Raw genomic sequence first — 121461 nt, 5'->3', positions numbered from 1 at the left:
TGCAAAGCTGATGTGTAGTTCACTGGATATGTGTCGCATCAATTGATATATGGGGAATTTTTGTTTTTTACTTTTAGGCATAAATGTGAGATATACTCATATATATATATATCTCGTGGGAATATTTTCATATATAATAAGAAAGTGTATCAGTGTGTTGATCAAACGTTTAGTTCATAAAATATGTATAGTGAAATAACTTATATTCAATAATTTTCTTTAGATTTTTTGTTCCTTGTTCGCCTCTCTATAACTAAAGTATACATGGAATAGTCTTGTTCATTAATCAAGAGTTTATGAGTTCAAGTTTTATGAATGTAATTAGGTATGTAGCTGGTCTATTTTTAATTTGTGGTTAGTATGTTATTTTTTTATTTATTTTATATTTAATGTAATAATCATATGTTAGTTGATTTAGAATCCATATCTTTAAAAATAAAAAACTAATGCAATTTTCAGTTTTTGGCAAAAACTTTATGTTATTTGTGTATTTATATTCACAAGTGGCCTTCCATAAATTTCCCCCATTTTTTTTATAGTGAATCCTTAAATTGAATTTGCACAAATATATATATATATATATATATGTAATTTCCTTTTAATTTTGAAGTTATATTTCCTTTTAACTTATTTATCTCAAAAAAGAAATTGAAGAATTATATCTCAAAAAACTAATCACTAAGTTCTTGATTGCAAAATAACTCAATATTTGAAAATTAAAAGTCAAGTCATTATGATATTAGTTATTAAAAAAAATTGTTTTAGCAGTGTCATGTATGAAAATTTCTATATACTTTCTAAAGTATTTTCGTGTATAATATAGGGTACACACTAGTATTAATTAAATTCACAATATTATAGAATTTTATAATAAATTATATACACAGATTCGTATATTTTATAGTACATATATATGTCCACTCTAATATTTTAAATTTGTATTAACATTAATTATAGTAAAAAAAGCTGAATACACATACAAAACAAAACACAAATTATGTAATTTTTTTTAACAGTTATATAAAACATGCGAGGATTGTAAGTTAATTGAGTTTATACATATTTTTATACTAATTATAAAAACAATAAATTTTAAATAATTTTTTTTTAATAAGTCAAATTATGTATTTGGGAAGTGATCGATTGCAATAACTCTATTTTAGGGGTGTAATTAAATAATAATTGCATTTTAGTGGTCCATATTATTATTATTTTTTTTTTTTTGGGGGGGGGGGGGGGGAGGCCGGGAGGGTTGTTGCTATTATAACTTTTTATACTTCAAAGGATGAGTGCGAGTATAAATATGGTGGATAGCTTCCACATATTAATTTCATGTTCCACATGAAAACATTAGTTAAGTTTTAAATATTTAATAAAGAGTTATTTAATTTAATATTTAAAATAAAAAATAGAGGAAACCCAATAGATGCATACTTTTTGAAAAAGGCATTTAAATCTCTCTCTATATATATGCAATCAAGTGCCAGAATAGGGTAAATTACATTTTTGGTCCTATAAGTGGACCCGATTTCAATTTTAGTCCCATACTAAGGGCAATTCGCACATTTGGTCCTGTAAGTGGATTTTTTTTCCAATTTCAGTCCCGGTTGGGGATTTTCGTTAAAACTTAACAGAAACTGTTGAAATCCGTTAGGTGCTGTTAAATATGGAGGGGAAGCATGGAAAATTGGAGGAAAAATCAACAACTTGGTGGAAATTACACTGTACCCTCTTCCTTCTATTTAAATCCCATTTCTTCATTTCTCTTTTGCATTTAGTAGAAAAAAATCTCACAAAATATGGCTGGTAATAGAGAAAATTTTTGATATTGTGGAAGGCTTGCAATTTTGAAAACCTCATGGACCGACGACAACCCATGTAGGAGGTTTTTTGGGTATACGAAAAAAAGAAGCGGATGTGGTTTTTTTCATTGGGAAGATCCGCCGATGTGTGCAAGGGCAAAGGTTATCATACCCGGATTGCTTCGAAAACTGAATAGAATGGAGGACAAAATTGCACAGATGCAACGAAAACAAACTGTTTTAGTTTATTTTTTGGTTGTATCTTGGCTTATGGTGTTGTTTTAGAAGGAAGAGGGTATAGTGTAATTTCCACCAAGTTGCTGATTTTTTCTCCAATTCTCCATGCTTTCCCTCCAATTCTACATGCTTTCCCTCCATATTTAACAGCACATAACGGATTTCAGCAGCTGCCGTTAAGTTTTAACGGAAATCCCCACCGGGACTGAAATTGGAAAAAAAATCCACTTACGGGACCAAATGTGCGAATTGCCCTTAGTATGGGACTAAAATTGGAATCGAGTCCACTTATGGGACCAAAAATGTAATTTACCCGCCAGAATATACACTTCATATTTATAAGTCCTTTTACTTCATATTAGTTTTCGAGTTGTTCTTGAAATTAATGAGGCTTCTGGAGTTGTTGTTCGGCAAGCCTTGGTTGATTTTGTGTATTCTAAAAGTGAGTTTGCTTAACCTGAGAGCAACCATATAGTGGAAGCAAATTCCATTTTAAAGACACTAAAATCACGCTTCAAAACCTCTTAACTATTCATATTTTCTCAACAAAATATTCATTAAAAGTAAAAAATGTATTTAACCCTTTAAGATAGATAAAAATAATTCAATAATAAAATAAATAAAATTAATATGATTGAATAATTAATAATAAGATTTTATATATAGTTAAACTTGGTTTTACAAATATTTGCAGCATAGAGATACAATTTATTTTTTTTCCCACAATATATAAATAAGAAGCTTTCATTTAAACGTACCGCACCCAGACATGTAGACCCTTCCTCATTGCTGCCCCCTCATCCGAACCCGAACCCAAACATTGAACCCACCCGCCATGTAAAGCCGTCAGCCGAGGAACAAAAACCGGTGGCTCCGAGCCAACCGGCATGAATTTAAACCGCCTCAGAACCGATGCCACCTCATATTTCATTTGGATGAAAGCCATTTCTTTCCCAAGGCACATTCTTGGACCGGCCTGAAACACTGGAAACCTGTACGGGCTCACCATTTTCACCATCCCATTCTGGTCCAGCCAACGGTCTGGTCTAAACTCGAGTCGGTCCTTACCCCAGAGCTCCTTCATCCTTCCCATTCCGTACTGGAAATAGGTGACACGGTTTCCTCTGTAAACCGGAGTTCCGTCGGGTAAAACATCGTCTGCTGCCGCGTGCTTAGAGTCCCACACCACCGGCGGATAAAGCCTCATTGATTCACACAAACAAGCCTTCATAAAGTTCATTCCTTTCAAATCATCGAATCCCAGTTGTTCTCCGCCATTCTTGATCGATGTAACCTCATCCACCACCTGTTTTTCGATTTTCCGGTGGCCCGTCAGCAGCCAGAACAGCCACGTTACGGCGGCCGAGGTGGAGTCCCTCCCCGCCATCAGGAAACTTATCACCATATCCCTCACCAACTCACCATCGAGCCCAGTTTCCAATAACTTCGAAAGAAGATCGTTGCTGCTATCTCCATCCATCGACTCCGTCTTGGACCTAATCATCTGATCAACGCAACCACGAACAAGCTTCACAGCCTCCTTGAGCTCTTTCTCCAGGCCCACATTCAAAGCTCTTTTCAATCTCCACACAGCAAAAACCGGCGCCGCACCCCGCATGGCGGAGATCTCTGAAGCAGCATCGAATGCGGCGGCGGGGGCCGAGAAAGGTCCAGCCAGTCTGGATCCACCCCAAGTGAGACCTTGCAAATAGTATCAAAAGCAAACCTCCTCAACACCTCCTGCATGTCTACGATCCTGTCATTTTCCGCAGCATCATCAAGAATGGGAATCAATCTACTCTCGACTTCATCTTCAAGAACTTTTACCACGAATTCCCTCAAAGGCTTGGCACTGAACTCGTGGCTGGCTAACTTGCGCTGGATGCTCCACATCTCACCATCAACGTTCAAAATCCCGAGGCCCAGAAAATCCCCCAGCAATTCAGTAAAGGGTTTTCCCTTTGGAAAGTTGGCGAAATTGGTTTTCAAAATATACTCAACATTGTCCGGATTTGCAGTGAATCGTTCTTGGAGCACCGAGGCGGTGCACAACGATCGTCTGCGTCTCCGACTGTGATAACAGCTCAGTGTACCAATCCAACAAGCGGCGGCGATTCTTGTAGAAAGCAATGAGGCAGCCAATTCTTGGACAAGAATAGAGGGCAAATTTTCTGAGTTTAATATGTAGTTTTTCGAAAAACAAAGATGATGAAGGTAGCAGAGAAAAAAGCCCAAGTCCAAACAGCTTTTTCGGAGAGTGGGATTACGAGTTTTGACAAATTGCACCAGATCGAACTAGTTGTCATCCCTAATTATGCGATTATTTTAAAAAATATCATGAATGATGAAATTAAAAATATACATAATTTAAGGTGTATGATACGAAAAAATTATAATTTATTCAAATATATAATAGTTGAATAATTAAAAGTCTTTGGTACACAAAATCTTTTTTACCTAAAAAGTAGATGGGATTCAAAGGATAGAAGTAGAAACAACAAAAAGAGAAATATCCCTTTAGAAAAGGAGCTGTTGTAGATGAGATTTAGTAGGTATAGACTATAGAGCATTTAAACATAGTGGACAAACTGCTGTATTTATCATCCAATTTTGTAATTATGGCTTTTGGTGGGGATGAAAAGTACATGAGATGAGTATTGAAATAATCTCCTCCTTCACTTGCCCACAACCTGTAGGTTAGATATGACCAAACTCATAACCTATACATATACATGGGGTCAACATTTTTGGATAAATTGCATCTTTTATCCCATAAATATGTCCTTTTTCAAGTTTGGCCCCAATCTTTATCAGATATCCACATTGCATATTTTAAATGTAAATAGGTTGCCACCTCCTTCCTCATCCATTTTTGTGAAACATTGCATATTTTAAATGTAAATAGGTTGCCACCTCCTTCCTCATCCATTTTTATTCACAAAACTTGAAATCATAGCATTAAATGAAGCATTAAATTGTCACGATTTTGTTGCAATTTTAGGCCTATATATATGTGATGGTGTAGTTCTTCTAGTCCCGTGAAAAATTAATCAATTCACCAATTTATCAATTTTCTCATATTGAGGACTTCTTTTGTGGAAATTTTTATAATTTTCAATTTTATGCCCCCACAAACCTAACATGGAAATATGGGGCTGATTTTGAAAATTCTAACGGGAAAACTTTTAATCCGTGAAAAGTTCTAAATTAGTGCTATACTTTTCACATGCCCAAAATTGTCATCCTGTATAAATTGAGGTGCAACAGCGTATCAATTTTTGGAATTGATGACTTCTTTCATGGAAATTTTCAAATCCCCAATTTTATGTCCTCACACGTAGGAAAATCCATTGAGATAAAAAGTCGCAAACCCATAAATTGGAGAAGTAAACTCACATGATCAAACTTGTCAAGCCTCCATACATATAGGACGATAATTCGTGCAAGCTTGAAGATTGCATCCAACAAAATCACTTGTGTGTTTGCTTGCAAGAAATTATTTAAAACATATCTCAAACACAATGAAATGTGATATGAGAGATCACAAACAATCACGGCTTGGTTTCTCATCTCACAGGAGGATATAATTCTCTAATATTTTTGGATAACATCAGATATCACCAAAATATGTGACAAACATTTTTGAAAAAAATAATAAAATTTCTGGTGACAATATAATCAAATTCTGTTAGATTGATTACTGATTGTTAGCCACAAAATATACTACAAAGAGAGTGATTGTTAACCAGAAATAAGCAAAAGATCACTGTAATTTCTAAACCAAAAAGGAGATTTGTGCAATTAGCAAGCCTCTAACTATCTCCAACACAAACTCAGCAATTAGAAAACCTTCCATTAGTAAGTGAGCATAAGACTACTAATAGATAGCACCACGCTACCTCCATACCTATAAAACTATCAGTTATAGCTTCTGAGTCGCCATTGCAAGATACTGATGAGGACCCATACAAATGAAAGTCACCTATATACCGTCTCGACAGTTAAATGGTTACCTGACTATTTGTTTCCAGCATCGCTCCCAACAGCTGGCTTGCGATTTAGGTACCGGATAACGGCATCTTCAATCCTATAAGGAGCATAAAAGGTGACTACAGTTAATTGCTTTCAGAAAGAAGAAACAATCTTCTTTACAAGACAAATACATGATCAAGACAATAGAAACACATGGTTTGTGGTATATCTTTACAACCGACTTTTAAGTATTAGTTCAGAACTAGACAACTGACAGTATATATATATATATAATTTAAAACAACTGACAGCATTGATATTCCTTGTGTCAGATATTCGCGATACAATGTAAAATTGAAGAGGGTGGAATAAAAACATCGGTCAACAGTTACTGAAATGCATCATGATAAGAATCATTAAAGCAATTAAAGGCAGCTGATATTGCAAAAGCTGCTGGAATTCTATGCTGAAATTGGACACAGCAGATGGAATACTCTGCTGTCTCAGAACATGATTTCTGCTATAGTGAATAATTCCATTTTAATACATCCACAAAGTTCCGCTAGTAGCATGATAAAAAAGATAAGCAACCGAAAATACATACCAGAATTGCATAGGTGAAATTAATATATGTGGTCATTTTTAAAGGCACGTGGAAACATTTGCAGTAGGACTACTTAAAGATTCATAACATAAAATTGTGGAACAAGATATGAGAGACAATGCTTACCAAGGTTGATTGTAGAATTCTGCCCGACGCTCTTTCTCCACCTCACGACTGGCATCAGCAGAGGCAAGCTTCAAATCCCTTGCTTGAGAAGCAATTAAGGCATTAATGAACTCTGAAGGTGACTGACTAAATCCGAGAAAGAAAGCTCGCCTTCGACAATGTTCATGTATTTTCTTCACAGAAGAAGAAATTGCTTCATCACATGCATCAATCACCTTGTTCTTCTCTAAATTAGCCAAGAAACTTGACATGTCCTCTACTGACAAGGGAACATCAACCAAAACATCATAACAAGTATTTCCAGCAGGACTAGCCCCTGAAAGCTTTACCCTATGCTCCAAATGTATCGGCCCAGGTGGAGTAAGGTGTGGTGTTATCTTTTGAGAGACCATGGAGAACTTCAATTTTTCTTCTCCAAACACCTTCCTTAGAGGTGGATCACACATGAAAAAAGAAGTGTCGCCGGAAATCTGTAATTTTTTCATCTTTACATATTGCCAAAGTGCCGCCATGATTCTTGGACGTGTCTCCACCTCAATTCCAAGAACTTCTTGCAATGCAGGAGAGAGCTTAAATTTCTCAGGCACATAATTCATTTCCAATCTAATAATTGCAGTGAACTCCTTGTCACCTTTTCTCTTCACCTCAAAGCCCTCATGAAGCACAGGCGATCGGGAACTCTCCCATAAGATTACATGATTATCTGGGTACAAATTTTGATCCAAGTATATAGTAATTTTCTTGAAGAAAGATGAGAACTTTGGATAGGAAAAGCTTGATCTCTTCATTGGTCCTTCCATAGTAGGATCTTTCCCATCTTCTAAAATCCTCCCAATTATCCGGAGAGACCATGAAGGCGGCCCAGCATTTTCCTTCAGTGAATCTATCCCTGTTTGGTTTGCAAATGTATTGAAGACATAAATCCGTAGAACCTTTTGTGCTCGCATAGGGTTTTTCAGGGTTTCCATAATGTCAACCTTTTTTCTCGCAAGGGCAGCATCTACACGAGACTCAAATTCAAGCAATTGATTATAAAGAGCAGATTCTGGAAATATAGCTGCAACTTTATCTGGAATTACTTTATCAGGAAGCTTCCGCTTCCCTCTACGCACAGCAGGGGCCAGTTCCATGGTTTTCATGGGAGAAGCAGTGCCCTGACCAGATGATCCCCCCGAAGGTCGAGAAGGCGGCTTCTGAAGGCGTTTCCCAGTTCCTGCCGTTCCGGAACCTGGCGTGGACATGGAGGGGGATGAGACACCAATGTTAGTATTAGTCTGGGATGGGGCCAAGATTTGCACTTGAGCTTGAGCTGACTGGGACTGGGGAAAGGCCTGAACTTGAGGTTCTGACAATTGAAAATGCCCAGGGAAGTAGGGCCTGCCTTGAGGTTGTGACTGAGACAGATGGGGTACCTGTTGTTGGCTACTCATGGGTATTTGCATTGGCATTTGCATCCCCCCTGGAGTGCCAAAAGCAAAATTCGCCCGAACTGAATTGTTATTGCTGTTCATACTATGATTGTTCATTGGACCTTCCAATCTACAGCATTGAAAAGAACCACAATTACTGCAATGTATCAACTTTTCATCAATCCAAAAAACACTAACAGGCAAAGATGAAAACAACTTGACATATCCGTCCTTGAGCACCAATAACGGAACCTTCTCTTTTAAACAAATCAGCTACAACAAATATCAACTATCATAAGCACAAACAAAACACTGCAAGTAAAAGTCAGTTCCCTTCCACATCAATACTCTTTTTGATTCTCTTCTCTTTTCCCTTCCAGCTTCCACTATTCAGTCCAAAACACATGGAGACTGAAAAAAAGAAATCAACCGCTCTCGACAGAAGCTCTTAGCAGATTAAACAAAACCACTAAATACCATTCAAGATACATCGTCCCTTAACCAATTTCCTCCATCCCGCCATAAATTAACAATATTTACAACAAATTCCCAAAGGGACTCCGCTACAATCACCAGAAATGAAAGTTCTGCAGCTAAAATGAGGGTTCTTTAGCTGTAAACTCGGAGCCATGAAACTGCATTTTTCAAAGACGCTTCAAAACTAACAGGACGATTAAATGTAGAGATAAGAACAAGAAATTGTGAATGGAGAAAGACAAAAACACAGAGAAATGAACTTACGAGAAGGAGCAGCAGTCAAAAAGCGCTTCCGCTGCGAATTTAGAAAATGGGAGAAAATGAGTTTTAGGGATTTCTGATTCGGAATTTGCCGAGTCTTGCACTTTTTATTGACAAGGCAAAGTGTCCAAAGTACCCTCCATCAATTGCCCCTATTCTCAGGAAATCCTGTCCATGGTGGACCCTTTTTAGCCATTATACTACTTCGCTAAAATAAATAACATTGCATTTAGATTGATAATATTTAAAATTATTTTTTTCTCCCAGAATTTTTTTTAAAAGAAATTTAAGAATAAATACTTTGCATATATTTTGATAATTCAATAATCCATAAAAAATTTAAAGTTTACGACTCTGGCATTCAATTTTCTTTTTATTTAAATGTAGCCTTAGGAAATATCAACTTTTAAAATTATAAAGAGTATGGTGATGTTGACATATCCCTGGACAATGGACAACTAAAGTTTTATGTAAAACAGCAATACAGTACAGAAAATCAATTTTTTGTTATGCTACATGCCTACTACTATTTTAAATTAAATATAAAATGTATTTACATAACAAAATTTCATATCTTTCCTTTCTATTCCAAGAAAGAAAAGGACAAAAAATTAAAGAACAAATGAAAATATGTAACCAAGAATGAACTAAGGCTACAATGGGTATTTTGAAGTCATTAACGTTAAATTTATTTGTATAATTCTAAATTTAAAATGTTTCTACTCTAAGTTTAAACTTATATTTTGTTTCATATTAGTGAATTTCAATTTGTTTATTTTTTTTTAATATGGAGCCATGTGAACTTGTAGGAAAACTAAAATCAAGACAGTCATAGACTTCTTTTCACATAAAATCCGAAATTACAAGTTTTATTAGTAACGTTAGTCTGGTTGTCATTTGAACAGTATGAGTTAGAATTGTTTAATTTTCTCCCTAACTCTCACCCACGAAAATTGAGAACACACTTAGTGGACCACCTATTGCGTGGTTCAGTGGGTAGAATTAGAATAGAATGCAATGAAGGCTGAAACTTTGCTTATAAAGAAGTAGTAGCTCGCGTGTCTATAGGCAGCAAATGCATCCAATTCCTCAACTACGAACAAAAGGGTGGTTTGAAGTCAAGTTACTGTTCTACATAGGAAACATGAAAAGGTTCGCTACGCCTATGAATCTGCTGCTATTCCCCAGAATCAACTAGTAGAAGCTCGCTCGTAATAACAAGTTGTTCACATAGAAAAGCGCGAGACCAAAGCTGCTTGTGGGAAGATATCTCAAGGTTGTGCAGCTTCGAGAAGCTTCTCATATACCTGTCTGGCAGTCATATCCTCCACCTGGTTCAGAAACCGTATTGTCAATATAGTGCAGAAACTGCCAGCAAATAAAGTTCAGGTTAACCGAAAAGAATGATCACACACATCTACTGCTCCGCACTAGATAAACGAATAGCATGAATATGCTCTTCCTGTGCTTATTGTTTTCATGTTCAGTTTCAATGGCTTTTGTATTTTCGTTAATTTATAAACTATGATGTCACCAAAAAATTGTACCTATATGCATGGCCCGAGTGTAAGGGGATCTGAAATGAGCACAAATATCCCTAGCTGTTCGTTTTCTTCTTTATCCTTTTTAATTATCTGGTTCAGATGTCATGACTTGATAATTTATAGCAAACTATTGCATAGGCACCTCATGCATTATTCCCCATTGTTTGTACTCTTATTCCCAGTAGTTCATTTTCAGAAAACCATAGGTCTTAGTACAGAACCACCTATGCTCTTATGTTCTGTATAAAGCAAAAATGCTGTGAAGATCTTGCGGACAGAGACTAAAATAACCACGTAATTGATCTTGACCAATGAGATAAATTAGATCACTGAAATCATTAAAAACCACAGAGAATTTAAAAGAACAAAAACCAAGTGTCAGACGTACCACCAGGAGCTTTGATTTGTTATTCCAACCCCTTTGAAGAGTCATCTGGCTCAGTTTCAGACCCAATACCTGTTTCAAAAAATGCTTACCAGGTCAGTTCAAAATAATTGATTTACAAAACTGAACAGTAGGCCAAAGCTTTTCTGTACTTTTCCCATAAACTCTAAAAGCTCATTGTTAGCTTCTCCTCGGGCCGCAGGTGCAGCTACAGTAACTCGAACATCATCAGCATTTACTCCTGGGATAAGTCAAGAATATACATCCTCAGTAAAGAACATAAACACCTCACTCTTACATATTTCAAATTTCAATATAAACACAACATCATATTCAAGTAGGCAGCTGTTACACAGACAATGTCTCTGTTACGAGAGAATCAATCAAATAATAATAGTGATTTTTTCAACACATTAAAAATCGAAATTGGGTTCTTTCACAGTAAACAGTGTTATAAATGGTCTACCCTAGTGGAAACGGATGCAACATTACTACTGACAAGCAGTTATTTTGTACACTCATCAACATTTATCCGATTTACACAAATGTTAAGTAGATTATATATAGGGTAAATTACAACTATCTCCCTTGAGGTTTGGCATAATTACAAATACCCCATTTTTGTTTGAAAAATTACAAATACCCCCCTCAAACGGAAAATAATTATATAGCCCCTAGACAGTAAAGTTAAAATTACAATTTTACCCTGTTGAACTTTTTTAAAAAATAAAAAATATATATTTAAAAAAAATATAAAAGAAAAATTGAGGATGGATAAAATAAATAATCTAGAGGAAATATTAGTTGGTAAAAAATTTTAAAAAATTATAAGATATATATCAAATTATAATTTATAATCCAAAAATCCAAAAAGGCATTTTGGTCAGTTCACCACAAAAATTGGATGAAAATCTAACGAAATGGACTCGTTGTTAGACGGCCGTTAAAATTAAGAGAGGTATCTATAATTTTTCAAACAACGAGGAGGTATTTGTAATTATGTCAAATCTCAGGAGAGGTAGTTGTAACTTACCCTTATATATATATATCATGGTTTCTTAATCGAATCCTCACCATCACAAGCTAGTTAGTAGAGGCAACCAAGGGAGCAAAAATTGTATGTGAAAAAACAGAAACATGTGAAAGGAGCAATCACACTCTTGAGGTACAGGGAATTCAAACATTACAACTTAGATGATGAAAATAAAAGATACCAACATGCACAGCTCATGGTTTTCGGATCAAGCAAACCATGTTCACAACACATGGATTAAGTGCTTCTTCCTAAAAGCTGCAGAATTAGATTTACTTACAAACTAGAAAGATGTCATATAAATGTCGGTTTGTAGGTGATGGCCAATATAATGTTCTAAATTCTAATAAAGTTATCACAAAAGCATGTCTTTTATAACAGAATTGCACCTTCAGATCTACACCATAACTCAATATACAAAAGTCTCTTGAAAAGGTATTCTTCCACAAGCTTGTTAAAGTGTTGCTATAGATTTAGAATATTTAATAGCAGCACCCATGGTATTCAAGACCATAATTACATAGAAATAAACCCCTACTTGTCTCAAACTTCACAGGTATCCCTTGTTTCTTTTCTATTAACCGTAAGAGAATTAAGGTCCTTCCATTCTGTCCAACCTAGGGGCATAAAATGACAAAGACGAACTGTAATTAGCAAACTGGGTCCATGATCTAAGAAGCATCCTTTTATATGATAGATTACTTTTTGTGTCCTTCAACACCACAAAAATTGTATTTTAAATATAATTATCACGGCAAGTGTATACTCAGAAACAGCCAAAACCATGTCTGAGCTGATTTTGTGTGGCTTAACAAACCTCACACAGCAAATTAACTAAGAAAGATTTGATCTTAAGCATATTCATGTCTATTTGTACCTAGTTTCTCTTAAGCTAGAACTTTAAGCCTAAATGCAGGTCAAAAATTGTAGTGTTCCGAAAGATGGAGATGGGATTACTTGTGATTGCTGAGCGTTGTGCACGATCTTCCACTTCTATGGCCACTTGAACAAGGCCTCCTTCCAACTGTGATATGCAGGGTGGGACAGGAGCATCCTACAGCATATGGCAAAGAGCAGATAATGACACAGCAAAACAATTATCTGCTGGGGAAGAAAGCTCCAAGGATATATGATTCAAGAAAGTATATCACTATATTGTGCAACAACAGGCACGAAAATACTTTGACAGTTACGCCAAACATATAATGAGTTCAACAAAAAGTGACAAACATGGTGATGACTGCCTTCTGAACTGCACTTCTCCAAATCCTTCCATCTTATATATCTAACAGATCAGTGAAAAGAGACTTACAAGAATAAATGGATCAAGAATTTGATATTTGTTACCTGTGGATTGGTTTCAGCAGCAATAGTACTGAGTGCACCATCAACCACATAGATGAAAGAAGCAGATTCGAGTTCTTCTTCTGCACGATAGCAAACAAAAAGCTCACAACCCACACAATTCATTCGATACTGCCTCTCCAATTTCCCTTCACCGCTGGATTAAAAAGACACCATATGAAGATGAACATCGTGGAGTTTAGATCATACATTCTACTAAATTGCAAAAGAGAAGACGGTAGTATTTTTCAGTAGTACTAACAATTAATATTAAACAACTCTCACACAACATTAAAAGTCAAATCTTATGTGGGGCCAAATGAACCCACAAACAGCTAAGCATACGAGTATTATACTAAATTCAATCTTTCAAGTAACTGTTCATGTCATGAAACAATTTGCAAAACATCACTTGTGATTGTGGATTCTTTAAGACATCACTCCAGCGCAGATTTAAGACATTCACCCACTTATGCTCTTTCTTCAGTTGACATCCACTGGTGCCTAAATACCATAACATGTGCTTTCCCAAAAAAATACCACAACATGTAATGACATTCATTACTTGCGTACTTTTAAGAAAAAGAAAATCTGATTTATGTTTCAAAGCTGTCGTGATGACGAAGAGATACAATAGAGGCGTATTCTTCAATATTACATAACATTTTATCTCCTGGCATCAGTAAATATTCTATTCGATGAAAAAAAGATTTCTAATATGTGAATTTTTCTGTTTCTAGCATCACCCGTTGCCTGTTAAAGACAATAAAAGACATTATACCTATGTACTAACAGTTCAATTCCACCCAAAATCATGTACTTGCTCATATATGGATGAACAGGGGCGCAAGCCCCAGACAGGCCCTATGGTTTGGTCCTAAATCAACCACATTTTTGTATATTATTCAAGAAAAAAAGTCCCACTTTCTATAATTCTTACCAACAAAAGAGAATGAAAAACACCCAAAAAGTCTCATATTGTTGCTAAGAGTTTGGACAAACAAAAAATTTTAGAGAGTATTGTATCTTTATGAAATAAATTATTTTAAATTTTGAAAGTAATTGTTCGCTATTTGAATTTTTAAATTAGTAGCTCATTATTTCATTAAGTATTTTTAATCAAGAATAGTCATTATTAAGATCATAAAGTTCATTATTGAGACAAAATAAATATATATATAAGTAGTGACAATATCGTAAAACTGCCAGTCCCTTTATTTGTCATTAATTTTCTTTTCCTTTTTTTCTTTTTTGTACTGACATTCAATGAATTTAATATTTCATTCAACAAATTAAATAATTAAATTTCAATAGCGCTAAACTAATTTTCTGGCTTTGCCCCTGTGGGTAAAACCATGTGCTTAAGATGCTGTCAAGTTAAATTGCATATCCTTTCTCCTCCTCCTGTGCCTCAAACTGTAAGTACTAATAAAGAAAATACACGAAAGCATCACATTCAGAATGACAATGCACAACAACATTCACCAGATAGAGATAGCTAACAGAATATTACCGCTTTAAAAGGACCTTTCCTGCTTCGCTAGTGTTCAGCCTTGCAAGATGCTTCTTCCGGTCCAAAACATATGCGTTGTCTGTTTTCCTCTTCGGCATTTTCTGCAATTGTGTATCTACAAACATACTTTAGCGTGCATAAACCTAACAATTACCTAATGTCCTAATGAGCTAAAAATGACTCGTGTTATAGGTACAATAAGAGTAACAAAAACATATATACATAAACAATTAAGCAGCAAGGTACAACATCAACTGCACAGAGTACAAAAAGCAACAGAAATAGGGTAAATTAACGCACCGGTGATGAGGACATGAGAGCCGCAATGCTTGCAGTAGTAGACGAAGAGATCGGAGTCGGGGCCGTCAGGCAAAGCGTCCTCGCTCGAATAAGTATGCGTCGTTCGCTTCGGCATTTCTGTATCTGTCTGCGTGTATATATAAATATATACCTTGCTGTATCTATATATGTATATATTCAATCTGCACAACTCTGCCCAGGTATGGAGATCTTGCTGAACCCAAATTCTTGTTGCAGTGGCAGAGAGGGGGAGAAGAGAAAGAGGCGCAAAATGGGTTATGGAGAACTTGGCTTAAATGAAAATGGGAATTATATCCTCTGCGCCGCGTTTCAATGGAAGGTTTTCTCAATAATGTTTTAGAAAAACAAAATTTGTAATTCAAAGTTAACTAAAATAGTCCTAACAAATTTAATGAATTATTTTCTGTAAGAGACTTTAACATTATTAAGTCAAAATTATTTAATCCAAATATATTTTTATTTTATTAAATGTATGAAAATTCATATGTTTTGGCTCTTTCTTGCTTACATTGAAACGTAACAGTGAAGTGAAATCATGAATTCTTTTTATTTAAAACAAGTCCATCTTCATTTTTTGTTAAAATAATTGCCAATTACTGCTCGAATGTCAAAATTAATTAATTAATTACATTATCTTCCAAAAATTTGCTTACGTCTAGTAAATAAATATTTTCGTTAGTAAAAATTTACTAAAAATAAATATTTTCGTTAGTAAAAATTTACTAAAATTACTGATATTAGCCCATGTCTTAAGAGAAAGGATTGTAATAATCCTTTATTTTTTTCTTTGCAAATATTTTTTCCAAATCATATTAATGGTTATTATTATTATTTTTATATTTTTATCTCATATTCAGACATATATATATATATATATACATGATGGTGTTGCAATTAGGTCGGTAACCCATATTGATGAAATCACTAGTGATTTGTTAAGTACTTAACAAGAAAGTTAATAAGAAAAAACATAAATTTGACAAGCACACTGCACAAACATCTTCATATTCCCCCAAAGGTGGTATAATACTCGGTGTCATCCACATAACTTAAATATCATAATTTGTTAAGGAACTTTGTTGAAAACAGAAAGGAAATTTAACAAAATGCAGACATCATGATACATAACAGATGAACTCCATTCCCGGTATGTCTCTCCTCAGCCATCCATTGGAAGAGCCAGGTAAATTCTGCAAGAAAAAACAATTTCCCAGTGAGAAACCAGAAATTCAGGACATATCAAATATGTGTTTAATCCCTTCAGAAGAGAATGTTGAAATTACCATTTACGGTATATAAAACATACAACTGCAAAGCTTTTCTTGACATAGTTGTCTTAGCACGCAACTTGATGCTTGCAAGCCAAATGGAAAGAAAGATACAAGAAAAAAGGAAGCAAAATCAGTATGCAAGAGATACTTACAAATTTTGTTGAAGGCCACAATGTCGACACTCTGGACATGTTCATTTATTGGTTCAGCTGTCAGATAATCCTCGATGAGGTTGTCGACGGAGACCAAGTCATCCACAATGGTGATCATAATCTGCAGCTTCTTGATGCCATATCCAACAGGTACAAGTTTTGCTGTAAACACCAATCTGTTAATTATCGTTCTTAAATGGTTATCGTGGCTCACGATCAAAGCTCCGATACAAGAAACCTCTATGCAGAAAATACACACCATAATTCTCATCCAAGAACGAAAGGGGGACACCATTACCATTTACACTCACACCAATGAAAGTCGTGCATCCTAATGTGAACTGTGAGCTTGGGTATACACAATCTAACTACACCAATCCCTAGGAGGAGAAAAGCTTACATGCTCCCCAAAGGAGACCTTCCATCTGCACACTTCTGACAGCTTCCTCAAGCTTCTTCATATCAGTCTCATCATCCCATGGTTTTATGTCCAACAGGACTGATGACTTCCCAGCTGGCGGAAAAAGTTAACATCAGCAAGAGCCAAGAAATCATTGCTACTAGGAGATGGAGAAATCTATGTAATAAATGCAAATAAAATGTCAAATCCATTCTTTTTCCATGATATTCGGACAGACAAGACGTATCCATCATAAGATTCAAAACCAATATTCTCAAGTAATTAACGTTAGGACTTAGGATAATACATCGAAAAGAGAAAATGCACTATATGCACATGTATAATGAAGGACTCACATTCTTTCTTCTTTGCAGAAGCCTTAACAGCAGCTGCACGTTCTTCAGCAGCCTTCTTCTCTTCCTCAGTCTCCTCACCAAACAAATCCACATCATCATCATCATCATCATCGGCAGCTGAGGCCTGAAATTGACATTTCACATCAATTTTAAGCTCATAAATATGGTTATTAACTTCAGCTGATTCAATTTATAAACACTTGGATATCAAGATTAACTAAGTCAGCGAACTGTAAGCCAATCCATTTAATGAGGGCTCATTAGAGAGAATTCCAATATCAGAAAAACCTGGATAATATAAAATTATATTCCAATATCTTGCCTTGTTGTCTGCAGCAGGAGGAGTTGCAATAGCTTCCGTGACTGGAGCTGAGCCCTCAACAGTTACACCACTTCCTTCCCCAGAAACTCCACTGCAAAAGAACAAGCAAATGCATAAGCAAGCTAACTGCAAAATTCTCAGATTCATAATTCAAGGAAGACAAGGACATACGAAATCCTCAATAATGCTTCAATGTGGTTGTACCACCGTGACACATTCACATATTCGGATGATGGAGGCTTAGAGAGGGCAGCATGAACAGTGAGATCATCTTTCGAAGCTTGATACCTGAAACAAGGAGTATTAACCAACACGAACAATTTATGACCTATACAAGCAGAGAGATTGGTGCACAATTGCATTCATTTTTAGCAATTAAGGTATGCATCAAATCATATTGATTCTTAATTATCTTCACAATATACACTTCAATCATCCGAATCTAAGGTACAGATTGCTGTTCGCACGTACAGGATTCAAAGGTAACAGTGTACAAATCAGTAAGGAAAACCAAAGAAACTCAAGATATATAAAAATAAAAAAAAAGTAAAAAAGCTAAACTCACCCAGTAATGTAACTGCGAGATAAAAGGTAATCATCAAGCTTCTTGAGGCCAGCAGGTGAGCTGAGGTCGTAAAAAGTGACAGCCATGGCTTAAGAACGAGCGGATTCGAACTTGGTCAGTTCTGGCAAGCAAGAAAGTAGAAGCTTGAGTGAAACTTAAAAGACCAAATTCAATTGCCATGTCAATCAAATCAAATCGAATCGAATCGAATCCACGCGAAACCAAGGGCTCTCCCAGGGACATTAACACAATCGGATTCATATATACATCTAGAATGCGAGTGCACGCGCCCGTGTGTGTGTGAGAGAGAGAGAGAGACTTACGGAAGCTGGGCTGCAATTGTGGAGAATTGGAATGGACGAGAATTAAGGAACAGAGATTCCTCTAGGGTTTTATTTTTGCTGCCTCATGATTGGGTCTGTTCCGGGAAATTGCAATTTAGTACTAAAACTTACAAAATAATAAATTTTAGTCCCTCATATTTCACTAAATTAGAATAATTTTAGTCATATTGTTAGCTCTACACCGATAAAAGCACATGAAACCATTAATTTACCTTCACTATTTTGCAAGTTTGATACCACAGTGTTCAAAATAATGTATATTAATTCCGTATATTACCATACTATTGTAAATTTGGCAACTCTATTAAAAAATAATAATAATAAATAAGTGTAATGCGATGCAACCATTAATATATACTGAGCTATATTTTTATATAAATACTTTAAATTATTCTCACATCTAAAATTTTTATCAATTACATTATACGAGTAGACATATTTACATTTCCTTGAAACTGGAATAAAAAAAATTCATAGTACGAGGACCTCAAATATTTTACAATTTTGGTGGTAGGCAAATAACTGACAGTCAGTTAGCAAAATAAATACGTATTATGAAAGAAGGAAAAACATTGATAAAATACTCGAGGGGATCACAAAGGAAAGTTGTATTTCTAGTATCAACCTGCAAGGTGATCTGCAAGAGCAGTACTAAACTTTGGTAAACTGCTATTTTTAGACCATAATGTTTTCTTGACTTGCTTTCAGTAGTTTTACAAGTTAGGTACCATAATTTTAAAAACTATCAATTTTAGTCCCATATGTAACCATATTATGACGAATTTGACTACTATATTGAACGAATATATAAAAAAAAATAGCTTTCAATTGAAATTCATACTTCAAAAATATTAAAATTATTCTGATAATCTTTCGTCCACGTGTTAATTATACTCTAATTTTGAAAAATAACTGACACTTACAACCTAAACTGTTTATTAAATATCATGGGATATTGAGATATTAATTAAGAGCCTATGGTTTATGATAATGTTAATCTCTGCTCAGAGTAATATTTATAGATTATACTACGCAGTGACATATATATATATATGAAATAAAAATCCTCAGGTGGATACATACAGAATATATTAAAATAATTTATGATAAGTCGTAATTTTGCTCTCCAATATTTTTTCGTAACATGAGGTGTTGCAGTTGATCTGTACGTTTATTGTTTACCAATATTAATGCAATTACTATTGATTGCTTTTATTTGTCATTAAATTAAAAAATGCCAAAGAAAAAAACTTAATGCTAAATTTAAGACAGTTGATTAAAAATCATAAATCCAACAAGCCCAAAATCCCAAAGCCTCTAAACGGACGAATACTTGGCCCAAACCAGGTAACAAATATTAGTTTATTAATCCAAACATTTAAAAGAAGGCCATGAACGGAAAATCAGCAAAACCCGCCATGAAGTGAAGATAACAGAGCAGTCCCATTCTCACATAAGCTATCCATTGGGTGAAGAGAGCGAATTCTGCAACAAAAGTTCCCAGAAAAATTCAGGAAATCAAAGGATAATAATTATCAGAGGCATCTTATGCTGTAAACATACGATTTAAAAGTCTTAGTTAGCGTAGAGCTGTCTATGCGAGTAGGAAAAACAAGAAAAGGTTCAACAAAGAAATAAGAATAATGAGTGCCACTGACAAGAGGATACTTACAGATTTTATTGAAGGCCACAATGTCAACACTCTGGACATGTTCATTTATTGGTTCGGCAGTAAGATAATCCTCAATAAGGTTGTCAACAGAGACCAAGTCATCCACAATGGTAATCATGATCTGCAGCTTCTTGATACCGTATCCAACAGGTACAAGTTTAGCTGTAACAATACAAATATTGTTAATTATCATTCTCAAAATGCTATTCAGCCATGAATGAGCATGTGTTCTAAATCAAAGGTCCTCTATGAGAGACCTCAGGCATGAAATAACACACAGCATACTATATACCTCCACCAACAATGGAGTAGACGATATGTTGTTGTAAACATAAAAAAGACAAAAGCAAGCATCTTTAAAGGAAAGGTGAGATAAACCTTGCACAACCTAACAACAGCTATTTGATTCATAAGAGAAGAAAGCTTACATGCTCCCCAAAGAAGACCTTCCTGCTGTACACTTCTAACAGCTTCCTCGAGCTTTTTCATATCAGTTTCGTCATCCCATGGCTTTACGTCCAACAGGACAGAAGACTTCCCACCTGAAACAAATAACATCAGACAGTCGAAAAACAATGTTTCTGCTACTAGTAGATGAAGAAATACATGCTATAAAAGATCAAACCCATTTTTGTTCCTCATAAGTAGGACATATAAAACTTATCCATCATATTATTAAAAGCCAATATTTTCAAGAAATGGATGAGGGTTAACTGATGAATAGTGTAAGCAGAATTCTTCCGGCTGCTGATATAGATAAGGAACTCACTTTCTTTCTTCTTTGCAGAAGCCTTCACAGCAGCAGCTCGCTCTTCAGCTGCCTTCTTCTCTTCCTCAGTCTCCTCACCGAAAAGATCCACATCATCATCATCATCATCATCCTCAGCAGCTGAGGTCTGCAGCAACTCACATTTGATTCAATTTTAATCTCATAAACAGTCATTCAACTTCAGATAGTTTACACGGTACAATATGACTTAAAAAATTTACTAGCTAGACAAAAATATAAGCCACTCTACCAGAGGCCACCAAATAGATAGAATTTCCAATGTCAGAAAGATTTAAGACAATAATAAGCAAATAATATTATAATATCTTGCCTTACTGTCAGCAGCAGGTGGAGTTGCAACAGACTCAGCAACTGGAGCTGATCCCTTAACAGTTACACCACTTCCTTCTCCAGAAACCCCTCTGCATAAGAACAATCAGATATATAAGCGAAGAACAAATTTGAAATTCGGGATATTTACGATACAAAGTAAATAGCACTTACGAAATCCTCAACAATGCTTCAATGTGGTTGTACCACCGCGAAGCATTCACATAGTTGGCTGATGGGGCCTTTGAGAGGGCAGCATGAACAGTGAGATCGTCTTTTGAAGCTTGATACCTGAAGCAAGGTACTCAGACGTGAACAAACATACACTTAAAATGTAATTTTAGCCTAAACACATATTTAAGCAGAGAGAATACTGGTATACAACTGCATACATTTTAATCAATTAAAATATGCATCAGATCATATAGACTCCAGAGATCTAAAAGGTTTCAAATCTTTTTAAGCAGCCGTTTTTCCTGCAACACCAATATATAGCTGCATCTAGAAATCAACTCTCACAGTCTAGGAAAACTTTGCAGTGGACAAACTAGCCAACCCCAAGCCATACATCAAACCATGATAAACCCACAAGCAGCATCATCACTTAGGCTATGAATAAGATTAAAAAGGGCTGTTGCAGCTAGGTTGTTAGATCTTGGAAGAACTAGTTCACTGTAGATTTGTCTCATGGATTTCATCACTTATACTGATCCTCAATTATGTATTCAACACAAACTTAGTCATTCAAACAGGTACAACTATCGCTCCAACGAACAAAATTGAAGCCATAAGAATAAGAAACTATTACAGAAGCCTTCTGTCAAACATTTTAAATAAGTAGAAAACTAAAAACCTCAAAAATAAAAGAATGAAAGAAAAACTCACCCAGTAATGTAACTGCGAGATAATAGGTACTCATCAAGCTTCTTGAGGCCAGCCGCAGAGCTGAGGTCGTAAAAAGTGACGGCCATTGCTTAATAACGAGCGGATTTGAACTTTATCTGTTCTGACAGCAAGAAGATTACGAGCTTCAGTGAAACTGAAAAACCCAATCGTACTGCCATATTCAAGTCCTATCTACCCCAGAGTAAGGGCTACAAGCAATCGTATTCACACACACGCGGGCAGAGAGAGAGAGAGAGAGAGAGAGACTTACAAAAGCTGGCTGCGGCCGTGGAGATTGGAATAGAAGAGAATTCGTAAATGGGAGGTTCTCTAGGGTTTTATTGATGGTTGGTGCCAGTGAGAGAAAAACCTCGTTATTTCTATTTAACCCCTTTATTTCCTCAGTAATTGATATTTACTCCCTGGAGTTGTGAAAATTGACGAAGGACCTGTTTGTGGCTCCCTTGGATACACATATCAATAAAAGAAAAATTAAAAATAAGCCAAAATCAATTTCTCACACAATTTTCTTTTACTAAATTTTGATATGTATATATATATATATGGCCAGTTTGGCCCATTAATTGCATAATTAATTATGATAAAAATGAATTTTTAAAACAATTACAATATTTAAACTCATAATTTTATAATTAATTATATACAAACTGCAATCTAAACGAAACAATATTGAATTCAATATCTTATGATCTATACTTTGGAATGTCCAAAAATGACCCATTTAATCCATTACATCCGTTCAATAAAATTTGAAACATAATAATAAATTCAATATTATTAATGGAATTACTAAAATACCCTTTAAATTTGCAGACGTCCCAACTTTAAACATATTTTGTGTTTTGAAATCATTATTTTATGAGGGACAACCAACTCATCAATAAAAAAATAATTATTTATAACTTATAAATATTTTTAAACACACATTAAGTGTGCCGTCTACAACCAGTACCCCCATAAGAGCAACAACAAAAACATGACTCCTTGTCAACAAACACAACACCAAAAAGCAAAGAAGAATTAAAGCATTAATGAAAACTATTCCTCTAAACTTCCACCAAATGCTTCTTCTTCTCCTCCTCATCCATGAAAGCAGTGATTGGAAAAGATCTCCCAATCCCCATAGGAGTCTTGAAGTGCATCTTTTCTCCCTCAACACTCATCTCAACTATAGGCACCCATAGAAGCAGCTGTTTGCTCTTCACACCACTCATCTTCTTCATCTTCCCCTTCTCCACGTACGCCGTCACCTCAACGTCGTACCTCACTAGCGTATTCGTCCCCACAAAGAAGTGCTCGTATGCCGTCTTCTGCTTCATCCAAACGAACCCCGTTTCACGTACTAGTCCGCACTCCTCGAGGTCCTTTAGAGGGAGCACGCCTCTCGGGAATCCTAGCTCTCCGAGGAGCTTCAACGAGTGGTCATAGCACTCTTGGGCTCCATAGACGATCTCTGCTCCTGCACGTTGGTTTTCTTGAGACTTCTTGCTGGCCATTTTGGATGAGGAAGAATCTTGGATGGAGAAGTGTGTAGGGAAAGTTGATGGCGGGGGATGTTGTGCTTAAATAGAAAAGTGGTGAGAGGGTGATTTGTGTTTGTTCAGTGGGAGTTGAGCTGGAAATGGTGGTATTGATAGAGTTGTTCACCAAACGGGGCGTAATAATAGTAGCGAAGTCATGCAATGTTTTGGTAGGTGATAGGGCTCACCAATTTCTGTCCTGCATTGTGCAGTATAAGTAACATTGGAGGTGAGGAAGTTTAGTGGGCTCAAACACATGAAGAATTAACCAAGTATGGATGGAAATATTAAGAAATGGATTTTAAATAATTTATAGTAAAAGAATTTGAAATTATAATTAATGTTTGCGTAAAATATAACTCAAAGTGAGAGTTTAAGGATTTTGAGTCTTTCCAAACATGGAATTACCGGCACAAATACGGATGATTTGTTATTAAAATTTTGAAGTTTCTGCCTTTGAATCCATCCATCTGAGGTTATCATTGTTCCTACCAAAAGGTCAAATCCCAAGAAGAGTCAATCTCAGTTTCACCAACAGGTTCAATCCTAGGATGCATAGATTCAGATTGATAAGTGAACCATGTCCGGTTAATGAATTCTTACTCGACGTGATCGTACACAAGACAAAACAAGACGGATACATACTAAGATAATTTTTAAGTTGATGGACTTGAAGTCATGAATTTCATGTCCTTAATAATTGTTCAAAACAATTATAAATTCAACCAATGTTGTTTTAATTAATGGTTAAGGCTCAATTTAGAGCTTACGAAACAAGTTTGAGATCATTGATTTAAATTGAACGTATAAATTTTTATCTCGCTCTTTATATGAATTATCGAAATTAAACCCACATAAAAAATTATACATATATTTATCTCACTTTTTATAAATATTTATTTCATTTTATGAAAGTCATTAAACTATCCGTGGTGGGAATTGTACACTATGTTTGGTTTATTTTTAATTTGTTTTGATGTACTTTGTGGAGATAGAGAGAGAAAAACAAAGATAAATAAATATGTGTTAAAGATAGTGTGTATGTTTGGATTTGTTTTTGGAGATAATATAAAATAAGTATGATATGTTTGATGTTGTTTAGTAAGAGACAAAAATTACTGTTCATTGTCAAATCATGTATCTTTTATATATATTTATATATATGTATGAGTATGAATATAATTTTTTTATTTGTAGGTGTAGAAAAACAAAAGAGGCACTGTTTCAAAACATTTCAAAACACCACCAAAACTTCCAAAACAAATCAAGGCAAACATTGTCCATGTTTTGGCCCATCTTAGAGATGAAGCAAAATCGAAACCAAACATAGTGGTAACTTCCTATAAATTTTCCATTTGTAACTCAATCATGAAACTTTACTTGTATCTGTTTTTGATAATCAACAAATCAAACGACATTTTTTGTACCAACTTTTCCTCCTCTTCTTGTACTGTTATTGTTGTTATTGATGTACTAATTGAATTCATATATTATATTATTATTTTTAATTATATTGATATAATTATTAAATTGATATATTATTAAAATAATAGCAATTCAGAAAATTCCAAATGCAAATTACCCTTTTCAAATTCTTCCTTCTAATTAAAATCCATTGATCAAAATATAGCATTAGTGAAATCAATATCTGATCATTTGGCTCACCAAGATGAATCATAGAATTAATATCAAAACTCCAAAGACAATAACCAAAACCTATATCAACAGTCAACACTCCATGATTAGTACTTAATTTAAGAGAATGACCAGCTGACAATTACTCACCCAGAAGCCCTTGCCTGTTTTTTAAGAGAATTTTTATTGCAAACCTTAATCCAATTGTTCATATTAAAACCAATATACGAGCATGCATACCAGAAGAAGTGAACACATGATACTGGAGTAGCTCAATATAAGCCATCATGGCAATATAGTAAAAATGAACAAGAAGAATAGTGTCATAAGCCATGCATGGAAGTCCATAATCGACAAAACAAATTTAACATCAACTGTCAACTATTACATAGAAAAGTCCTAAAATTTTAAGAAAAAGATGCTAACTAATCATCAAAACGCTTTCTTCCCTGCTCTTAGATGTAATTGAGGTTTCTTGTACCAAGCAAAAGCCTGCAGTTTGACACAAAAGTTTCAGTTAGTCCTGCCTTATCCTCAACCAACTATTTGAATATTCAGTTTACAGAAGCAAACTTGAAATTAATTTTAATCTCTGATAAGGAAGATTGTAAGGGAAGACGATTCCCTCATAATTGTCAAACGCACATCAAATAGACTATTTGCAGCATTCACTTCTATAGCTTATATGAGAAGAACTGCACAGGATGGAAGCACTCTAAACTAAACAGTTTTTCCAAGAAGAAGCTCTTTTCAGTTTGCTTTCAACATCCAAGTGCATGAAATTTACAGGTTCAAGTATGCCACTTAAGTGAACCAACAGTGATAAGAATTCAACTCCACAGACAGCTGAAGACAAAGAGTAAATTTTAACTGAAGATTCAAATATTCTCACGAGTATAGGCACACATGCAGTTGTGTGCACTAGACACAGCTAGACACCAATAAAACTGATGCCCCATCAAAAAATGAACCTTCATATTTTGGTGATACAAGATTCTAGATACAGTAGGCTTCAAGCATATAGGAATCAAACATGCCTGTCTGTCCAAATCCTTTAACATGTACCTCAATTATGTTTAAAAGCAAACTAGTAGGTCTGTTTTCTCATAAAGTACCAACTTTATTCAAACATATTATATCCCACCAAGGCCAAGTAACTTTTCTTAAATAATTCTGCACAGGTTCGTTCTTTGTGGCAATTAAGTACAATACATCTAATTCTTAACACACATTTAACAGATAATTCAAAACCAAAACTATTTACTCATGTAAATTGCTTCATTGGCATCACTGAGATTTTGCAGCAAAGTGCATATGCATCCGCAAAATCTGTATACTCAAAGAATATAGAATCGAATATAAAAAACATCCTTGATTATTCCTTTATTTCTGGGATATCTCTTGCCGCGCTTAAACAGATGCACCACAAAACACACCCCTACAACAAGCAAAACTCCCAGTATTCCACTGAACACCCGAAAGGGTTAAACTTTGCGCAATTCTTTACATGTAACTTTGAATCCAATAATCCACGCAAAGGAAAATCCAAATAAAATTCACATCAGACGATTAAAACCGCAGAAAATTAAGGGGGCGAAAAAACCTACCTATCAAGCCATTAAGTAGCACCGACGATAATATTGTTGATGGGAATGAAAATCAACTTGACGAAAAACCCGACGAAGCCCATCACGACAAACCCGATCGCCGTTCGAGTAGCGACCTTGGTGAACTCTAAACATCATTACAATCACATCAGACAACTAGTGAACCAGATCAACACAAGAATCAATCAGCTCATAGAAGATGCTCAGAGGAGTGAATACCTTTGCGATCGGGCTTGTGGCAGCGCTTAACGAGGCGAACGCTGTCCTTAGCGAAATCCCTGAGCGGATCGAAAACAGAGTCCAAAGCATCCATCTTCTTACAGCGATTCGAGTTCTCTCTAGATCTGGGGTGCGGAGATAATTAGAAATTGATGAGAAGTAAAATAAGAAGAATTGGGCTGTTATTTATACCGGAAAGAATCTGGAAAAGGTCAATGACACAAGGCAGTATGACGCTATCTGATACACCCAAAGTACCCCTGATGTTTGACGAATTTTTCCGTCTTTGCCATCTAACTATTATTCTAGGATTAAGGCGCTGTTTGGCTGCCGCATAAATCTAACAAATAAAATTCCACAAATTAAAGATGGCAAAGGTAAATTGCTAATTTTATGAGTATTCCCAAACTCATGCTTTGTTGGTTCTGTTTAAGGTTATGTTTGGATGGAAGATTTTTAAATTAAAAAAAAATAGTTTAGAATATGTTAATACTTACATAATGTAGTTCAAAATAAGTTATGATTTTTTTAAATAAATAACTATCTAAGTTTGAATATGTTATTAGGAATTTGAATTTTTTATTTTTAAATCTTTCAATCCAAAGACAATGTCAATTTTGTTTATATTTTGTATTTTATATTATATAATAATGTAGAATGAAAAAAAAAAAAAAAAGTATATCTAACAATATGACTTGCTCATATCTTTTCTTACTGTAGTTTGAATAACCAACAATATGAAACAGGAGCAAGCATTCATATCTTTTCTTACTGTAGTTTGAATAACCAACAAAGCCAAACATGCTCATCTTTCTTTTATACTATTTTTCAACTTTTTAAATTATATGATAAAAAAATTTATCAATTTTTGAAATTCAAATTTACAGTTTATTTCATTTCTTCTCTTTAAAATTTTTTTGAATAAATTTTATCAAATTAGTATTTCAATATTTTTTAATAACTTCATAATTATATTTTTTTTTTTTTGTTTTAACTAGCCACTACTCCATAGTTCTCTCTCACCTTTCTTTTCCACATTTATTACAATTTATAATTTTAATTTATTTTCATTATCTCACACTACGATTTCTTTTCTATCATCATGGAGATCGCGTGCACAATGATAACTCGTTTAAAATAAAAAGGTAATAATTTTAATAGTAATATATATTTTAAAAATTTTCCATAATGATAATTAAAAGAACGACAGTCCCCAACAAACAAAGGTCGATATGTCCGAGTGGTTAAGGAGACAGACTTGAAATCTGTTGGGCTTCGCCCGCGCAGGTTCGAACCCTGCTGTCGACGCTTTCTTTTTCTTCACCTTAATTTTTGTTTTTACATTAATAATTCAGTTTGGTGATAACCGCCAACCGGATCAACCTGGAACATGAGATTAAGGAAGAAACTGAGAAATTAGTTAATTGGTAGTAATTAGATGCAAAACAAATGTGATGGAATTAAAATTTATGTAATTATTTTTTTATCAGAATATTATTTTCATATAATTCAATCTCAAAAGTAATAATTAAAGATGAGAGAAGCGACATGCAATAATTTGCATTACAAAGGTGAGTTTTACCTGGTTGACGGACCTATTAAACTATACTCTAATACCTTGGCTATCAATTGCTCTAAGGCCTAAGGAGTCATCCAGCTCAAATTAATCAATGTAACAGGCCACGGTGCACAAGGCCTTAGGAGCAAAATACAACACTTGTGTTAGTTGGAGTTTATTGATAAATTAATATCGACCTAATTATACGTAGCATATTGATAACTCAACAAAATCAGTTGATACGTTAACATTATTTTCCACTTCAAAAAATACATCAACTTGATTACGTATCAACAAGAAATTAAGAACAAAGGTTAGAAACTTCCGCCTAAATAGGGAATTTACCTATTAATGTGTCAAGTTTTATTTGTTGTTCGTACGGAATATGAGTGACATGGCTTACAACCGGACTAATCCAATTACATAAAATTAGACTTGAACGGGAATAGGTGGCAATGGAGGTGCAGAGTTGAGACAACTGAGGAAGAGACAGTTTCTCGTCGTTTGGCAGCATTTTTTTTTTAGTTTAATAAAACATATGAAAGTTGTTAATAAAAAGAAGAACAATTTCTGGAATTGTTTTTTATAATAATCAATTTACCTTATTATGGCGGTAGTTTTTGTATTTTATAATTTATCTAAAACCAATGATATGTCAATAAATATTAAATAATATTATCTGAAAATAATTGAATACTTAATTCAATAAAGTATCAAATTCTATTATTATGTATCTCAAATTTTATCACTCATTTCTATATACAATTTTAATCCCATCACACAAAGTAAACAAGACTGCATATACAGAAGCATTTTTTAACGCCCTATTACAACATGCAAAGGAAGGAGTCATATCAAAGGCTTGTCCATTTTCCGAAATGATCCAACATTTCTCACTTGTTGTCCTTAGACGATACGCTAATTTATTATGAAGAAGCTATTGTTGAGATGGTGTTGTATCAAGAGAATTCTCAATATATACGACGATACATCTAGTCAAGAGATCAACGACCATAAGTCGATGGTGGGTTTCAGTTGTAACACCAAAGTGGACGTCTATGTATGTATGTTTAGATTGAATATTCGGTGGGAGGATATACACAATATATAGTTGAAACTTCCATGGTTGATATAATAGTCAAGGCATAAGGTTTTCATTTTCCATTCATGATCGAGTTTTCATGGGTTGGAAAGAACGAAGTATCCTGCAAGCGGGCATAGAAATTCTTATTAAGGTGGTTGTGGAATCCATCCCTACATATGCTATGGCTGCTGATGTTGTATCGAGCCACACCCAGCAACTCCGTGTTCAACCTAATCATTGGAAATTCACCTATTCAAAATCTTATCCTCAATATTAGGATACTTCCAATTTATGTTTATATTAAATAAACTCAAAGTTCAGGATTATGTCTTATTTTTTAATCATTATAAAAACTTTTCATTGGTCAAAAACATCCTTCACTTTAAATTAATTATTGAGTTACTCTTATTTCTCCAAACAAAGTAACATATCCAAATACAATGATGAGAACAATTATAAATTACAGAAAAAATAAACTAAAATAGATCAAATATCTATATAAATATGAAGTTTCAACAAGGTCGATATGTCCGAGTGGTTAAGGAGACAGACTTGAAATCTGTTGGGCTACGCCCGCGCAGGTTCGAACCCTGCTGTCGACGATGTTTCTTCACTTGTTTTCTTTATTTTTCTCCCAAAATATAACCAAACAGATAACATGAAATTCCTGTTCTCATCCTAATTTTTGTTTTACATTAATAATTCAGTTTGGTGATGATTGGAACTTTGATGGGTATAAAAAAATGGGTGTGATGATAGACATAAATAATGTATATTTAAATTTTTTATGACTGATCAAATATCAAAAAAATAAGATTTTCGCTTTCATTCATAATTGAGATGGAATGAGGGTTAAAGGTTGGACTGAACAGATCAATCTCTTTTGAACAGATAAAGAAATTCTTATAGAGGTTGTTGGGCAATCCAACCCTACTTTAATTTAGATTGCCAACTTCGCTTATAATAGTTATGTTTGCTCGATAATTTTGAAAAATCTTCTCGATTGAACAAAACCATCTTCCCATTCGGATTTTAAAGACATATATATACTTATTGAATTGAATTGTGATATTTTGATGGGCTTACCTTGGTCACTAAGCCTTGTTTACTTTAGGCAAAGGAAGTGATTCAAATGCCTTCATATAAAAAAGAATTTAAATTTTATTAAATATTTCATAAAAAAATATAGTTGAAATGGAGAGTTGAAGCATTTAAATTTTTTTAATAAAGAAGCATCGAAATCTCTGAATTTGTTATTAGGGACTTGGACTTCTTAGCTGCAAATCCATCCATTCATCCGAACACAATGTAAGAGTTTTTAATATTTTATTATGTATTAGTGGACGGATTAAAGATAAAATAAGTCATATTGAATAACATAACAAGCAAGCATTCCTTATGTTATCTTTCTTTCTTTCCCTTATTCAAACAACCAAAAAGACTAACAAAGCAAAACATACTTTTATCTTTTTTTTTTAATATTTGTTAACATTTCAAATCATATTACAGCATGACAAATAAAAAAGATATATTTATCTATTTATATTGTTTAACATGGTCAAATATAAATAACTTAAAGTGTGAACGACAGAAGTCGATATGTCCGAGTGGTTAAGGAGACAGACTTGAAATCTGTTGGGCTTCGCCCGCGCAGGTTCGAACCCTGCTGTCGACGGTTCTTTTTTCATCTCTTTTCTTTCTTTATCTCCTAAAAGTACCAACAGGAAAGTAGTCAAAAGGACTAATTTAAAATAATGTTGTTATTAATTTTAGATGTACATATTATAATTTTAGAATCAATTATAGTATTCATCCAAAATGTAATGTTGTTATTAATTTTAGATGTACATATTATTATTTCTAAAAAGTTAAAACCTTTATACATGCTTGCTCCTATCTACATATTAAATCCAACTGTTAGCTGAATTGATTAAAAAAAGAAAAAAAAAAGAAAAAAAAGGGAAGAAAATGCTATTTTCAATCAAATGCTTTTAACAATTGCATTTTTGGATAATGTGTAAATACGCTTGTGAGCAATTTATGATGCCCTAACTTATGGTTGTGAACGAAGCTAAAATCACCCAAAGTATTTGTAACAAGAAAAAGAAGAACAAAAATTTATATATTTTACTAAAATAGTTTTAGTTTACAATAGTATAATATTTGATATTTTTATATGTATAAGGTTTCTGGTCTCAGCTCAGGCCCACACCACATCTGTAGTAATTCATTACAACGGGGTTTGAACCTAGGTCCCACTCCTTTGAAGAGGAAAATGACGACAATTCAACCAATTAGTTGATGATATCTATATTGTTAGTTTAAACCAGACATACAAAATACATCGTTAAAGATACATAAAAGTATTGATTACAATTCACAGGGCATCACAAATTTGTACCATAAACTAATAATACTTCACACTTTATGCTGGACTGACTCAAAGTACCTCCATATTTACCCATATAAAGCATTCTATTAGAAGAACCACATCAAGCTTTTCAGTTTTCAGTGTATAAACCATGACTTTTGATAGAGCTGCTAAAAGAAATTGGTATTTGCTATCCACGCTACCTCGTCTGCGTCTTCTGACAAGAACTAGCACAAATAATGAATCACTACACGGCCACGAAAACAATGATGCACAAGAACGGGACATTGATAGACGTAACTTAGTTGTGGATTGAGGATCTAGTGGTTAGAGAAGACCTCATGTCTACAATGGCAGACTCGTCGGCACCCAATTTGATAGCCTCTTTGCTTGCCCTTATGAACCTTGACACGGCACCCCTTACGTACTCATGAGCTTCCTTGACGTTCATCTTCTTCCCCATGTCGTCTGGGAAGCTGCTCAAGAAATGATCGCCATTTAGAACTGCTGCCAGTTGCACCACCTCGCCCTGGAACTCAGACAAGCCCCTGTTTTCGTCCGTCTCAGTTTTCCTTAGGGGAGCCACATCAGGTAAAACTTCTGCAATGTTTTATGGGAGTTAGTATTTGAATGACTATATTGATGTAAATAATTGTTTAAAGCCAATGTAAGACGTTTAGCTTCTTGCGTGCCTAATGAGTTGCAGGGAAGATTACCTGGGCAGTCGGTTCTTGGAGAAGTTAATTCACCGACGACTTGCTCAAACGTGCCGGCCCAAGCGTCTCTATGAGTCAGGAAGTTGGATGAAAGATTGAATATCTTCTTTATGGTAGCAGGGATTGAAGAATGTTCGAACTCAGAATTAGGGGTTGGACTGTTGGGCTTTCTTATCACTACATAACGAATGAAGAAACGGACATCATGAGCTAGCAATCATACTAATTACTAAATCTTGCAGCTAAAACGAGCAGCGTTAATAAATCAAATGAATTTTCTAGTTCTTGCTTTGTATTATTCCGGACACCAAACTAAAAGGACAATTGATAAAAAAAGACAAGGAAAGGATTGAATCCACAATTTCAAGCTGCATTAAGTACCAATGGCAGACCCCTTTGAAGTTATTGCAAGAGCCTATGTTTTTAAGTGCTACTTGAAGCTCAAGAGCAACATAATGAAGATCACTGTATGAGTCCTTAAGACAGGCAATGGAAAGGTCAAACATCCCATCATTATATATTGCCTTGGAAGTTAGCATATAAGTTAAAAACTAAATTTTGAACAAAAGACTAAGATTTGAGAATGATACCTGTTCCTTTCTTGATCCAAGGAGAGACCATTATTGTTGGCACACGAACACCGAGCCTATCAAACTTAAAGAAATAAGGTGAAGGGCCGGTGTTCCCATCTGGATTCGGAACATCAATGTAAGGAGTTTGGACATGATCATAGAATCCACCATGTTCGTCGTATGTAATGACCAAAAGGGTCTCATTCCACTGAGGACTGGCTCTCAATGTCTCGTAAACCTCCTTCACCAACTTCTGTCCATTAGCAACATCGTGGGACGGATGATCATCGTTGGCCGGCAACCCCTTCAAATCAAAGTACCTAGGCTCAATCACAGTCAAGCTAGGCAACTTCCCACTTCTAGCATCTTTCTTGAACTTCAAATCATACTGATGGAACTTAAATATGTACTTCAACTTCCTCATATTCCTATAAAACATCGTCGTCGGTATGTTCTGGAAATAAACACCAAAATTCAACCCATTCTCATGAAGTGAATCAAAAATGGTCTGCTGAGGGTAGCCTTTTGCCAACTGCTTCTTCACATGGCTTGTGGATCCATGAGAAGTTGCAGAGTAAACAAACAGCCTATTGGGCTGAGTTGGGCCAGGGATTGATGAAAACCATCTATCAAACACAGCAAATTCACTGACTAAAGCAGCATAAACTGGCACATTTTCAGGCCTAAATCCCTTCATAACAGTTTCAGATAAATTCTTAGACATGCTTAAAGCTTGCTCCACAAAACCAGACATTGAAGGAATTGAGCCACCACCAAATACCTGGTGCTCAACAGCTTCAAAGGAGTGACCCGGGTCCGGATCTACATACTCAGCATCATCAGTGAAGCAGATTTTTTCAGAACTGAGATCCGCCTTTGTTGAAACCGAATTGCATTCTCTTCCTGTAACCCCATTGATCAAAGGGTTCACAGATTTCTTCATCCACCCAAGCATGTGATCGAATGACCTGTTCTCCAACACTAACACCACAATAGTCTTGATGGGCTGCTGCTGCTGCTGAGAGGTATGTATAAAAACACTTGAAATTAACAAAAAACTCAAGAGAAAACTCCTCATTCTCTTGATTCTGAACAGATGGGCAGTAAATTTTTTGCTGCAAGTATAACTTATATGCACTGAAATGCACCAATCTTGGGGCAAGAATAAAGCTTTCCCCACTGCAATCTTAGTGGAGAAGGCTATTTACTGCAGCATTCGAAGGTTACAAAAAGAAAGGATTAAAGGACCACAAATTTGCAGAAATCTTGAAAAGAAAAGAATGTTCTGGTTTGTGTCTGCTGCTTTTAAAAGTGCTGCTGCACAAGTGGGATATCATAGTGGAGAAATGACAAATACATAAACATTTGCTATTATACTTAACATCTGAATCTCAACTTCACTGACCACTAAACGTTGGTAGAATAAGTGATATAGTGGCTTTCTGGGCGGTTTATTTTAAGCGTTTATCAATTTTTTGCAACTCTTTTTATAATTTATTCCGAATGTGGAAGTTATTGTAAATACACTGTTAATAGATTATAACATCAGATTAACTTAAATAAGAATGTTCTTGCATCAATGTATTTATCGTGTAATTAGTTCCGATCTGACTATATTCGATTTGGGCTAAAAATTTTCCTTGTTTAAGAGCGTCCTTAATAGTGGGCAGAATTTTGCTAATACAATCCAACTCAATTGACAAATTTGAGGTCTTATAACTATAAAGTTGTACACTTAAATTCTATCAACGTGTAACTATTTTTATACTTTAATGGTAGTTATGAGTCCACTTTACTAGTAATTATTGATATTTAATATTTGTTAGTGAGTATATTAATTGTTATAATTATCGATGATTGAAATTATGATATAGTTGTAATCAATTTACTCAACTAAGGTATTTCGATTTTAGAAGCTATGGTTACATATCAATACATGCATCATATACTTATCGACAACGCAATATAAATTTTATATAAATAAAATAAATATTCACACATTTGATAATGCCTAAAACCTCATATTTTATGAAGGCGCAATAGAACTCAACTTCGATTTTGACTATCAAACCACAATTATAAATATCGAGGTATAGATATTACACGCATGAGTTTTTATCTATTTTTATAGTAATTATAATTAATTATTAAAAATTGTTTGATAATTATATGTAAGGTTACAATTTAGTCTAGGATTCTATTCTCTTTTATAAAATAATTACAATATTCAAAGTATTAAAAAATTGAATAAAATACACAATAATAATTTTGCACCAAATATATAAAAAAACAACAACAACAAATTAGAATTTAATGGGCGCGCAGCACGTGACAAGGACCACATTTTGTGTGCCCACCGACTTTTACTTTATTCAATCTCCAAGCCCCGTCATTTTCCACATATGCCCCTTCGCTTTAACTTTTTCTTTGTCTTTTTTGGCATAGTTCGAGCACATTATTGAAAGGGCAAATATATCAATTCCAACGTTCAATATATATATATATATATATTTTAATAAAAAAAAATATAATTTTAGTCTTTAAATATATAAACAAATCAGATAAAATGAGAACATGTGATGTACCTTAAATGCACACATTTTCCAAACAATTATTTCCACTTGAAATATGGTTCAACAATTATGTGGGGGAATCAAATTCCATCTTAATTATAACCACAAATATCCACGTTCCAATTTTTTTAAATACCAAAACAAGAGATCGTGGGGTGCAAGTTTTTTTTATAATTTTCAATTTTAATTATCGATGATTTGAATGATATAATAAAGTGCGATTTATAAGAAAAAAAAATAATTCTATAATTATTATGTGATAAAATCATTGATGAATTAATCTTATATAATTATAATCTTTATTTTATTTGTTTTCATTTGAAATGTATATATAAACTTCATCAGTTTCATCACTACCGTATTTCAAGAGAATATATAAACAATGTTAGCAATATAATTTTTTTTAAAATAATTCAACAAATTCATTTGTAAAAATCAAGTGTTCGACTAACAAAATATTTTATTTTCTCAATAAAAGATAGAATAGAATAAAAATCATAATAAAATATCAGAACAGTTCGATTTTTATTTGTTTATTTATTTTTAAGTAGGAAAACATTTCATTTCATTTCATTACAAAAGCTGGGCCTCAGTTCCCTCTGATTTAATTTTTTTAACGTATTGAATTAATTTTTTAATATATTTATATTAAATAACATAACAAATTAAATAATAATAATAAAAAAAAAAATCAGGCAGGCACCGACAGCCTTGATGGCCCCAGTGCGCCTTAAATCACGCATAAAAATCTATTTTTATTTATTTATATATTTTTGTAAATAGGGTCAGTATAAATCCGACAAGGCCCCACCCGCCTTTATTTTCCACCTTCACATTTAACCATAATTATCTCATCAAATTATTTAGTGGAACAATAATGTTACTAATTATTAATAAAATATTTAATTGATAATTCAAAAACTATCATTAAAAATATATATTAAGTGAAATAATTTTAATTTTATCACAATATCATTAATAATAGCAATTTGTAGTCGGCAAAGTCGTCACTATAATGCTTTTCAACGATAATTGTCGGTGATAACTTTTAATAACTGTCACTTATAATCTATGAAATTGCAAATAAGTTTTTCTTCACTTAGGTAGTAATTTTTAAAACCGAAGATGATTTTGGTCAGATAAAATAAAAAGACTTGTATACAATTGCATTGATATCCTGTTCCAGTTACATACACTTACATTTCAATTCTCGATTTATACAATTACGATAAACTATAAGATACATAATGTATCTAACTATATCCATTTTTTGGGTCGTAATCAAACCTAGAAAGTTCGCACGTAGCAGGTAACAAAAATCAACTTTCCTGTATTGAATATGTATAGATGCACGTATCTGATCTCCAGTTGGTCTTGAAAAGCTTCAAAGAAATCTTAGTAAGTTAGCTCCAGCCAAATGTGTATGTAGCGGGAAAATGCTACAAACAATCAGTTCCCGGTTCGTTTCAAGAATGCATAGACACTTAAACCAGCAACTAGCGCAGCACCAGCTGCAACGGCACCGTATGATGAAGCTGATGCATCTGCTTGAGCATGTCCCATAGTTCCGGAGCTGGATCCCCTTCGAAGACGAGAAGGTGCTCCTAAGTACTCTAAATGTAATCTTAGTCCCTGTTCAGGTTAATCGTCAAATTTGTTAGTGTCTTCTTTTTGTTTAAATAAGCAAATGACGATGATAAACTAGGATTAAGTGTATTTTACCCCCTATGTGAAAACAATAATAGAAAAAAAAAACTCCCTGAACTAAAAAAGAAAAAGAAAAATAAAATTACAATAATGGTAATGCAAACCCTAAACTTTTAAGTGAGAAACTCAATACTACCTTAGGGGAAGTCGTATTTTTCTGTTTTCAAAAAGTTTAGGGGGTCACATGGTCTTATCTTATCTTATCTTATCTTTTTTTTTTTTTTGGGGGGGGGGGGGGGGTTGCCAATTATTAATTTTTGTAGGGATTTTGTTGCATTTAACCCTTATAAACTAATAAAAACCGTAAAAGGAAACTTGATGAATGACTCAAATTTCAGTCAAAGATGGTAAATGTGTCTCTTTTAAGATGAAATGGAGTAATAGAAGAACATAAATACCTTCCAACCAGATAGCTTTGCATGGTATATGGCTGCTTGAAGATCGCTATCTGATGCAAGTACAACCTTGTCATGTTCTTCATCTTCATACTGCAGAATAATGGCCATGCACAATAATTAAGATTAGGAAACATGAGAAAATAAGTAAGATAGTCGGACTTTGATGCTGAAATCTACCATAATTTGTGGAAGGTTGTTACGATCAATGTCAGCCCCTACTCTCTGAAGGATGGCTGTTACGAGGTCCGTCACGTTCTGTGTCTCTGAAATCAAACACCAAAAATGTCAGGACCAAGAAAGAATCCAACAAAAAATGAAAAAATTTCAAGACATCCCATGACATGTTTGAGGATATACCACCAACTGTGCATTGACATGTTTTAGACAATGGGGTTTGTTTTCAAATGTTTTTGGAAAATATACGAGTTAACAAGAAAATAAAGTAAATCTTAAAAAACTTTCTAAAACTAAGTGGAAAATAGCGTTGCCTCATCCAAAATGACTTTCTTTATATTTCTTTATGAACGCCCAAACTCTTTTTTCTTTCCCTCCCTACAGAACACAGTGTACAAATCACACTAGTAAATTAACATAATCAAGGACATGAAATTTTTGTTTGCACCTGCATTGATGCCTATGCAAATCCATTAACAATTTTAGGTATATATGTGTGTGTATGTGCATGTGTTTATGTCAATCTGAATACTTATTTCAGATGTTTAAGTTTACATGAATACTTATATATTATAGAACAATCGTGTCAAAGTCATGTTATATCTTAAAACTTTGAGCAATATTATGTTGTCGTATCCGTGTTATATATCATGCTTGTGTAGTAGTATCCGTACCATACATCATAGGCAGTTTCTTTTTCTTTTTTCCTCCATACGACATAGCACGGTTGCAAATTGTAAATTCAAAAATGAAAAGAACAAATTAACTAGCATTGAAACATCAACCAGCAAATCTCCAGACTCAAAAGGTTTATAGACACTCCTGAAGTAGGTGCAACTCACATTCAGTATTTTCAGAAACATATTAGTGGCAGGAACTTTTTCACTTTAAAAGGAGCACAGTGGAAACGTACCACATATGAACCTATGCATTCTTCCTTTCCCGTCTTGAATCTTGAAAGAAAAAGTATCGGATGCGATGGAAGAAGGTTGCGGGACAGATCGACCTGTCTCTCCTCCATCAGAAGGCACTTTCAAGGAATTCTCACTGAGACATCATTAATAAATGTGAAAAATAGCAACAGATCAAGAATAATTTAGGTGATTGACTGTGAAGAGCACAACCTCCGGGTCTCGTCCTCATAATCTGTAGTTAATGCCATTGCAGAGTCCCAGAAGTTCTGCATCATCATATTTGCAGCTTCACTACTAACTCCAGCAGTACTACCAACCTGGAAAAGAGAAAGAAGTTTAGATAGAAACAATCTCTATAAGTACATAACTTGGTGGAGCAGATTTAAACTTCTCGAAATTAATATTAAGTATGGCAAAGTTCTAGCCAATCCGTCTTCATATTATTTACATTACGCGAATATTGAAAACCAAGTAACAAACATATCAAGTATAGTTCAAGACTACTAGTCTCACGTGGATTTTCTTGATTTTCAGAATGGGGAAATATGCAAAAAAATTTAACATTCTAGGGCCAATATCAGCAATAAAAGTCATCAGAAAATAAAAGTTGGTATGAATTTTAATGACAAAAAGATCAAAGGTAAACAAACTAAACCAGGCATTTCAAGAAACCTTAAATCATAAAAAAGATACAATGCAAAAACATACTCGATATTCCCCTGCAAAAAGATAGAACTATTTTGCCTGCGAAATGCTTAATAGGCTTACATAAGCTTCTATAGCCAGAAAGATTCCAAACAGAAATGATTATTTTGAGTATTGTCGCAAACTAGAAAACATACACCAAATTACTGGCTGTAAATATTGACAAAAGAGAACTCTAAGAAGCCTAGCAGTCTTCATGAGCTATAATGCATTTTAAATACAAAGTGGGGATCTTCACATGAAAATTCTTGTTTATACTGAAATTTAGAGGGAAGCAAGAACTATGATGCATTAACACTTCATCAAGGTTTATGTATGCCTATTGAATCTTTTACTCATGGATTTGTTATACCATTTGCAAGACCAGATCCACATCCACATAACAATAGCATAAATATGCTGATTTAGTAACCAAAATATGACCCTTGAGGATTCCACCTGGCACAAGTTTCACACTAATTTAGCTACACTCTGAAAAATATTGGAGTATAGGGAGCTGCACCACAGGAATGCGTCCAGCTATAATGAAAACAAACAGTACGTTTTGTTATCTTATCACGCCTAGGTCATAATGCTCCCTATTGTAACCCTTCCATGGGTTCGATTACTCTGGGTAAACAGCTTAACCTTTACTACCACATTTAAAACCTCAATGGTAATTACAAGAAACTGCCCAGAAAGCTGAGTTTTATAATCAATTCTATGCTGCAGCTTGTATCACCTCCATACTTCTAATGAAACAATGGCAGCTCAAATGCCAAGATTGCATCACTTGAGCACTCTAGTCTCTAAAGCCAGCTAAACCGTGAGAATTAACAGTGCGAGAAAAGAAGTTATTTATTTAAATTTCCTATCGATAAAGCAAGCATCCCTGTCTAATTCTTAAAAGAATGAATGCTGCCCCATTTATTGACTTTTTCTGGCCATTAGGAAAAGTTGGATATGACTTACTGTGGCTACAGCAGCATGAGTTATATTAAGCACATCAACAACAGTTATAACCTGTCCATCTGTATCATCGACAGAGTGTATTTTAGTCGGTAAAAGAATATTGAGAATAATCAATATATTTTAAGGATTTCATCCAAATTATGGAGTAGGCATATATATACCTCTATCAACCACTGGAAGGTGTAAAAATTTCCCATCATGCATAATATGAAGAGCATCAACTATAGGTGAATCAATGGTTGCACATTCTGGATTTGGAGTCATCACCTGGAGCAATGATAGAGCAAATCCCAATCATTTATTCCAAAAGAAGGTAAAACCATAAGTAAGATAACGAATATTATATAACACTAGTAGATAGTCCAGTAAAATGTTTCAGCGAAACATAAATTGAACAGACCAACTTCTCACAATTGCAACTGTGACTGCTATTAAAATTTAATTTGCTAGTATGGGAGGCAAAAGGGGTCAGAATGTACCTTCTCCACTAGAGTGGACTCAGGAGGAAGATCTTGAGCTATGACTCTCATCAGCATATCTTTTGAACTAAGAAAGAATCAAAAGGCACACAAGTCAAAGTTCATACAGTTTGCAGTTTGATCATGTTAAAGTAAATAGATATTCTCAACATGAGAGAATCCTCACGTCAGTATTCCCCGAGGTTTGTTTTCTACTATTACAACTGCAGAGCTTGTTCGAAACTCAAGAATCTTTTTTGCAGCAGCTAGCACTGTCTCACTTGGATCAATTGTAACAACCCTAACCAACAGACAATAAAGATAATGAGGTCGCTTTTGATGTCCTATTTATGGAATTATCTTCAGGCAGTCACAAATATCCGGAATACAATTAATAGTAAAAGTGAAGATATTACCTACTTTGAATTCTCAGAAATTATTGTAGACAAGGAGGGTCTAAACATCCGCTCTCGAAGTGTCTCAATGAATGTGTTAGGACCTACATATCAACCAGTTAAGATTTGTGAGAATTACAATGGTTGGTAAAATGATCATTATAATATATGAAACAATGACAAGGCCACCTAAAGGGATCAAATGACAATAGCATTTAACCCGTATCTTTCTAAAGGAGAGCATACTCCACCCAATATATCCGAAAATTGACCTTTGCTTGCATGACAATGCTTCCTACTTTTTCATATCTAACTATTTCCAAAAATTGACTTTTATCTGCATCACGATTCTTCCTACGGTTTTTTATCTAACTATTTAATCTGCTAACAGTTTTTATTTTCCTTTCAAAAGATGTAGGCTTTAAGAGTATATCTAAAGCTGGGGAGTAAGGCTTGAAAATAGCATGGTTCGCTGAATTATGTGAACTCATCTCAGTAAAATGACTCCAAGCAGCTGACACACAAGTTCTTTGCCTTTTTGGTAAAATACCACACATGAACCTTCTCAAGCACAGTTTAAAATGCAATTCACACAACCTAGCCTGGGGGGAAAGCAATTGAAAGGAAACATCATCCACCAACCAGACACTGATGTACCCCATTGTTTCTCGACACCTTCAACAGCAGCTGCAATGGCCTTTCCTTTCTCAGCTACCCTCTCCATACGAGCGATCGCATCATACAAACATTTCGTTATGTCAAGGAGTGCAATCACCTCTCCATTTTCGACAACAGGTAAATGTCTAAATTTTCCTGTGGACAAATATCATGTTAAGAAGGATACATCAAGACCACATCTACAGAGTGCTAGAGCTACTTCATCTGGAAACCTACCCTGGACCATCTTTTGCAAGGCTTCAACAGCAAGAGTATCAGAAAGCACAAACACTGGGTTCCTTGTCATAACTTTGGAAACATGTGTTTCATCGAGATTAACTTCACGAGCAATTACTCTTGTAGCTATATCCTTAATTGAGAAAAGTTAATTGCAACAAAACTTATCATTTTAAAATAAAGGAAAAGACCACACGTGAAGTAAAGAACTCCAAGGAGATGTCTTTTTGTTATTCAAGTTTTACCTTATCCGTAAGGATCCCACATAGTAATGCATTTGCATCAGTCAACAATAGAGCATCAACTCTACGCGAAGCCATCCTACGGCATGCTTCTTTGATACTGGTAGTTTCAGGTACCGTCAAGGCTCTTGATAGCCGCAATCTCTTCACTGTCCGTTCTCCTGTCAGTCCCCTGCCGTAAATGTGAGCGGAACTGATTGATAAAAACAAACAGAACACATTCATAACTAAAACCAAAATATGGTACCAACTCAACCAGAGCAACAAGTTCAGAGAAGTTTCACCCTTTCTATTTCTTGTTGTGATTCATTTGGTTTCGGTATTTCCTAAACGCCAAACCCAATTTACGAATATATATTTTGAAACAGAGAGACTAACATGGAAACTGTTTCACCATTTGATTTTCAAATTAACCCAAAAGCGAGTTCTCTATGGTTTGGTTGCCGAAAAGTAATCTCAATACCAATTACCAAGTAAGCTTATCATGTTAGAAACTTACACATTGAACTTGGAAAAAAACGCACATATAAGTCATGCATCAGATTCCTAGTGCCGGAATCACATAACCGAAAAAACTGAATACAGAAGAAATCAATACTATTACAAAACATATAAGAACCATGAACGTAGAAATATCCAAAATACTGCATTGCCTAACGTAAAATGCCAAATCAGTTCCAATATTGAAACATCGAAATATCTCTGAGACATGCCCAGAGAAACATATAACATACATGGAACGGGAAGCCGTTAGAGATCTGCGGCTAGAGGGGGAATCGAGAACGTCTCCGCCGCGCGAGGCGGCTTTCTTCCTGCCCAGAGACGTTGAGGTCGTCAATGACATGCTTCTCCTCGAAGAGGAACCTCCTAATTGACTCGTCGTCATCTACTCGATTAATATTAACCCCACCTCCTATAAATCATTCATCATTCATAACACACCCAAAAAACACGATCAAAAACTCAAAAAACCACGGTAGCATTTTCAATGGAATAATTACAAAAAAAATGCATTCACCTGGTGTGATTGAGCTATATTAACCGGGAAAACGATACGAGCCAAAGAGGAAGGCTTTTCTTCTTTTGGCTTTTCTTCTCTCTGGGAATTGGGATTGGTGTTGTTTATGGGGTTGAATTTTGCGTGGAGGATGAGAGGGAAAGGGAGAATGCCCGCCTGAGACGATCTTGCTATAATTTCCCTTTTTAAGAAATTGACAATTGTCGTGGGAATGGACATTTAGATGAACGTGGGACATGAGAGGAATTTTAGTGATTTCGCTCACCAGCTTTCGTTCTTAACGTTCACTTTTTGTACGAATCTTATTCAATGATAATTTATTTTAGTGTAAATGCCACTCATTTTCCATAAGTCAAGACATAATTATTAGAGATAATTACACCTTTTTTTTTTAAAGACGCCATGTTATTATAAATAGATTTTGTATAATTTTTAAAAAATTACATTTAATATTTATAAAATTTACATCCGTCTAACAAATAAATTCATCTGTTAGTCAAAATTTATTAAAATTGCTAATCTTAACGAAAAAATTGGATGAGAATTCCTATTTGCTTCATATTGATTTATTATTAACTTATGTCAGGTCAAACAAATCTTTTCATAATCAAACTGCATTTATATATTTTCACGCGTTTGCATGTGAATAGGTATATTTTCACTTAAGAGTAGTTTCATAAAAAAAAAAAAAAATTATTTGAATTGCAGTAAGTCAGTAACAGGTCAATCAAGAAAAATATCGATTTTCATTCAATTCATTAGTTGATATCAACAAATTCAATATATGCAATTTGATTTATAATTCAAAAGCAATAATGTAAAGGTAAACATCTAAGAGCAAAGATCACCTCATTTTGCCCGACCCACACTTCATTCGGCCCACAACGTATCATGGCATCAAGGCCCAAGCCCAAACCCAGATTATAAATAACAACAATAATAATTGAATCAAAGGGTGGGCTGAAAGCCCAGTTCCACAAAATTTTAATTGTTAATGATTTCTATTGGAAAGGATGCATTGCACTAAAGAGCTTATATAACATACAACCCCCTTAATAAAAATAATAAAATAAAAATGAAGCACTAGAACAAATATGTTTTTCACTACATTCGATTAATATGGTTAAAAAAAAAAATGTGACAAATGCCAATTAATCATAACTCTACAACAACTATTACCCATTGTTTCCGTAAGACCATGCCAAATGATCTGGTTATAGCTAAAAATTATGACCAATATTGATTAAACATGGTAAACATATATTAAATTTTTCATATTGATTTTTTTTTATTATAATTAATAGTATTGACAAATTGTCGTTATTGATAATGTAGCGATAAATCAATTATTTTCTAATGTTGTTATATTAATTCGTAATGTATTCTTTGTGCATATATATATATATGTAATTTTAATTCGACCCATCTTTATTTTATTTTCATATATATTGAAATTAAGACACTAAAAAAGGAATTTGAGCTTTAGTAAAAGGTGGGATATAAGCACAAACCTCTCCCAACAACGTTAATGGCTTTGTCTGAGGAAAGGAGACTAAAAATGGACCACCAGTAACGTCTTTTCTTGAATTTAAGGTTTCATTTAACTGGAGTTGTAATTTGATGAATCAACGTTTCTTCAATTTTGAGCCATCAAAATGGAGAACTTTTGGGTCAAAGTCGTGTTATACTTTTACTTTGTAATGCTGGTGTGTCTTGTCTAAATACAAATAAACATGTCGACCACTCAACCATCATAATCATCAAAGTAGTACTCTTGAAATAACCCAAGTGACGTGGCCTCTTGTTCTAACGCAGAATAAAGGAATGGAATATGTTCTTGTAAGTATTAGAAGCAAGTTAATGAACACCGCCTAATAATTATCGTAAATTTATATTTAAATAAGATTGATATAAAAAATTAAGTTTGATCATAGTTAATTGATATTTATTATGATTTTAGTATAGTCAAAATATTTATTATAATTTTTAACTGTCACTAATATTTTTGCCTCAAATGTATAAATAAGGATTAATAGTCATTGCACAAGTATAATTAATTAGTATTTGCTACATTTTTTATTTAAATTTTTTTACTATTATTACTAATCATTATCAAACGTAATATATATTTTTGAGCAAGCATCAAATGTAATATTTCTTCTAGTGCGAGTAAATATTTCTTCATGACATGAAATTTGTAAACACTTAATCAAAGAGGTGCTCGCAACCACTTAATTAAAGTATTTATAAGCTTATAAATAAAATTAAATTAGACTCGGGTATTTGTAAAATTTGTTTTTATTTTATTTTTTTAAGTGAATCAATTACTATTGTATGATTTTGTGATCACAAAAAGTGATGAATTCGAGCCCCATTAATATGTCGGGATATTAATCTATTTTAATAGTAGTTATTTAGTAGTAACTAATGGTTATCTCTACATATATTTTACGTTCGCACATTTTCTTTTACATTTGTTTACACCCAATAAAATTTAAATACAAAATTGTATAAAATATATTAAATAAATTGACCTCACAGGTGTGAACTCAGCAAAACCTTACGCTATTGCGCTAACCCTTGGAGTTGTGTAAATGCATCTAATGCAAAGCAATTTGAGACAAGACACACACACACACATCCACCAATATCCTTGTAAAAAGATTGTACTAGGTTTCATAGCCCACTGCAATTTTTGCGCAATTTCTTTTGGTTTTCTTCACCTGCGTCACTTGTTTTATAGGAACCCAATCCCATCAATCAATCAAGATTTAGGAGGGCACGTGTCGAAATCACATTGGGCCTAGGATTTTCTCTGTGCACTACGTTTCGTTCTGTCATTGCTGTTACTCTTAGGTTGCCCTCCCTGTCGGGACTCCGTTTTCTTCGCTCCAACTCTCGATTTTTCCAGTTAATTATTATTAGTATAAATATTCGAATTTAAATAATAGTTATTATTAAGACAGATAACTATTATAAAAACAAATTCATATTATGAAATTTAAATTTATGATGTTGAAGTCATATATATTCAATTTCATCATTTAAATAAAACGTCTGAAATTGACAACGGACAAATAAAAAGCGAGAAGTAGAACTTTGTGTTGTAAAATAATGAATGACAAATTAAAACATAAAAATTAATTCAGATCATAACAAATATGTATGATGTGTGACATATGGTATTACTCATGACACGTGAATGATGGTTGATAACGCGCAATTGACGAGAGAGATAGTGAACTTATTTTTTTAAATTAAAGTTTAGAGATTATATTTATTTATTTAGAGAGATTTTATGCTTATTAATATTTTCAATTTGGTCCCTGCTTAAAAGGTTAATTACATGAGAAGATGAGAATATATAGAAAGAGGTGTCTGTCTATATATATAAACAGACTGCATGGGGTTACATGTCTACATATCCTCCGATCCCAAATAAGAGCCTTTGGATTTTGAACATGCTTTGTCTTTGCTTTCTCTTTTCCTTATTCTTAAAAGCTAATCTCTATATATGGTGTGTCATTCTTAATTTCCCCGAACCAGTTGCTGCTCAGAAACTCCATACCTAAATACCTATACCTATATTTCCTCAACTTCATCGTTAATCTCACACACAGCACATAGTAGTAATATAATTAATGGGAAGAGGAAAAGTAGAGCTGAAGAGAATCGAGAATCCTACAAACAGGCAAGTGACATTCTCAAAGAGAAGAAATGGGCTGCTCAAGAAAGCTTTCGAGCTCTCTGTGCTCTGCGATGCTGAGGTTGCTCTCCTCATCTTCTCACCCTCTGGAAAATCATTCCAATTTTCCAGCCATGAGTGAGTTTTCATTTCCATAACTCTGAATTCGCAATCGAATCTATGACATGCCAGCCCTCCCAAAAGTTTATCATTCTTTTCTTATTGGGTTTTCATATTTTTTATATGTAGGGTGTGTTTACAGTAACTTCTGTACTTTTTGCAGTTGGTAAGAACGTCATAAGTTAAGAAGTAGGGAAATTAGTTAGAAGTGTTAGAAAATAAAATTAAAGTTGAAGTACTGTTCCTAAACACATCTTAATATTTATAATTTTGTCAATAATACATGTGTAAGAATGCCGGGATGTTTGATTTTGTGTTTCGCAGCATACATAGGACTATTACGAGGTACAAAATTGAAGTAGGAATAACCAAATCAGTCGACGAACAAGGCATGGAGGTATCTATATATTTTTGTGTCATAAAAAAATTGAATACTTTTATATACATGCATATGTTGTCAAATATAATTAAATTAATTTTCAAATAGATGCAATATTGCTGTAAATTATTTCATGGTATTTTTTTATTTTATGTCTTAGTTAATTAAATGTAACAAGTGTAGAAAAATAAAAATCTTAAAAATAATTGAGGAAATTGTATGTGCGGAAAAGCTTCTGACTGAAGCACTTTGCAGGTCTGGAGAAATGAAATTGAGGAGTTGAGGAGAAGAGTTGAGGCTCTGGAAGCCAGAGACAAGTACTGTGTGTTCATACCAGATTTTCACTTCTACACATTCACAATTATGCATAATAAGTATTAGGGGTAGTTATTGAGTATAAGTTCGAGTAGAATAATACCCAATCAATAATATAAATCTAAACTTATATGTTCATACGTACGTTAATTAAAATTGAACTAAATCGAAACTTCAATCACTAAACTTACATATCAAATACTAAATTGAGACCGCATTAGACGTAAATTCAGTTTAGTATTCGTAAAAACAAATTCAGAAAACAAATAAAAAGAAAGTTAAATATATAAGTAATTAATATACATTATATATCTTAATATTATATGTATATATATGACATTCGATTTGATTCGATTAATCAGTAACAAATATTAAATTGATCCAATAATCGCAATTTTGATTTCGACTTGAATTATGTGCACTCCTAATTATTATCACTATTTTTTCCACCAGTTAAATAATCTTAAATATTTGGTCGGATCATTTTGTAGGCATTTGGCTGGAGAAAATCTATCAGGGCTGGGCATGAAAGAGTTGAAACAATTAGAGCGCCAGTTGAGAGTCGGGGTGGAACGTATTCGTTCCAGGAAGGTACGTAATTCTTGAAACTATATTATTTTTGCTGGAAAATTGAGGACTAAATATAAATAATTTATTAATATAAATTACTATATTAAAAGGTCTTCCTTATTTAGTGGGATGGGATTTAAGTGGTATAAAAAACCTTTATAATTGTAATCTAGTCATAATAAATTATAGCATCGGGCTTTAGCTACTAATATTGGGTTGATTCAATTAATCATACGTATTAAATAACCAAAAAAAATTGTTATCAAAATGATCGTCATAATTTTTTTGTCATTGTGCATAATTATTTAGTAACAAAAACTTGTGCATAGAATTGTTTATAAACAATACAGTAACACATATATAGAAACAACAATTATAATTGTCACTGTATTTGTGTTGTCATTATAAATGACTCACTGGTTGTGTATGTATAGTGACAATTTAATACATAACTTTTGTCATTAATAATTATATTGCAACATCAAAATTATTGTTACTTCATATATTTTTTTAAGGAAAAAATGCAAGCAATCCTCCAGTGATATTGTAAATGAAAAAATTATCCCGTTATAAAAAAAGAATTAGCAATTTACCCCCTTATATTTTTTAAAATGCAGTATTTTACTCTTTCTATATTTTTTAACATGAAACAATCTACCTTCCTATACTTACAATTGCATGTTTCTTCGCAGAGGCGTATAGTTATGGAAGAAATAAATTATCTAAAGAAAAAGGTATGGATGTAAAAATTAATCCTTTTATAATTAAATCCTATGAAATACACGCATATAAAATCACCAAAATACCCCTTATTTGTGTATGCAAATGCAGCATAAAGACCTTCAAGAAGAGAGCATCAATCTCCAAAAGAAGGTACCCACATTTCCACTTTCATGTAATTATTTTTATTTATTCTTTTGTAATTTGTATTTGGTGTGAAGCTGCACGAGCTTCAAGAAGCCAGCACAAGCATGTTTTTGAATCAGATGCAACCAGGGTATTAAAGAGGTATTTTTGGTATTAATTAATTAGAATTCTAACTTCACAATCACTACGTCCCAACATAATATTAGTCACCAAATTTTAAATTTATGATATGTTAGAAAGTGTTTGGCTAAGTTTATATATAAGCTTTTTAAAGCGTCTTATATGACGTTTGCGAGTTTATATAAATCGTAAAACATGTCTAGTAAGTTTCTTAATAAAATTTAAAAATAAGATATTACGGGATTTTAAATTTATTCTAAAAATCTTACCACACTCATACCTTTGAAAATATTGTCCCCGTTAATTTATTAAAATCATGCGGAACAAGAATTATTGTCACTTAATACATATATTTAGTTATAATTTTAATACCATTACTTAATTTCTCATCGTTAATTAATACTCTCTCCTTTTTTTTATTGAAATGAAAGAATTATAAATATATTGTTGCAATTTCGACCATGAACACAATAAAATTTTCTTCTAAACTAAAATATTATTATTATTATTATAATTGCTTAAAAACATTTTACTATCTCCAGAAAAAAAAACCGAGAAAACAATATAATTTGTCTTCCAAACTGAATTATTATCAATTCTTTTTTAATAAAAGAGTGATCACATTGTTTAATTTCTTACTTCTGTCTGACAGTATTTTTATTGCTTAATTAAGAATTTTATTTCTTGATTAATTAGGTTCATCAAGAATCATCATCAGCAGCAGCAGCAGGAGGAGGAGGAGGAGGCTGTTTTTTGCTTTGATGTATGAGAGACTATGAATCAGTGGGTTCTGCATCAAATTATCTTCAAATTTTCTCCAGTTTGTGTATTGAAACTGTAGAATCAGAGTATTTGTTTTAATGTGTGACTGTTATTTCAGATTAATTTCTCTTCTTTAATTTGACAAAAAAATAAATTAATTATCGTTTTTCCTTTTGATTGTTAAACTTCTAACAACTACTTGTATTTTTTCATTGATAAAACAAAGATACACCTTTTAAATTACGAAGTTCATTTTGCCCATTCAAACATAAAACTTGTGGGTTACATTTGTCAATGAATTTAATTAAAGGTTAATTTGATGATTATTAAAGAATACTGGTGATTAAAGGTATTTTGGTCTCCAAATTTGGATTATTATCTCCATGGGTTGCTAGTTTCAAATTAGTGGTGATTTGGTCTAGTGGGTGGCGGGCTTGGTTCAGCTGAGTTGGCTGTGTGGGCTTCGGTTTTAGGTTAGAGACTGGGGGTTGTTATTTTTAGAGTGGGTTAGGAGAAGTCAAATTCATTAATGGTTTGGGCTTTGGATGTGTTCTTGCTGGGTTAATGCTCTTCATCAAGTCTGGATCCATCTTCTGGCCTTTTTCCTTTTAGTTCTACTTTTAGAACTCGAGAAGATTCAAATCTTTAGTTCCCACTAAATCAGCGATTTCTCTGTGCTTTCCTTGTTGATTAGAGACTGAATCCAATTCTGCCTTGATTCCCTCCTATCCAAAATCTTTGAAAATTTTGGATGCCCTCCAATTTCAGTTAGCCCCACTCGCGTACCTTGGTGTTTCTCGTAGAATCATCGAAATGGGTTGTCGTAGAATCATCGAAATTTGGTAATGGAGCTTAAGTAAAACGGATTAAGAGTTCCTCCCCATCAAGTCATCTTAAATTCATAACTCTCCTAAAGGATGATGCAAATTAAGACTCACTCTAATTCTGAAATTGGCACTAACAGACAAGTCATTTGCATACCAATCCCTATCTCTATATTTACCCATAGCATTCCCTATGTGCTCTGCCATACTTTTTTGTTTTCAGTTCATCAGGTTGTTCGTGGACAAAGATGGTGAATTTGCACCAATCTAGATTCACTTATAATAACATTTGATCCTCCTGTACCTCGTTCAAAACCACCAGTTGCTTGTTAAAAATCCATAGCCCACCCTCCATTCCTCGTTTGAGATCAACTGGGTGCAAAAATACTAAAGAAACTCAGCTTTCTGGACAACCATACCTTTTCCTGGGTTAAGAATTTGAAATAAAACTTCCTTCAGTGCTTCAAAATTATATAAGTACTCATAATTATTTACTATCCTCTAAAACTTGGAGTTGGTATTAATTTAAGAATTGTATCTATAAATGGAGTTTCTTATAAGATTCAGTGTATAAAAAAATCTTATAAACTTATCCTTATTATTTTTTTATAATATAATAAAATATCAATTTGTAATAATTTAAATGAATTGCAGCCACCACGACCCTTAGGCCTGAGTGCTCGTGCAATTGACCCTTTCTCTCATTCAAACACTTGTGCATCTCAAAGGTTACCTACTTTTTTTACATTATACATATATACATGTATACATCCACACCTAAGTCTACTTTTAAATATTTTTTTTTTAATTTAAAAACCATCCGTGTGCATACTAATATATTCCGTTAATCATCGTGGGACAGCAAAACAATGCAAAAACTTTATGTGCATAAGTTTTAAAGATTATATAAAATAAAAAATTTAGATAAATTATATTATTATTATTCAATTTTTGTAGATAAAATGTACCTTTATATGTATATATTATAATAAGATAATATAAATATTTGATTTATAAAAATTGGTGCTAAAAGAAGCCAATGAGATAATGTTTGAGAATAATTATTGTGGTAGACAGAATGTAGATCACCTAAAATACCCTATTTTAATTTATTTATTTTTTTAATAAATACTCGTTTCTTTTAAGTAATTACTTTTAATAATAATCTTCTATTCATATACATCAATCATTTAATATATTTTTATCGATTTGAGCAATTATGTATTTTATTTTAATTTAATTAAATAAGTATAATAAAATTTAAATTATGTATGTTTTAATTATCACTATATAACATTATATAAATGTGATAATGGGAATCTATGGTTTCTTCTTGTCCTCAAACGTCGGTTGGCCAACCACTAAGGCATTAAGATTGAACATCCAATCCCAAGATTATTACGAAAATTGTCCATTAATATAGAATCTAGATCATATTAATTAGTATATAATTTAATATTATTTATCGTTATGATAATGTAGGAGTTAGATATTCTGTAAAGTAATATTTTTTAAAATAAAAGGATGTGTAATGATTGTGAAAACTTTTCAATAATTCTTCTAAAAGTACAGATTTAATACTATTGTTGTCACCTCCATTATTACAATCTAATTTGCTTCCAGCTCTAGTTGTCTGACTTGGTCTTCTTGAATTGGTTTTCCCATATGTACACCTCATTATAAATCATTACAACTACATAATTATGTGGCTTTTGTCTATATATAGACGGTAAATACTATTGTCTATATATAAATAAATTCTTGTCAATACCAAACAACTTATCGCGGCGAGAAATATGATATTTGTCAATATTAATTATTAAAATTAAAAGTAAAAAATCGTGATAAATATTGATTAATCATAACTAAGATTTAAGTCTTTGAATTGGTTTATTGATCGTAGTTGTTAGTATTGATTTATCATGATTTTTAAATTATAGTTAGTCATAGCTAAAATGATCATGACAAATACTTCGACCATACTTAGGTTTTACTTTGATTTATTTGACTGTAATTGATAGTATTGATGTACTATATATGATTTTTAAGTCGTTGTTTTTTTAATAATGTAAGAAATAATCAATTTTTTGTACGGTATAATATTTCTTCAATATTTGAAAATCAAGAAAAAGAAATCTTCTATTTATGTAGATTCAAGTCCGTGATTGGTTTTATGAATCAAAAAAAAAAAAAATCATGCAAAAAGGCAAGAATTAAATTAAAGGAAGGTTTGAATATTCTAAGACAAGCATTGTGTCCAAAACTTTTTGTAATTCTTCTAAAAACCTATAAGTCCATGACATAATGATGATGACAATGATGATTAACTTTGGCATCAAAATTAGGTTTTCCAAGCTGGCAAATGATCACCTAATTAAACTAGTCAATGCCTTTTATTTCAATTTTTTGAAAGAAAATGACATCTTTGCAGAAATGTCATCAACCACTATATATGTCTCCATTGAAAGACCTAACCACAAAATTTTCATTTTCAAACTAAACAAACACTACTCTTTTCAACTACCATAACTTTCTCTCTTCCTTCTTCATAATTTCCTCTTTAAATTTTCTCTCTTGCTATGTAGTTTTCTTGCCGTATGATCGTACAGAAAGACCGTGCAACGTGAAGACGTTAGAGGTAAATACTCCAAGAAAGATCGAAATTTCACTTTTATTGAGGTGAAATAAAAGTAATTTTTGTATCGATTTTAAGCAGTATTTTTTTTTTTTCTCAAGTTTTCCAGTTAAGTAATTAGGTAAGTGCTAAATTATGATATTGGAACGGCTCAATCAAATCAAATCTCCCAAGAATTGGGTCCTTTAGTTTGATTGAGCCGTGCCAATATCATGCTTCATATTCTCATATTACTTTCAATAATTCTTCGGGATATTATACGACCCCTTGATTATATATTTTACTTATTGTAATAAATTTCTTGCTTGGGTCAGCAATTTTCACCCAATTTTTGGACAAAAAATTAGAATATAGAAAAAAAGCTTGGAAACATTGATTTAATACTTGGAAATTTGATAGTCTGCAGTTTGATCATTTTCCCAGAGAAAAATACTAATGAAGAAACTCAGATGATCTTTTTTTAGTACATATTTCATAGTTCTGGAGAACCTAAATTACAGGAAGCAGTAATTAATTGTTCATATTTACAATTGTCTCAATTTATCTCTCTCTTTTCCCTTTATAAATCATCCCTTCTACTCATTAATTTCAAGTAATTATAACCTGATATGAATCGTAGTCGATATATATTTAGATATTTATTATTTCACAAGCCTGTATTATTATATATCACCAAAATTATTTAATTGCATCATTGATATATACCATAGTATATCAACCACATGACGACATTATTATGAATACATTTGATAACATCGAAATCGACTCGATTGCTGTGTTACATAATGAAAGTTTACAGTTAATTGTTTGTAGAGATATGCTGTGGGATATGCTTTAGTAGATGTATTTTAATACATATAACAAATGTTTGTTTATGTAACTATTATTAAACTTGTTTCTTTTACAAAATTGATGCTGACAATAACATTAATATTTTCAACCCAATTTTCTATTTAATGTAATATGCGATAATAAGTAAGTGATTTGTGTTATTTAGATATTTGCTAATTTTGGAATTTTATTTTTTCGGAATTGTCTAATTGTATCCCAATATATGGTGATCGATATGAAACGTACCGTACTTATGAATATTACAACTGAGATGATTACTTTAACCCATGCTTACAAGAGCAACGCATAAAATTTTCCAAGTATTGTACTAACTGTGGATGACAATTAATATATATTTGAGCATTTTCACAAGTTTTACTGGAAAATTGCTTTCTATCGCTAAATTGATGCACGTTGCCGTGCACATGAAATGAAACATTACCATGAATTCATAGAGTTTTATTGTGGATTCATGATCAGTAGTCAATAACTGGGCGAGCAGTAAAGCAATCATGGCTTAAAAATAGTAGAAAATATCGTGAGCTTCCACTGATACAACTTTCGAATTTTTTTAATTTTATGTAATTTGTTCATCAATATATATTGTAGTAATTTATAAAATTGATATTTTGATTACATAAATCACATAATATCCAGAAAAGTCTTGTCTCGCAAGACCTGATATGCATCTAAGATTAGATTTCTTGTTGGAGTCAGATCAACTTGCAACAAATTATATGATTAATGTTGACGTGTTCATGCTTGTTTACGCTTTCTGGGTGATGCTTTGGATAATATTCCATGAATTAAAAGCTTGTGAGTATGTGTCTGCGTGGGGATGCAATTTTAGTCCTGTAATTTATGGGCAGTGGCGAATTTGGTCCTGCACAAATTGATTCTCGTAATTTAGTTCTGTAACTTTAAAAATTTGGCAATTTTCATCCTTTTTTTCCAAAGTATTAGGAATTATATTCTGACAAATCATAAACGTGTACGGAAATATGAAAAGAAAGTAATTATAAAAACACAAGATTTACGTTATTCATAAAATTGGTCTATGTCTAAGGTTTCTCAAGATCAGTTTTTACTAGAACAGTTTCGTGCGTATTACATCCGTCAACCATTTACATTAGTAACTGTAAAATAACAATTATACTCCTGGAAAAAAAAATTGGATATGCAATTATTGAGTTTGAATGTAATGTTGAGTCAATTTACACACATTAACATAAGGAAAGAAAGAAGAAAACGACGGTAAGGGGTCTCGAATGTGGTGGAGAAGAGAAGAGACTACGAGGTGGGGTTGGAAGGCACATTGGTGATGGCTTGGTTAGCTTTCCTGCTAATTTTTATCATTCTTAGCCAAATTTCAGTTTGTGCATGAAAATGAGTTGATCCCATGCGTGTGTGATGATAACAAGTTTTTCTTTCTCTTCTGTTCCTAGTAAAGATGATGCATGTTTTTCTTACTCTTATGTTTTACTAGGTTTCCATGTATAAAAAATAATAATTTTGTGATGATTTAACGTGCAAAATACTAAAATATATTAAAAATAATATAATTATTCAAGATATGAGAGGCGTGTTTGTCCAACTAAGAGGGTAAGTGCTATATTTATTAGTTTAGATGAGGAATAATTGAGGGAAAGAGTGTATTTTACCCTTTGTGTTACGACATAGAAAATAGTTTTCCTGATGCAGATGGGCTAGATATGTGATTTTGTGTTATATTTGACTTAGAAAATTGTGTGTCTAGCCCTACCTACGTACATGAATATGTTGGTAATAAATGCTTATTTCAACTGTCTGTGCAAATCAAACAAATATGCTTTCGGTTCTGTACTTACATAAACAATCTTAACAAAATGCACAAAATTTTATTCCTAATTACCTTACATCCTTTAGCAACTGATAACAAGAAAGAGATTTTGTAGTATTTATATATGTTGTCGTAATATGGAGTCCTGAATTTGAGATCTTCGTAACTTCAATTTTAATAATCAATAAGCTATTTGTTTAATAGAGGGTGTTTCCAAGCTATTCTTGTCAAATATTAAATAGGCCCTCAAAAAAAAAAAAAAAAAGGCCAAAAACAAATAAATAAGTCATTACACCAACCAACTTAAAAGTTGTAATTATATATAAATTTTAGGGTAAACTACAACTACATCCCCGAAGGTTTGGTAAATAATTACGAATACTTTCTCGTCGTTTGAAAAATTACCAATATTCCCTGATTTTAATGATCGTCTAACAATTAACTCAATCCGTTAGATTTCCATCCATTTCTATTCTGAACTGATCAAAATGCCCTTGTAGATTAAAAATTATAATTATATTAATTTTTTAAAATAATATTTTTTTATAGACTAAGTGGATATTTTTTTTATAATTTTTTCATCCATCTCGTTCTATTTTTTTATAAGTTTTTAATTTTTTTTTAAAAAAATAAAAGAATACAGTAAGGGCAAAGTTGACAATTCCATACCTTTATTCAAAGATTACATAATTTCATTAAACATCAACTGGTGTCATTGTAATTTACCCTAAGTTTCATGTACTTTAAAAAATTATATTTACTATCCTGATTTTTTTTTTAATCGTATAAATAAATTATTAAACTGAAAATTTAACAATTCGAACACACTAAAACATATAAAAGCATTAAAACCGACCTCAAAATTGGAGGAAGCCTAAATATTTTTCAATTGGGCCATACACAAATTTCAATAGCGTAATAAAAATTTATGTTTGGGCTCAAGAGGAAGAGAGCTATTGAAATTTTTGACAAACCTGATTTAAAGCCCACGTCAAATAACATGTGCAACCCATTGCACTTGTTTCTTTTCTTTTAACTTACTAGTCGTTACGATACGCAATACTTGTGTATATAAAATTAAATTGACACAATCAAGATTTTAAAGGTAAAAACCATTATACAGTTAGAAATAGAGTAAGAAATAAATATGAGGGATTTATGATAGTAAATTGAAGGTTAAAAGATAACATGTATAATTTAAAAGAAATAAATAATTATATTATTATAGATATTTAAGTATGTAATTTTTATTTCTGAATTTGGTGTCGCTGTTTCACAAATCACTATTTTGTGAGTAAAAAGCGAATCTTTTTTTTTTTTTTCTTTAGTGTAGATGATGGTTTGAATCGATACCAATTACTGACACTAGTGAACTGATCATGGCATGCTCCTTGCGTGTATAAAAAGGAGTAGGAACTCACACAAATAATTATATAATACTAATCGGATACAATACGTCTAACTTTTGATGCTATATGTGGTATTGAGATTTTTCCTGTAATAACCATCAGTAGTTGGTAATATATCTACGAATTAAAATACGATGATATATCTTATTTTTTCATAATTTTTTTAAAATTTATCTTTTATCAATAATTTTTATTTATACATATTTAAAGATGATTCATCTTGTTTTATAAGCAATTTATTTTTACTTTTTATTTAATTAAATAAATTAATAAAAAATTTAAATTATATATACATATCTACTGTATTTTTTCATTATTCTAAAGCGGGAATAATTTATTTGGGGCGGGTTTCGGGCTTCTGGGTGGACCCACTTTTTGGGTGGGTGAATGTAAAATTAACCCTAAGTTTATGAGATCCGCCGCTAATTAATGTTCGGAAAGAAAAGGCCACCAATTAAGTGTATGATTTGAATCCGATTGTATGGGCTTAAGAATTAAACACATTTTGTTGTATAAAGTCCAAATTTGAATTATACGAAAATGGGCTTTGTAATATGAATTTTTGATAATATATGAATTTTGGGATTATATAATTTGAATATGAAATTTATCCAAAAAAATTAATTATTTTATCAAATTATATATAATTTAAAAAATTAATTATATATTTAGAGGTGTGCTTTGATTTTTGACAATTTTTTTAAGCTCTAAATTAAAATCAAATTATTAATGTGGTCCAATTTTACTCTAAATTTAGAATTACGATTTTAAAAAAAATTATAAAAAAAATAATTGGATTCAATTCGATAAGGACGGTTTTGGACTGTTTGAATATTTTTTTATCACCCCTACTTTCTTCCTAGCTTATTAATCAAAGACAAAGTATACTCAAACTCCAGTACCATAAGATGCAAACAACTTCCCCCACCCCCCACCAAAAAAAATAAAAAATAAAAAACAGATAATAATTCCTATGACAAATTAATACAAATTATCATAGCCAAACCAAATCAATGTGAAAATATAATTTTTTAGTTAATTAATTACTTATTATAATTTTAGTTACAATTAAAATATTTATTATAGTTTTTAACTAATAGCTAATATTTTTACCTTAAAAATAAAAATAAAGACTGATATTCGTCGAACAGTCATAGTTAATTAGTAATAGCCACATTTTTTTTAATTTTGATCATGATAGTAAACCCTTGATAAAAAAAAATTACATTTCTTCTGATAATGATATTAAATCATTCTCAAAAGTTGTACCTCCAATACTAATTAATTAATAAATTCTCTCAAAAGTTATATAAAATTGTGGGAATTAGTTTAATTTATTAATCTAAAATTTCATTAGAGAAATAGTGAGCAAAGAAAGCGATGATGAATTAGAGTTGAAGATGTTTCCTTATGTGAAAACATGGGAGCTGGTTGAGAGGCCTCAGAGCTATATACCATCCATCAATCATACTTCCATCATTCATTTTTCTTCATGTTATTGCCCTTTCATATATACTAAGCTTTCGGCTACTTTATGTCAATTATTTATATATACATATTATGATTCGTAGGAAAAAGAGATATTCATTCCATGCCATCACATCTTCACATGCATCACCAGAACTTGACACTTAATTATCAAATCACTTTCCCAATTGTAATTACATTATCTACGCCTATAATTTGTTAGGTATAAATCATAATAAATTCAGAAATTGGAAGACTTGAGATTTTTGTGGTTGGAATAATTTTTTTACATTCATAATTGCCCAAATTTGATTTCTGACTTCTGCTAAAATAATTTTAAGTAAGCTATAATAAAGATCACCCGTTAACTATTTATACTAATTGAATTCGTAATCGTCGAGTTTGGATGTAATACTAGGTCAATCTCCAAACTCCAACAAGTAATTAATAATATTAAATGAAGTAAAATATGAAATAGAATTTGCATGAAAAAATCCGACCACCCCTTTAGAGGCATAATTATAAATGTGTATGCATGCGATGGATTAAAATGTTGCATGGGACTAAGGTATAGTATGTTGCTATGTTGGGTTGTACGTTGTGGGTCTTTTTATTTGTGTTTGGGTCCACCAAGACCACGATGTATATATACATATATGATCATAAAAGGTTTAGTGATGATAAAATAATTGTACCATGATGTGTCGGGCTTTTGTCGTACAATTATCATGACATTTATGCTACATGGTGCTCATGCCGACGAGTTTTCAGGTGAGTGGTTGGACTTTGATCTTAATTTGTAGTTCTACAATTTTGAGTTTCATTTTATTTAATTTTCTATAATAGTTTTTGTGATACAAGTTTGTAATTATTTAATTAATATTTGATGTTTTGGTATGGTATTGAACGATTAATTTTCTGTTTTTATTTTTGAAAAATTAAGTGTATGTGCTGAATAGAGTTAGAGTTGATTCACAAACATTATATTGTGATCGTAGAAAAATTAATGTTCGGGTCGATTTTGATTGTATCCTGCATTGTTGTGCGATTTGTGGAGATTAATTAATCACATGATAACAAGTATAATAATATTTATTGAAGATGTTTGTAATTACTTTTGCTTCTATAATGAGAATAGCTTGTTGTAGTGAAAATTATGAATGTTTGAAAATAAACGTGAAAAACAAAAACAAAATTGAAATTAAAGTGTATTTATAATTTTATCAGCAAGCTGCAAAATTTGATAGGAATCTACTTATAATTTTTGCTTAAATCAATTTTATTTAAGCGATTCAAAGATAAATATTAAAGTACACAATACTCTTTTCGATTTATTTTCAACAATAAACTAAGAAACATTTATTTTAAACAGTTACAGATAGTCCATTATAAAATTAATTAAATGCAATTATATTTGCTCTGAACCAATAATTTTTCATATATGTATATATATATATATACATATATATTAAAAAAAACTGTAACTCACATGTGATAACTAGCATAAAAAATAAATAAAACACTATGATCATTATAAATACATCAATATCAATACTTATCATTACAAATATATACATAAATTATATGGTCAAAGATCATCCAAATGTTGGTCCAAATTAAAAAGCAAATTAAAGTCATCATAATTTCAACCACCATTAGCAATTTAATCATACCCCTTTTATAGCATTTTCTTGCCATCTGTTCATTTCTGTGTGATCTTTTCATACAACAAGAAAACAATGGTGTTACAAAAAAGCATGTAGGACCAAATATTTACCTAACAATCTTTGTGCCTGATTCACAAAATATATATAGAAATAGAGAGGGCCGCGTGTGCAATTTGCATGTAGAATTTATTATTTGGATTTGATTTAACAATTCATGCGAAAAGCAAAAAACATATAAGTTAACGTGACCTGCCGAAATGGTCTCGAATGGTTGCAGATAAAGTTGAAGACATGTCGCAAACAAGCTGTACAATTGGAAAAAATCGGGTCTCCAATCAAGTCAACATAGTATTCATCATATATGTATGTATGTATATTCATTATTTATGTATTTATTGCTGAAAAAAATATTAAATCGTAACTTTAAAATTGTCATTAAAAATATATTTCAACTATCATTTGATCTAGTTACAATGTAATTAGTAATGAATTTTTTATGCACGGCGTTTTTGTCACTAATTATTCTTAGTGACGGCATCTGCTTAAATATTGTCAACATGTATGAAAATTATAGAATTATTATAGCAATAAAATAAAAAATCTTATCACTTAAAAACATAGAATTTGAGACAATTAATGTCAATATTGTCACTTATATTTTTCTTTGTCACTAATAATTTTTTCTTTTGGTAAATTAATAAGTTGAAAATCGATCATTTTTTTTTCTAAATCGAACTCTTTCACTTTAACTTTTTTCAACTTTCTCGCTTTTATTTCTGAACAATATTACCTTTTATTCTTTTTTCTACTTTTAACTTTTTTTGAAAAGAAAAATTTATCATTTTTCCAAAAGCATATATATATATGTGTGTGTGTGTGTTTTTCTAAAGAGAAAAGTTTATAAAATAAAAGAAATCTTATTTTGGGATCTTATAATCTCTTTTAAAAAATAAGAAATAATTTAATAAAAAATTAGGGTAAATGACTACGGACTCCCATGAGATTTGTTATAATTACAAATACCTTCTCGTTGTTTGAAAATTACAAATTAAATATCCACTTGGAATTAACAATCATCTAACAAATACCCCACGACTGTCTAACAATATTCCCTACAATGGATTGTCATGGTAGAATATTTGTTAGACGATCATTACTACTATGAGATATTTATAATTTTTCAAATAATGAGAGGATAATTATAATCATGACAAATATAAAAAAAGCCCATTATAATTACCTAAAATTTATAAATTTTCAAATATCTTGTATCATGTTTTGAAAAGCTTAGAAGTTGAACCAAATTAATACCTTGGAAATAAAGTTTGTTTTCGAATTTCTTGTAAAAAAAAAAAAACGGGGAATACATTTGTTAAAAGTAAGGCATTGTAAAGTTTTGAGGTTTTGCAGCGTCACATGGATGGATGGAGAAGAGAATATACAGTGGCCCAAACGGATCAGCATGCGCCTCCTTTTTCTGCATCCATCTCAGGAACACTGTTGCATGGGAGGTACCCAACCGTCTTCCCTGCATTTCTGTTCGCAAAATTGTATTTTTTATCTCATATATTATAATTTTTTAATTTTATTTTATTTATACGACTTTTTCATATTGTATTTCAGAAATTAAATTTTGCTTTCAATATTACTTTCACGTACATTTTTCATCCAATAATTAACTGAAAATATTAATGGCGTCAAATAGCATCGGGTCAAACAGATTGATTAATTAATTAATTAATTAATTATCCTAATTGTATACCATCAATTATTAGAGGTGAGGGAGTGATATTACTAATTTGATCCACAGCACAAAAATATCAATGGAAATAATTAGAGGATTAAGCAACGTAATCAAGGCTCTAATTACTTTGAAAAAAAGCCACAGCCTATTCTTATCTTACCCAATGGGAAAGCAGTATTATTGGGGAGGATGTAGATAGGGAAGGTATGAATGATGGCTTCCTTGTCCAACTCCACTTTTGCCTCTCATTAATCCTCTTTCATTAACACCCCAAGAAGAAGATTTTTGTTTTTTCTTATTGTTCATTATCTATCTCATGGACTTTGTTAAATCCATCACTTTATATTTAAAAGTTTATACTGTTAAAAAAAATAAAATCGATGAATATTAAGATTTTAACATATCAGTTTCGTGTATAAATCTTACACGTTAAACCTTTCTTTTTATAAACGAGTAACAATGAGATTCTAGCCTAGGTCCTTTTACTGAAATCAATTCAAATATTTTGTTAGGCGACCATCTCATTTAAAAGTTCAAATTGATAAAAAAAAAATTAATTTAATATTAATATATTAACACGCAAGATTAATTTGATAGGGTTGTGCTAATAATTATCACATAAAATGTGAATTTACAAATTCAGCCCTCAACCTAACTCAATCTAAAGTGGGTGGTGAGAAATTGTGAAGATACAAAAACAGGTGGGTTGAAATATTGGATTACTTTAAGTTGAAGGGTTTTTTTTTTTTAATAATGATATTTTCATCATTTCTCACATAGATATCGCTTATCAAAGTAATTTTATACAGTAAAAGTTTCTAATATATAAATCATAATTTTTTTCTAGTTATATATATTTGATCGATTTCAAACGTAAACAATTTTTTATAATGTTTCAACATTTTAACTTTACCACTTAAATAAATTCTTGATCAATATGAATTCTCCTTTAACACCTATTCTTTTTTTTATTTATCAATAAATCAATTACAATTACATTATAAATTTTAATTATTAATATTCAATATACTAAGTACAATATCAAATATATACGTATAATTAATCAAAAATTGTTATTATAATAGAATTATAATTTTATTAATTCGACTAATATACATATATTGGTGGAAGTTGAACCATAATTTCTTAATTATGGGCCTTCAATTTTGCATATTCTAATCGGCCCAGTCTCATCCAATCCCATTTTATACAACTTTTATGCATGCATATATATATATAGAGTAGCAACTGCATGTGCAAAACAATTTGCGACGGTTTTGCTACAGTAGCATAGCCAACCGTCGCAACCACGCACTAATAGAATATGCAATTTAAATGGTCTCGACATTCATGATATATAAAAGACACTAATTTTCAACTTTTTAGAGGTATCCAAAGCAACAAATTACTGCAGCATTAATCAATTTTTTTCACTTCCACCTAAGAAAGCTATGGCACGCTAAAACAAACCTCAATAATCCTAAATTATTTGCTCACAGTGATCGTAAATTAGACAAATTTAAAAAAAAATTCATTGCTAGAAGCGATTTATTATAACGAGAGAGAGAGAGAGAGAGAGAGAGAGAGAGAGAGAGAGAGAGAGAGGAGAGTAATAGATATCTGTAAATGGCTTATATATGTGAACGAGATTTAGTTTTAATTGACGAAGTTGAGATCTTGTGACGAGGTGATGTGTCGAGTCCCATTTAGTAATTGTAAATATATAATTGATAATTCAAAATTTATAGTCGAAAAAGAAGAGAATAGTAGCTTATAGCTGAGTCGTGGACATTCATCCCATCTCATCTCATCTGATGATGTAAATTGAGCAAAAGTGATGGGAGTCTTTTCTTCTTATCTTGCATGAATCACAGCCATTGATGTCTCTTCTACAAGACTTTGATAGCCCCACTACTTGAGATGCACCTTGTGTGTATATGCACTAGTCGACATTTTCCCTAACTTTCTTCAATTATTATTTCACTTATGATTAACATGTTTTCTGTTTTAAATTATATTACATTTTATTATTCCATTATTTAGTATATACATATCACATGTATATTTTTTTTTAATAAAATAAATTATATAATTTTATACATGCAGGATATGTTTATATATTAAATAAAATTAAGAAATACAATAAAATATAAAATAAAAAATCCATCCTTTGGATGCTGCTTTTTCCCTTTTTCATTTTTCATCAATTTTGATATTCGAGTCCCCAACATTATTTTTTTTTTAAAAAAAAAAACAACTTTTCCGTTTGTTCTAAAAATGAAAATGTACTATACTTTTTTTTTTAATAATTTTCAATTAAAATTAAAAAATAAATAAATTTGGGTGTTGGTAATTAAGTGAAGAAGCAGTAGTCTTTGGTGAGTTGATTGCAATTGTAGAATAAATAAGAGATAATATAGTTTTTGTCTTGTGCGTAGCAAAAGCACCAACCACGTTCCTCACTTAACTCTCCATCACAATTCATTCACACACAAAGTATTCCAAGATTTGACACTTCAACAATACCCTTAATTATTATGCCTCTTTTTTACGGTATCTTTTATTTTTTTACCTAACTCTCTTTTGCAATTTCAACATAATTTCCTCTAAAAAATTATTCTTATTAATCTTATTATGTAGCTTACGACTCGATCAATATTTTATTCTATAATAGATTGACTGTAATGACTCTCTATGAACTTCTAATTTTCGTCATAAAAAGCCACATTCTTAGAAAAAAATTGGCACTGTGATCTATAAGTCGCTTACCTACACAACTTTTTTTTTTTATTATTTTTCGTGGGGCAACAATATTGTTGATACATAGAACAAGATAAACAATGATTTTTTTCATTTTTATTTGTCGAACTTGGCTATTAATCACCTGCGTCACTGTAAATGAACTATTTTCTACATTATAAATAATTACACATAAATACCGTAGTAAACTCAATATGTTTCTTTGCCGTATGAATAATTTTTCAACAAATCTAATAATTATAAGAACAAACGTGACAATTAACAACAATTAGTGACTATAAAAACGATTAGTATATCATGGGATCCTCCAAACTTGGAATTCTTTATCAAGTTATCACTACACAAATACCAGTAATTTTCAATAATACTAATTAAAAAAATTAGAAATATATTTTTTATTCTTAACTTAAACCCAAATAATCTTAACAACACAAACATAACAATCGCTTAAATATATATAAACATATATATTAAACAACATTAACGTTATAATTGATATTATCTATTACCACAATTTAATTTTATCATACACAAATCAGACATTTAAAATAATTAAATTGATTCAGCTCAAGACACAATTCGGTTCATAGCGCAAGATATTGTTCGTTTTGAATTATTATGAGTCTTACAGATTTATCCTAAAAATGCACCTTGTTAGAAAGATGAGGTCTTAAGATTTATATAAATCGCTTAAACTCTTTATTTTTGCAATCAATGTGGAACACTTGTCTATATTATAAGTATTTTATGCATGTTGGTCCCTTTAATTGGAAAAGATGCAATATAGTTTCTAACACATTAATATTTGATGTTTCACCAAACAAAGATAATGAATGAACTTTTAATTTTCCTCAAAAATACATATCTACCAAAGTAAATACTGATAGGGCCCAGAATATTGATGGAGTTGTGTATGTTTAGTGTTCCTCCCCTCATTAATAGCCTCAATCAATTATTGAATTTATTTTTTGCCTATATCTTTTGTATTTTTATGCCAAAAATATTTATAATGGACCACCGGAAATACACAACAAAATTAAATACTTGCATTTATTATTTTTTTCTAACTCGACCAATGTGGCCGTGCACCGATATTATTAGTAACTATATGTACCAGAAGTGGGGTACAACTACAAGAAATATAACATTTACTCATGATTAGTTATCATAGTTAATAATAAATAATCGTAGTAAATAATTATTGACTATTGCCACGCTACGCTTGTTGGTAGTGATTTTTGCCAAGATGGCTAATATATTTACTATGACTCTTAGTTTTGGCAAATATTTTTTTCATAATGAAAAAAGTTAATTTTTAGATCGATTTTATTTAATCGTAATTAATAATAGTTACTTTATCATGATTTTTTGTCATAATCATTAATATTGTAGCCACTAGTAATTTTTTTTGTTCACATGAGACGATGTATGTGTAAAATATTAATATATATTTCTTTAGTTTTACTAATATCTTATAAAGAAAAAAAACTATTCATTAAAACTCGATGCATTTTTTAAAAATATTAAGTTTTTTTTTTTGCGTTATATATTAGAGATGGTTGTAGGAAAATGATGTGAAATAGGCAGAAATATGTCCTCATGTATATTTGAAAAGGTGGTCAATCTCTTTAAGAACACATATAAAAAAAATGAAAATATTATTCTTCTTCTTTTTAATAATATAGTTTAAGATCATACACTAAAAATAATGTTTAACATTTAATATATGTTTATTATTTAGTCATCGTCCTACACAAAATTAATGACTGACTGACGCTACTAATTATTTTTTTTTTCTCTATGATATAATCACAATATTTTTTTTCAATTAAAAAAAAAAAGGAACTGAATCTTGGAAACATATGTGCATAAAATATATTTGCATATAATATAGGAAAAATTAATCTTATCTAAATACTTAGTCCAAGAAACTGAATTAATTAATACTAATTAATTTACAGGGTTCCAATTCAACATATTAACAGCGCGCTGAGGTTGAGGTCCCACACTCAAAAGATTATGAATTTGAGTTCTACAGATGCAGCTGATGAGCAAACTACCCCCATATAAAAAGATATCAATTTACCCCCTTGTGTTTTTTAAAATGCAGCAATTTATCCATCTGTGTTTTTTAGAATAAAATAATTTACAGGGAGAGATAAATTGCATCATTTTAAAAAATATAGGGAGAGTAAATTGCTATTTTTTTTCATAGGGAGATAATTTGTTCATTCACAATATCACAAGGATTAAATTGCATAAACCCGACATTTAGTCTACTTTCTATAGCAATATGTTGTTTTTTTGTTTATTTTGAATTTGTTGGTTGATTCAAAAATATTGATGTATTGCATACTGAATGTTGTACTAATAATATAATGATTGATTTAAAACTATCGACATAATTTTTTTAAAAAATATTAGGAGGATAAATCATATTTAACCCGATTTTTTATGTAGTAGCATTTAGCAATAGATTTGGCAAGTGAAGGTAGCTTTTATGGTACATGAGTTCCAGAGAATTGTCAATTTCACATTCCATTTCATTGTTTAAGTCATGCTAATACTTTACTGTTCTATTTGGTTTTATTTATATTTCGGGTTTCATAGTCATTTTCAGAAAAAAGTTTTTTTTCCAGAACTGGAAATAATATTCTGTACATGAAAATAAAAGATACACTTAATTTATTCTTTCTAAAATATTGGTGTGACATTTTAAACTACTAAAAAATGGTAGGCACTAATATTTTTACCATAATGTGAACTTAATATATATATATATATATATTATTTATTTATATTTATTGCTAGTTTTCTCTTTAATTTTTACTGATTTAGGATTGGGCAACAATAAACCATCATAATAATAATAGGAAAAAAATAGAAAATTAAATTATAGAAAATTTGTTAATTTGTCTTATATATAAGTTTTATTTGCAAAACTATGATTACCTATTCTCTCCATAGCACATGATAATTGTATCTAAAATTAGTAAAGTTTTCCTATATTTATAAAGTAAGATGGAAATTGATATGAACTACTTCCAATAGATTTTCTGTTTAGGAAAATCTATCTAAAAGTGAACAAATCAAAAGCATTTTCTCATCTCTTTGGTTTATGTAATCATGAAAATTGGTCTATTTATTTACTAATTTTGAATAAGTGAAAGATCCTATAAATCTTATCTCAATTAATGACGATTTATATCCCAATTTAAAGTAATATGATTTTACGTTATAATGCAGTATAGATGTAAACAGATTTAGTCGAGTTATAAATATATTGTTGTTCAGATTTGTATAAATTATTATCGAGTTTGATAGTTTGAAATTTGAGTTTAGTTTGATTATTGATCTAAAATGAATTTTAATTGGATCAAACACGAGCTGAACTCAAACAGTTTATACTTTTCAAAGTATTTTTTATTTATTTTTATTAATTTGGTCGAGTTTAAGCTAAGTTGAAAACTTATCGAATGAAATTTTCTGTCCCAAGCTTGGATTCTTAAATTTAATGAGTCGAGCTCAAATGAACTTTTCTCAATTGATCTCAATCAAGTATAGAGTAATTTGATTTATTTTTCAACCCTACTGCTATATTTTAATTTGTTTATCGATGTTGACATATAAATTTCATTGAATTAATGTTTATTATAATCTTTTAATTAATTATCACTATCAATAATTACATTCAATTGAAAACTTATATATAGTAGCCATGTAATATCATTTTTATATTAAAAAAGTGAGATATAATGAAGTCATTAATTATCTACTTATGTGCCAATATAATGAGATGATGTGTGATTGGTGAGTTCAAGTTTCACGAATTGGATGTATATTCTTTTTTTATATTTGTTTCTTGTTTATTTGTATAGTATGAATTTAGCGGCTGATTTGAATTATTAATATATTAAATTAATTTTTGAATTTAAATATTAAATAATATAATGAATTTTATATTATAATATATATATATGTGTACTTTTGTAATAAAAAAATGGAATTTGTTAAAAATTAAAGCAAATGTGTAAAAATATTCTCTTGTATTTGGAATTAGAGAAATTAAATTCTCTCTTTTCCGTTATTTATTAATGGAGACATTTATCACAAGTGATGAACATTCATCAATATTTCTAGTTTTTTCACATCAGTCACAGTTGGAAGATCACATTTATTTTTGTATATTTATGAGATTTACTGCAGTTGGTAATCATAATCTGCATATAATTCAAAAAATGTTATGAGTTTTATTATCATCTTCTGCTTTTCGGTTACGTCAATTGTTGTGTGATGTTTTATCGATATGGTCTATTATAATTGTTGAAATTGAGGTTTCATAATTATGAGATAATGGTCTTGATTTTATTAAGTATATGGGTATTGATCTATTTTAATAATAGTTTTTGTTATATTAAAATAGTATCTAATAATTAGTTATGTATAAATATTTAATATTGACAATTAATATAGAGATTATTAATAATTGAAATTGAATGGTCATCGTTGAGGTTCGATTATCTAAATTTATTGACATATCAAATCACATTATCACCAAATGTGATTTGATATTTTTATTATCGTCTACAGTGAGACTATTGTAATTAATTATTTAATAGCATCCACAATTATATTGAATGAATTATTACTGCTATCTTTGTAATAAATCACTAAAATTGATAAATATTACTAATTAATTTTGAACGAAAACCCCATAAATATTTTATTGCAATAATGTAAATATCAATTTCGGAAAAAAAAAAGAAAGATAAGAAAATGGGTATTATTAATTTTTATAACTGAAGAAAAAATGCAATTTCCTGAAAGAAATGTTAAGTGAAAATTTGTAAAAAATAATAAATAATTATTTTCTTTTTATAAGTAGAGGAAAATTCTCTTTTTTTTTTCTTAATTAATTAATAGAAACAATTATGACAAGGTCATAAAACATTTAATATTTATAGTATTTTCACACTCAATCAAAGTTGGATGATTACATTAATTATTTTGGACTTTATGGATTTTATTGGAGGGATGAAAATGATAACCATAATCTGCATAATAATTCAAAGTATTTATTACTAGTTTTGTTGCCACCTTTCACCTTATCGTCGCCCTAATAATTCTACCAACTTTTACATTTATAATAATCGAAGAAATATTACTTTAAATTTTTATATTTTATAACACACGAACGATAGTTTTTTCAAAAATAAAAAAAAAAAATCAATACTATTAGTAGAAAAATATTTGTAGATGAAGGCTCAATTTTTTTCTAAATAAAATTATTTTTTTCATAAATAAAATAAAAAAATTTAAAAAAATATCATATTCAATTTTATCAATATTCGATCCATCATATGATAAATATTATTTCTGAATTACATATAAATACGATTTATTTATTTTATAATGTAAATTTAAATTCAAGTAATTCAAGAAGTGACAAAAATAATAGGTACCCGATGTTATTATTATGGCTCATTATGACTTTTATCTCTTTCATTTAAAGTGAATCATTTTTTCCCTTTCAAGAAAAAGAAAAAAAGAAAAGAAAAAAGAGTTCGACAAGAACGACGTCGTTTTAAATCGCGCAAGTCCAGGTACGCTTTCCCCTTGCACGTGCCACCTACTATATAAGAGCCACGTCACTTACATGATGACGCTCTATTCACTGCCTGCCTCTAGATCTATCACTCACTCCACCCTCCGAACCTCTCTTTTCTGTGTAGAAACCAAGAAAAACCACACACATTCAAGGTGTCTCTGCGCGTTTCCGCAACTTCTTGTTAGCTAATCTATCCATTTCCCCACCACCGAAGAAGAAGAAGCCAATGGGAGAGGTTTCATTAGTTCTCTCTATCTCTTTTTCTTTTTCCTCCTTCTGTTTCTGTGTGATTAATTGAGTGCTGTGTGTTTAATTGTTTCTGGGCAGGAAGAGAAGAAGCCCGAGGAGAAGAAACCGGAGGAAGCCAAGAACGCGGCGGAGGAGAAGAAAGAAGAGGCTGAGAAGCCGGCCGAGGATGCCAAAAAGGAGGAGGAGAAGAAATCTGAGGAGTCCAAGGCGGAGGAGCAGCCTCCTCCGCCTCCGCCTCCGCCGCAAGAAATCGTTCTGAAAGTTTACATGCATTGTGAGGGGTGTGCTAGGAAAGTCCGCCGCTGCCTCAAAGGCTTTGAAGGTAACTAAGATTAGATCTTCCTTTTCCTTTTCTAGGATTTTAGTTCCATTTGTCTTCAAGCTCCATTTACAGTACTGACTTCTCAAAAAAAAAATTATTAATTTTTTTTTAACTGATGCCCATTAGTTTCTTGATATGAGAAATAATTCTAATCACCAGTGTGCATGGAGATTTATGTAATTTTTGTTCAACCTTTTGGGGGGTGTTTTGGTGCAGGTGTAGCGGATGTGATAACAGATTGCAGAACAAGCAAAGTGGTGGTGAAAGGTGAAAAAGCAGATCCACTCAAGGTTCTGGGCAGGGTTCAGAGGAAGAGCCACCGCCAGGTTGAGCTTATCTCCCCAATCCCAAAGCCCCCCGCTGAGGAGCCCAAGAAAGAAGAAAAAGAGGAGCCCAAAGCTGAAGAGAAACAAGAGGAGGTTTATACTCATCTCTCTTTTTCTCTCTCTTTCTTTTTCTCTTTGCTTGTGGGGTGGGGGTAGACATGTTCTTATTGGTGATAGTTTAGGGTTCTTGTTTTTCTTGATTTTTAATGCTTTGAAATTCTATTGGAATATTTCATTAATTCATGTGATTTGTGTTTGTGTTCGTTCTCTTCTGTAGCCTCCTGTGATTACAGTGGTGTTGGGAGTGTACATGCATTGTGAAGCTTGTGCTCAAGAAATCAAAAAGCGGATTCAGAGAATGAAAGGTGCGATTTTTATTTTCTTCAAGGGAAAATCGCCATTTACATGCTAGGTTTTCTTTCACTTTAATATGATTTCTTGTGCTCTTTTGTGCTTTTGCTACACTTTTCAGCTGTATTTGCAGAGATTATTTACTTTCCCCTCCTTATCTCTTTTTTGCATCTCCAAAATAGCAAAGGTTCTTCTCATGATTCCATATTGCTAACCTTTGAAAATCTGTGTACTTTCGTTATAATTGGAATATATGTAATATTCAATTCATCAAATATTCCTGTTTGAATTCCTACAGACCAAGGTCAATTCGGCACACCCTTTTTGCTAATTATTAATTTCATTCCATTCAAAGAATCAATTGTTTATGTATAATTTGTCAATTATCAAAACATAAGAGTGAATTGCATCTAACATTATCCTTTCATGGTTATTGTATATGTATAGGAGTTGAGAGTGCTGAGCCAGACCTCAAAAGCTCACAAGTGACAGTAAAAGGCGTATTCGAACCGGAAAAGCTCACCGACTACGTCTACAAGCGAACAGGGAAACATGCGATGATCGTTAAGGTGGAGCCGGAGAAGAAGGAGGAGAAGAAAGAGGAGGAGAAAGCGACGGAAGCGAAAGAGGAGAAGAAACCGGAGGAAGCAGAGAAGGAGGCCAAGAAAGGTGAAGAAGCCGGCAAAGAAAACAAGGAAGGAGGTGATGCTGCTGCAGCCGCAACTGGCGGTGGAGAGCAGCCGGTGAAACCGGAGAGCGAGGCTGCTGCAGCCGAGGACCCTAAGCTGGAACTGAAGAAGAATGAATTCTACTACTACTACCCACAGAACTACCAGGTTCATCCTCAAAGGTTTGTGCAAGAATACTATGCATATCCTCCACAGATCTTTAGTGATGAGAATCCAAATGCATGCAGTGTTATGTAAATGTTGAGGAAGGTGGAGGGTAGAATGGGGATTTTAGGGGGGCACATGGGTAACTGTCCCATGATCCCCTCTCACTGTTGACATGTTGTGGTGCTCTTCATGTGGCCCTGTCTTGAGGGTGTTCTCTTCATATTATAAATCTACAGTTTGGGGAGCTGTAGAATTTTGTGAGCCCTTTGTACTTGATTTTTGGCTTCTTTCTTTTATTATAATCTTTGTTACATACCATCAATAAATACTATAATGTACTAACATATGGTGTATATATTTTTTAGTTGTGGTATGGTACTTGTGAGCTTTTTGTCTGTGTTTATTGTATTGGTACTTAGTTGCGACTCCATACAAGTACTTGTAATTTACTTCCTCTCGCTTCCGTCCTCCGTTTGGAGGGTCAACACGAGGAAAGCGAGCGTGAAAATATCAAATGGTGTGACATACATCGTAGTAGTAATGAGATCGACTGCATGTTAACGCAGTGTGATTCACGATGGTTCACGTCTTAACACGGTATGTATAAGAATTTGCGGACAGGTAAAGATCGCTACTTTATGTGAGTGTATTATAGCTAAGTTGGCATTGGTTTATATAATGTAGGATTTTGGGGTTTAATTTTGATGTATTTGAATAGTTGTGGTGGACAAGGGGGTTTAATTTTGATGTATTTGAATCAGGATTAAATTTTTGTTGGTTGGGATATACAAGGGATAATAAATTTAATTCAATATAGTGTTTAATGGAATTGAATAAAATGTCATACTAACGCAGTACTTAACTGGTAGGTAGGTACAAGGTGAAGTAATGATTGTACTCATTATGATTTGAATGGTGGATTTCTTAAGAATTCAAAACAAAACATAGCATAGCATCTAACCACTTGATGCTCATGAAATTGCAAACAAAAACAGTTGTAAGAGTTTCACCATAATAAAATTCGATTCAATAATTATTAAAAAAATCAATAAATTAATACAAAATGTAAAAAATTTCAAGCTACTAATATATTTGCCACCGTCTTAACTACGATCAAAACAGTCCACTCATTCGTAGCTATAATTAAACTATAATTGCCATGATTTTTTTTTTATCATAGTTGATGCAACTTGCAACTTAATCAATGTTCCATTGTTCGAGGTACTGTCCGTTTTGATTTGGTGTGAGTTTCACAATTTTGTCATGAAAAGACACTTTGCTAGAGAGAAAAGGTCTCGAGACTTATAAGCTGCTTAAACTTTTTATTCATAGTCAATATGATACACTTACCTACATTAATAATTAATTTTATATTCTTATATTGAAATGACAGTTACTACTTACTAGTTATTGGACAGTTATAGTTATTTAGGTTATAATTTTTACTCGTGATCATGATAATTAATTATGACAAAAAAATTATATTTCTAACACTGTAGTTAGAACGGGATTAGAATTATTTAACTTGGATTTGCATAACTCTTGGCCTACCCAAAAATTATAGGAAAAAATAAAATAAAAAGGATGATAGTCCTTAAAAATGAAGAAATTGTGGTGGAGTGTCAAGTCATGTCAAGTCAAGGTAGGTTGGTGCAGTAGTCCCAACAGAAAACTAACTGGAGAGGGACAATTAGTAGGTAAGGAGAATGGGAAATTTTAAGCTTTTTATTGAATTGAATTAATTATATAATAAGAATTAGGTGTAATTGATGATAGTTTAAAATAATAATTAATGTATTATATTTATTTTATAATTAATTTGATTCGATCAAATTTAATTTAAATAAAATTTTTTTGTGATGAATATATATATATATATATGATGATGAATTGATCATTAATCTTCCCCAACTTCCTTTGATCATCACCTCTCATTCATTCATTCATAATAATCCATTATTAATACTTTTTTTTTTTGAAGAAATAATTATTATGATATTAGTCAAATCCAATCATTCTTATTCACTCATTTTTGCATTATTAATGATGCTCTATTGTTGTAGAGGGCACTGATTTTGTAACCACACCATGTGGTCTCTTGTGTTTCTGCCCCCACCTCCCAGTTGCTCCGGAATCTTACTGTTCTGCTCTTCCCCCCCAACCTTCCTTTTTTTTAAACAATTTATTATATATATATATACAGATTACTATCACTAATTGGGATACTTGGAACTTCTGCATAAATTGGTTATAAGGGTACTGATGGAGCAAAAATCATAAATTTTGAGACAATAATTGAAGAGCTCGTCTTTCTTTCTCAAAACCCTCAATGTTGGGTAAAAAGTAGTTTGTTTGATAATAAATTTGCACAATAACATCTGTAGGTATTTGAAATAATCGAGTCCTTAAACATAATTTGAGACTGTCTTAAAAGTTCATTAAAAATAGAAAAAGTTCAAAACAAATGCCAATAAAGCAGTCGAACCAATGGAATTTCAAATCCCAATTACAGTATTTGGGGTTGCGATGATCACATCATTTCGTAACTTTTCACAAATTAAAAGTTAGAATTATTTGAAGTTCTATCTTTACACGTTACCACTTAAATAATAAGTTTTAATTTAAAGAATTTGTATATTCAAAATCATTTCATTCAAACGCAGTCTTAATGAATTACGTGAACATTTTGGTATCCAAACACAAGAACAATACCAACTCCCTTTATTGTTGTTTATTTCATTTTATTAATAAATTAATATCATTCAACAAATTAAAGTAGTGCAGTTATCGTGCTCCTCTTATGCACTGCTCACCATTCATTACAGTTTAGTCAAAAAGGTCTGCAGGAGCACTTGATTCCAGTTTCCAGGTAACATGAGGGTAATTAAATGGGCTCAAAGTACCGCTTGTGATTTTCTTCATGTTTTATTGTGGGGGTTATTATCCGTTTTATCTTTATATAAGTCTTACGAGTTTGTCCTTAAAATGCGCCTTGGAAGGGAGACGAAACATTGAGACTTATAAGCCACTCAACCTCCTCATTTGCAATAAATATCGAGCGGTTGCCTACATAAGAATTTATTAATTTGAATTATTAATGTATTAAGTTATCAATTTTTGAATTTAAATATCCATATTAGATGACGTAACACATCACACTCTATCAAAAAGATCAAACTTGATACTGAAAACAAAGAGTTGGGAAGATCTTGTTGTAATGATTTTTGAGAGTTGGACGCAACAGATTCTTTTGTAACAATATTAATACGGAATTTTTTTTTAAATGAAATCAAAATGAAGCATGATTCTCTCAGCTTTTTAGGAAAAGAAAAGGTGGGCCCTTTACATTGGAGGCCGTGAGCTTCTTTTTTAAAAGTTTAGGAGATCGTATTATTAATTTTTATTTATTAATATTTTTATGTGAGTGTATTATAAGTTGACGATCACCAACTTATAATGCTTGATTAAATGCGAATGGCTTAATTTGTAGGGTATTGGGTTGTGGCAAACAAGTAGGTCAATGTATGTGTTGGAAGTTGCCGACTTATAATACTTAGTTAAATACATATTAAGCTTCATTCTCAATGTATTTGTTGGTTTACAGCAACCAAGTTGGTAATAGCTAACGCTTTTTGACTAAAATGATGATTTTGTAAGGGATAATTACACTCTTCTGCTATGAGGTTTGGTGTAATTATATGTAAACCTTCTGTGGTTTGTGAAACTACATCTAGCATCCTTTCGTCTAACAAATAAATTTCTTCATTATCAAAATTCACCGAATTTATTGATATTAACAAAAAAAATAGAAAAAATATTATGTTTACCTTTGATTGACTTATTACTGATTTATTGCAGGTCAAATAAATATCTTTATGTTCAAATTACCCTCATACGTCTCCATGCATTAATGCATGAGAGGAGATTTATCTTCACCGTTATAGGGGTAGTTTAATCAGAAAAAAATTATTTGACCTGCAATAAGTCAATCGAGGATAAATATCAATTTTTATTCTGTTTTTTGGTTAATATAAATAAATTTGGTGAATATTGAGTAGGAAGTGACTTATTTGTTAGACGAAAGAAAACATAAGAGGTGGTAGATGTAATTTTTCAAATCACAAAAAGTCTACGTATAATTACACCAAATCTCGGAGAAGGGAGAGTAATTATCCCATTTTTGTGACGATTAGGTTCTCTAAGTAGAGTAGCTATAATCAATTCTAACACAATCTAATTAGTTTGAGAAAATTACTACCACCTCCCTAAAATAAATTTTTATACCTAGACCTATATAAAAAAAACTTTTAATTAAAATAATCCAACCAATTTTTCATTTAAAAAAATAAAAAAAACAACCACTAACATATACTCTATTTTTAAATAAAAAAATTATTTTTTCGAATATATTCATTCTTAAATTGAATCAACCAAACAAAAGAAATTAAAAACCTCAAAGTTCATAAATTAAATTTTGTTAAAGTTTTTTACTAAAAAGAAATTGAATATAGTAGGGAAAAACTTATATTAAAATTAAATATCAGTAAATAAAAGAACTTATACAGCTTGCCTTTTATTATATTTTATGCAAAATATCAGTTATAAAACGATTGGAAGTTCGTCTAAAAAGGACTTATATACACAATTGTTCAAAAGATTCGGAAAAAAAATAAAGGTAAAAGTTAATAATAGTTCAATATTCCTAAATTCAATAAAAATGACCGTATGAATTTAAAAATAATTTGATGATTTTTTTTATTTAAAAAAATTATTTATATTGATTCGACTAATCTTTTAAATACTTTATTCATTAAAAGAAGAAATAAAATTTGAGAATTTAAAAAAATAAAAATTGGTAGAGAAAGTAATAGAGTTTTTAGGGTTCACATGGCACCCACAACTTTTATAGAGTTGGAATGAGGGGAGGGAATAGAGTGGAGATGGGACTACTGATGAAAAGTAGCTCAATCATTTATTTTTATACTTTTTGGTTTTTATATATCAATTTGGACCATACTCTTTGTCTCCTCCAATTCCTATAATTACATTATTAATTTTCAATTTTCGTATATATATATTATGATGCATGGTAATGTTCCCATGAAAATCACATTGCCAAATATTTAAATTTGGACATTGCCTAACCATATATGGTTTCATCAAGAATGTCCCTCCCACTACAAAAAGAAAAAAAAAATCACTACATTATAAATGTCTACGACTTAAAAATTATAATAAATTAATACTATTAATCATAATTTTAAAGAAAATAAATTTTTATCACAATTAATCAATATTTGCCATGATTTTAATCATAGCCAAAATATTTATCATGGTTAATATTTTTGCCATACCTATAGAAACAACGGCTAATGATCATTGTGAAGTTATGATTGATTATAATAATTACCGATAACAAAAAATTATATTTTTTTTTAGTGTGCTTAATCCCATTCATGGATAAACTGTTATGAATTGAATTTACATATACTGCAAAATGCATGCATAAAACATGGTGGGGGGGAGGCAATTATAATATATAAGATTTGCATGATTTGGAGAATTTTTCTAAATATACAGTTGTTCAAGATCGATTTCTACTAGAAAAATATATAAAACATCATAGACCTTTTATAAAATTATAAGAAAAGTGACAAAAAAATTGTAATTTAAATGAAAAGCAAAACATTTCCGAATATATGAAAATAAAACCTCCAACACCCTTTAGAAGACGGGCAGAGTATAATTTAATAATTCAATAATGTATTTCAAAATAGTACTAATATGTATCGGAACAAATTGTGGGCATCGAATTCCCAACTAGCGTTACAAATCAATTTATTATAATAGTCGTAAATTTAATACATGATTTTTTTTTTAAAAGATAAAGTACAAAATTTTGGCTTGAAAATGGAGGACGATGATGTGAGTGAGAGAGAGAGAAAAGTTGTTGAATCAGAGTCTAGTCATCTTACAGTAAGGCAAGGTCAGTTTCATATGTAGATGCTTTGAAATGATTTGAAATCTTTAAAGAAATAAAAGTTTGGTCCCTTTTTTACCTTCATCAACTTTGTCTCATTACCAGGATGCACACACCCGAGTTATGTGGGTTTTTTTCTTACATCCTGATTTTTTCCGAGTTAAATGCAATACATCTTTTTTGTCACTATATATATATTATATATATAATAGAGAATATTAATTAAAAATATCATTAATTATATGTAACGTCACAAGAATTTTGATATTGACATTACAACGATTTTCATAATTTTAGCAACAGAAAAAATCCAATTTAGCCCATATTGTAAATATGTAAATTACTCCATATAAAAAAAATTAGCAATTTTTCAATAGAAGATATAGGATGGTAAATTGCTATTGTTTTTCAATAGAAGGGTAATTTGTCCATTCAATAAGAGGATAAATTGCATTAAACTCTTTTGATAAGGAAAATATTTATGCAAATGTTGGCACTCGACATAATAAGGTGACAATAAAAGTGTGTATCAAATTATTACTATAAATAATTAGTGTCGTATATATAGTAATAAGTCGATAACAATGTAAATACAATGATTATTGTTACCAATATTACTTTCTGTTGTTGCCTGTGAAAGTATTAATAGGCAAAAAATTCAATGCAGGCTTTGGACATTTTATAAAAAGGTGCAATACAGATCCCTGATGTGGGAGGTTGTGAGTTTTTTTCAAAAAAAATTAAGGGTCATGCGTCCCTCTTTTTAATCAAAGGAATTTCTATGTGTATTAATATTTTCAATTAATAACAAAAAATAAATTACAATAATTCATCTCGGTACTCGAACAATACGCAATTCGAAGAGTACATCAATATAACTAGTAATGATAAATAAATTACAATAATTCGCGTAAAGTAAAATAAATATACACATAAAATTAAATAAATCCCTACATATCTTGTCATATACAATAATATTATTATTTCACTTTTTGTTTCAATTGAATTCCATATTTCATATAACATCGACGAGTATGCATCCTTCATTATTTTTTTATTTTCTTTTTGTCAAATATTCTTGTCGTGGAATTGCATATTTTCCTTAGATGAGGAGGTACATTACTTCATTTTTAAAAATATAGAGGATAAATTGCTATATTTTTTTATTATAAGGTAATTTGCTTATTTTTAATATTACAAGAGGTTGAATTACTATTTACCCCTATTTCAAGAAGTGAGACAAAAATATTTAAAACATATCTAAAAATCACGGTAAACATTTTGATCATAATTATGTTAAATACTTCAATCATAACCAAAAAATTATGATAAATAGTAATTAATAGTGATCAAATTTTAGTTTTCCTCATTATTATTTTTTTTTTATCATGGTTGATTACGATTTTTAAACTATAGTTATTTATAAGGGTAAATATTATATTTGATCCCTTAAGTTTTCATTTAGATCACTTTAATCCTGCAAGTATATTTCTTGACTTTAGCATTCTTGAACTTTAGTTTTTTTATCTCAGTTTAGTCCATTTGACAACCGACGAAAAATTGGCCGGATTTTGACTCTTGGGAGGGTAAGATGGTGAATAAGTTTAATTTTATCACTTTAGTCCCTTGAGTTTATAAAATTATGCACTTTTTTATATTTTTTTATGCTGATATATTGTAATTATCTTATACGAATAATGAAAAATTTTGAACTATTGTGAATATAATAATAATATATTGCTTAAATTAAAATAAACAGTCTATTTTTTAATAGTTAAAAAAATCAAAATTATGAATAAGTTTTATAAAACTTATTTAATATGAAAATATAATAAACAAAACCTAAGTCAATATTTTTTTATTTCAAGAGCTAAAAATAAGTTTAAAACAGTTAAACCTTAACGATATTTATTAATGTTTGGGTTTTTGAAGAAAAGGTCGATAGATTATGCTTTTTAAACTAAATTTTTTGGTGGATTTCATATATCCAAAATTTATTTTAAGAGATTTTTATAGACATTTTTCTATAAGATGGGCCTATGTATTTAAAAAAAAACCTCTAAAAATAAATTATATATATATTTAAAATCCATCAAATAATCTAATTAAAAGTACTTTCCATTAACTTTTTCTTCAAATAGCTATTGTTAAAATTTTATTTTATTAGACATATCTTTAATTCCTAAGATTAAAAAACCGACTGAAATATTTTTTATTATATTTTAGTTTAGATAATTTTTATGAAATTTATATAATTTTAATTTTTTTGTCACTTTTGAAAATCATAAAAGAATGACACTATTTTATTTCTAAGCAATTTGTTAATATTATATTCTCAAAGGTTTAAAATTTTTATTTTTCATATAAGATAATTACATCATATTCACCATATAAAAATTTAAAAAATGGTTTTCTTTTTAATTTGATAATTACACAAATTTAAGGGACTAAAGTGATAAAATTAAAGTTAAATTCACCATTTTACCCTACAAAGAGTCAAACTCCAGCCAGATTTTCGTTGAAAATGGTCAGAGATACTAAATTGAGACAAAAAATAAAATTTAGAAATGTTAAAATCAAGAAACGAATTAAAGTAATTTTAAACGAAAATTTAAGGGAACAAATATAACATTTACCCTATTTATAATACATGAATAATAAACTTTTCTAAAATTAAAAAGAAAAAGTAATTTGCATGTGATCATTGTATCTCATACCAACTAATTATAGCAGTTGATTGAACTGTTGAAGGAATCCAATGATGAATATTAAATAAAGTTTTGCAGAAATATATCATATTAAGAAATGTTTAAAAATATTAATAATACGCCAAAGACCCTTAATTATACTAATTGTTTTTTCCATAAATAGGGTGCGTGGAGTTTGTCAGTTTATGCCCCTAATTAATTAATATTTTTGAATTGGGATCCTCTCCGTACACTTTCTGCTCTTCCCACCCGTTGCCCATTTTATTTGAATAAGCAGGATTTATTCCCAGTCAGTTTTTATATAATAATATTCCTGACCTAAGATTTAAGATTTATTTCTGAATAATAATTAAGTAATAGTTGAAATAGGGTTTGTGAATTTGTACCTCGGATTTGGAAAACAATTGGAGACAACAATGACACGGATAACTTCATTTTAAGGTCTTGGAATTTGAAATTTTTCAATTTCCAAGGCACATAATAATTCTACACCTCGTCTACTAACCTATTTTTAGTACTGTATAGCTTTAGTTGGAATTTTATTGAGAGGGCAGCACCAAAATGTACTGCACTTCATATAACAAAAATCACCCAACCCAATTACACCATGTCGGTTCCATGATTGGGCTTAGATTTTGTACTGTTTAATAAAATAATTTAATACTTATATATTTTCATAATTTTTGTCTTATATCATCTTCATTTTAAAAGGTCATACATCAAAACTATTATTTTTATACTTATTTTTAAATAATTGATAAACACCTTTAAATAATTGCAAACACATGTATGATGATCTTAACCACAAAAAAAGAAAGAGAGAGAGAAACCAAAAACACCGTCTAGTTTAAATTTTAAAATTGAAGTCCCAGGATCTTAGAAATTATGGTATGAACATTTTTATATATATAAAATATTATTTTACTACATAGTAAGTATTATTTATTGTAACAGTTGATATTGTTTATATTTCATTATTAATATTGTTGATAAGAGTATATATAATTATTTTTATGAGATATTAATATTTAATAAAAATAAGTATAATGAAATTATTTTAATTAATAATAATTAATTATTTTGAATAAAAATATAATAATAATCTACCAGAGTGAAAAGAAAAAAATGAGTTGGAGGGTATTAGGGTTCCGCATATATTCAGGGAAAGACGGGTCCCGTCAGGTGAGACGATGCATAAAAGATAATTTAAACACAAAATACTTAATTCAATTTATAATAAGTTGGTAATAATTTAACGGAGACAATCACACTTAACTGTAACACTCAACAGCTTTGGCTTTTTTGCCCGAATCTTAACGTGAATTACTGTACATTTCGACTTACGATGCGTCGCCGCCTCCCATTTCTCTCATTCCACCTTCTTTCCTCCGCTTCCACGCGCTTTTCTCCTACGTAAATTCCTCTCAACTCACCATTTTTGCATAGATGAATTACAGTTTGAAATTAAGTAAATCACAACCATCTCTTCTCAAATTTTGTATAATTATTATATTATTTAAAAATATTTTTATAAAAATAATTAACTCAAATTATTAAATTTTGATTATTTTCTATGATGAAAATGCAATTTTGAATTAAGTTTTACAATTTTACTTATATTTTTCTAAAACTTGATGATTTTTTTGTTAAGTGAACTAAATTTTTACGACTTTTATCAATTATCAGAATAGAAAAGAAAGGTGTAAAAAGAGGCTTCTGCGTGTATTTCACGACGGAAACATGGTAGTGGTGTTGAGGGTTTAGATGGGGAGTTGGGTCCCAGTGTGGAAGGGGTAGGATGGAAACTGAGTGGACTGATGGGTCCCACAAAAGCATTGGTTCAGATTATTTTCGGCCTAGGCCCACGTGACACCTACTGTTTCCGCAGCGCCCCACTCATTTTATACCGATAATTACACTGCCCCATGAAATTTTCGAATACACGTAAATTTTTCATAATTTCAAAATTCATATTTAATATTTTTAGAATTTATTATTATCTAATAAATAAGTATGTTATTAGTTAAAATTTATTGATTAATAAAAAAATTATATTTTTTTATTGGCTCGACATCGACTTATTGTAGGTTAAATTATTTTCTTATTATCGAATTATCCTTGTAAATTTTCACACATTAACGTATTTGATGGGGTGCATTTTAGTTAGAAAAATTTAGATCTACAACAAGTTAGTAATAAGTAAACTTATTTGTTAAATATAAGGAACATATTTGTCAGATAAAAGCAAATTTCACAAATATTAAATATAAATTTTCAAACCACAAATAACTTACATATAATTACACAAATTCTGAAAGAATGTGAATATAACTATCTCTTTATTTAATTGCATGTAACATAATTAACTTTAAAATTTCAGAGAAAATCATTAGACAAATGGTCGGGTCATCTGCAATAAATATGTAACTCTTTAGGTTTTTTCCGATCTTTAATGTTGTTTTATTAAATAATCATTAATATTTAATTGAGTTGTGGTGGCTCTCCTGCACTAAAGTAAATATTTGGGGTTCAAACTCAAGTTTGGTCGGTCCCAACCCCATTGTACTAGAAAACAAAGCCTTTGGTAGATAGAGTACTATTAAAATTGGGCCCAATAAACATCATTTCCGGGCCATTATCTGGAAACGGCCGAGTTCGATTTGGAGTAAGCGCTGTATCCAATTCTATGGAATTAAGAAGATGGTGAACGTGGGTAATATCAAGATGAGTGAGATTTTCATCCTCAATTTTCAGTATTTTTGAGTGAGATTTTGTATTGTATTGATGTTCTGTGAGCTAGAAATTTAAGTATGTTTATATTAGTATGTAATGTGATAGTTTTTCTTTTTTTTATGTAAAAAGACATGTTGTGATCAAATCCCAAAAAAATAAAATTAAATATCTTATAATTAAATACAACTTATAAAGTATTTTTAAATTTTATTTTAAAATTAAATTATAAAGTATTTGAATAAAATAAGATATTGAATTTTATATACACTGGTAATGGCAAATTTGTAGCTAATGTTAAATAAAAATAAAGTAATTTATTAGGATAATTACAACACTTTTCTTGAAGTTGGTGTAGTTACATATAAATTTCATGTGCTATGAAAATATCCGTCCAATAAATAAATTTATTCGTTAATCAAAATTTAAGAAATTTGCTAATATTAGCGCAAAAATCAAATAAAAAATCATATTTACTGCTGATTGACTTAGTATTGACTTATTGCAAGTAAATTTTTTTTTTCCTGACTAAATAGCACTTTCAAGGGTGAAGTTGTACTTCCTCACATGCATTACCACACGTGAAGATGCATAAAGGTATTTAGATCGTAAAATATTTATTTGACCTGCAATGAGTCAATTGGTGATATATATATATTTTGATTTTTTTATTTTTTTCCTAATATCAATATATTCGATAAATTTTAACTTATAAAAAATATATTTATTAGACAAAAATATATATCAATATATTAAAAATATAATTTTTCATTCTATTTACGAATGCCCGAGCTGAAACAACTTAGTTTACATATATTACTTTGCATATTGCATAGATATAACTCATTCAAGAACACAAGCCAACTTTTATTCATAACCAAATTCCGATCAATAAAAAAAAATAGATGTGTGTGTTCTATTTTTCTCCGATAAATTACTTTTTATGTTGTTTTATTTGGAATATTCAAAATATTGAAATATATTTCGTTAGAAAAAATGATTGTTTATACATCGTTTCTATTTCAATTTGATTCATCAAGTTAGTCAAATCGGTATATTATCAACCTCATAAGATAGTTTGACTAAAAAAATTATTGACTTATTTATTTTATTAAATTAAAAAAATAATTACACAATCAAAACTTTATTTTCTTATTAGCAAAAATAAGGCAATTGGATGGGCGATTTTTGGGAACTATTTTAACAATTTTTATTTAAGTAATATTATCCAGATGAATATAGTAAGTATACGTTTTGGGTACATGTATCTGTTGTACTTACCAATTATGTTAAGTACTGGTTTAACAACTGAACAGATACCCACAAACCATTTAGATAACCCATGTAGTTGGGTGGCATATTGGATGGCGACTGTGAGACCAACTTCTGAAGGTTGGTCTGAAACGTTCCAAGTTAAAGGACCTTGAGACTGAGTATCGAGAGTCTTATTGAGACTTGTCTGAGTATCGCATTAATTGGATGAGTGTTGTATTTTATTGGCGACAAACATTGGACGTCTATACAATTTCAATGGGTTTAGTTGACAAGGTAGTCAACTGTAAAAAATGACTCATCGGGATCATCATATGGAAGCCTTGAAGGCTTGATCGATATGTCTTGAGTCCCTGGCTCCGATAGTACGGGAGTAGTTTTCAAACTTGAGAAATCATGGCAGTCACGTATATACGATGACTATATATTGGATTTGTGCTATAGGTGATTGTGTCGCAAATATAATCATTATAAGCCTTGTCTAGTGCAGCCGGAGTATGTAGCGAGGACAGTTAGTTTCAAGAAGATGATCCATCCCTTGTCAGTATGTGACAGATATATCTCCTATGCACTTGAAGATACGTTCACGCCTTATAAACCTGTGGCCACAGTGGTTGACTGAATAGGAAAAAGGGACACATATTTCGAACAATTAAGCATAACACAGTCTCAAGTATTAAAGTATAGACGTCTGATCCAGGATGGGAATCGACACCAAATTTCATGCTCTAGATTAAGACCGAGAGACAGTAGATGGAAACACCGTACCTATATGGACTCGGGAGCCTAAATGTTCACACGGACATTCACATAGTCTCTAATACCATGGACCGTTGCTAAATGGTCACCCATGGTAGTGGGCTTTCTTGATCAAGAACGATTAATTAAATTGGATTTAATTAATCGAAAGTGTTGGACGCTAGCCAAGTCTAGCTGAAAGGTAAAACTGAAGAGTCACTCACAAATCATCGAGAAAGAATAAGAAATTAATTTGGAATTAATTCCATAAAGTGTAAGTAATTCGATTACTCACACATGGGGTCCATTAGATATATAACCCACGATTAAATTAATTGGATTAATTTAATTGGGCTTGTCTTTATTGATTAATGAACTAGTTGATAATTAATAAGAGACATTTTGGATTTGTGTATTTAATTAGATTAAATACCTACTAGGCTTAATTAGTTGGATTTTATTAAATTAAATTTAATTAAAATTGATTGGGCCTTGAATTTACTTTATATAAATTCGGCCCACTAGCAAATTGATACCAAGAAATTATATTTTAAAAAGACATATTTGGCTATAATTAGTACCCTCTTTATATGAAATGATTGGATCATACCATATAGTTAGAAGGGTGACCTTATAGGTGAGTAGAATGTATTAGACACATTTCTTCTCATCTATACAAGGTGTATATATATGTATTTTGTGTATAATTATTTAGGAAATAATTACACAATATACAATATATAAAAAAATCTCTCCATTCCCTTACTCCCCCCCCCCCCCCACTTGGTGTCAGTTTGGCTTTGATCCTATCTAGCAAAGGGATCAAGGCCTCGTTCATTCCGGTGTAGTATGGATCATATTTGAAGGATTCCTGTATTGAAATTTTGGGTAAACAATTTTTATATTCTCCTTTTCACACTACATCAAACGTCTGAAAACACTAAGGGTACATCACTTGGTTTGAACGATTTAAGTTTATTTTTTTACTCTATTTTATTATTTTCACCCCTCGCTTCCGCTAGTGTGACCCGAACCGATCCGTTTGTCCTTTCATTTATAAAATGACATATTCTAAGTCCTTTCAATTTTTGACGACATATGATTATTGAGATATTCCAGAATATGAGTAAGTCTACAATACTACTTATCGTATCTCTACGTGTCCTGGTCGAAGTTTGATATCACGTATTCAAAATGATATGGATTAGCCACGAACATGTCAGATACAAGAATACCAAAATGCTAAGATCCTTCAAATATATCTACACGTGGGGTTGCGGACCATGAATAATATTTGAAACAATTGATTGTTTTTTCTTAATTAATAAAACCTTTTTTTGTTAGTACAAAAATAGTTTTGTTCGTGTTGCTTTTTTGAATTTTTAATAAAATAAATAAATTATTTTTTTGATTTGTAATAAATTAATTAAAAGTAAATATAAATTTTTATTAATCTTTTCTACTAATATTGATAAATTCGATAAATTTTAATTATAAGAGAGATATTTTTATAGACAAAAAAAATATCGAAATATTAGATATAAAATTTTAAATTATAAGAAGTATATACGTAATTATGTGTAATATAGGATGGATGCTGTAATTATCTCTGAATACAATCGTATTCGGAATATAAAATTAAATCCAGAATAGTCATTGTTTTATTGTTTCTCCTTTTTCTAAGTCTAGTTCTTCACATCTTTTATTGTTGAGAAAATCGTAGTTCAAGAACGAGAATGGCATTCGATCGTCGCTTTGCATTTGAGCGGAAAGCTTAGTTAACACATACGCGCGAATTCTACCCGCCATTCTGACCTATATAGTTTGCCCTGAATTCTTCCTTCACAACTCGTTTCTCACTCAAAATTCTCTTCATCTACAGAGCGAATTGATAGTGTACGAATCCCTCCCTACTGTCTAATTCGCACCAAGATTACTCCAAGATCCGCGGATTTAGTATGCATACACATGCATACGTTCAGATTTTTAGGCATTCATCGTGTTGTTAAATTTCGAGGAGTTTTATGGCTTTAGGGTAGGAGACCACGGAGTTGTGCGAGAAGCAAGGAGGAGGAAGTTGAAGAGAAAGGAGGAAGTTGAGAAAGACGCTGGTGAAATAGAAGCGGACAAAATGGGTGAATGTGAAGAGAATCGAGGAAAAGAAGAGGGATCGGGAAAGGTGGAGGAGAATGAGGGGATAGAAGAACAAGATGAAGGAAATGTGGAGGAAGTAGAGGAGGAACAAGCAGAGCGAGAGGGCGAGGACGGACAAGATGAAGGAAAGAAAACCGAGGGGAAAATCGTAAAGAATGGATCAAAAAAGGAGACGAGAAATGAGATTGGAAGGTTACCGCCAAGGACGCCTGTGATTGAGAGGCCAAGAAGGGAGAGGAAAAAAGTGGAAGTAGCTACGGTGGGTGTGACCGCAAGGCGATCAACCAACAAGCCTTTTGCCATTGAGAAGGTACTATGATCACCATTGATTTTATGATCTTTGGATGAAATTGCAGTGTGCTTTAGATGATTATTTATTGTGTCATGAATATTCGGCATTGTGAAAGGAAAAAGAAAATGGAAACATACTTGTTTTCATAGTTTCGCCTTAAATAAATAACACAAAGACATTATGATTCGATTAAGAGTGTAAGAATTTTGTGGATTAAGAGTGTAATTAAGTTGTATGTAATTAAGATTTTGTGTAAGCTAAACTTCGTTGACTAAGAAGATTCGGCCTGTGTAACCACAAATAATGCATGGCATTGGTGTATGATAGATGGAAAATTGCTAGGCTGTGTTTGAATAGGTTGCTTGGGCAAAAGGAATGTGAAAGACAAATGGTTGGAAGTATTTCTTGTGGTTAAAGCGTTGATAGTGCTGATGGTATGGTCCTATCTTATCATGAAAGGATGTTTTCTGCCCTGTGTATATGTGGAGTGTTCAATAAAAAATGGAAAAGAACTAGACTGGAATATTTGACGTCATGGTTGTATCCATTTTCAGGTGTTATCATTTGCTTGGAGTAAATGATGAATTTTATTTTGATCGAGCACTTTTCAGAGACACTGTAATGTGACTTAGTGTGTAAAAAGGGAGAAAGAAGAAAATAAGAAAGGAGTTTTTTTCTCTTTTTGGGTTAAAGAGTTTTAATCTGAATAAATTTAACAAAGAGGAACTTTGTTAATGTGATTGGTGAGTAAAATTGATTGTTCTGAAGATAAACGAAGATCTTGTTTGAGAAAATCTCAGAAGTGAGATGGTGGAACATTTTGCCTTATGGATCAATTGTTTATGGGTTTTATTTAGTTCATGATGAAATCAAAATTAATAACCCCTTTCTGGAAATGGATATTTTCTGCAAATGGAGATGGAAAATAAAAGTAGATTGAAATGCTTCTTTCTTGGTACTTGGTTCATCATGAATTTCATTCATGATGCATGTCTTGTATGATAACAGAAGGATTATTATGCCGTACATTGCAGTGCATATTTTTGTACCCGCTGGAAACGGATATCTAAAATGGTAAAGAGAAATGACTCCTCTAATTATATTCCCTTAATATATTTTCGACACATATGAATCACAGAAAGGAATCAGTATTTTGTTGCATGCTCTTTGTCTACTTCTGTATTTATTTCTCTTGTTCTCCTTTTCTATGTGTTGGGGTTGGGTGGGAGGTCTGGTTCTCTGGAAATTCAGACAGATAACTATATTGATTCTGTGGCAACAGGGTCAAGGTATGCAGCTTAAGGACATCCCCAATGGTAATACTTTTACCCACTTGAATATGCATTTTCTTTTGGCAAATCAAGAAGTATATTCATTTGGTTTTTGGATTTTCTAGTGGGTACATTGTCATGTGTGATTTCAGTTCTAGATCATGCTATTTATTTAAGATGGTTGTTCTGGAATTTGTAGTGAATTTACGGTGGTGGTGCTTTGATTAGGAGTATTTATTTATTGACATTGTTGTGTTAGACCTAATTAGGAGGATTGAGAGGATCGGTTAGCAGTCAGTGAAACTACTCACATGCATAAATTGTTACAGACTTCCAATATTCGCTTATACTCAATTCTGGTAGTTGTTAGCAGCATCCGGTTGGAATTTTGTCATTTCATTGAGATTTACTGATCAAATTGTATTTCCCGAGCATTTGAAGTCCTGTACGTGTTATTGAACAAATATTGTTGTTGGGTTTCATCTTTTACTTCCCATCATTATTTTTCAACAGCTTAAGATATGATGTGAACACATTATAGGGGATATCTATTATTGGTCAAGTATGGTGCTTGCCGATCCCTTTTCTGGCGAAACATGTCTAGGAGATTACTTTACCGTTGTTCCTCAGTGTCCTTCGCATTACTGGTGTCTGGCTTGTTGGTTCCATTGATACTTTATACAGTGATAAATTTTATCGGATATCCTGCTTTGAGAAAATGAGCCCCTTTGTTGTGATCTTATGAAATTTTCAGTGGCTTTCAAGTTATCCAAGAGAAAAGCTGATGAGAACCTTCAGCTTCTTCACACCATTCTTTTTGGCAAGAAAGCTAAGGTTTCTTTTGAGCTATATTGTTCTAAAGGAGCATCTTGTTTAGTTGATTTTAAGCATTTTCTGAAGTCTAATTTTGGCATCTTTTCTTAGGTGCATACTCTGAAGAAAAGCATAGGACTCTTTTCTGGTTTTGTATGGATTGAGAATGAGGTAGGCGTCATTTTCTTCCTTATTCTTTTTTTAAGTTTGGTAAGATACATCGTAACTACTGTTGCTGTGTATTTGTGTTAATGCTTAAATGCTGAAATGAGATATTAAGACCAAACTTTTCTGCAGTGGTTGAATTCTTGATTCAAAGTTTCTATTATTAAAAAATTCTAGCTGTTTGATGAGAATTTCATGCATAATTATCAGAAACTGAAAGATTAAATTATTTCTTGGAAAGAGCTTTATTATAACTAATTAATTCCTCAACTTATCCACCATCACAATCTCACCTAGTAATTTCCATGCACTGCAGGCTGCGTGATCTAAAATTGAACTGTTTTTTATGGCTCAGTGATATATGATGTCCCAGTCACAGTCTGTAAAGCATATGTTTATGATATATACCCTTTTTGGAACTCGCAGACTCAATTTTGTTTGGTTAAGCTTATATTAAAATAATATTTAACATCTTATAAATTTTAGAAGCATGTTGTTAATGTAGCAACATATGTAATAAGCTGAAAAAGCCTAGCTAAACAACCTTCTAAAGAAAACGTGGCAGAGTATCCAAGAGATAATATATATAAAAATAGAAGCTGAAATATTACTTCTTCAACCTGCAAATGGAATTCAAAATTGTCTAAGTTGGAGGCTTTTTATGTAAAATGTATAGCATTGTGCTAAGGCAGAACAGGGATTCAAGATAAGTTCAAAACAAGAAATGAAAATCTATAGAAATTTCAAGAGTTTTGTTGAGTTTTACCGGTGGCAGTACTTATGTATTGCTGAAAATTGGTCAAATATGTTGGCTGGAGAAATCTGGGTGAAGCCATGGGAAAGATGCTAACAATGAATTGTTGAAACCTTGTATGACAGATTTGACTATGCTCTATTAACAGAAGCATGTTTTGCAGAAAAGAATCCTTTTCCTTCAAAATACATTTATTATTGCCTGTAGTTTGATCCAGTTTCATTCATGAAGTTTGAGTCAGGTGTTAAATTGCTCCAACACCTGAAATGCCAAAAAGTAAATACGGATCTTAACCAAATGCAAACATGAGAAGTTAGTTGGTTTACTTGTTTGTTCAAAGAACCCAGATGATGATTATTCTTCTCGACATCTTCAGCAGGACAAGAAGAGGGCTAAAGTGAAGGAGAAGATTGACAAATGTGTAAAAGAAAAATTGCTGGATTTTTGTGACGTCCTTGATATATCAGTCAATAAAGCTACTATAAAGAAGGTAATGTTCCATAATTATCTATTACGGCATGGAATTTATAAAATGTGCAGTAATCTTACTCGTGTCAATTATTTATCCAGGAAGAACTCTCCTTAAAGTTATTGGAGTTCTTGGAATGTCCTCATGCTGAAACAGAGACCTTGCTAGCCGAGGAGAAGGTAAATCTATATATGTTTTTGTTTTTGCATGTGGGTGCCTGTTACCTATTTTTTTAAATGTACATGATGAATCAGTTTGGAATTAACTGTACTCATCTCTTTCATCAAAGCAACTCAAGGGTAAGAAGCGGAAGAGGAGTACTGGCTCACCAAGCAAAAGCCCAAGTTCTTCTAATGTGATTCTACGGAAATCTACAAAGGTTTTCTCTGTTTTTAACCTATAGGGCTAATTATAATGAACAACAGTTGTGGGATAGTGTTAGTTTGACAGACTGAGTGTCTTTGCTTACTCTTTTTTCATAGCACTACACAATTTCATGAGTTTTGGTAAAAATAACCGTAAAAAGATCTTTCACATGCAGAGAAAAGAATCGGTTGCTTCCTTTTTGGTTGTATTTTCAGAATATTTATTGCATTATATGTTTCCATCTTTGTGAGGTTGAAAAATTTGAGAGTGACATGTTGGAAATACAGTATGCTAGGTCATCTTAGGTAACACGCAAGTTCATATGCAGAAGATTCCGTTCACCATGTTGACTGTATGTGTCCTATGGTATTATATTACATATAATTTTTTTCCTCATGCATTTCTTCCTTTTTCTTGTGAGGGGGGAGGGGTACGGGTGGTGAAGGTATGTAGGTGCAATCTGATTTCAGAAATAGAATTGCTATTATCTTTGTGGTCCTGACTTGCAAGTGTAGAAAGTATATCTTGTGAGCCTATTCAAATTGGCCCAAACTAGTTTTGTCGCATACATGCCTCCAGCTTATGAGTTTACACCTTCAACTATCAAAAACCTATGATGGATATATGACACTGCATGTGAGAGTGACTTGAAATGGCTGGTTATGGTTTAATAATCTTTGTGATTGTCTCTTCTATAATATTTGTTGGAATTTGCTTTAGGTTTCTATTTTTCACTGCTCTTATCTGACAGAAAAAGAAATTGGATTTTGAATCTGGGAAGAAAAGGAAGTCCACAAAATTTACAAAACCCAAACCACGTCTTTCTCCCTTTTCTTTCTAATTTGATATTGCTAACTCGATCAATACCATTTTATTAGAATGATGTTCCTCTAGTGAATTTCACATCTTATTGTTGGATTAAATATTGAACGCAGACCCCTCTGCAGTCACAGGAATATAGACTTATTTATAGTTGAAGTATATATTGTAACTCTGGGTAAGTGATTTCTTTTTCTTAAATTATAATACGTTTCAAATTATATCAAATAATTTGAATAATTTTTTTCCCCTTTGCGATGGATTTGCAATGGATGGAGGTGAAGTTATGTGCTGACATGCTTAAAAATATGCAAAAATGACTAAAATGTTATTTGACTGCTAGGATACATTATTTCAAATAGACATGACTACAGTACACTATTGTGACTTTATTTACTTCTTTTTATATATAATGCTTATTTTTCTTGCTATTGTATCGAATGATGCAATAGTCATTGCTTCACATAAGTATACGACTTACTTTTCCCCTGTCTCTCTCTCTCTTCTGCTCTGTCAAGATCAGGGTGGTGTTGCACTTGCTCCTCCTCCAGTGTCAACAGTTTTGCCTTCAGGACCTGCAGTGAAGGTGCCAGTGGATATTGAGCCGCCTACTCCAATATCTGGTACAATGTTGTTGGCCACAGTGAAGGGGTCAACGAGCCAAACCATTCATGTTACTCCAGACTCACTGAGGTAAAAGTACATTGCTTTATGATATACATTTGTGATTTTCTTAATATTAAATTATTCAGACCTGTGACTAAGTTTGATTTAAGTTTTTCCAGTGGCCAGCCTAATGTAGTCAAGACGATTGGATCAATCATCTCTGGTTATTTCCTAGGGGCTTGGATTAGCTACAACCAAGTGCCAGTGGAGGTTCGAGATTTTTGGTTTCGCTCCTTCCAGGTTTGTAAATTTTGATTAGTCAAATTATTTTGCTTTCTGTGAATCCATTTTTCCAAACAGTTGGAAAGTGTTCAAAAATGTAGATTTGCTTGTTTTTGCCATCTTGGCCTATTTTGAAATTAACATATAAGACTTACTTTTATATATATACATATATATTTATATTTTGAATATCAGGACACATTTCCCCTTTCCCATGCCAAATTCAAACGTCACATGATTACATATTTACCTTTATATATCCCAATACACTTCACTTATCTCAAACTGCCTCATTCAACTCCACCATTTTTACAAAATTGTTGGGAAATAGATATCGAAGGAAGGGTTACATATCATAGTTCCTCACTCCATGACATTGCTTTTCTAATTATTTTGTGTAGAAATTCTATGCATGGGATGTCTCTGATACTGTGGAAATGAGGAAAATGTTCGACAACAAGGCAAGGACATGGATGAGACAAACACTGTATCGTGCAAGGAGAAAGGGGCAGAAGATGTCTTGGATATCTAATGAGTATTGGAGTCAGATGCTATCAAACTGGGCCAACAAGGGTTTTCCGACGAGCCAGAAGAATGAGGCAAATCAATCAAACATCCCCTCTGCATGGGTAGCATGCAAGAATGGCTCAGCTCTGACGTCTCAAGATAAATACCAAATGGTGAGGAAATATATTTTATTTATCTACATTTTGTTCTTAAATATCTTTTCTCTTAATCAATTATTTCTGTTATAAATTCTGATAGGAGGAGTTGCGGATGCTGTCTACTCGTCTCGAGCAGTTAAAGAGAGCCTGGAAAAAGGACGGCATATGGAATGGTCCACTGGCAGAAGAAATATTGGTACACAGATGAAATTCTTTATTCATCCCATTTATTTATCTTATTTTTCTAATAATGTGGTAAATAATGTTATAGATGTTATTTTCCTAAATGTAGGAAGCTTATCACGGGCTATTAGAGGAGTGGACTAATCAAGACCCCAGTTCCGCAGAGTCAGTTGCTAGCGCCAACATCAATGACGCTGACATCCAGCCAAAGGCAAATGATGGAGATAACGATGATAGGGTGGTTAAGTCGAGATCCAAGCCTAAGATGGTAACACCCTGTGCTCTTGCGCTCACTACCTATCAACATTCACAGGCGGAGGCCACGGATCAAAGGCTTGGAAGTCTTGAAGAGAGGATGGAAGATTGCTTCCGGATGTTGGAAAAGGTAGTGAGTTTTTGCAGACATCAATTTGGTGCTGACTGCATCCCTCTGGACATCTTGGCTCCTTCTGCCAAGCTACCATTGCCCGGGCCATTTCCTCCGGTTGATGCTGCAGATAAGGATGAATCTGATCGGACAGTTGAGAACACAGATCACAAGTAAGACTTTGATGGTTGTGTAATTATCACATTAGATGTGTTCGTTTTTTGTATTGACTAAAATTTGACAGTTATAATATACTCTAGCTCAACCATATATGATTACAGCGGCATGTCCGTTCTTCAGCACAGCTATTTCTATCGAATTTCTTGCTCTTATTGTCAAATTTCAGCAATGGAACGTTTTTGTTCGTCAAAAATATTTACGACAGTAACAAATATTATCAAATCTTCATTTTACTACAGATGATTATTGAAGAAATTTTAGTTGCAAGTAGTGTTTGTTTATGGGAATCCATTGCAATTTCATATCTTTTCCACTTAACCTATTAATGTTAATTTACTTCTACAGTAATTTAAAATATTGTAATTGACCATTATAAAAAAAAACATAAGAAAAGTTGTGCGAAATATAATTTTATGCAGAAGCATGTCAATTCATTTCATTAATTATAAATTATAGTAAAAGATTTTGTTTGTCTCCTATAGAAGATGTATATTTTGCATATTGATGTATGAATCAGAGGGCAATAATACACTATACATTTCTTTGTAATATATGTTAAATTCGAATGCAATGATTTGGATTTGAATAAAAATTTTATAGAAATAATTCGATATTCATCAATATTTTATAAAATATAATTCAAAATGAAGGTTAAAATATTTTAAAATATTATTCAAACAAATTCAAAGCATATATTACTAAAAATGTGAAATCTTTAATTTCAAATTTATCATTTTAAATGTAGCCATAATAAATATTTATTTAAAAACATGCCTTCGAAGATCGTGAGTCGGCTCATAAGCTTCTTTTATTTTATTATTAACATTATAGCTCGATTAACATGTAATGAATATCATCATATTTATACGTATCATGTAATGATACAATGAAAAATCTATTAATAACAATAGTTACAATGATAATAGCATTAGCGATGAAGATAATAATATGAAAATAGTTAAAAATAAGATTATTTTTTCAGTTGTCGTGCGTGTATAACAAAAAATACTACTAGTAATAACATATAGTAATTGTTTTCAATACTTGCACTTTTTATATAAGTAAATGTAAATCATGATTTGAGCTCGATAATTATAACAAATTAAAAGTCAAGCACTGGCTAATGAGATAATTCAAGTCAACCCGCTCCTACGTAAGTCTGGATTATCATATTTGGGTTCAATGACAGACTTTAATTTTATGAATCTAGTCAGAATTCAAGAGATTCATCCTGTATAACATTTAATCAATATATTTAATTTGTTAAATCAATTTTTGTAAGTTAATCGAAGCTGGTGCATGGCTGTGTGGTCTTGGATGGGGCAAGATAGTTTCGGATCAAATTAAAGACAAGTCGATGGAGTTGATGAGTTGCTAAAATTAAGCTAAGTGGGTTTTGAGTCTTACTCAAATTAAATCAAACATATTTCAATCTCATATTAGGTAGCACTCAAGAAAAAAATTATTAGATATGTAAAAAACAAAATCAACCAAAATTTAAAACATATATATATATATATACATATTTTGTGTAAGCTTGTAATACTCTGATGTCAAATTCAGATAAAATTGGTCTTAAACAAACTTTTGACACACTAGTGTATTGTACACGGCGCTACACTGCTGGTACTTTCACTTTTTACGGAAAATGGACTGTGGAGTGACACAAAGCGCCCGGGTAAAAGATATGCAGATTTCAGCCAAAAATTTCAAACCTCATGGCTCCAAATGTACCCGCCTTTTGACCCAAATATTTTGCCCTAAATTCCTCAATTACCAACTCATTTTTCACTCAGAATTCCATATACCCACATAGTAAGATCTCCTACTTCCTGTTCTGCATCAGAATTGCTCCAAAATCCTTGTGGTCCGCTATACGTAGACACGTATAACTGCAGACTTTTAGGGTTTTGTTAAATCCTGAGACTTTTATGGCTTCAGAAGAGGAGACCACGGGTGGGACTGGGAAGCAAGAGGAGGAGGACCCAACTGAAGTTGAGAAGAAAGGAGAAGTTAAGGAAGGTGCTGGTGAAGTAGAAGCGGAAAAAGTGGGAGAGAAGGAGGGGAATCAAGAGAAAGAAGAGGGGAACGAAGAGTCGGAGGGAAATGAGGAGATAGAAGGACAAGGAGAGGGAAATGCAGGGGAAGAGGAGGAATTGAAAGAAGAGCAGGAAGATGGAAAGGGGGATGAGGAACAAGCAGAAGAGGGACAGAGCGAGGACGAAGAAGATGAAGGAAAGAAAACGGAGGAGGAGAAGACTGAGAAGAAAACTGTGAAGAAGAGATCGAGAAAAGTGAACAAAAGTGAGACTGGAGAGTTACCGTCACCAAGAACACCGGGGAGTGAGAGGCCAACGAGGGAGAGGAAAACAGTCGAAAGATTTATGGTGGGTGGAACTGCAAGGGGCTCCGCCAACAAGCCTTTGGCCATTGAGAAGGTATCATGATCGCCATTCGTTTCATAATCATTACTACGAATTGCAGCTTACATGATAGATAATTCTTGTTTGTATCTGAAATGCTTGACACTGAAAGAGGAAATAAAAGGGAAGGTATTCATGGTTTTGATTTGAATAAGTACATATCAACGGAATTGTGTTTATGTGATGTAGAGTGAAAAAAGATTAAATGGTATGTAAATCAAGATTATCTGTAGGCAAAATGCAGTTGACTTGTAAGTTCTGGCTATCTTATAATTGAAAGTGATGGACTCTATTGGTTTGCAGCTTTGCTGGTTGATTTAAATAATTGTGATGTGAAGTGATTTTATTAATATGACTGAAGAGTAGTGGATTTTCTTGATGATAAATGAAGATCTTGTGTGAGCAATACTTGAGTGGTGAAAAAATCTTGTTAGTATTTGAACAGCTATGGAATCTTTTTGCCCTATGAAGCAAGGAATATGGCTTTTATTTGATTTGTGATAAAATAAAAAATAATACTACTATATATCTGGAATTGGTATTGGGCGAGATGGAAACACAAGTAGATTGAAATACTTTTTCTTTTTCTTTTGGTATTTAGGTCAATACCATGAAATTATTTATGTTGCGTTCTTGTATAACAAGGAAACAATTTTAGTGTGGTGTGTTTGCCCTGCCATTTATATTTACCCCTGAAAATATTGGCATATAAATTTATCTAAGCGAAGTGGTCCTTAAATGACTCTTTCCTATTAATTTTCTGCTCAACAGGAACCACAGAAAGAATTACTAGTGTGTTGTGTGTTTTTTGTCCACTTCTGACTCTGTCTCTCTCTGTCTGTGGATGGGATTGGAGGCAATGTTGAGGTTATTTGGATTTTCTGACCAATATTTATATTGATTCTATGGCGACAGGGTCGAGGCACACAACTTAAGGACATCCCAAATGGTATGATTTTCATGTCCACACTTGAATATGCATTTTCTTTTGGAGGATAAAATGAAATGGGGCAAAACCTTGTTTGGATTTAGCTACTACCTTGTCATGTGTGATTTTGGTATCATGCTGATTGGTGTAAGATGGTCCTTCTGGAGCTTATAGTACTTCTGTAGTTCTGTTACAGCTGCTGTGCTTTGATTAATGGCTACCTGTTTATTGAGGTTATCATGTTGTACCTTAGTGGATGAAGGTTTGAGAGGCTATTTGGTAATTACAAGTTTACTTACATGCATAAAGTGCTTCTGGATGTCGAAACGTTTGATTATTTATATTCAATTCTGCACATTATTTCTAGCATTATGCAGGAGAGATTTTCTTGTATCCAGTAGGAGGTTCCCTGTACTGTGTTGTTTCTCTTTAGTCTATGCTTACAAATTTCATGTATAACAAGAGTTACCACTCTTTACAGATTAGCAGTTTGCCAGTTGTATTAGGATCTGATTTAATTGTATGTAGTCAGCATTTCAACTTTATCCTGAACAGGTCACAGGACATTAAATTTGACTAGTTTAATCTATTACTTCCTATAATCATTTTTAAATAGCTTGAGATATGTTGCGAACTCATCATATGGGATGTATAGGAGAACACTTTACAGTTGTTCTTCCTCGCCCTTTGCATTACTGGTGTCTGTGACTGTTGATATTTTATGAAGTAATAATTTTTAAGTAGATATTCTGTTTTGAGAAACTAAGTCCCTTTGCTGTGATCTCCTGAAATATTAAGTGGCTTTCAAGTTGTCCAAGAGAAAAGCTGATGAGAACCTGCAGCTCCTTCACACCATTCTATTTGGGAAGAAAACGAAGGTTTCCTTTAGCCGATACTTCTTTCAATGAGCATTTTATTTGGTTTATATTAAGCATTTTCTGGAGTCTCATTGTGAAATCTTTTCTTCAGGTGCACAATCTGAAGAAAAATTTAGGCCTCTTTTCTGGTTTTGTATGGGTTGAGAATGAGGTAGTTATTCTTTTCTTTTCCTTTTTTCACCTTTTTTAAGGTTTCATTTCTCAAAACTTGAATCTGAAGCTGAAATGGGTTTGATTTAGATGGTTTCATATGATATACAACATAGTGCTAATGTAATCCAGGAACGGTTGCTAGGGAGATCTGGCCATCTTACTATAACCATGCAAGGATGGGGACAACTCATTGCTGATAGTTAATACTACTACTTGTCCATGTTCTAATAACTGAAGTATGCATAGAGAATACTGGAGGAAGGGAATGGGTGATGGTTGTTGTGCCTACGGTGAATTTTATCAGGCGACTTGTTAGATCCATGACAAGACACATGCTATTGTCTGTAGTTTGTTCCAATTTCATTTGTAAAGTGTTACACGGATCTTAATGTCCACTCCACCTGATTATGTAATTATTCAGATGTGAAATCAAATGCAAATAGATGTTTGCTGTCTGCTTGTTTATTCAAAATAATGCAATACACGTCATTGTATGTGGCCTGAGTTACTTTGTGATTGATCTGAAATTAATTAGTTTCCTCATGCCTTCCGCTTTGGCAGGAAAAACAGAGGGCTAAAGTCAAGGACAAACTTGACAAATGTGTTAAAGAAAAGTTGTTGGATTTCTGTGATGTCCTTAATATTTCAGTCAATAAAGCTTCTGTAAAGAAGGTAATGTCTTACAATTAATCTATTATGGCATTTATGGAACATTCATTCATCTTATTGATATCAAATAATGTTATCCAGGAAGAACTCTCTTCAAAGGTATTGGAATTCTTGGAATCTCCTCATGCTACAACAGATACCTTGCTTGCTGACAAGGAAAAGGTAAATCATCTATGTGTTTGATTTTCTGTTTGTTGTTTCTGTGTGTTAAACTTTTTTATAATTGTACATGGATTATTTTAATTATTAAGTGGTCTTTTCTCTTTCATCACAACATCTGAAGGGTAAGAAGCGGAAGAGTAAGGGCTCAGCAATCAAGAGCCCAAGTTCTAATGCAACAACTGGGAAATCTACAAAGGTGTGCTGTTTCTCTTCCTATCATGTAGGACTAGGCATTATAGTTGTCGAATGAGGAAAACTTTTGTTTGATAGATTGATTAGGATTTTGTAGCACTGCACACAATTTGATGACAGCATCTTAAACACATCCAGGGCTTCTTTTTCCCCCTTTTAAATCGGTACTCTTATGTTCATTTGACATGCAAAGCCAGAGGTCTTACGTCTACGAAAACTTAAGGTCATAGACTGTTCTTCTCCTGTTGGCATACAGAAACTTTCTTTGCTGAATGATTTCCAGCAGGCGCTCTTTTTTAATTATTCTTGGTTCTTTCTCCTTTTTTTTCAGTTTATTTACTCGCCAGCTACAATAATGACTCAGTATATGATATTGATATGAGTTTGATATCAGTTTCATTTATATCCCACAGGTAGAATACTGGATAGAACAATTTAAAAAAGTTTAAAAATACAATTTGGGTTGGATTCAACAATGCACAAAAGCATGATATTTTTTGTGTTAAAAATGTCGTCATATAGGCTAAATACAACTCAAATTGACATCAATAAAATACCAAATAATCATCAATGTTTAGAATTTGAGGGTGTCTTGATCGCTTCTTTATTCTACTATTCATATTCTTTTCTATATAAATGAGAACATACAGTTTCTAAAATTCAACAAAACTATAGAACAGATTGTTGCAATTAAGTGCTTATGATAATCCGTGTCACAAAAATTTTGAACTTTACAACATTGATATTGTTTATACAATGGAAAGTAAAAAGTAAACTCATTTAACATGTTTTAACTGTTGATTTTATTACTGGGCAGTAGTATTTTAGTTGAAAGGAGTACAGAGATTTTTTGAAAGATACAGCATTAAGAAAAAATTAGCTTTCGATGTTTATCTTTTTTTTTTTCAATATGATCCAGTTCTCCTTTAATATGAAGAAGCTATCTAGATTAAGTGGATAATCATATGATCTCCATGCTGTACCTCATCCATTTTTCTTTTTAGTTATTGTTTCTGCATACTCCATTGTGTTATTCGCTATGTAGAGGTGTGTATCCTATAAAAATTTAATATCCTTATCCATGTGTACAACTACCTAGCCATATCCTTTGCCTAATAATGTATGGTTCTATTTTCCGAAATATCTGTTGCCTTACAAGATCCATCTCTCTCATGGAAAATTTCAGGGTAACATGTTAAAGATTATGCTTGGTCATGGTTATGCAAAATGTACATAGGCAGAAAGCTGTACATTTACCATGCTGCTTCTGTTGCTGTGATGTTATTAACCTTAAATTTCTATATTCGTGCTGCCTCACTTCTTGACTTGCAAGTGAAGAAGTAAATATGTGAGACTATTTGCACTTGGCCCAAAACAATCAGCTCACAGTTGTCATATAGATTGCTCCTGCTTGTGAATTGACACGATCACCTGTCAACACTATGTGGAATAACTAGATTTGGTATGACACTGTATAACAGTGACATGAAAACTTTGGGCTGATTATGATAGTTTATGTATTTGTCTCTTGCATTATGTGCTTTCAGTATTTAAGGTTTATATTTTTCGCTGCTCTTATCTGACATCTAGAAGCAAAAATTGGATTCTGAATCTGGGAAGAAGCGAAAGCATTCTACTGATGACGAAGATGATGATAAAAGTGAACCTTCACACAGTGAGGCTGATCAGGATGATGACAATTCAGATCCTGGAGCAGAAAGTGACCAGGAAGAGAATGACTCAGAAGAAGAGACAGATGAAGATCAAGATAAACCCGAAAAACAGGTGGTTGTTGAGAAGGGTTCTTCTAAGAGAAGTGCAAAGAAGGATAGTGGTAGCAGAGGTGTGAAGCCTAAGGCTGTTGGTAAAGGGAGCCCTTCTAAAGCTTCCAAATCCTCTGGTAAATCTAAAAAATCACCCAGTTCAGTGTCAAAGAAAGAAGCTGCTGAAGCTGAATCAAAGAGTAAAAAGAAGGCACCCTTGAGTAAGAAACAAAAAGTTGAGAAGGAAAGTGAAAAGGATACTAGTACACCTGCAAAGGGTGCATCTTCAAGTAAAAAAAAGTCAACCAAGTCCTCGGCCAAAGTTTTGGAGGAGCAAGGTATTACTTTTCAATATTGGATTATAGATCAAGCTCTTAATAATGAAATGCATAGAGGGCAGTTTTTTGGTGGTGGAGGATGTTCATCTTATATGCTTGAACAATATCTATTTCTATAATTCTACTCTTAGTATATTTGTGGCACATTCACTCGTCAGTTTGATAACCATGCTGCATGGAGGTAACTTCCATAATTTGACCCTGAACTATATCATAAGGTACATTCGGTAGAAATTATGTTCGACATTTCTTGATTCTAGTGAATCTTCACTTGTTTCTTTCCAGAATTGCCAAGTTTAAATTTCTGGAATATGTATTAAACTGTCTCATGATTCTGAGTTGAAGTTTTTGGAATTAATAGGGGAAGAGAAAAATAGCAAAGAAGTTGAGAAAGAGCCCACCACAGAAGAAATGCATGCTGTAGTAGTGGATATACTGAAGGAAGTAGATTTCAACACTGTAAGTGTGCGCTTTTGTCATTTATTCCATTTTATACTTAATACTTTGTTTTATTATCTACAATTTATGAGTTTCTTCGTATGCAGGCAACACTATCTGACATCCTCAGACAACTAGGTACAACATCCCTATTAGCGCTTGTTGCTACTACAAGATTACTTCCAAATCTTCATTTAAACTTGCTGACTATTTTGAGTGGGTGTTTATCAGGAAACCATTTTGGGGTAAATTTGCTGCATAGGAAATCAGAAGTTAAAGCTATAATTACTGAAGTAATAAATAACATGTCTGATGATGAAGATGAGGACGCGGATGCGTCTGGAGACGAATCAGGAAAAGATGGAGGGGATGATGAGGCTTAGATTCATCAAAGAAGGTTTCCCCTACAATTGGTGGTCCGCAATATATTAGAGTTTGATTGCCAGTTATCTCAGTAAAAGATCGTTGATCTTGGACCTTCAAGAGTTCCCTGAAAGGGCCGGTATCATCATATACATTTTGTTCTTATAATATGCTGCATTAGCATTCAGATTTTGCTCCCTTGTAGCTGTACTTCAATTTTCTGAAAGTATTTTGATAAATTATAGAGGGCGGGTGGGTGATGTGCAAAAACTAGGAATTATATGCTCTGTAATAAATGTGAAATATTAGTAGACCCTTTGTGCTATCAGTAGCTCCGTCATGTAAATGATCTAACATAACAGTCTTTCGACCAAAATTGACAAGATGAATTATTTCTTTGAACATGTAAACTGTCGTATTTTGATGCAGTGTATGGTGTGAGAGCATAATATATGGAATGTTAGAGTTATTTTTGTTGTATGGCTATTCTGTATTTCTTTTTCTTGGTTGATTTGTATATTCTACAGCTATTAAAAGAATTGAGGTAAATTACGATGAGCTCTTATGATGTATGGTATTTACAAATATTCTCTTATGGGTTTGGTGAATTATCAAATTCTCAATAATTGGTTTGAATTGTTAGTCTTAGTTAGGTTTCTATATATATTTTGTGTAAATTGATTAGAATGTTTTGTAAATTATGAATTATAATTTTATTAATGTTTTAAAATTTTTTGAACTTTTTTTATGAATTAAGTGGATTTTTTTTATAATTTTTAAAATTTTCCATCCATTGGTTTGATTTTTTTCTTTACAATTTTTAATTTTATTATATTTCTTTAAAGAATAACAAGGGTAAAGTTGATAATTTTAGATTTTTGTTTAAGAATTATATAATTTTGCCAAACTTTAAGTGTATTGATAATTTTTCAAATAAATAGGTATTTGTAATTATATTAAATATTAAAGGAAATTGTAGTAATTTACTCAAAAAACTAAAGTGCTTTACTGATAGTAGTAAGTATTAACAGACATGCTATGCTAATCATGATCTTAATAAGCGATAGATTTTAGCTTTTTTTTTTGTTTTTTATTGATTAAATAGGTGCACTATGCACTTCAATGAGATAACTAATTTATCTAATTTTTTAAATTTTATATTAATTAATTTTTTTTGTAATGTGATGTATTGATTTATATTTTTAAATTTTATTTATAATATATTTTAAAGTATAAAAAATTATTTATTATATACAAGTTTGAAAAAATATGTCACGATGATTAGTATTTACAAATAATGATAAGGAAATAATCACACAAAAATGTACTCTTTAGTTTTCTACAAGCTTTTCGTCTTTCACGTGAATTTCTTGCCATTGTTGCCGACATATGTCTGTATATACCAACTATAGAATACATCATTTTAATTAAAAAACATTTATATATTTCATGACTTATTGCCAAATATCGATCATCATTCACTGCTCTTCAAAAATAAGAATTAATTCTGGAGAATTTAAGTATATTTTTAATTTATTTGAAGATATTTTTAAATTACCTACATTTGGTTCGTACTATTAGTTAATTACTTAATTTAGTTTAAAGTTAGAGTATCAACAAATTAATTGACTGAATTAGTGTAACACAACAAATGTAAAAAGCCAATTAAACTTTTAGTTAATTACTAAGATTAATTGATTAATTTGTTGAATTATTAATCTTACTGAATTTATGAGTCTAATCAAATTTTAGTTGATTCAAAGAATTACACTTGGAATTCATTCGTGGTGATGGGTCTCAAAAATTCATTTAATATGAAGTTATTTAAAATTTTTATTTCGAATTTTTTTCCTCAAATCCAAAATCTTTCATGTGAATGGAGCTTAAGAGAATTTTAAATAAACATTTCTCAAAGTTTATAATGCTGATATTTTGAAATAATAGATCATTATATTAAAGTATTCACAGACTAATTATATTTTTTATAAAAAAAGAAAATAAGATAGCCCTTTTATTGAGCTTAAACAATGCACATGAGTTAGGTATTATTTTTGAGAAGATGAAGATTTTTCATAAACCAGAAAAATGTACCTTTTCGTCTTGTCTGCCACATTCATTCATGCTACACTATCAACAAAATGCCAAACAATATCATCAATAATTGTACTCCTTTTCTTTTTCTTTTATTTTTGGTTTTGTTTATCCCTATTTTCTTTGCTATATATAACTATTCTTACTATCCATATCTTGGAAATATGATGCATTACGTAAAATTCAAATATTTTATTGTAAGTCGGTATTGTATCTCATTTTTACACTTCATAAATGTATGTGACGTAAATATTAATTATACACATAAAATATAATATGTGATGGGAAGAGAACTACTAATTTACGAAAAAAATTTCTAGAACATCACTAATTTGTAATAAAAAAATTACACGATTATTCTTTTATCTGACAATTTAAATTTTTAAATAAGGAAATCGTTGGTCATGAAATCAGAGTTGGGCTAAATAAAAAATTTGGTGTCTGAATCTTACCACCTATTTGTGAAAGAAAGAATACACGTGTAGAACTTAACACCAATTAATACTACCAGTATTGGGTGAAATTTCGAACATTGAGAATGATGGGCTAATAAAAATAGGGCAATGATAATTACATGAAAGAATTTTGATTTTGATTGAGGAATCCCAAGTTATTGATTTTGCTTTTTGATAAAGGATGTCTGCCACAAAAACAGAATTTTATAATATTTATTTATTACCTAAATGCAACATATAAAAATCTGACAATTGAGTAACTCTGAGCAACATTTGAAAAATAAAATCCTTCTTTAGACACTTGGAGTTGGGGCTGCTTTCACCGTGTTTAGATTATTTCTTATTCACTAAAATTGATATCCTTCTCTTCCTTTAATTTTTCACTACATAACACTGAGTAATATATACATAGAAATGGGAGGTGCAGGCAGCAAAGCAATAGTATGAAAAATGGAGGAAATTAGTGTGGAAAATTCAGGAGATTTTCCGATAATCGACGTCTCTCTCCTGCAGCAGAATCCTGTGTCCAAGTCCATGGTTGTCAAGAAAATCGATGAAGCTTGCCGCAGATATGGTTGCTTCCATGTAAACTCACTCACAACCTCGAAATTAAGAAAAGCTCACATTTTTTTGCCTTGTTGTTTTAATTAATTTGGTAAAATAATATTATTAGTATATAAAATTGAATTAGAGGTGATTGTGGGAGTGAATTAATAGATATATATATATATATATGTGTGTGTGTTGGTTGGTGTGCAGGTAATTAATCATGGTGTGGATGATTCAGTGATAGAAGAAGCTTTAAATGTGAACAGGAAGTTCTTCGAGCTGCCGCCGGAAATAAAGGAGGAGCTTTTCTCAGATGACGTGAACAAGGTGGTGAGATTTCGTAAAGAAGAAGTGGGGGGTTATTCCAGGGATTTCCTCAAACTATATGCTCATCCGCTTCATCAATTTCTCTCCTCTTGGCCAACCCTCCCTCTTCTTTATAGGTATTTTATATGTATATATATATATAGAGAGAGAGAGAGACTATAGTTTGATTATTTGTTTTTATACTGTAAATTAATTGAGTCTAGTTCCAAATTCTATATATGTTTATTGGAATACTCATTGCAATAATTTCTGTTCATAATAAATTTATAATAAAATATTTTACTAGATTATGTCCTTAGATTTTGCATTTTGAAATTTATTGATCTGAAATTCCAAAATTATATTTTACAGGAAAAAAATGGGCTTGTATGCCACAGAGGTGAGGAAACTAAGCATTCAACTCTTTGGAGCCATAATGGAGACCTTGCACTTAAGTGAAACACATCTCAAACAAAATTTTGAACAAGGCATCCAAATTCTTGGCATAAATAGCTTTTCTCCATGCTCAAGATCAAACATAACGCCTGGTTTATCTCCACACTCCGATCACAGCTTGATAACCGTTCTTCTCCAGAGTGGGCCGGGACTTGAGGTCATCGAGTGTGGGGGGTCGTGGAAGAATGTTCCTCGCCTCAAAGGGTCGTTCCAAGTGCTCGTCGGAGATCATTTGGAGGTGCTAAGCAATGGCTTGTACAAGAGTGTGTTGCATAGAGCAATCCCAAGTTGTAGTGATGCTAGGTTGTCTATAGCCAGTTTTCATAGCCTAGGAATGGATGAAATAGTTGAGCCTTCTGGAGAGCTGGAGAATGAAGGGAGATATAGGGGGAGCAGCTTAAGGGACTTTCTCAATCATCTTGCTTCTGGAGATACAAGGCCTTTCATTGAGACACTGAGGATCACTCAAATGGAATCATGATGATCTTCGGTTTGATTTATGTTAACGTAAATTACAAAGGCTCTTTTGAGATTTGTTATAATTATAAATACTCTTTTATTGTTTAAAAAATTACAAATACCCTTTTAGAATTAACCGCCGTCTAACAAATACTGCCTCGTAAAAGTCCATTTTGAAGGGTATTTGTTAGTTGATCGTTAATTTCAAAGAGATATTTATAATTTTTCAACAACTAAAAAATATTTGTAATTACAACAAATTTTAGGAAAACCACTTATAATTTACCCTTTATGTTATCGTAGGAACTCTTGATGGCAACAATATTTGATTATGATGTAAGTTTATTTAGTTGTGTCTGTAACATCAAATGAGCGTCCGTTTGGTATTATTTTCATTTTCACAATCAATGTTTTTAAGGGTTTTGTGTTGAATGATGATGTTTTCGGATATGAAGTATAAATATTTATTGTATTAAATAGAGAAATAGTATTTAATGGATGTAGGTCTCATTACATCATGTTAATTAATTAGCTAAAAAAAGTTGTAATTATTTTAAATTAGTGAATTTAGTCCTATTCATTAATTATGAGGATATAAAAAGTTATAATTTAAATAAGGAGGACTTTTATTGTTTAATTTCAAAATTAATGGATGTGATGATTTCTGCTAAAAAGTATAATTTTTAGGTTTGAAAATGATAGGGGTAGGTATATGAAAATGAAACAAGTAATAGTTGTATGATCGGGGAGGGCGATCACAATCACAAGACAAACGCTTTCTCAAAATTACATGCATTACGTCTACAATATTTTTATTTATATTTTTTGATTTTGGTAGATATCAATGCAATTTTTGGCTTAAAAAACCCAATTATGCAATTTTCTAAATTTCATAACTTTAAGGTACGCTTCATTGTATATTCATTCATATACACATTTAAATTATAAAAAAAAAATAAAGGTTATAATGACTTTTCTGAAATTTATCAAAATTATAAATATCCATTGTTATTTAAAAAATTATAAATAATCTTTTAAAATTAATAGTTATCTAACAAATACCGCAACGAGTCTCGAAAGAGAGAAAGAAGAGAAGTTGAGACTCAAAAAGACTGATTTTTAAGACTCGCTACATGTTCCAACTTTTAATTTTTGGAGTCGAACCTGCTCCATTCGCGACGGGTATGGGTGGGATATGAATAATAGTAGTGTGTAGAACACGATATGCCTCCCCCATGCTGTCAAATATGCCAAGTGGCCTGTTCACAATTAAATGCCTTTGGATATGATTGGCATATAATACGTCCGATATAATGACTTGTCCTATGAAGTTCAGTGGTGGGTTGGACACTTGGACTTCACACACCCTCAAATTTAAAGAATTACCTTTTAATATTTATAAACAAAATATAAAAAAATTATTTTTTTTAAAACTACTTGTAAAATAATCAGTACCATACATCTAACTGTATTTTTCAATGTTTGCATAATATTTTTTTTATAGACAAATTATTTTTGTATTGATATTTTTGTTGACTTATTATATATCAACCATTATTTTAGTAGTTGATCTGTCAAATAATTAAAAATTATGATAAATATTTTAATATAATTAAAAATAATAATAAATATTTTAGTTGTAGTTAAGAGGCCATTGAAAATAATATTAATTATCTATGTTCAAAATTTAATTTTTTAATGTTGATTTACTTCACTAGCATTCACTTGTAGCATATTTTTTATAGTGTGAATAATACTTAAATAATCTAACATATTTATAAAATACAATGAAAAATCATATCGCGAATCGTACTTCATCCTAAAATTTAAAAAGAAAAAGTAAGTTGTCGTATTCGTATCGTATCGTGGTGTCTTTGTTGCTGCATTATTGGTGGAAAAAGAAAGTTAGACCTAGTGGTATTTCCCAATTTTGATGCAAAAATCTTGTTGGTTCTTTCAATGTGATCAGCAGCAGCTTACACACATTAATGGCTATTGTTGGCCCACATAATAGAACATAAAATTAATTTCTTTTGTACATTTTAGGTAGGAGGAGTGATGAGCAGAAGGAATTTAATGCCATAAATAAATGTATATATTTATTTTAATATTTAGTATTTCACCTAATACCTTATTTCTTTCCGCAGGCAGCTCAGCCAAAGAGTTGGTGAAATAGCTGTACCAACCCACGTACACATTTCACACAATTAATTATCTTGGATTTTTTTTTTAAATTAATGAATTAGGGATATCACGTTTTCATATTTTCTTCGTATTTTTATTAATATATTCTTAATTAACGCATTTTTGTAATATGAAAAAATATATATATATGATATTACTCCCTTAATTTTGTGAAGGACTTCTAACTGAATTGATTTTATAAGAAAACAAACCAATATTGCTATTTTTCGTGAAAATTAATAACTATATATAAGTCTAGAAAAATAATTAAGCTATAAAAACTTTTAAAAAATAATGTCGTATTATCATTGTGTAACATTAAGAATAAATGTAACAATTAATACTCAGTTGTAGGACTTGATGCATACAATATAATAACGTATCATATCTAATTAAGTGTAGTATTATTTTCAAAAGAAGAACAAATTGTGATAAAAAAAATTGACATTATTATTAATTATATGTATTAAGTGACTATAGTCCTTATTTTGGGGTAGATAGCTGCGCATTAAAAGCATCGAAAATTCTTACTCGGATCAGGTTTGGTCAAATCAAACCAATCACATAATAAGTGCATTAGATTTGTTTTGTGATTGATCACTTTCTCTAGACTGTAAATTAATAATATAACAAATATATTATACTTGTTATATAATTAATTCAAAATTCAATGGAGTCAAATTCAAACTAAAATTTTCCTTTAAATGAATATAATATATGCCCACCGCATGCTACGTACAACCAACCTAACATCATCCACATTAATGTCACCATTATTATAATATCTCTAACAATATATATATATATATATATCTCCAAATAATTAGGTTGATTTTATTCAATTTTTTCACCACTATATAAGAACATAATATTAAAGAAAAATTTATACGCTGATATTAAAATTATCGTTATATATATACATATATATAAAGGCTTATGTACATATTTTATTTTATCAGAATAATAATTTTCATAATGTATTAGTGACGATATTTACATAAAAATTGTCATCTGTAATAAGCAGTGATAAAAAAGTTGAGCATAAAAACAACACAATTTATAATTCTGGACACTATGTAGAGAAGTAATATAGTAACAACTAATATAATTGTAATCAATTTATATTGAGGACGAATTGTTAATATAAATATCTCATTAATTGTCTATTGACAATTTGTATGTACAATTTTCAATCCTAATAATTATATTATGAAAAAATCAGAACTATTATCACTAAAAATATTTTTAGTAGTAATTTTAAAATTATAATTTAATATTTATTACAAATATATATATTTTTATTATTGTGTAGAAGCAGTTTAAAAGGTGGCGTGGTCTTATAGAAACTCATAGTAGCAAAAAGGGGTATCAATTACTTGTCCGGAAAAGATGGCACTCTCCAGCACTCTTAACAATGCCTACAAACTGAGCGTAGCAGCCCTGCAAACTGTGGTTCCGACAAATCCAACTGATCCAAGACGATCCTTCAGACTCACCGTCCCTCAGAACCTGAGCTCTACCGGAATTCTGCAAAGGCGATTCCACGTACTTTTCTGCTACCACAAAACCAGGGATGAGGACTCCGGGTGGCTGTTCGCCGGCCGGATTAAGGAGTCTCTCGGACGGGCGCTGCAAGAACAGCCGTTGCTCGCCGGAAGGATGCGGCGGCGTGGAGACAACAGCGGAGATTTGGAGGTTGTTTCGAACGATTCCGGAGTCCGGTTGGTGGAGGCGAGCGTTGAGCTCAAGTTGAGTGATTTTCTTGAGTTGAAGGACAAGGTTGATGCTGAGGCTAAGCTTGTATTTTGGGAGGATTTCACGGAGGAGAATCCTCAGTTTTCTCCACTGTTTTATGTCCAGGTTCAAATCTTGGGGTATTATTAATTGATATAATCATGTTCTTGGAATGTCCCGTTTTATGTCCGAGTTACTCAAAATGGCATGCTATAAGATCCATGTTAAAATGGTTTTTCCCCTTATATTATGTTTTTCTATGTAAATAATAAATATTTTATACACGTGGAGTGTGTGTGTACTGAAATACGAGATGAATCACCAATTCGGAACAGAAGATTTGGACAACTTAAACCATTAACTGCAAGTGAAACGGCACGACCGATTTTCTTAGTTTGTGTTGGCAGGTGACGAACTTCACTTGTGGAGGATACTCAATTGGGATCAGTTGCAGCCTCCTTCTTGTTGATCCTTTTCTCCTGTCGAGCTTCCTCAAGAGATGGGCTGATCTCCACAACACCATGTTTTCAAGAAACGATCTGCCCGAATTCCCCACATTTTACCTTCCTAAGCTCGGAAAGTCCGGCAGCTCCGCCGGCATACAATTGGGATCCAACGCACGCAATAACGCTGCACAAAGCGTAACTTTCAAATTGCCGAAGAAGATTTTGGAGTTAGACGACAAGAATCTGGCTGCATTGTGCATCAAGGAGGCGGAGCGTGAGGTTGCTACAAAAATGGCCTCAAACTTCTCTCTATTTGTCAAGGCACCTTATGAGGATACTAAGGTAGAAATTTGCTCAAGACAATTATTAGAGGTTTCGGAGCGTACTACTTCACCGGGCGGGGTCGTTAGCGGTTTGAGTTGTGCAAGAACATGGGATGAACTGGGACTGGAGAATATATGTCTGAATGAAGGAAAGAAGGCTGTGTATGTGTCGTGTTGGATCAACTCAGCAGTTGACGAAGGTTGTGTGATGATTATTCCACCAAGTGATGAGAAGAACACAATGGGGCTCAAAATTATCGTCACCTTCTCTTAATTAAAGATTCTTGGAGAGAATTATTAATAATGTGGGCATGGCGAAAGTCACGAGTTGTGTTTCTTGAACTATTATATCATCGGTGGGTGTTGTGAATTTGTTGTTGTTCATGACAAGAGTTTGAACTGGTAATGAAAGAATTGCGTACTAGTTACTTTATTTATAATCGTAATTAATTTGTTTGTCTCTGTTTACCAATATTTTATGTCTTAATTACTAGTCTCTGTTTACCAATATCTCATGTCTTTTGACGTGTGCTTGAACGAGCCCAATATCGGCCATCAAACAAAATTGTCGCGTTATATTTAGATGGATGGATTTGGAAGAGAAAAATTCAAATTCCTAATATTAATATTATAAGTTCTTTGGATTTATTCAATAGTTTCAAATTCTTCGACTCTAGCCTAATTTGTATTAGGTTTTGTAAAATATCCATTGATCTTAAATTATTTTGATATCAATGAGGAATTTTTAGCTAGGGGTTTTTCTAACTCTTTTTTAATATAATTATATATGAATTTTATTTTTATGTATATATTTGGCTCCTCCGATTATTTTAGTTATCCCCAATAATGTGATGTTATGAGTTTGAAATAGCAAAGTCTAATATATAAAATGAAATTACATTTTTTTAAGGAAAAAGTATTATTTTAGTCCGCTAAGTATGCCTAATTTTAATTTTAATCCGATAACTATGTCCATTTTTATTTAGATCTAGTAACTTACGAAATTGCTTACTTTTAGTCCTGTGGCAGATTTTCGGACAATTTTATCCCTATGCAACTTTTGAAAGACAATTTTAGTCCATATGCACTCATAAAGGTAAAATTGTCCGAAAATCTACCAGATGATTAAAAGTAAGCAATTTCGTAAGTTACTAAACCTAAACAAAAATGGACATAGTTATCGGACTAAAATTAAAATTAGGCATACTTAGCGGACTAAAATAATATTTTTCCATTTTCTTAAAATCAGTGTTTACTTTTTAAATTAGGACTTTTTTTTTTTTTTGCATTTTTTACTTTCTTTATTTAAATTCATATTGATTGATGCTGCAATCTAAACATTAAATTTTAACTAAAATTAATAATTTATTGTAAAATGTTAATAGAAAAAGTTTGCGGCGAAATCAGCAGTGTAGAACCGTGGAGAAACATTCATTTATAGAAATCAAGAAACCATCACAATTCTAGACATCGACGCAACACTTGGTCAAAATATTGGTGACGGTTCCGATCCGTCGCAATTTTTTTTGCCTGGGGAAAACCTATCACAAATTTTGATTTGTAATGGATTTCTTTAATAATCCACTACAAAAGAAAACAGCTCCAAACAGGAATTTATTTATTTCTTTATTTTGATTTGTTTTGTTTTTTTGCTTCCGACCCTTTAGGTTGATCGATTGTTATATATAAATCTCATCGTTTTATTATTAAGAAAAAGAAAAAAAACTTACCCTATCAAGTAAATACAATACTATTTCGCACATTATTCATATCTATCAATTAAACTAAATACTCATTAAATTTTTTTAAATTTTTTTATCCAACATATAATCCATTCCGTCTTATTTAACAACTTATCGGATGAAATTGTAAAGTAAACGTCCCTTAGCTCTAGTACCATTTGAATGCTTCGATCGTCTCCAGCAATTGGATTAAATTTTTTATTGCAAATCATATTACATTTTTCGTTTCATTTTACAGATACAAATCATGTACGTATATAATTTTTTTTAAATAAAATTAATAATATAATTTTTATACACGTAACATAATAAAAGATAGAGCATAAATTGGAAAAGAAAATCCAGTCCGACACGCAATGCCGTCATCCATGACGTCCCAACGTAATTGCTCCCTCCGCCCAACCACTTATGGCAGGTGAATAAGCCATCGCCGGGAAAGACGTCGTTGACACCTCTTTTCTAGTAATTAATTTCATTTTCTCTGTAGCAGCAGAAAACTTGTACTAGGGGCAGTTCGGTACCGTACTACCACAAAAAATATAAATTAATGGTATAATATTAAATAATATATTTAAAATTATCTTTGAGAATATATATATAAAGTGATAATAATTTTGATTTTACAACAATAAAATTATTCATAGTAAAGATTGTGCATAAAATTATACCAATTAGTGGTACATATTAGTGATAGTTTAGTAACGATAAAAGTGTTTTTTTGTCACTAATTCTTATTATAGTGATAACTTCTAGAAATTAGTTGTCACTATTTTACAAAACTTGTTATGGTTACAAAATAAAAATTATTATAACTTAATATATAATTAATAATATATTAAAATAAAAAATAACAATATATTAAAATTATACTCTATCTTTTTTTTTTCAATAACCTTCTCTCTTTTTCCTAGTGAATCGGTAGTAAAAACCACCTCATACGAGAATTGGAGCAAAAATATAATTTTAGTCCATTAATTATAAGGTGGTGGCAATTTCAGTCCTGTCTGATTATAAAATTGCAATTGAGCACTTAATTAAAAAAAGTGGAACTTTTGATCCAAATAGAGTGGAAAAAACTACGTCGGTTCAAAATTGACAACATAGGGAGTTTCAATTTTTTGGGTCGCTTTTGCTAACATATCATGAGGAGCTAGCATAAGAAAAATAATGCAATTTTGCTCCTATAACTATAGGAAGTGACACATTTATTTATTTATAACATCACAGGGGTAAATTACATTAAATTCCTGTTTTAAAATCATAAAGTTCTCGATTACAAGTTCACAATCAGAGAGGATGAAAAGTTACACCATGTATAATTGTAGGACCAAAATTGCTTTTTCCCATAACTAGTTGAAAAGGCTTCCTAGTTCTTCAGCAGCTTCTGTTTTTATAATCTATTCAATTATTTCATACTTTATTATCTTCACTTAGATTACGAAAAAGTGACAAGTTGGATAAAATAATGGGAAAACAATTACACGTTGATTTAGATAATTATCTGTCAAAACCGCTTCAAGCCTCAAAAGTGTAGAATATATATAGGGGGGGTGAGTTTCTTTCCGGTGCAGGTTCTATCAATATATCGCCCTCATTGCTAACGACAACTGATCATGCTCAAATCAAAACAAATACACCATGATAACTTGAAGTAACAACGTAGGAAAGTTGAACAGGACCCATTCCTGCATTAATTACAGATACAGGATGGTTGTTCCAAGTGCAAATGCCAGTTCATGTTCAATACAAATCCGCTCACTTGTCAGCGGAACATGTTTAGCTGTGCAGCCTTATGACATCATTGTACTCGTAACCAAGTTCATATATTCACATAAACGTATGTTTGATTTACAGCTACTGCTGAACGATCAACGCTTTTTACAAGATTGTGAAAAGCCTAATCCTAAGTAATTAATTTCCGTACCCAAAGTCGACACAACCGATCTCTATGACAAATCCAATAGTAAGCGGTTGATGAAGGAACACGCAGCATTATTGTATGATCTTACATTGTGTGTATAAACTTAAAAGTTGTTAATCTTGAGCAATCGTGGTGGGGTGAGAAGGCCATAGGAGCGGTAGCCTTTAGCCGAGCGGCTCTTACCAAGACGACGGGCGGGATTGAAAGGGCTGCAGGAGCCATACCCGCAAGAATACTGATCAAAGTCTTCGCCGCAACTGTCCATTTCGGCCAGGACTTTGCAGAAAAGATCGACTTCACAGGGGAGGAGTAAAGGGCCTTGGTTTTTGAAACCGTACTCGATTTCAGCGTCCTCAAGCAGCATCTTGAATGAAGGGTGGTTGGCAAACTCGGTCCTGATCACGAACCTTTGTTTCTCCGGCCCGACGTATACTGAGAAACAACCGTTTGGGGTCGTCGCCTTGGCTGTGTTGCTGTTCCATGAGCGGCTTTTGGTGAACTTTTTGGTAGTGGTTGTGGATGATGACTTGGCTCGTTTGTTGATGGATAGATACCTCTCCAGTTTCTTGAGTATGGAATTCGGCTTCTTTTGACCGTTTTCGACTTCTTCCATGGCATCCAAGCGTGGGAGTTTAGTGTTTGGTGTGATTGAAGTGGAACTAATTAAGACAGATCTCAGTGAAGAGAATATATGTGGTTGTTTTGGTATTGATTTAGCCTCTATCATAAGCCAAATTGGACATGGATCTCATTCTTGGCTCTGTTGTGTTGCTCATTATTTTGAAATGGAAGAAAACAAGGCTTTCGGAATTGATATTTTCGTGTTTGCATTCATATACATGTGTGTGTGTGTGGATGGAAATAGATAATAGAGAAGACAGAAGTTGAGAAAGTGATAAAGATGGAGGAGGTTGAGGCATAAGTTCCCAACTGGGCAATCACTGAACAAAGCAGCCAACATTGTTATATAGATACAAATGAGATTATTTCGACCCTTTTTCAATTTTTATTTTTAATTTTTTTGGTTGATTTCAGTATATATATATATATAATCAATGAGGATATTTCGTCAACCATTATAAATTGATATAGAGTTTATGATAGTGCAGACTAAGGGGAGGTTGTTTCCAGGGAGCCTCTCTCAACCTATATATATATATATATATATATATATATGTATATATGCAGAAAGAAGAGCTAAATACTTTAATGTTATTGGGATTTCATCCACAACAAGCTTATTTTTTTTAAAAAAAAAAAAAATTAGTCGAGTCACAAATCACATCCACAATTTGACATATATTTGTTCTGAATTTTTATTAATAATATTCAAATAATTAATCCGAAAAGTGCTGCAACTTTATGTTGTTGCAAATTATTATTATTATTTGTTGGAGGGAGAGGGGATTGGAGTTGGTCAGATATTGAGGTTTAGGCATATATATACATATTAATTTTCTCGAAATTAGAGTTCGAACCGCGGATGGAAAAATTATAATTTTAGTTATGTAAGGAAGCACGGTTTTATTTTTATACGAATTCATTTGGTTATTTTGTCATATAATTTTAAATTTTTGTATGTTGAGAACAAAGATGGCCAAAATTTATCAAAATCGTAAAGAAACGTGCACGTGACTAGCTTATTTGCACTACAAAAAAAAAAATAAAGAATAATTATTTACTATATTATAAATGACCATGGCTTGGGAAAAGTGGTAAGTTAATACTTTATCATGGTCAGACAAAATTGATTGTAAACTTATTTTTTTATCACAATTTAATCAATATTTACATGATTTTCAAGTATAGGCAAAATATTTTTCCTGATTTTTAACGATAAAGACTAATGGTCGTTCCAAATTAAGCTACCATTTGTATTTGGTATGAATTTTTTTTATTATAATAATTAATTATAGAAAAAAAATATTTTTTTTAATGTTGGGTTTACTTTTATGGACAATTTAGCAAATTTTGATTAATTATTCTTAATGTATAAAATTTTTAAAATTATTCGACAAAATTATCAAAATAAATTTTTACAAAACTACTGCGGCCTCCACATACTGACGAAAAGTACAATTTTTGTCAATATTTTCATCAAACAAAGAAGTAATGCAAATTCACAAACTAATCATTGTTGGCAAGAAAAGTATACATCACTACCAAAAAAAGAAGAAAAAGAATAGAACATTAGTGTCAAAAAATTAAGTAGCGATAATGAAATTGTCAATAAGTATGTGCATTGACTGATAATAATTTTTATAATCTCAATAGCCAGTGAGAATATTTAAGAAATTTTGTCACTATAGGAATTATGAGTGACAAAATAATTATGCATAAAATTACTACTATAAATAAATAACGACACATGTATAGCACCAATTTAGTGATAACAGATATAATTATTATTATATTTGTATTATCACTAAGTTGTCGCGGTAGATGTATCACTAATTTATCTATAATTTTTAGTGCTGATGATATTTAATTGTGATAAAATCAAAATTATTATCTTTTATAACATGTCTTTAATGATAATTTTAAAATTATTACTTAATATTTATCATTAATAATGTTACTTTTGTGCATGTAAATGTAAATTATTGTCAAACCCTAATGGAGACTGTGATACTCTAAGGACGTAGGACAATGATATGCTCGTGGATATGACCTACGCCTTCTTTTTTTTTTTTTTTTAAATTTATTTTTCTATTTTATATATGCGTGATACTTTTTAAATGTATTTCTAGGTGAGGTAAATAAATACAATTTATTCTAGCCCTATTAATTGAACAATATAATGTAAACATAGCATTTGAATTTTTCTTTGAAAATATCAAATATCAAAATTATTGAAAAATCAGTACGTATGATGAATTTGATTGAAGTATTGACATTTGAAATTTAGTGACACCAGAGGTGTTGAAAAAACAATATAATTGATTATTACTTAAGTATTTAATTGGTCTGATTTTGTATCTATTTATTGCAATATTATATTAAAAGGAACTTATCTGTTTTTATGACGCAGGAATTCAGGTCAGCCTAAAATTTATTAATATTTTAATTATAATTATTGGTCTATTGTAATATAATTATTAGTTAGTTGATTGAAATTCAAAATGTAATTATAATCATTTAAAAAAAAAACCTCGGTATTAAATTAATAGCTCGCCAAGAAAATTTATATATTCAACATTTGATTTATTTTTTGTGAAATAATACTAATCATATATCTAAATATTAGTTGATGAATAATAATTGATACACATTATTAATTGAAGCTTTATAATAAACAATTATTAGTGATGTAAGTCGTCCAAAAATAAGTATTATCATTCGACTGCTTGATCATCCGAACTATTATTGCGTTGAGAGCATCAAATCATGAAAATCAAACAAAACTTAACTCCAATATTTTTTTTTCTAATAGAAAAGGCGATTACATAATTACATCAATGTCAATAAATTAACTAAAATACATTGATTTTATGATCAGTAAATTCATATTTACCATAAACTGAAATTGCAATAAACTCACATTAAAGGAGATAAAATCAATTAAATTCATATTAAATAAAACAAACAATACACATTTGATAAAATTTGAATCCATGATCTCAAACTTGTTCATCAATCTTAATTTCTTTCACTAAATTAAGAGATTATTTTTTTTTTTTATAATTTTGGTGGGGTGGGGGGATGGAGGGTGGGAATTGTCCCAAAACGAAGTATGTAATTGGCCACATTCTGTGTATGTGAAGTGGTCGTAGAAAGCAGGCCATAACAATATAGTAAAAAGGACTGGAAATTTTAAATTATCAACCTATTTATAAATAATTAGTTTTTTAGCCAAGGAAAAATAGTTTTTTCCTCTCATAGATCAGAGTCTTTTATTTTTTCGTATTATTGGTTATGAGATTTTTATTTTTTGTTATATGACATTTTTTTGTTAGATATTTTAACAGGAAATGCTACATGCTTAACTATGGCTGTTAGAGCTTTTATACTTTTGTCTCATTGGTCACAAGATTCCCACATGTGGTCTATAACTTTCAAAAAGTAGGACTTTTGGTCCCATCCATTTAAGAGTCGCGTGCCATTTTTCATTAAATATCTAACAAGACAGTGTCATGGACCAAAAATATGATTTTTTGAAAGTTATAGAACGAAAAGTGATAA

At 31.7% G+C, this 121461-nt stretch overlaps 15 protein-coding genes, 3 non-coding genes and 1 pseudogene across 29 annotated transcripts; 9 read left to right on the top strand and 10 right to left on the bottom strand.

The window, feature by feature from the left end:
- Window positions 1–2650: 2650 nt before the first annotated feature.
- LOC105166949 (cytochrome P450 94B3 pseudogene) lies at window positions 2651–4302 on the bottom strand (annotated as a pseudogene).
- Window positions 4303–5714: 1412 nt separating this feature from the next.
- On the bottom strand, window positions 5715–9039 carry LOC105166186 (SWI/SNF complex component SNF12 homolog). 3 transcript variants are annotated; one of them, XM_088884028.1, is made up of 3 exons: window positions 8892–9039; window positions 6742–8280; window positions 5715–6126 (listed from the first exon to the last, which is right to left on the bottom strand). In XM_088884028.1, exons 2-3 carry the CDS (start codon window positions 8265–8267, stop codon window positions 6057–6059), a joined length of 1596 nt encoding a protein of 531 aa, XP_088740154.1. In that variant the 5' UTR covers window positions 8268–8280; window positions 8892–9039; the 3' UTR covers window positions 5715–6056. The 3 variants fall into 3 exon arrangements, with proteins under 3 accessions (XP_088740154.1, XP_088740155.1, XP_088740157.1); XM_088884029.1 differs by having other exon boundaries at window positions 6742–8785; window positions 8892–8962; XM_088884031.1 differs by lacking the exon at window positions 8892–9039 and adding an exon at window positions 8724–8882.
- Window positions 9040–9896: 857 nt separating this feature from the next.
- Window positions 9897–15353, bottom strand: LOC105166177 (UPF0235 protein At5g63440). 2 transcript variants are annotated; one of them, XM_020693763.2, is made up of 7 exons: window positions 15008–15353; window positions 14708–14808; window positions 13198–13351; window positions 12808–12904; window positions 10970–11058; window positions 10821–10889; window positions 9897–10219 (listed from the first exon to the last, which is right to left on the bottom strand). In XM_020693763.2, exons 1-7 carry the CDS (start codon window positions 15020–15022, stop codon window positions 10160–10162), a joined length of 585 nt encoding a protein of 194 aa, XP_020549422.1. In that variant the 5' UTR covers window positions 15023–15353; the 3' UTR covers window positions 9897–10159. The 2 variants fall into 2 exon arrangements, with proteins under 2 accessions (XP_020549422.1, XP_011083736.1); XM_011085434.3 differs by having other exon boundaries at window positions 14708–14822; window positions 15008–15352.
- Window positions 15354–16017: 664 nt separating this feature from the next.
- LOC105166169 (elongation factor 1-delta) lies at window positions 16018–18553 on the bottom strand. Its single transcript, XM_011085422.3, has 8 exons — window positions 18418–18553; window positions 18095–18215; window positions 17701–17817; window positions 17530–17620; window positions 17208–17331; window positions 16852–16965; window positions 16452–16613; window positions 16018–16218 (listed from the first exon to the last, which is right to left on the bottom strand). Coding segments are annotated over exons 2-8 (696 nt in total). The 5' UTR covers window positions 18181–18215; window positions 18418–18553; the 3' UTR covers window positions 16018–16216.
- Window positions 18554–19689: 1136 nt separating this feature from the next.
- On the bottom strand, window positions 19690–22512 carry LOC105166155 (elongation factor 1-delta). 2 transcript variants are annotated; one of them, XM_011085401.3, is made up of 8 exons: window positions 22366–22512; window positions 22095–22215; window positions 21384–21500; window positions 21211–21301; window positions 20880–21006; window positions 20539–20652; window positions 20111–20272; window positions 19690–19923 (listed from the first exon to the last, which is right to left on the bottom strand). In XM_011085401.3, coding segments are annotated over exons 2-8 (699 nt in total). In that variant the 5' UTR covers window positions 22181–22215; window positions 22366–22512; the 3' UTR covers window positions 19690–19921. The 2 variants fall into 2 exon arrangements, with proteins under 2 accessions (XP_011083703.1, XP_011083711.1); XM_011085409.3 differs by having other exon boundaries at window positions 22095–22210; window positions 22366–22493.
- A 480-nt stretch (window positions 22513–22992) lies between these two features.
- On the bottom strand, window positions 22993–23748 carry LOC105166144 (DUF538 family protein (Protein of unknown function, DUF538)). The gene has a single exon (XM_011085390.3). The coding sequence runs from the start codon at window positions 23609–23611 to the stop codon at window positions 23162–23164; it is 450 nt and encodes a 149-aa protein (XP_011083692.1). The 5' UTR covers window positions 23612–23748; the 3' UTR covers window positions 22993–23161.
- A 1785-nt stretch (window positions 23749–25533) lies between these two features.
- LOC105166136 (protein transport protein Sec61 subunit gamma-1) lies at window positions 25534–27259 on the bottom strand. Its single transcript, XM_011085379.3, has 3 exons — window positions 27097–27259; window positions 26878–27004; window positions 25534–25762 (listed from the first exon to the last, which is right to left on the bottom strand). Exons 1-2 carry the CDS (start codon window positions 27188–27190, stop codon window positions 26889–26891), a joined length of 210 nt encoding a protein of 69 aa, XP_011083681.1. The 5' UTR covers window positions 27191–27259; the 3' UTR covers window positions 25534–25762; window positions 26878–26888.
- A 1063-nt stretch (window positions 27260–28322) lies between these two features.
- TRNAS-UGA (transfer RNA serine (anticodon UGA)) lies at window positions 28323–28404 on the top strand. Its single transcript has one exon. It is a non-coding gene; the product is annotated as a tRNA-Ser (tRNA).
- Window positions 28405–30258: 1854 nt separating this feature from the next.
- On the top strand, window positions 30259–30340 carry TRNAS-UGA (transfer RNA serine (anticodon UGA)). Its single transcript has one exon. It is a non-coding gene; the product is annotated as a tRNA-Ser (tRNA).
- Window positions 30341–31331: 991 nt separating this feature from the next.
- Window positions 31332–31413, top strand: TRNAS-UGA (transfer RNA serine (anticodon UGA)). The gene has a single exon. It is a non-coding gene; the product is annotated as a tRNA-Ser (tRNA).
- A 601-nt stretch (window positions 31414–32014) lies between these two features.
- Window positions 32015–34792, bottom strand: LOC105166126 (non-specific phospholipase C6). Its single transcript, XM_011085367.3, has 3 exons — window positions 33416–34792; window positions 32826–33002; window positions 32015–32709 (listed from the first exon to the last, which is right to left on the bottom strand). The coding sequence occupies exons 1-3, from the start codon at window positions 34473–34475 to the stop codon at window positions 32411–32413; spliced, it is 1536 nt and encodes a 511-aa protein (XP_011083669.1). The 5' UTR covers window positions 34476–34792; the 3' UTR covers window positions 32015–32410.
- Window positions 34793–37115: 2323 nt separating this feature from the next.
- On the bottom strand, window positions 37116–44064 carry LOC105166100 (CBS domain-containing protein CBSCBSPB1). 4 transcript variants are annotated; one of them, XM_011085341.3, is made up of 15 exons: window positions 43827–44064; window positions 43543–43721; window positions 42812–43001; window positions 42567–42699; window positions 42330–42485; window positions 41698–41776; window positions 41465–41578; window positions 41299–41365; window positions 40981–41086; window positions 40820–40878; window positions 39374–39480; window positions 39163–39296; window positions 38253–38338; window positions 38076–38165; window positions 37116–37602 (listed from the first exon to the last, which is right to left on the bottom strand). In XM_011085341.3, exons 2-15 carry the CDS (start codon window positions 43692–43694, stop codon window positions 37420–37422), a joined length of 1656 nt encoding a protein of 551 aa, XP_011083643.1. In that variant the 5' UTR covers window positions 43695–43721; window positions 43827–44064; the 3' UTR covers window positions 37116–37419. The 4 variants fall into 4 exon arrangements, with proteins under 4 accessions (XP_011083643.1, XP_011083634.1, XP_011083651.1 ...); XM_011085332.3 differs by having other exon boundaries at window positions 42315–42485; window positions 43827–44062; XM_011085349.3 differs by having other exon boundaries at window positions 42315–42485; window positions 42812–42980; window positions 43827–44060.
- A 3169-nt stretch (window positions 44065–47233) lies between these two features.
- Window positions 47234–50815, top strand: LOC105166941 (agamous-like MADS-box protein AGL11). Of its 2 annotated transcripts, XM_020697216.2 has the most exons (8): window positions 47234–47649; window positions 47956–48028; window positions 48266–48327; window positions 48817–48916; window positions 49588–49629; window positions 49727–49768; window positions 49837–49903; window positions 50579–50815. In XM_020697216.2, exons 1-7 carry the CDS (start codon window positions 47468–47470, stop codon window positions 49897–49899), a joined length of 564 nt encoding a protein of 187 aa, XP_020552875.1. In that variant the 5' UTR covers window positions 47234–47467; the 3' UTR covers window positions 49900–49903; window positions 50579–50815. The 2 variants fall into 2 exon arrangements, with proteins under 2 accessions (XP_020552875.1, XP_088740323.1); XM_088884197.1 differs by lacking the exon at window positions 49837–49903.
- Window positions 50816–71455: 20640 nt separating this feature from the next.
- On the top strand, window positions 71456–73887 carry LOC105166090 (heavy metal-associated isoprenylated plant protein 7). Its single transcript, XM_011085321.3, has 5 exons — window positions 71456–71643; window positions 71736–71979; window positions 72196–72398; window positions 72583–72670; window positions 73104–73887. The coding sequence occupies exons 1-5, from the start codon at window positions 71635–71637 to the stop codon at window positions 73580–73582; spliced, it is 1023 nt and encodes a 340-aa protein (XP_011083623.2). The 5' UTR covers window positions 71456–71634; the 3' UTR covers window positions 73583–73887.
- A 14718-nt stretch (window positions 73888–88605) lies between these two features.
- Window positions 88606–96430, top strand: LOC105166081 (uncharacterized). Of its 3 annotated transcripts, none has more exons than XM_088877914.1 (12): window positions 88606–89384; window positions 90649–90682; window positions 91392–91471; window positions 91562–91621; window positions 92749–92859; window positions 92940–93017; window positions 93128–93217; window positions 94547–94716; window positions 94809–94929; window positions 95313–95591; window positions 95677–95772; window positions 95869–96430. In XM_088877914.1, the coding sequence occupies exons 1-12, from the start codon at window positions 89052–89054 to the stop codon at window positions 96301–96303; spliced, it is 1887 nt and encodes a 628-aa protein (XP_088734040.1). In that variant the 5' UTR covers window positions 88606–89051; the 3' UTR covers window positions 96304–96430. The 3 variants fall into 3 exon arrangements, with proteins under 3 accessions (XP_088734040.1, XP_088734043.1, XP_088734037.1); XM_088877917.1 differs by having other exon boundaries at window positions 92746–92859; window positions 93137–93217; XM_088877911.1 differs by having other exon boundaries at window positions 92746–92859.
- Window positions 96431–98007: 1577 nt separating this feature from the next.
- Window positions 98008–105023, top strand: LOC105166074 (DEK domain-containing chromatin-associated protein 1). The gene is made up of 11 exons (XM_011085296.3): window positions 98008–98744; window positions 99645–99678; window positions 100456–100535; window positions 100627–100686; window positions 101250–101360; window positions 101439–101519; window positions 101641–101715; window positions 103302–103812; window positions 104174–104271; window positions 104358–104388; window positions 104482–105023. Exons 1-11 carry the CDS (start codon window positions 98238–98240, stop codon window positions 104631–104633), a joined length of 1740 nt encoding a protein of 579 aa, XP_011083598.1. The 5' UTR covers window positions 98008–98237; the 3' UTR covers window positions 104634–105023.
- A 2392-nt stretch (window positions 105024–107415) lies between these two features.
- On the top strand, window positions 107416–109361 carry LOC105166064 (2-oxoglutarate-dependent dioxygenase 21, chloroplastic). 2 transcript variants are annotated; one of them, XM_011085285.3, is made up of 3 exons: window positions 107416–107744; window positions 107919–108151; window positions 108387–109361. In XM_011085285.3, the coding sequence occupies exons 1-3, from the start codon at window positions 107610–107612 to the stop codon at window positions 108949–108951; spliced, it is 933 nt and encodes a 310-aa protein (XP_011083587.1). In that variant the 5' UTR covers window positions 107416–107609; the 3' UTR covers window positions 108952–109361. The 2 variants fall into 2 exon arrangements, with proteins under 2 accessions (XP_011083587.1, XP_011083593.1); XM_011085291.3 differs by having other exon boundaries at window positions 107605–107744; window positions 107975–108151.
- A 3086-nt stretch (window positions 109362–112447) lies between these two features.
- LOC105166055 (HXXXD-type acyl-transferase family protein) lies at window positions 112448–114049 on the top strand. Its single transcript, XM_011085276.3, has 2 exons — window positions 112448–112973; window positions 113255–114049. The coding sequence occupies exons 1-2, from the start codon at window positions 112503–112505 to the stop codon at window positions 113888–113890; spliced, it is 1107 nt and encodes a 368-aa protein (XP_011083578.1). The 5' UTR covers window positions 112448–112502; the 3' UTR covers window positions 113891–114049.
- Window positions 114050–117382: 3333 nt separating this feature from the next.
- On the bottom strand, window positions 117383–117892 carry LOC105166046 (uncharacterized). Its single transcript, XM_011085264.2, has one exon. The coding sequence runs from the start codon at window positions 117890–117892 to the stop codon at window positions 117383–117385; it is 510 nt and encodes a 169-aa protein (XP_011083566.2).
- Window positions 117893–121461: the final 3569 nt, after the last annotated feature.

This window comes from Sesamum indicum, linkage group LG1 (genome assembly GCF_026168435.1).
Source record: "Sesamum indicum cultivar Baizhima isolate 11 linkage group LG1, ASM2616843v1, whole genome shotgun sequence".
Taxonomy (NCBI): Eukaryota; Viridiplantae; Streptophyta; class Magnoliopsida; order Lamiales; family Pedaliaceae; genus Sesamum; species Sesamum indicum.
Note: the sequence above shows the minus strand (reverse complement) of the source record. Positions and strands in the feature narration are given on the sequence as shown.

Bases quoted from the DNA above. Each gene is read 5' to 3' on its own strand.
- LOC105166186 (XM_088884028.1), bottom strand. From the start codon at position 8,267: ATGAACAATCATAGTATGAACAGCAATAACAATTCAGTTCGGGCGAAT. The intron at 6,127-6,741 runs GTAAGCATTGTC...TGCTCCTTATAG, and splicing joins GAATTCTACAATCAACCTTG to GATTGAAGATGCCGTTATCC.
- LOC105166177 (XM_011085434.3), bottom strand. From the start codon at position 15,122: ATGCCGAAGCGAACGACGCATACTTATTCGAGCGAGGACGCTTTGCCT. The intron at 14,823-15,007 runs GTGCGTTAATTT...GTATGTTTGTAG, and splicing joins CTCTCATGTCCTCATCACCG to ATACACAATTGCAGAAAATG. The intron at 12,905-13,197 runs GTAACAAATATC...CATATGCTGTAG, and splicing joins CTGCTGAAACCAATCCACAG to GATGCTCCTGTCCCACCCTG.
- LOC105166169 (XM_011085422.3), bottom strand. From the start codon at position 18,180: ATGGCTGTCACTTTTTACGACCTCAGCTCACCTGCTGGCCTCAAGAAG. The intron at 17,818-18,094 runs GTGAGTTTAGCT...TCCTTGTTTCAG, and splicing joins TCTCGCAGTTACATTACTGG to GTATCAAGCTTCGAAAGATG. The intron at 17,332-17,529 runs GCAAGATATTGG...TGTCAATTTCAG, and splicing joins CTCCTGCTGCAGACAACAAG to GCCTCAGCTGCCGATGATGA.
- LOC105166155 (XM_011085401.3), bottom strand. From the start codon at position 22,180: ATGGCCGTCACTTTTTACGACCTCAGCTCTGCGGCTGGCCTCAAGAAG. The intron at 20,653-20,879 runs GTGAGTTCCTTA...TATTTGTTTCAG, and splicing joins TTCTGCAAAGAAGAAAGAAA to GTGGGAAGTCTTCTGTCCTG. The intron at 20,273-20,538 runs GTAAGCTTTCTT...GTATTGTTACAG, and splicing joins AGGTCTTCTTTGGGGAGCAT to CTAAACTTGTACCTGTTGGA.
- LOC105166144 (XM_011085390.3), bottom strand. From the start codon at position 23,611: ATGGCCAGCAAGAAGTCTCAAGAAAACCAACGTGCAGGAGCAGAGATC.
- LOC105166136 (XM_011085379.3), bottom strand. From the start codon at position 27,190: ATGGATGCTTTGGACTCTGTTTTCGATCCGCTCAGGGATTTCGCTAAG. The intron at 27,005-27,096 runs GTATTCACTCCT...AATGATGTTTAG, and splicing joins CCACAAGCCCGATCGCAAAG to AGTTCACCAAGGTCGCTACT.
- LOC105166126 (XM_011085367.3), bottom strand. From the start codon at position 34,475: ATGAGGAGTTTTCTCTTGAGTTTTTTGTTAATTTCAAGTGTTTTTATA. The intron at 33,003-33,415 runs GTATCATTCTCA...TTCGTTATGTAG, and splicing joins TTGGATCAAGAAAGGAACAG to TGATAAGAAAGCCCAACAGT. The intron at 32,710-32,825 runs GTAATCTTCCCT...AAAACATTGCAG, and splicing joins TCCAAGAACCGACTGCCCAG to AAGTTTTACCTGATGTGGCT.
- LOC105166100 (XM_011085332.3), bottom strand. From the start codon at position 43,694: ATGACGACGAGTCAATTAGGAGGTTCCTCTTCGAGGAGAAGCATGTCA. The intron at 39,481-40,819 runs GTAAGTCATATC...TCTCTTTTCCAG, and splicing joins CTCATGCTGCTGTAGCCACA to GTTGGTAGTACTGCTGGAGT. The intron at 38,166-38,252 runs GTAGATTTCAGC...ATTATTCTGCAG, and splicing joins ACAACCTTCCACAAATTATG to TATGAAGATGAAGAACATGA.
- LOC105166941 (XM_088884197.1), top strand. From the start codon at position 47,468: ATGGGAAGAGGAAAAGTAGAGCTGAAGAGAATCGAGAATCCTACAAAC. The intron at 48,328-48,816 runs GTACTGTGTGTT...ATCATTTTGTAG, and splicing joins GCTCTGGAAGCCAGAGACAA to GCATTTGGCTGGAGAAAATC. The intron at 48,917-49,587 runs GTACGTAATTCT...GTTTCTTCGCAG, and splicing joins AACGTATTCGTTCCAGGAAG to AGGCGTATAGTTATGGAAGA.
- LOC105166090 (XM_011085321.3), top strand. The intron at 71,980-72,195 runs GTAACTAAGATT...GTTTTGGTGCAG, and splicing joins CTGCCTCAAAGGCTTTGAAG to GTGTAGCGGATGTGATAACA. The intron at 72,671-73,103 runs GTGCGATTTTTA...GTATATGTATAG, and splicing joins GCGGATTCAGAGAATGAAAG to GAGTTGAGAGTGCTGAGCCA.
- LOC105166081 (XM_088877911.1), top strand. From the start codon at position 89,052: ATGGGTGAATGTGAAGAGAATCGAGGAAAAGAAGAGGGATCGGGAAAG. The intron at 90,683-91,391 runs GTAATACTTTTA...TGAAATTTTCAG, and splicing joins GCTTAAGGACATCCCCAATG to TGGCTTTCAAGTTATCCAAG. The intron at 93,218-94,546 runs GTTTTCTCTGTT...TGTCAAGATCAG, and splicing joins TTCTACGGAAATCTACAAAG to GGTGGTGTTGCACTTGCTCC.
- LOC105166074 (XM_011085296.3), top strand. From the start codon at position 98,238: ATGGCTTCAGAAGAGGAGACCACGGGTGGGACTGGGAAGCAAGAGGAG. The intron at 98,745-99,644 runs GTATCATGATCG...CTATGGCGACAG, and splicing joins AGCCTTTGGCCATTGAGAAG to GGTCGAGGCACACAACTTAA. The intron at 101,716-103,301 runs GTGTGCTGTTTC...TCTGACATCTAG, and splicing joins CAACTGGGAAATCTACAAAG to AAGCAAAAATTGGATTCTGA.
- LOC105166064 (XM_011085285.3), top strand. From the start codon at position 107,610: ATGGAGGAAATTAGTGTGGAAAATTCAGGAGATTTTCCGATAATCGAC. The intron at 107,745-107,918 runs GTAAACTCACTC...GTTGGTGTGCAG, and splicing joins GCAGATATGGTTGCTTCCAT to GTAATTAATCATGGTGTGGA. The intron at 108,152-108,386 runs GTATTTTATATG...TATATTTTACAG, and splicing joins ACCCTCCCTCTTCTTTATAG to GAAAAAAATGGGCTTGTATG.
- LOC105166055 (XM_011085276.3), top strand. From the start codon at position 112,503: ATGGCACTCTCCAGCACTCTTAACAATGCCTACAAACTGAGCGTAGCA. The intron at 112,974-113,254 runs GTTCAAATCTTG...TTGTGTTGGCAG, and splicing joins CTCCACTGTTTTATGTCCAG to GTGACGAACTTCACTTGTGG.
- LOC105166046 (XM_011085264.2), bottom strand. From the start codon at position 117,892: ATGGAAGAAGTCGAAAACGGTCAAAAGAAGCCGAATTCCATACTCAAG.